Here is a 144,179-nt window from a genome sequence, read left to right on the forward strand (position 1 = left end):
TTCTACTCATCTACTGTACCATAAAAGGGGTGGTTATATACTTATATGAACAATGTTCTCTTTTACAAAATTTCTGTGTAATATTCTTGTCAGAGTGAATATATATCAAGGTCATGTATGCAGACCTAATTTACAATGCTAATTTACATTTTGGTTATACAACAAATGTACACTTAATATACAACAGATGACTTTCTAGCAAAGTTATGTTTACATGTACACAATTACATGAGATTTTTTTTTATTTGGTATGGTTACATAATCAAAAAACAAAATTATGTATTTTAATAGCATATCTTAGCATGTATGCCCATTTTTGTAATTATACCCAGCCAAAGCACTTTTGCCTTGCAACTTACCAAACACCTAGAAATTGCTTTTCGTTCTCACAGCACTTTTAAAAACAGTTTACCAAACACCTCAGCTGCTTCTTCTCACAGCAAGTTCGGAAGTGCTTCCTCTCACAGCAAGTTCGGAAGTGCTTCCTCTCACAGCACAGCAATCCCAAACTAAGCCTATGTTAGCATGTTGTAGCTGGTAGTTCGGCACTGTAGTAGTAGTGGTGGTGGTGTTTAGATTCATCTGTTGTTTGGGCAGAGATTTTGTAAAGAAGTCTCGTTTCCACACTACTGGTGTAATACTCGGGTGCTTGATGCCCCTTGCCATCTCGCCAACAGCATTGAGAAACTGTGCAGATCCTAAGCCGTCGCAGATGCTGTGGCTGAATTTGATGCCAACCACGAATCCACCACATTCAAATTCAGTCACCTGTTCGTAATGATCATCTTATGTGAGAATGAACATATAATTATCTAAAACATGAAAGAATATTTACTCTAAATCGGGCTATGTCCTTGAGATTGCTTGGAGTTGTTAATAATATAGAGGATTTTATACACATGCATACGATTTAGCTTGGGAAGAATGACATAAAGTCTTTTAGGATTAAAAACACTATAGACTTTAGGATCGAGGGCATGACTTCTTTCCTTGCAATATGAGAAATTCTTTTTGTATATAAGAATGGGTGAGTAATTAACCTCTTGAAGCTACGAGGAACTAATTATTGTATAAGGCAGAGTAGTATCAATTGCTTTAACAGTCACAAACTCGCAAGAGTCGCAACAATTCATCAAACATTATGGGTACCAATGCATCATTCCTAGGAAAATATATAGTTTGCTTTTGAGTCCGGGGCAGAATTTTCAAGTTCTAAAGGACTATTAACGTAATCAACATCGCGTACCTGCATTTGTAGAAGTAGGTCAAGTCCTTCAGCTCCTCGAGGAAGAAGATCATCATATTTGTTCGAGTGGGAGGCAACAGTATCATCAAAGTAATTGACAGCATCAAGTGAACAATTAGCATATGCCTCGACCAACCACACACCTTGTCCACTACATTCAACTTGAAGCTGACCTCCACCATTAACATTAGACACTTTCAGTCGTCCTGCAAGAGGGTAATATGGAACCAATGCTTTCGACAAACCTTCTTTTATGAGTTTGGCTACTTGGTGATATTCCCCATGTCTATACACATGCAGTGTTCGAGCATTGCTTCTTAGGACGGGCAAGCTGTCGATTTCCGATAAATCAAGGGTGGCGATCGGTGTCTGCTCGCATGGTCTAACTAGGCTTTGGCTTGATCGGATCACAGAGAAAGCCATGCGGTGCATGTAGTGAAAGATTAAAAGCTAAGAATTAATCAGAGAGGTGATCGACCATGTACATTTAATTACAAGGTCATATATATATATGATGGATGGAGTCTATGAGATCGAATACCTATACTTCAAACATAAAACTTGTTCGATCGCTTTGAAGTCTAAACTTATGTCTGTCAGGTACTTTTGTTTATTACTACGTGCAGTGGAAGACACTATAGCACATTTTTTTAAAGAGTATTTCAACTCGTATTGGTCTGCAGTGATATTATCTTAAAATGAAAATTTGAACAATATATTACGGAGTCATTATCGGCTACTCGTAACACAAGTTAGATTGTTGGTCTGAACACATCTTCAAAAGGGAGCTACATAATGAGGCTAAAAAGATGGTCATGTGATCAAAGATTGAAATATCTGTGATATTTTTGATATATCCTCTGATATCTCCCTTTTTGGAGGGACCGATATATTATAGGGGAAAATATCTTATCTTCTATCGTTTTTTGTGAAATTTCTCCTATATCATCAAATATCCTTAATATATAAGATATTTAGGATATATCTCAATAAAATGAAAAAATATCTATAAAATCTGATGAAAAAATAAAAAATAGAAAAAAAAAACCTAGTTATATATTCACATATAAACATTCATTATGAAATATGGAGGTTATGTGGGGGTATAAAAATTTAACAACGGTTTCTAGTCAGGATATGACCCAATAAAGAGGCAAATTAAACTGTTCGTTAAAAATGTCTTGAAGTGAAACCTCTTAAGGCAAATTTGGGTGTAGAGAAATCTCCTCAAGGCGAATCTGGGTGAGGAGAAATCCTCTCAAGGCGAATCTAGGTGAGAAGTAATTCCCTAAATGCAAATCTATGTGAGGAGAGATCTCCTCAAGACAAATATGGGTGAGAAGTATTCACTTGGAGGGAAATCCGAGTGAGGAATGGAATCCAGATAAAGAGAAATTCCCTTAAAACAAATCTGGATGAGGAGAATTCATGATGGAGCAATTTCAATAAAAGAAACAAACTTAATGGAGCCATGTTTCAAAAAGTAACTCATTGTGGTTCAAAAACTTGGTGGAACCACCTAGAGTCTCTTTTTGAATGTAGATGAAGTTGACATTCATTTCTATTAATATGTAAATCCAATAAATTGATTATTTCAAAAAAGATATATTTTTCAAAATATTCCCAATATATCTCAATATTTCCGATATCTCATTTTTTTTTCAAAGTTACCAATAATTTAATAACAAATTACATATTGTTCAAGTAAATCCAGAATATGTGTCTGGCCCAAATTCTAGGTTACTTGACCTAGTTGTAATAGGGTTTTGAATTAGAGATATTCTCGGAGATATTCATAGATATCCGATTAATTGTACGATTATCTTTCCTTGTACAACTCTGATTCTATATTTTATAATTCTCTATATAAAGAGGCCCCTATTATCAATGAAAGTACGACTCAATTATCTCCTAATTCAGTTTTCTTTAAACACGTTATCAGGACCAAGCCCTAACCCTGAAATCCCAAAAATCAAAAATCCTAAAACCCTAGAACACCTTGCCACAACGCTGCCACACCTTGCTATAGCGTGCCACACCTTGCCACATCCCGCCGCACCTTGCCAAAGCGAGCCACGGCGTTGCCACAGCCCGCCACAGCGAGCCATAGCCCTGCCACACCTTGCCACAGCACGCCACACCGTGCCACACCTCTAGCCACAGAACTGCCACACCTTGCCAAAGCGAGCCACGGCGCTGCCACACCTTGCCACAACGAGCCACAGCCCTGCCACACCTTGCCACAGCACGCCACACCGCTGCCACACCAGAAACCCTAATTAGAGGTATGTTTTAAAGTTCCCGTTTTTAGAGTTTTTGTTCTTTTTCTCTTCTTTTTCCTCGGCGACTTGCAAACTCCCTTCTTCTACCCTCCTTTCTTTATCATAGGGGAGACCTAATTAAGCCGAACTGTGGGGGTTCGTGCTCACTCCAAGCTTGGAGCTTGTAGAGTCCTCCAAACTTAGAGTTTGTTGAGAAGTTATGATCGACCACAAACACATCATTGTTTATATCTAATCCAATTCCTCTAGGAATCGGATTTCTTGGAAGTGACTACGCTCAGAAATTCTATTATTTTTGTGGTAGCCTTTTTTTCGCTCCGAAACTAACCCTAATTTCTTGTTCTCTTTCAGGATGAGTAACCTGAACAAACTAGACTTCGTTCCATTGGGAACAACTGGCTATGGATATCACAAGTGGTTTTGTGATGTCCGCCAGCATCTCAAGGCCGATGGAATCCTGGATATGATTCTCGAGCCCAGCCGGGATGTGCTAACTGTTCAGCAAACTCAAGCTTTAGAAGCAAATAGAGCAGTCTTAGAGGCAAATAAGGTGAAAGCCATCATCCTAATGACTTGTCATATGAATGATTGGCTCCAGTATGAGTATATGAATGAAGAAGACCCCAGAAGACTGTAGGTCTCACTCGAAGAAAGATTTGGCAACGTCCGTGATTCCTTGCTTCCTGACCTAGAAGTGAGATGGCATAACCTCCGCTTCTGTAATTTCAAGTCAATTCTTGACTACAACTTAGAAGCACTTCTCATTAAGTCCTTAATCGAATTCTGTGGTAAAGAGATCACAGATCCGATGTTGATTGAGAAGACTCTCTCTACCTTCCCTGTCTCTGCATTGATGGTTGCTAAGAACTATCGAATCGATGTTACTGCAGGACGGATCACAAGGTTTCATGAGCTCATTGGAGCTATGAATGTCGCTGAAAAGCATGACAACATCCTTGTGAAGAACTATAATTTGAGATCCGTGGAAACAGAGCATATTCCGGAGTCCAATTATAGTCACGCCCCTAAGAGAGAGAGCCAAGAGCGAAACCCTAATCTTAGAGATACTTCTGGATAGGCCTGGGCTCGGGTCGGGCCGGGCTCGAAATTTAGTGAGACCGAGACCGAGCCCGAAACTGTCGGTTCGGGCTGGTTCGGGCTTTTTCGAAAATGAAAACCGACAGAAACCGAACACAATCAGGCCGGTTCGGGCTTTCGGGCTTTTCGGGCCCAAAATCCAGTTCAGCTGAGCTTTGCCAGTTTTCCTGTTTTCTCGGTTTTTCAAGGACAGTTTTGGACTTCTGGCAATTTTGCCACTCATTTTCATACCTGGAAGGCTGGAGTCCATATCAAATTATCAATGCTATGAAATAAAGTAATAAACTCATTAGCATAATAGTGATCAACTGATCATGGCATCATGCATTATTACAAGTTTACACTTTACAACACAGTTACAAATTCACATTTTTCACAACTACAACTCTACAAGTCACAAATAGTCAAACAGACAAATTCATTGTCCAACATAAAACAATCCACATTATTCAATCAATTCATTCAAACCAAGAGTTCAATCAACTGAAATTTTGAATGGTACAACTACAACAGAAAAGAAAAGTGAGAGAACAATGAAACATGAACACAATTTGCAGAAACTGGGCACAAATAGTCAAACTGTGAATTGTGAAATAAGTGAAATAACTGAAGCTTCAGGCCTCTAGGCTCTAGCTGCTCGGCCAGCTGCCTTGCTCCACAAGTCCAGAACTCCATGACAAATTGACAACTCGACAAGTGCACAAGTCTGCAACTCTGCATTCACATTTCAAAACTTCAAATTACAATTTTACAAATACAAAGTTAAAAACAATAACCTGTAGGACACTGTAATGAAACACAGCTAGAATACAAGATATGAAGATAATATAAATTTCCAAATCAAAAATGCGGATTCCCATACAAAGTTACAGAGTACAAATTAGGAGTCCATTCCAAATAAAAAAATGCAGGTTTCCCTACTTCTCATACAAGGAGTCCATACTTGATACTCCATAGTCCATACCAGATCAAAAATGCAGGTTCCCAAATCCAAAAAACACCACTGATCCATACCAGATTGGCAGATTTCCTAAACTAGGACTCCATACTCCATACTCCATCCAGATCAAAAATGCAGTTCCTAAATCCAAAAGCACCACTAATCCATACCACATTACCACCAACCTAAACTAGGATTCCAGTTCATAATTTCACATTTTTCACACACAAACATGAACACAATACCAGATCAGCATATAGATTATGCACATTATGCAGATAGATACCAGTATTCCAATATCATTAAAAGCATTAACCAATATCATTAAACTATTAAAGCATAACATCAACCAAATGATTGAAGACAAGAACATTATGCAGTATGCACATTTCCAAAAGCATTAAGGTAGAACACTAACCAATAAAAGTTGTACATTAACCAAATGCAGAAATGCACAATTTTAAAGAAAAACTGGGGCAGTAAGTTATAGTACCTTATTTTGCTGTTTTTCCTGCATCAACTACCTTTGAAGTCTTTGATGCTTTGGATGATTTAGAAGTAGATGGCTTTTCAGGCTGATCCACTATACTACCTTCTTCTCTTGCATGTTCTGCAAAGCAGCAAAAGTGCAATGTTCAAACACAAAAATGCAGATTTTCAAACATTGTATCATAAAGTATAAACTTGAAATAAATTAACAAGGCAACCATTCCAAAAATAAAAATCATACCATCCTCCACACTTTCATAAAATTCCATGTCCTCAATAGTAGGAACATATTGAATGTTGTTGATGCTCTCAGATCTGATCCAGTTTTGGTAGCAAATCAATGCTTCCACTGTTTTGGGAGTTAAAGAACTCCGAAAGGGATCGATCACTCTTCTGCCAGTGCTAAAGCAAGACTCACTTGCCACTGTACTCACTTGTATTGCCAAAACATCCTTGGCAAGTGCAGCAAGATTAGGATACTTGGCACCATTCATCTTCCACCACTCCAATATATCCCACTTTTGAGGATTTGGAGGCTTCTCAATCGGGTCCAATAGGTATCTATCCACTTCATGTCCAATAACAGCTTCGTCGGAGTCTTCCAATTCTCTCTCCCAATCTTGTTCCATGTCGGCTATTTTTCCAGTAGCCTCAACACACTTTTTGGAGCTGGATTTGTAGCCTTGGCTAACTGTGCTCTCTCCACTTTTAGATTTTCCATTTCCAGTCCTTGAAGCCATCATGGATGAGCTGTACAGATCATAAAGAGACACTAGAAGCTCTTTAACCTCAGCAGACTTCTTCTTAATGTCATCGGACTCCATCTTCAGCCAATTATTGCATATACTTTCAAAGTTTCTGATCTTGAACCTTGGGTTTAACACCAAGGCAATGAATAAAAGCTGATTGCAGTCTTCCAAGCTCCCAAAATACTTATTAAACTTCCCTCTCATCTTCACGGCCATATCAAACAAGATCATTTCAGTCTCTGAACCAGTGCACGGTTTAGTGAACAATTCATCGATCTCCGATTTGATGGCCACTATATCATGAAAAGCTTTCCATGATGTTGGGTGATTTGAGGCACTAATCCTCATAGTGACATCATAGAAGACTTTCAAAAACCTAACAAAAACTGCAGCCTTTTCCCAATCCTTTTTAACCGATGGGCCTACTCTTTTTCTCTTCGGTTTCTTCCTTGAATCAAACACTTCAAGTTGCAGCTCATCATCTACATAATCGATGTCTTCATCCTCATCAAAGTACCGCTCATACTTGCTGTCTTCATCCTCAGCAGAAGTTCTGGATGCTCTGGTCCATATAATCGCTCTACTAAGGAAGGTAACAGCCAAAATAGGCGAATACGGAACCAAAGAGGTCAACGTGGAAAGAGAGAGGTAGGCAACGCCTCTGGCCATGTTGGTGGCGCCACCAACACTAAGAGTCATCCTTATGACGCTTTCAAAGCGCCTCAATCAATGGAGTCTGAGCAAAGAGATGTATGTTCTCGATGTGGAGTATCCGATCATTAGGCAAGCATTTGTAGAGCTCGTAAAGAAATTGTCACCGCCTACAAAGCATATTGTGAAGCAAGAGAAGCTCATTATATGAAACAAGAAGATTAAGAAGATGATCTAGAGTGAAGGGTTGAAGACTTCAAATCTGGCTGGGATCAATAGATCGCCAATTCTGTTATTAAGTCTTTATTTTTCCAAGAGATGTAATAGGCAATTACCATATATTGTACTAAATGCCATTGGTTTAGCTTCTCTTCAAAGTAGCTAGGCTCATCCAAAGTAAGTATGATGTTTAGGAAGGTTTTGAGATAAGTGGTACTTAAGCGAGCTTTGCTCCACCGACATCTCTCTACTCACCTGGTCATATTTATTTTGGAGTTACCGAAAGAAATCAAACGATTACCTTTGTTTTGCATTAGCTAGCATTTGGATTAGATTCTCTTAATGGTTAAGAGACAATGATGTACTCCGTTGGCTTATGAATAAAATTTTGAGTTATTTTCATGACTCCATTTTGATTTTGAGCATATGACTTTGTGACTACGATGGCTGGGCCATCAGTATTAATTCAAGGACATGGAATAGCCCAAATTCCCCTTGCCAAATGACACCTTGATTACTGTCACAGAAACTCTTTACGCTCCTAGGGCAAATCGCACCTATGAATAGCCAAAGGATTCCATGCAAAAACACATGTAGAGAACGGAAATGAGTTCCTTTGCAATATCTCTAATGATTGCGAACAAAGGCGCATCTTAGAGAATTTTATGTGTCTCTCTAGTGGATTTTATGTCACCACTATTCGAGCTACTAAATCCAATAAAGTTATGAGAGAAGATCTCTTGGATTTAGATACATATTGGTTTTGTCAAGACATGATAGGTCATCCTAGTCATGATATGATGATCCGTCTACTAAATACTTCACATGGACATCCATTCTTCCGAGCGAAACGAAGCACGAATCAAAGATTGATTCTTGGACTAAGTATGACCACCGCCGCTACCCAGGGCACCGCCGCCGTCCACCACCAGCCTAGGGCTGGCACAGTCCCTATCCATAACGCCATGGATGACGTCCTTCATAGTGATGGCGCCCTAGGTGATACTGCAATCACCAACTTTGCTTCAAATAGCGTCTCAGACGCTTAGGCCCAACCAAAATCCTCATTGGTTGCTTCTAAGGCCTCTCGCTCATTTTATAACCCCGTTCCTTAGGGAAATTAGGACTGAGACCGTCTTATGCAAAAGATATGAAAATACTCATTCTATTCTACATAGAGTCCGTGGGGATTCTGTGGACTAGTTCAACCAACTTGCGGACTTTTAAATATCTCATGATGTTGGCTGACATGCAAACACGCTGGTCACGTGTTGTGCCATTGTCCACCTGTAAATGCCGCTTATACTACACTCCTAGCAAATATCATATGACAACGGGCTCACTCCCCGGATCATCCTATTCAGTCAATTGGATTTGACATTGCTAGAGAGTTTACATCGAAGACTTTCGATGGTTATTGCATATCACTGGGACTGATGTTGGACATCATATTCTCATGTACACACCCAAATGGTCTCGCGAAAACTACTATAATGGTACCCTCGATATTGGTAATGCACACCAATCTCCTTATATCCGCTTGAGGTTATGCAATATCGCATGCAGCTATGCTAATTCGTCTATGACCTATCGCCACTCAATCTATCTTTGCGTTATAGCTAGTGACTAGGTACAAGTATTTTGTACTTACACACATTTGAGTGAGCTATTTATGTGCCAATTGTGCTGCCACAACGCACTATGATGGGTCATTACAGACAAATGGGCAACTCAGTTGGATTTGATACTCCAACAATCGTCCGCCACTTAATGCCCTTGCTAGGCGATCTCTTTACCGCATGTTTTGCAGATTGTCACTTTGATGAGACAGTCTTCCAGTCATTAGGGGGAGATAAGAACACGAATGTTCAGCAGAAACGACAGGAGTTGTCGTGGTCTGTCCTCACTATGTCTCATATCGATCCCCACTAAAGTGACGAGATCACACATATCTGCTGCAAACATGCCTGCAAGGAAGGACGTCCCTACAAGATGATGTAGTGCCACCCTACACGGAAGTAGGCATGGTGCCAACGCCAAAGAGAGTGACACTCTAGCGATGTAGGCCACGGCCCCAGCTAGGATGTGTGGGATCGAGGCCCGTGGGTTCGAATGATACTTTGGCACAACCCAATCCTTGGATCATCGATGCTCAAAATCCGTCTCATGAAAATCTTCCGGATTATGGTTATCGTTGGGGGATGCCTCAACGTCAGAACCTATTCCTGAGAATATAGAGCTCTTTGAAAATTACACTAGTGTACATGAGACGTGGGATAGAAACTCCATCATAATTGATGATGTAGTCGCGCATTTCATTGTGCATGAGTTTGTTGAGTTCGATGATATCGAACCATGCTCCGTTGATGAATGAATGCCAATGTAGAGAGAGATTTGGCCTAAATGGAAAGATACGATCCAGGTTAAGTTGGATTCTTTAACGAAGACGAAGGTTTTGAGCCAATGATGCCAACACCTCCTAACATAAAACCTGTTGACTAATGGGTCTTCGTTAGAAAGCGTTATGAGAAAAAGAGATAGTAATCTCGCCTTATGGCGCAAGACTTCTCACAAAACGCCCTGGAATCGACTACGATAAGACATATTCTCTCGTAATGGATGTCATTGCACTCCACTACCTTGTTAGTTTGGTAGTTTCTGAATAACTGAACATGCAGCTTACAAATATGGTCATTACGTATCTCTATGGGGATCTAGATACGAAATATACATGAAGCTTCATGGTGAACTTCATTTACCCAAGTCAAGTGTCTCTAGACCACGGAGCGCGTTTTACAAAGAGGTTGAAACGCTCACTAAAGTGACTACTTGATTGGGAAGGGATATGCCCACCCGTTTCCATAACAAGTTTTGGATTCTATCGCGGTTCATGTTGGACATGATCTTCATTGGAAGCCCTTAAAGAGTTAAGGGAAACCGCTGAACACTTGAAATCCGAGTTTGAGATGAAGGATTTTGGGATAACACAATTATGTCTCGGTTTGGAACTTGAGCATTGTGTTGATAGATGCTTAAGCATTTTGACAAAGTCAAGCCTTCAAGCACCCCCATGATCGTCCGTAGTCTTCATCCTGAAAAGGATCCTCTTCGTCCAAAAGATGATGACGAAGACGTGCTAAAGGTAAAAGTGTCATGCTTAAGTACAGTAGGCGCATTATTGTACTTAGCTCGATGCGCAAGACTGGACATCTCATTTGTAGTGAACTTGTTAGCTAGATATAGCTTTGCGCCAACGCGACACCATTAGATTGGTGATATCTTTCGGTACTTGAGATGTACGATTGATATGGGTTTGTTCTATCCCTACAAAGAGACAATGGATTAGAACCTATCACATACGAAGAACGCCGCCAACACTGGCCTGCATCCTCTATCCCCATCCCAAAATAACATTAGTGTTTTGGAAGGTTTTGCTGATGTTGGGTATCTCTTTGACCCACACAAAGGTCATTCCCAAACTGGTTAAGTATTCACCATCGGTAAGGCTGCGATATCTTGGAGGTCTACTAAACAGACCCTATAGTCGCTATATCTTTGGACAATGCAGAGATTATTGCTCTTCACGAAGTGGTTCGTGAATGTATATGGATTGGATCCATAATTACACATGTTCAAACAATTGTGGTTTGAAGTCTATCACAGATGAGCCTACGAGCATTTAGGATAATGTTGCTTGTTTTGAACGAATGAAACAAGGCTATATCAAAAGCGGCAACACCAAGCATAATCAGCAACAACAGACTCTCCTCAAGATCAAAGTGAACTAGGTTCGATCTGAGGACATTGTGGCAGACTTACTCACTAAGTCATTGCCTAAATTCCACTTTTGAGAAACATGTTGGTAACATCGTTTGTGGAAGTTATCCGAACACCCATGACCATAGTCATCAGGGGGAGATGTCTACATGTATGTTTTCGAAACGTGAATGGTGTGTTGTGCTCTTTTTCCCCTTCGACTGAGGTTATTTTTGTCCCACAGGGTTTTTGATACTCAGCAAGGTTTTTAATGAGGCAACGAGAGGAGCACCATGTTTGGGCGACACAAGAGTGAGTGTTCAAGTAAATCCAGAATATGTGTCTGGCCCAAACTCTAGGTTACTTGACCTAGTTGTAATAGGGTTTTGAATTAGAGATATTCTCGGAGATATTCATAGATATCCGATTAATTGTACGATTATCTTTCCTTGTACAACTCTGATTCTATATCTTGTAATCCTCTATATAAAGAGGCCTTGATGTGCTCATATTATCCTATATTTCTATGCCTCTTAATCTTGATTTTTATGTTTAGGTCTCTTTATTTATGATTCATTTACGTCTTTTAGTGTTTTTGTAGGTTTGTTCCGTAGAAAGAAGAAAAGAAAAGCCAAAATGAGCTAAGTAGGATTGAAAGGCGATTGCAATACCACGTCCCAGAATCTGCCTGTGCAGAACATCCAACTTCGCCGAATTACTTGGAGTTATTCAGATCGAATCAGACAATGAGCCTTATATCATTGGAAAGCTACGGATGTCTACTTTCTGTAGAATTTTACAGATCTCGATTTCGATACTTCTGGAGAAAGTTATGATTATTTGAGTGAAGATAGGTCGGACAGGAAATCTGCTCGGGAATTTACAACCATTCGTGGAGAACTCAAGTTCCGTGGCACAAGATTGTCAATCCTAATGTTTCAAGGAAGTTAATTCAGTTGAGGATTCAATGAGGAACTTATTCCTACTTCTACAAGAGATATTTCAAGGTTTTCCCATTCCAAATGAAGAAAGGAATCTAAATCCAAGTTTTACAAGGAAACATGAAGCCAAAGATGAGCAGAAATCTTCCCTATATAAGGGAGCACGAATTTACATGAAGAAGAGTCTCGGGAGCACAATGTAGATGCCTAAGGAGCAGAGACGACTCATCCATCTTCCCTTTCTTTTCCCCTTCCATTCTTTTTATGTCTTTCCTATGTTTTATTTAGTTATATTTTGCTAAACCTTTTTCTAGGGTTAAGATGATGTCCTATCATGATTGTTTATGTACTTTGATGTTATATTGATGGATTTATAGTTTCTTTATGATGAATTCTTAGTCACTATTTGAATCGATGCTTTATGTTTAAGTTCTTTGATTGATCACCTTAGGGCTTTGCATCTAGTAATTAGAAGATGAATTTGAGGCGTACCTGCAATATAATTCAAATTAGCTTCTTGTGATTAAGAGTTGTGAATTACATTATTGTCGTACCTGAAGTAATGGTTTGCATGATTCTCTTGTTTTCTAGAACGTAATGAGTCCTAAGTGTTAAATTTATGCCGTACCTGGATAAACTGCATGTTAGGATATACGACCTCTGCCGTACCTGGAGAGAATCATACACTTAAGGAAAGCTATGGTCTAAGTGCCGTACCTGGACTTAGATACGGGAATTGTCATCAAAAGGAACAAAAGAATCTGTTAATTACATCGAAACATAAATAGGATTGTTAGTGGTTGATTTAGAAACCCTAGGTTTTATCATTATTTGTTTATTTGTTTGTTTCTTTAATTCTCAAATTATTTGTTTATTAAAAAAACCCAAAAATCAATATCTTCTTTTGCTTAATTGTTTATGTGATTTTGTGTTTGGATTAATTGAGTTAGGGTTTAAATTGATTATCAATCCTCAGTTGGAACGACCTCGTACTTGCACACTATACTAACGACGATTCGTGCGCTTGCGAGTTTTAATTAAAATTTCACAACAGGCCCCTATTATCAATGAAAGTACTACTCAATTCTCTCCTAATTAAGTTTTCCTTAAACACATATAAGTTAAAAATTATTGACAACATATGACTTAACAAATACATCCTTTAAAGATTGAATTAAACATATAAGGACTAAATCTTACAAATAAGGACAATCTGCTCTCCACTTGCCACATGTCATGAGTTAATGTACTTTTTTACCCTTAACTACTTCTTTTGACTTCTTATATCTTTATAAGGACTAAATCTTATAAATAAGGACAATCTGTTCTCTACTTGCCACATGTCATGAGTTAATTTACATTTTTATCCTTAACTACTTTTTTTTATGTTACTTTTTTTTTTTTTGAGAATAATCCCTTTATGTTATTTTTTCTTTTCCTGAGAATAATCCCTTTATGTTACTTCTCAAAGGGTAGTTCTAGTTAGACCTCCAAATTTGCTATTTGGACCTCCCATACTTAGTACACCTCTAATTTGCTTTTTAGAATACTTGAAAGGCTAAATGGACCTCCTTATTTTTACCAAAACACCATTGAACATGAGAAACAACAATCTGTTATCTAAATCTTCAACCACGAGAAGAAAAATAAATCAAAATCACATGATATTGCTCTCTTATGAGTAGTCTCTCCTCCACCAAAATTAATCAGAGCGTTGGTTATCAATCTTGATTATGCTGGAATCCATTTGAATTTGCTAGAAGAAGGATTTCAAGGGTTTTGGGTTGGATGGTTGAGTAATAATTATATCATAATATTCAATAAATTTAGTTTAAGAAAATTCCAAATAAGAATGTTTTGAATTTAATTTTGTATTAAATGAAAATTATTATTTTTACTTAATTGTTTTAGGTAAATTATAAAACTATATAGGCAATATAAGGAAATTCCGGAAAAAAATTTAATTGAATGTTATATTTGAGAAGGTATGAAGAGTATTTATTTACTTTTTTCTCTCATTTTTATCTCTTTGCCCTTATTTGTTTTTTCATATAACTTGACAAAATCTATTAATAATTGAAAAAAGTTGGAGGTCCAAATATCAAATTTGGAGGTCCAACTAGAACCACCCCTTCTAAAAAAATAAAAATAAATAAATAAATAAAAAATCTCTTCCTTTTACACTTTGCTAAGAGAGAGAATCTCATAGCTCTTCGTCAAACTTCTTTTTCAACTTTATAGCTAAACGTGTCCTTGGTTCAGTAGCAGCTTCATTTGCATTAGCAGGAGTAGTAACAGTAGCAGTAGCAGGAGTAGTAGCAGGAGAAATAGCAGTATCAGGAGCAATTAGATATGTCAATCCATGAATGACAAATCAATTCAATTTGAACAGTAGCAGATCATATCACTGAACAGTAGCAGAGCATATCATTGAAATCATATTTTGAAATCGTTGCATGATAGTCTCATCATCTATACTAGTAAAAATGTATTTCTCAATATATGAAATCAAGCTATCATTCATAAACTCGTCTACCATTCGATTTCGGAAATGAGTCTTCACAATGTTCATAACAAAAAATATGCTCTCTACACTAGCAATCGCAATTGGTGAAATCAATATCAATGTCACAAAAGAATTAGCTGAGAATCATTACTTGACAAAATACACACACACACACACACACACACACACACACATAGACGCATATGTTATTGATATTGATGTAATAAAATATTTTTTTAATCGTTTCTGTATTGGACTTGAAAATATGTAAATAAGAAAGAAATAGAAATCATTACTATAGAATGGGTTATATATTGGATGTCAAAAAGATTTGGAAAAGGAAAATATTATATGATATTAATTATCAAGGTTTTTTTTGTTTTTTTTTTTCATATTTTAATAAGAGGATCAAAGGATTTCACTCCTACCCCCATGGTGACTCAAACCCATGACCTCGATCTTAGGTAGTGGGTGCATCATTTAAAATCAAAGTCCATTCACAGTATGATTTAGGCGACCATGCATACGGTTTTCTTTGTCGAGTAGTAACTCGGTACGTCGCCCTGTACACAATTATAAGTCGTAAATGATGATTTGGAAAATAAATACGATCCAACAACACAACCTGAAACCCCTCGTAAACCAACATCTCCATTCCTTCCCGGATTCATCCCAAACTTCATCACTAAGATCGATTCGTTGATTTAAGTATTCTATAATAGAAACGAGGGATATCAAACTATCGGATTCCCGTAAATCGACAAACCGAAACTCCGCACTCCGGAAAAACCAAACTTCCTCTAGTTTCACCAAAGTCGTCTCTACAAGTTCCACACACTACAACAACCCCAACAAGCCAACAAAGAAGGCCAGAATCGGCCCCATGCGCTACCGGCAACCCCAAACTGGGTCACCAAACCTATGCCAAACTCTTCCTTTCCTCATCTCCAACAACATTCACAACTGGCCACAAAGTCAAAATCCAAACACAAAAGCTGGAATTTACCTCGGAAGCAAATCAACCGATTTTTCCCCAAAATCTTCAACTCTTCGATTCTCTCATCCCCAGCCGAATTGGAGCAAGATAGATGGTGGGTTAGGACCATGGAGAAGGCCTTGAAAGCCCAGTCAGTGGTGTGGTCGGAAACGGCCGGAAAATCGATAATTTGCTGGAATTCCAAAAATGGGCCGATTGGAGTTCTTGGCTTGGTGTGCCTTCTATTGCCACAATCGCCATACGTAGCCGCCACAGGAGGAAGAGAAAATCAAAGCGGTCCAGATGGACCGGTTTCACTGCTAGAAGTGGCCGAAATCACCGCCGATGAGGCTGGGAAGTTTCGCCGCTCTCTCTCTCTCTCTCTCTCCGATTTCCTGAAATGGAAATCACTAAAAATAGTAGTTTCCCTTTCGGGAAGCTTTCAATTATACTTAAAGAAAACTCCCAAAAATTACAAGATTGCCACTGACTTAAAACCTTTATAACATCTTCTTTACAACTTTGATTTTAACATACCGCATGTCCACGAACTCAGTTTAACATGCTCTACAACTTTCTAGAAAGATGTTTTCTCGAAAAGTGTATGAGGCAAAAAGTCAACTCTTAAAACTCCTCAAAAGTTCGAAACGAAGGTAACAAGTAAAAATAATTATCATTTACCGTCTAAATGACCAATAAATGCGTAAATTTAGATATGGGGCATAGAAAAAAAAAACTATAGCCCTCTTCTCTTAGGTTTGGTTAGGTTAGGCTTGCTTCATCCGTCGCCTTAGCTAACTAGCACCACGTGGTTGATCTCCACTCCCCTCAACGCAGGTTTTCCGATAGTCCCACTCTTTCTGAGCGGCTAAGCTGCTCAAGGCTATAGAGTACAACAAATGAAAGTTTATGGTGTTATACAATCAAGCTTGGCAGCTGAATGATACTCACCATGTGGAACAATATGAAGCGGGCCATTCTCTGATTACATTCACAGATCCATTAGATCAAAATCATATTCTTAGGTGTTTATAATTGGTGTGGCCCTGATAGTTTAGGCGTTTATAAATGGTTAAGAATATCACCTTTGTCCCTCTCCAAACCTCAGGCCTCGGTGGAGACCGCAACGTCAAAATGATCCACCCTAGAGGAGCTAAGATTAAGGTTCCAGCGATTAAGAAAATTGTTGCTACATTTGAGCCTTAGAGCCCTACTAAGAAGAACCCGAAGCTGAGAAAGAATGCTGGATTTTATATATCCTGAGGAGTCTCTTAATTCCATTCCTACTTGGAAGGAGTTAGTTCCTTTATAATTTTCTATTGATTTGTCTTGTGAATTTTGATTTATTAGAATTATTTTTTGTGTTTCTCAAAAAGTATATGTTTTTCTCGCACGAGCTACAATTGCATTTAACAGATTAATAAGTAAAATATAAATTTGTGTTTGATAGCAAGGTTCTTCTCGTGATAGGTCATAGGTTAAAGCGAAGCTAGCTTCAATATGATGTTAATGGATAGTAATTGTCAAAAGATATAGTGTGCATGAGCTACCAAATCACAATCAAATTTTTCAATGGATGTACTATTTCGGCCATTATCCGTTCAAAAATGGTGAGATACCGTGATCGGTGATGGCGCAGATGAAAACCGAAAACGTTTTCCTCTTTGCAAAGGGTGGTGGGTCCCGTGACCAATCACCAATGAGAGACTTGGTCACCAATGAGAGACTGCTCTCAAACTCAAAGCTGAAAAGCCCACCACACCCAGCATCACCTACTAATACCATTCTCTATCTGGAGCAGAGAGTCCGTCCAAACAAAAAAAACTAAACTATTTCCTCCCTTGCTTTCTCCGATGGAGAATGAACCTTTTCTCTCCTCCCCACCCCCACTTCCACTTGAACCCATCATTGAGGACCCTCATGATTTCTCTTTCAATCTCCCTCCTCCCCTCACCGACCCAATTGCGCTTCTCTTACAAGAACCCCCACACCAACATGATGAAATACACCAAGACCCACATCCCTCTTCATCGTCTTCCTCATCTTCCGGACCCCGGCATGCCCCGACCCGCAAACCCACCATTCTCCAGCGATGCAAGACCGCCCCGGCCATGGCTGTCATGCGAGACCTGAAGCCAAAGACGGCCCAGGTCCCCAAGCCACAGTCCGAGACCAGCTCCATCATCATCAGACAAGCTGTGTTGTTACTTGTCATGTATCTCTCTCTCGGTGTTGTAATATACTCTTTCAACAGGGACAAGTTCTCCGGTACGGAAACCCACCCGGTGGTTGACGCCCTCTACTTTTGTATAGTCACTATGTGCACGATTGGGTACGGCGACATTGCTCCGGAAACGCCGCTGGCTAAGGTGTTTTCGTGTGTGTTTGTGTTGGTGGGGTTTGGGTTTATTGACATCTTGCTTAGTGGGGTGGTCAATTATGTGCTGGACTTGCAAGAGAACATAATCTTGACCGGAATCCAAATGAGTCATCACCACCACCACCACCACCACCACCATGGATTTTCGGACTACATCGTTGATGTGGCCAAGGGGAGGATGAGGATCAGACTCAAGGTGGGTCTGGCGCTTGGTGTGGTGGTGATGTGCATTGGCATGGGGGCTCTGGTTTTGTGTTTCTTGGAGGATTTGGAATGGGTTGATTCCATTTATTTGTCTGTTATGTCGGTTACAACTGTTGGGTATGGGGACAAGGCCTTCAAGTCGCTGCCGGGGCGGCTTTTCGCGGCGGTTTGGCTTCTGTTTTCGACACTGGCGGTGGCGAGAGCCTTTTTGTATTTGGCAGAGGCGAGGGTGGATAAGAGACACAGGAAAATTGTCAACTGGGTATTGCATAGGGAGATCACTGTCCAGGATTTGCTTGCTGCTGACATCAATAACCATGGCTTCATCAGGTGATTTCCCAATTCATTCTTCTTTGTCATTTTCTAATTGTTATGTAAGGGAAGTAATTAATGAGTTAGCATAGTAGTTTAAGCATCTGATGCCAAATATAAGCTTGTAAACACAACCATCTAATAGGCTGCAAAATCAGTATGTTTGGACTATGAGAGTAAAATGAGTGGCAATTGAAGACTCAATCTGATAATCTTGGTAGCCCTGGCAGTTTTGTTACGGAGATATGAATCCTAGGTTATAATGAAGCCGTATGGTTCTAATGAGTATGCATGCTATCTAATTTCTAATGGACACAAAAATAGTACATGAACATTAAGACAACTCTAATAAATGCTTCTTTCTTTTTTCCCTTTTAATCCATGTATTGATCAGGTAAAGGGAAAATTCCCAAGGTCATTCTTCATTCTTGATGTACTTCAAACATGAAATCAAATTAGGTATCTAGCTACGGTTTCTCAATTAAGATGCTAGAACATTTCAATATTTGTATTGTAAATGCACTTAACTAAAGTTAACCTGTAGGAATCAGGAAAATTGCATAAGTATGCAAGTTTCAGTTAGTGATCTTGGGATCAGAAACGTTAATTTTCACATGTTAGATTTTCAGCAAATCTTAGCTTAATTGTTCAATTCGAAATGCAAATATTTTGGAATGCCAACCTTCTTTTGCTCAAATGCTTATTTCAGCAAATCAGAGTATATTGTTTACAAGCTCAAAGAGATGGGAAAGATAGATGAGAAAGATATAATGCAAATCTGCGATCAGTTCAGTAAGCTTGATTCAAACCACTCTGGGAAGATAACACTGCCCGATTTGTTGGAGAATCGCTTCTAACTGCAAATAGTCAGACCAGGTTTATGCGAAGGCCAGGAGTACAGATGCATTATGGGGAAAGTATGAAAATGTTGATGAGGAAAGCCTCGATATTTGGATATTCCTGACAAATCTTTGGATGATTAATGAATAACGTGTCGCCATGCCTTGCAAGAGATGAAGTGGATGCTGTATATAGACATTATATTTAATTCCGAAGGAGGAACCATAGATCTGGCTACCAAAGTCAAAATGTCTTGATCCTATTTCCTTTTTGATACTGTGACATATGAAATGAAAAGGGAACAAAGAAATGTGCATTCTTTAATTTGAGAGACATTATTCTCCTGAAGGCTTTGAATTGCCTGATTTACTATTCAGTTTATGTCACTCTGATTATTTCAATACTAATTTTGTTAAACAGACTCTTTATCAAGTTGGAGCAAGTGTGGGGTTACTTCCTAATCTCGGGTGCAGAGCACCCTTTAAAATCCTTATTGGATTAATGGTCTATTTGTCTCTTGAGTTGAGTTTTATCTTACTGCTAATTTACTATCTTATATTTGTTTCAATCAATTTGTTACCTTATATTTTCAAAATAGCCAATTATTGAATTAACTTGTTTTCGTCCATTTTCCATCCAAACATGTGCAACTTGTGAGGGCATTTTGGTATTGTTTTCTTTTCAAAAATAGTTATGGTTGTGTGTAAGAGCAAATTCACCCGTTGGGTCACCAGGTCACCTATTATTTACTACTTTTTAGTGTTAATTTCCACTCTCTAGGTCACGGGCATAGTTTCCAATAAGACCTAGATCACCAGGTCAGCTTGCAGGTCACCAGGGTGACCCATAAAGTGACCCATGGTGACCCAGGTCACGAAATACACTGTGTCCATGACCCAGAGAGTAAAAATACACATAAAAAGCAGTGAATAGTAGGTGACCTGATGACCCACAGATGGACTTGCTCTAAGGCACACCGGAAAAATTAGGTAATTTGACAAAAGAATACCAAATTAACTAATTTTTGAAACCTAGGATAGCAATTAACACTAAAAGAGTATAGTAGCAAATTGTCCTACATTAGCATAATGGCAAATATGTGGTTGCCCTTCTCAGATCTCTCTTTCTTTTTGAGTTTTTCTATTAGAACATTCAAATTTACTTATTTGACCTCCTATGTTTTTTACATCTCCTATCAAATTTTTATACTAAATTTACTCATTAAACATCACTAAAGTTTCTTAAATAACCTCACTCATATAATTTGCAAACAAACTATTATCGTTAAAATAAAAAACGTAGTCTTTTCAATGATTTAATTACTCTAAAAATCTTTATTACATGTCTATTCCTTAATTAGACAACATAAATATTGAGTTTTAAAAATTAATTTCTAATCAACAAAAAAATAACATGAACTATTTTGCGATTTTTTTTTCTTTCTCTTTTAGCTGTGTAAAAGAAATGAAGATTATTAATTTTTTCTTAATGTTTACTTTTTCTCTATTTTCTGTACCTCATGATTAATTATTTAAAAAAATTTTAGGTTTTTTTTTTTTTGCAAATATAATGGATAGACTTAGATTTAGGTCATAATATGATTTATTTTGTTCTCCCTCACTAATATGTGTTCAACATGTATATCATAAACTTTTATGTCACATGATCTTCATCATAGTTTTAATTCTTATTAAATATATATATATATATGAATTCTTTAATGAGTATGTAGTGAAATTGGAAAATGAAAATAGATAAGGAAAATAATAAATAATACAATCTAATATTATTGAATTGGAAAGTCTAGAGAAAATAAATTTTTTTTTTTTATAATTTTTTTTTATAATTTTTTTTTTTTTATGGAGTGGTCGCCCTCGCGGTCTTCTTCTTAAACTTCCTCCATGAATATGGAGGATTTGGGCGACACCGGTGGCGCGGTGGGGATCTGGCGTAGCAGCGAAGGTTGCTTGCCCCGTTTCTCTTCCTTGCGGCGGAGTTACTACTGTGATTCTCGATGCTATTGGAGGATCGGATGGTGAAGTAGCTTTCTGATTTTGGTGGTGGATAGGGGTTGCACGGTGGACGCGGTGGTGAGTAGGTCAAGCGGTTGTCAGCCAACAATCTTAAGGGTTCAGTTGGAAGAGGTATCATGCTAAAAAACAATGGTAATACAAACATCGTGGGATATGTTGATGCTGACTGGGCAGGAAATGCACGATCGAAAAAGCACAACTGGTTTTTTTACTTTTGTTGGTGGCAACCTTGTAACATGGAGAAGTAAGAAACAAAGTGTAATTGCTAGATCAAGCGCTGAGGCTGAATATCGTGTCATGGCCTCTTCTGCTTGTGAATTGATTTGGCTTAATGTTCTCCTTTCCGACTTAGGATTCTCCAGTAATCAACCTATGTCGCTTTTCTATGATAACCAAGCTGCAATGCACATTGCCTCAAATCTTGTGTTACATGAGTGTACTAAACACATTGAGGTTGATTGCCACTTCATCCGAGCTCAAATTCAATCTAAAGTGATTGAAACTCATTACACCAGAAGCGAGGATCAGTTGGTTGACATTTTTACTAAATCTCTTCCTACTGCTCATTTTCAGAAGATTCTTAGCAAGCTTGGTTCAATCAACCCTCTTGACCCAGCTTGAGGGGGAGTATTGAAGATTTGGTGATATGGTCAAGATATGGTTAACTTGCAATTTACGTTTGTGCATGTGGTGAATCCTCTATTATTGCAAAGCAAGCATGGTAATGCTGCTACCGCATGGCACAAATAGTCCCTTCTCATTCAATGGAGTTTAAAGCATGGTGAAGCAAGTCTAAGCATGATGTCCTTTCTTACTGACTTTCTTATATTGTAATCAGTTTAGGTAGGATTCAAGTAGTGTGAATCCTCATAGTTTTCTTTCTTTTTACTTTGTAGTGTTAATCCTGTTAGAGCAAGTTCACCCGTTGGGTCACCGGGTCACCTACTATTCACTACTTTTTAGTGTATATTTTCATTCTTTGGGTCACGAAATACACTGTGCCCGTGACCCAGGGCACGAAATACACTGTGCAGGTCACCATGGTGACCCAGAACACTGTACAGGGTGACCCAGGGCACGAAATACACTGTGCTCGTGACCCAGAGGGTGAAATTAACACTAAAAATCAGTGAATAGTGGGTGACCTGGTGACCCAACGGGTGAACTTGCTCTTAGTCTTCTTTCTCGTCTTTGTCTATGTATTTACTCATTTATGTAAAGGTTCCAATACAATTCAGTACTAAGAAAAATTGCACCATCAATTTGTGTTTTTCTACAAGAGGCATGTAGAGCTCAACAAATAGACCAACTTTTATACCTGATTCAAAATCAAAGGTCGCCGGAAAACATGGAAACTCGCCGGAAAAGTCAAAACCTTCTTTCATTCAGTTCTCTCTCTTGGCTCATCATCTGTATGAACAAATACCATGAATAGGTCGGCCACATCGAGAGGAAGCTTCTAATATAGGTCCAACACCGCGACGTGGCCGGAATCGGAAAATCCGTCGGCGAACTCGAGAATCTTTTGGGTTTCCTCCTGCCGCTGTCGCCTGTCCTTTGGAGAAGGGACAACCGGGTTCCGCTTTCTTCTTCCGAGATGAGTTGAACGGCACCGGTCCGACGTCCAGGCGAGGCTAGAAAACGGAATAGAAATCGGGTCGAGTGGCCGGGAGGAAACGGGTCGAGACTGAGTCGGTCTGGGCTGTGATCTGATGCAGCTCGACCTGATTCCACACACACAAAGCGGTCTTTGAAATGGACGCTCCAGATTGCTCCACTGGAATTTTCTATTTTTAATTAAATTTTTGGATAATAACAACTTCCAAAAATCATTAAAAATAGCTCAGATATCTGAAAAATTCTCCAAAAATTCCTACAAACTTGTAACGACGTCTAGTTAAATTCTAGGGGCTCGGAAGATAAATTTTGACAAACCAAAAATTTAAATAATTTTGCAAAGCTATAAATAGTTTAAAAATAGAGAAAATTTTGCAAACAGTGCACCAACTAAAAGCCACTAATAAGTTTTATACATAAAGTTTCAAACCGAGCACTTTGGTACACGAAATCTGAAGCCCGGCCCACTATATAGACACGACGTCAATGACGCCGTTTACTCTTATGTCATTACTCATTTACAAGAGGGTAATTTAGTACTTTTCCTCCCTCTTAAAGTGAGCCGCGACGGGAGCACTTGCTTACATTTCTTATTTTATTCTTTCTGACTCTCTCCGATTTGCAGACTAACATTTGTAATTCAAGAGGAAGATTAGGCGACCTCATTGGGAATAAGGGCAACAGTCGGGGCTCCGATTCCCTCGGCGTCGTACTTGGCGACAAACCCTTTTTCTTTGATCGCTATCTCTTCGGTCAAACGGGTCGGGTATGAGCGGCCTGACGGGGCTGTGCACCAGCGCCGGAAAATCGAGAACGCTCGGCGACAAAATCTTCGGGTTTCGCGGCGAGAATCCGAAGTTGTTGTTGTTGTTGGAATTTAACACCAGGATTGGGATTAGAGGGTTCAACCGGAGATTCTTCATGGCGTTGTTGCGGCGCTCGTAGAGATTGAAGCCGGACGAAGGTGGTCGGGTATGTTAGCGGAGTCGGATCTGGTCATGGGTTTCGGGGGTTGGGCGATTGGGGATGCTTGGAGTCCATTGTTGTTGTTGTTGGAGGTGTGGCTGTTTGGGGATGGGAGAGCGTTTGGGTTGGTGTTGGTCGCTCTTCTGGGAGAGGTTTCCATTGATGAGCGTCTGATTACAGAGAGAAATGAGTGAGGAGAAAAAAAGAGGAAGAAGAAGAAGGAGAAGAGAGAGAGATTGATGAGATGAGAGACCCCTGTTGTTATCTTGTGCTGCTTTGGTTTGGTAAGAAATTATCGGGATTGCGATTAGATGGTTTCGGCGGAGAAGCTTGAGCATCGAAGGGTGTGGATTGATGGTAATGGTTGGAATCGCAGAGGTGATCGGGATTTTTTTTTTTTTTTTTTTGGTGTTGGGTGGAGGGGGGTGGTTGTGTGTGTGTGGAGGATAGGTGCCCAGCGAGAGAGAGAGGGTGAGCTCTGGGTGCCCAGAGTAAGAGAGAGAGAGAGAGGGTGCTCAGAGTAAAAACTTGAAGAGACCAAATTACCCTTCAAATTAGGCCAGGTAGCACTGAAACTAACGGCGTCATTGACGTCGTGTCTAGATAGTGGGTCGATCTTCAGATTTCATGTACTAAAATGCTCGGTTTGGAACTTTATGTATAGAAATTATTAGTGGTCTTTAGTTGGTGTACTGTTTGCAAAATTTTCCCTTAAAAATAATCTAAATTCAACTAAAATAGCTGGAAATTATTTTTCCTTTCAAAAATAGAAAACCAAAATTCTGAGATCTCACAGTGGGAGTAGTAAGAGATGGATCCAGAGTTGAAGGAGGGAGGTTGAGCGATGGTTCTAGGATTGGAGATAAATCATAAAGATGATAGCTCTTTGATCTGGGTGAATGAAGAAAGGTGTGGAAAATTTGATGGGCCTGCATTATCCCTAGAAGAAGATCCAACAAATATATTTTGGAGATGGGTCCAAAACATAGGATGATTGAAAGTTTAGAAGGGCATCACGCATAGTTGGAGGTAAGGTGGGCCTGAGAAAAGGGTTGGCCTGCTTATCAAACATCTCAGCCTTACCTTTGTCATGTAGGGCTGCTTGTTGTCCTTCATGAGAGGTCGGGTGGGCCAACTGATAGTCAACCATGTGAGTATCCCTATCAGAGTTGAGGTTTTTAGCAGGTTCATTAATGGTGAGAGCTCTATTTCTCCACACCATGTTTTGTAAGGAAGACAGGAGGTCATGTTGCGGCGAAGACAAAGCATCCTATATGGGATAAAAATGAAGAGCCTATTAAGGGATCAAGAACAGACCTTCCAGAGGACGGAATAAAAAACGAGGAGCGGCTCAACACCCACCTGAACATTGAAGTTGGCATTGTCGTGAGCCTGTGATGGGCCTTTGAGAGGGGGGAAGGAGACACCTCGCAGCCCAAAAGATTACATCCATTTTCCAAATTTTAGAAAAGAGGAACCATCTTTTTGAAGGCATAAGTTAGCTGCATGAGGTTATGGTCAGGTTACATGGACAACCTACAGTTTGTCACAGAATTTAGATAAAAGTTTATATCGAATCTGGGCATGCTTCAAAGTCTAGTTGAGTGATGAAAACCAAATCTGGAGATAAAAGGTAAATGAGAATCGATTCTCACACTGATTCTCAAAAATCTTTGCCAACCATCTGGCCTATGAGGATCTTCTATAGCTTTAATTGTGCCTATGGCAGCTCTAATGAGATTGACATTGTAAAGAGCCATGTAACACAAAAGGAGAAAATGAACTTGTATCCATACTGATAGAAGGTGTACAGGCAGATTACTGAGACGACTTTCCAAAGCCAGTTACTGACACTAAAGCTACATCCCATAACAGATCATGGACCATGATCCATAAGGCGCTGACCAGCAGCTATATCTTTTACTGTGATCGAGTAGATACTATAGTCTTAGATTGGTTTGAGATGAAACCATCCAAAGCCTTGCCAAGCTTGTGTGAGGATTCGGATAACAACAACAACAACAACAATGAGATACTAATTAGAGATGAAATAGCCTATTAGTTGACAAGGAAACTCTTCTAACTCAACAAAGTCCAGCAGGTCAACCTAGGTTGATCTCATGCTGAAGGTCAAGAGGAATTACATCTTGTGGGTTAGCCATGAGAAAACAATTGATCTTTGGTGGGGGTGTGAGGATTCAAAGACCAGATAACTTGTTGGGGACCAATGAAAATATTGTAGTAACAAAAAGAGATGATAGGGATGTGACTGAAACGGTGTGAAGCTTGATTCCTATAAATAAGGGAAAAGCCATGGAGGTAAAGAGAAGTATTAACCCAGGTTGAAGGGGCGGTGGAAGAGGTGTTCAATTTCAATGGATTCTTCCAACGCTGGACTATAGACTTTTGATAGATGACGGAGTAGGCGAGTCGTAAAGAAATATCTGCAAAGTTTGTAGGAGTTGCAGATGATCCTAATGAAATTGAATGCATCTGCATGGCAGAAAGGTTGGGGTAAGAGCTCTCTGTCAAAGAAGAAAACAAAACCTAAGGAGATGTTAGGTTGAAAAGTGCAGTGGAAGGGGTTGATTAGATGTGAGTTACAAGCTGAGTAATGATGTTTGAGAAGGGTTTCTGGATAATTGATGTGAAATTGTAACGCCCCAAGCTGCACCTCACCAGCTTAAGCATGTCACAGTGCCACACTGCCACGAGTCTCTAAAATATAAACCGAACGCTCGATTTATACCCTAAAGAACCGCTAGACATATTGTTTAATAAACTTTTCGTAAACGCACGGCGAAGCTTAAAAAAATGTTTTTGAGGTGTAAATCTTTGAAATACAAAAGTCAATTCATTAGTCTAGAACTTGATATGATGTTCACTAAAAGATAACGAACTTCACGGAATAAGAATTCAACAAGGTTCAGCACAAGAGTAGCTTCCAACAAGTTCCGGAATACGATGTTCAAGAAATAGAAATCAGAATAAAGTCGGTAGACGATTACCAATCTTATTCTGCACACCCAGCTCCATCCTCTATTGTCCCGTCACCAGTGCACAGTACTTGCATCCACACTGTTGTAGGAGTGAGCTTTCGTCCTCACTGCTCAACAGGAACTCTACCCCCACTAGATTTGAAACCAATAAGTAAATTTTTGGGCTACCCAATATGAAAACATGCTTAAACCAAATATTTCAAGTAACGACAAACTTTTCTTAAAAATGCTTTCTGACTCGAAAATCGATGCAAGTTACTCACATAAACACGCACGCTGAATCTTACCCGATGGCCGGTCCCGTGGACCCACTACACGACCTTACCTCAGGTAATTTGTAAACCAGGTAAGCGTAGCAAGAGCGTCCATTACCTAGCTACACACACGGAATCGGGTCGTCATTGTGATCGCTCACCGTCCGACCGATGTAGCTAACCCTCCGGAGGTTAAGGGGATCGAACCCAAGAAAGTCAGTGCCATCCTTCGCTCTCAAGCCATCAACATTTCTCATACAGTTTGGTTAGTATATGCTTCGCATTTTAACTTAACCAAGCCACGCAACTTAACATGCATAATTTCAAAACAACTTAACATAGTAAAAGCACATATGGAGGAGAGTCCCGAATCCCCTACCTGGATTCCGATGCTTTTTCTCACGTACTTCAAGAGTCGCAAACCTTCTGTTTTTCAGGTAACTGGAGTCCTAAGTTCCGACATTTTGATTATTAATAATCTATGGAATAAATATTTGAATTCTCGACGATTAATAAATCGACCAACCAACTTTTCCTAGTTTGACCATTTGACTGTTTTGACCAAGTTTGACCAATCACGACAAGTTCAATAACTGAATTCCCATTATCGAACATTTACTTGAAATTAAGATATCGACCAACCATATTAGGTGCACCCGAGTTTACTAAGATCACCCAATATATACTTTCCTTTCTTTACTTATTATCACTTCACATAATGTTCAAGCAAACCATAGTTATAACAAATTCCCAATTTCGTCAACAAATAAGTTCAAGTATACTTAGCAATTTCGTCACATAGTAATTCGACGGAATTACTATGGACACCCAACCTTACTCCATTCTCGATTAAGGTGTGCCCAAAACTACTAAGGACACCCAAAATTATGACTCTGACCCTTTTCACTCTTCACAACCATTATCATGACAAAACATCTAGTTTTCCGAACCCGATTAAATAGCAACAACTTCATACAAGCCGGCAGGACACCAGGCCAATCTGAACCCATTCCAATCCGATTCACCATTATAAGTGACATAACTCACAGTAGGCATCAACTCAAATAATCGAAATTCAAGACACTAACATTTTCCCAATTGACCTTCGAATCAAAGAAAGCTAGACAAGATGTCTAAGCCGGCAGGACACCAGGCCCGGCCTTGCCCATGGGCAACATTGGCGACAGCCCTGGGCCCAACAAAGAAGGGGGCACCAGATTTTTAAATAAGATTTAATATATATAGTATATATTTAATTATATAAAAATAAATAAGTAGTGGAACGTAAAAAAAATAAAAAATAAAAAAATTTGCAGATTTCTAGACGCAGTCTGCATCTTTACTTCTTCTTCCAACGGCATGCAAAAAGTCAGATGCTAGTATTGATTATTTCAGCGCCTCTTACTCTCTCCTAAACCTTGAAACCCAACAAATTTTCTCTTTAAATTGGTCTCAATGGTTATTCAATTCTTCAATTCATTCTCATCCATCACCTAATCTTTCTCCTATCTATGTTTATGTTATTCTATGGTGATCATACGAATTTTTTGACTTTCCATCGATGTAGGTTGAGGTACAAATAAAATAGGTATTGGGTGTTCTTCAATTTTGATATCGGATGAAAATTTTGGATATCAAAAGTCTTGTTACTTCTTTTTTGAGTTATGTTGATTTCTAACAACCTACTGATTCATCAGTTTTCAATTTTCAATATTAGGTCCAATTGGAAGTTAGAGTTGCAAGTCAATCTTGATTAGAAAAGAAAAAACAAGAAGAAGAAAAGCTTATTCCATATTTTCAGGTTTTATTGTATTTGTTCTATGCTCAAGTGTTTATCATTCAAAGTGATTTCTAACAACATGCTAATTCATCGGTTTTCTATTTTCATTATTGGGTGCAATTGGAAGTTGGAGTTGCAAGTCAATCTCGATTAGAAAAGAAAAAACAAGAAGGAAAAAAGCTGATTCCAGATTTCCAAATTTTATTGTTCTATGCTCAAGTGTTTATCATTCTAGTGTTTTGTTTGCTTGTTTGAGTTTTTTCCAGTTAGTTCAGTAATGTTTCCTCCGAAACAACTCTCAGGTTCACAGAAAAGAAAAAGAAATAAAAGAGAAAAAGAAATTATTCATAGAGGCCAACCATGAGTACTGGGCGAATATATCTATTGGCTTTCTTTTTGAAGCATATACCTCATAGAGGTTGACCATGAGTAAGTGCATATTCAATAATTTCTATTTTTTTCCAAGTCATTTTCTATTTGTTTGTTCAACTTTTGATTATGGCTTTTTTTTTTTTTTTTATTCAGAATTCTTCATAAGTTTTACCAAACACAGGTTATCTTGTCTCTTTTTGTGTGAATGTGTCGAGTGCTACATTATATGTGTGATCTTTTGGATTAGCTACGAGTTTTCTGTGGCAAGAAAAAATATGTAATGTTTGTTATACGGGGTTTTGGGTTTATATCCTCCCCTTGTATAATGTTTCTTCATCTAATAAAATCTACGTGGGGATGAACCACCCAGTTTGACTGGGTTCTAAATCCATAAAAAAAAAAAAGAATTTGGAGTATGACATTTGTAAGAATTATTACATGTCTATTTAAGGTAGTTGGACACAAAAAAAAAATTTCGCCCTGGGTATAAAAAAACTCAGGACCGGCCCTACAGGACACTTTTCCAACGAAGATCACAGCAAACAAGAGTTTCCCACTTTTTCAACTATTTGGAAACTTCGCCAATTCTGCGTTTACGAATTTAGCCAAACATCAATAGACACTCAAAGCACAATCCAAACCGAGAAATTACTAGGAACGATCGATATTGCCACCACAAACCGCGGCAACGTGACTGTAAGCTTACCCAGTATCACCAACTCGACCCAGCTAGCGAATTAGGATCGAACAATCACTCCTTTGAGTTCCAGAACCAGAATCGCTGTCGAAAACGGATCAAGAACGGTGGAATAGCTGCTGGAGTCGGTGCCACGACGGAACCAAAACCAACCAGAAACCAAATCATTAAAACCCCATCAAATTCAAAATCTAATTACAGAGACTTGTAGAGCATCACGAGAGGATGAGTTTTCATACCACATGCAGCCCAAACGGTGGCCACAGTCACCGGAAATCCTTGAAATTTGCCGGAAAAATTTCAAGCTTTCGATCGTCGATTCTCCTTCCCTGTTCGATGCATGAATGATCCAAGACCACAGGGTTGTCGGCGACAGCGAGACGAAGCTAACGATGTCCGTGCACCGGCCAGAGGCGGCCTAACGGTGGAGCGCCGATCGGGTCGATGGCTTCCGGTTTCGAGTCGAAAGATTTCGAAGCTTCCGGAAGTAATCTTGATCCCTGATCTGATGACTGGTATTTATACCCCGAGTTTAATTGATTTCAAGGGCTGGGATGAAGAGTTGGCTGGATGGATGGCCACGATTGCACAGAAGGAGTTTCCTTTTTCTCTAAATAATTTTCATAATCCCAGAGCTTCATAAAATCACGATATAAAACTCGGGTATCCGAAAAGTCCCCCGAAAATTTCCACGAACTCATTGTGTTGTGTATTTTGTTTTCAAACTCTTAAATCGTGGATTTCTCTTTGTGAAAATTTTTGAAGATATTCTCGAGCACTTTTTATAATTACCGAGATAGATAAGTAATTTATCGAACGATCTCAATTAAGCTTGATAAATTTTTTCCGGGGCTCACAGAAATTAATCGGTTGAAGTGACTAACGGACGGTGGGATGACAGTGAGAGGTAGCTAAGTGAAGTCTAAGATAGAAGGTAATTGAAAATAAACTCAAGTGGCCACTATTTAGTGAGGGTGCACTCATTCTAGAGTAAGAGGCTCTCAACTAAAGATATTTGATGGAAGTTTGCTTCAATGTATATAATGTTTTTCTCAAATAATATTTTATTATTTTATTAAAAAGGCTGGATTGATAAAGTTGATTAAAAGTTAAAGATTTTCATAAAAGCTAATAAATTTTTTTAACACAGTTGGCCATATTATTAATTTAATCAAATTAAAAACAACATATTTGGCTTATCTATGATTTAGGCACCATGTCCCCCCCTTGTATTCTATGATTTCATCAATGGTTATGGCTTAAGGGCAGCCGATTTGGCCCTACCTCAAAAAAAAAAAAAAAAAAAAAAAAAACAACATATTTGGCTTATCTGTCAAATTTGACAGGAGATTTGCATATGTCAGCTTTGCATATTGGATTGAAGCAAAATTTTCTGCCAAATTTTCTTTCTGACCCCTCCTCTTGTCATTTGGTAAATGGATTGGAGTTGCTCTTAGTTGTATGATTAATTATCGAATTGAGAAAATTCACAACACTTGGTAATGTAAAAGCATTGTATGACGACGCCTTTCTCAAAAGGGGTAGGTGAAATTATATTGTGGATTCTTAGTAGGTACCCTGGATATTTTTTAATGCATTACTAACGGCGGAATTGGGTGTTATCACATTAATAAAACTCTCTCGAAATGGATTTATCTTTTAGTAGTCCCACCAAACTAAGTTTTTCTCTCTAAAATCCTCTCATTCTGGATTTTTTCTCCTTTAGAATTGAGAGTCGGTGGTGATTATATCCTCCCTTTATGGGCACTTTTGCATGGATTCCAACATAGATAAAAAGTTTCTTGCTTTCTTTTCCCTTTTCAGTTGTTTTTTTTTTGGTTATTATCACAAATGGTACCTGCACTATACCTCAATCTTATCGATGGTACCTGAACTTCAATTTTGATCACAACCAGTACCCGAACTTTTCGATTTCATTTTAAATGGTACCTAGAGCCACCTCCGGTCACTATTCCGACTAAAAACGGCATGGGAGGCAATCATAGTGATGATTTTTGATGATTTCAAGGGTTGCAATCATATATAGTGATATTTTTTGGTAATAGACTTGCCTTGAACTTGTTTTTTTTTTTTTTTTTAGATTTGGCTTTTTTTTGCCGGAATAGTGACCGAAGGTGGCCTTAGGTACTATTTAAAATGAAATCGAAAAGTTCGGGTACTGGTTGTGATCAAAATTGAAGTTCAGGTACCATCGATAAAATAGAAGATAAGTTCGGGTACTGGTTGTGATCAAAATTGAAGTTCAGGTACCATTTGTGATAATAACCTTCTTTTTTTTTCTTTCATTTTTTATGTATCTCTTTACGATCCCCTTAATTTCTAGATTTCCTTTCTTTCTTAGATTTATTTCTATTATTAGGTACCGTTGTTTCAAGTGATTTTTTACTCTATGCCTTCTTCAACGTTTGTAAATATGCTAATCTTAATTAAACCCTAGGAGAGTTTTCCTCTCACCCTAGTTTTTTCTCTACGGCGCCCCAACCTCCTTCCATAGCCTCGCTATCTCTTCCTTGCCTCTCCATCCCTCCATGGCCTCCATAGATGCTGTCACAGCAAGTTTTGCTGCTTCTCTTGCTCTTGCTTCGGGTGGTAGCGCCCCGGATCTGGGTAAGATTGGTGGTGGTCCGGTGTGCAAGTCATCTCAGTCTTTTCTACTTGGCAAGCCTCTAACCCGCAAGGCGGTGGATCCAAAGCTTTCAAGGCTCACTTCCACCATACTTGGATTGTGGATAAGGATTTTAGGGTCCAAGAAAAGGCGGGCAATGTGTTCTTGTTCTCCTTTGAATCGCTTCGTGATCGGAACAAGATACTACGCGGAGGAGTTTGGTCTTTTGATCGAGCTCCTATGTGCTTTGAAGAATATGATGGGGTAAAGCCCCTGCATGAAGCCCAATTCAAGCATCTACGTGTGTGGGTTAGGGTTTCGGGGATTCCTCCTTTGTATGAAGAACCTGAGAATTTTACTCTTATCGGTAATCTCTTGGGTGGTTTCTTAGACTATGATAAGAAGGAATTCAAGAAGGGTGGGATTCGGATCTTCTTCACCCATGATATCTCCAAACCATTCTTGCTTGAGCGGAAAATTTTCTTGGATGTCGGCGTCTTTCCGGTGCTTCAGTTTCAGTTTGAACATCTGAAAGGGAGATGTTCACAGTGTGGACTGGTCACGCATGCTGGGATTGCATGTGAGGAGCCGCATACTCCACTACCGTCATCTAGGGTTTTGAACTTTCCGGGGCCGTCAACCTCAGGAGCAGGTTCGTTTTCCTTTTCGGCTCAGAATAAGCGTGAGTTCTTCACTGCTTCCTCATCTATTCCCAAGAAGAAGAAACCAACTATTCGTCTAGTTGAACGCCCTAATCCTCCATCTACTTCTCATTTCGGGTCGTCTCCTGTTTCGGATCAGGCTGATGGTAATGGTGAGAACGTAGCTTCGGGGACGGATCATGCTTTGGAGCAGACCTTGAGTTCGTTTTTGGCCCATAATGGTGCGACTGGATCTGGTACAACTGAAGCTGCAGCCATAGTGCAGGATATACAACAAGATGTCGTGGCTTCAAAGAGAAGGGATAGGAATGGGGGTTGTGATCCCTCTCCGAAGAAGTTCAAGACCATTTTGGGTGGTAAAATTCCAACTTTGCAGGCTGATGCTTTGGGTTTGGTCGGAGACGACAATGATACTCCTCTTGTCACTCTCAAGAAGAAGATGGGTAGGCCGCTTGGCAGCAGGAATAAGAGCCAACGATCTGGGAAGAAGGCGGGAGCGGCCCCTCTGAGACTCACCTACCCTGCAGCCGGTGCTTCAGGTTCTAGCCCTAGAGATAAGGGCAAAGGAAAGCTTTAGACTTTCCTGGTTCCTTTGCCTACTACTGGAAATTGAGTTCCTTATTACTTTCTCCTCAGTCCACTTAGTTGTACACTAATTGAGGTCTCTAGGCGACTAGGTTTTCTTTTCAAAGGGGGTTAGTAGTGAGCATTTGATTTCTTGTATTTTAGGCTCAATAAGTGAGTATATGTGTTAACAGTGAAGGTACTTGTCTTTTGCTTGGCGGCTTGTGCCATCTAGATTTTAGGTATGAGACAGCATCTGATGTATGTGCCTTCTGGCCTTTAGTAATGAAGCTATCCTTTTCTCACAAAAAAAAAAAAAAACGTTTGTAAATATGCTCCTTGGAGCTTCGTGTTAAGCTGGCCTTGCCAGTTCCAGCACAAGCCTAATCACCTGATCGTGCAACAAGCTAGGGATCGCTTACCCTTTGGGTGACTGTCCCTTCAATCCATTTGTTGATTTTGTTCCTTTTTGTTGTCTTCCATTTTTACAGGTTTCTTTGGCAATGGAGGAAATTCTTCAATTCGGAGGTGATCTGCGATTTGATGTTCCTTGTTGTATATTTGGATTATAGAAGTTTAGGTGTTCGTTGATCAAAATCATTGCCGGCACCTCCCAAGATTTCTCAATCTTGTTAAATCTTGTACCTTGGTATAATTTTTTGAACATTGATGCCAACATTGTAGCGACGTCGTTTTCCTAGAGGAATTGCAGCTTGGGTAGCTTTAAATTGCGCAGGCCTGAGCTCAAGTCTGGTGTTGGGTTGTTTAGATTTGAGTTTTGCTTATTTTTTTGTAGTTTGTTTTATTTGGCCCTTGAGTTGGGTCTTTTTCTTTGTTGTACGTTTGTATTCTTTTTTTTTTTTTTCTTTTTTTTTTGAATATAAAAATTGTGGCCAAATGAGCTACCACTCCGGACCGAGAGTAACTTGCGTATGACCCCTCCTCAAGAGATGTATTTCACAAGTTGGGGTTCGAATCGGATACCTCCTATTACTAGCAAAAGTCCTGCAGCGTCCCACCCCACATGCAGCATAGCATGTTGTACGTTTGTATTCTACTTAATGAAGTTTTGCATGGTTGTTTGCCAAAAAAGAAAAGAAGAAGAAGAAAGAAATGGATTTATCTGCTATCTAGAGAAGGAAATGTAATGGAGTTGACAAGGAAGAAAGAATATTATAGCTCAACAAGAAGAACAGACAACTGCTATCCATTTCCACTAGCTACAAATAGTCTTATAGTACGTCTTGTTCAGTTGAAGTTTTGAAAGAAAAAACCAATCTTCCCAAATGTTTAATTATAGAGATGAATGGAAGCTAAAGGCGATGGACATGAACAAGACAACCATATAAAACCACATGATTTCCATTATTATAAAGTCAGAGGAAAACAGGAAAATGGCAACATTATTATGAAAAATTCTGCTCCAGTTGCTCCTAACTTTAGCTTGGAGGCTTCTTCTCCATCTCGGTCAGACTAGCATGCACCTTCATGAATAAGAGTGGGTCACAAAATATTATTAAGGAATGCCTCAGTGATGTGGTTGGATTGTTCCATTTTCTTCGATCAAGTAATCAAAGTCACGTGTACAACTATAACGAGGGTATTTTCGATGACAAACATGAGGTATTTTGGGCATAAGTTTTATGTTTGTTAATGTTAGCATTGGGCAGTGACTACTCCTCATGGTTGCAATCAAACTTGCAAGTTGCAAGACAGAAGGCTTTCCCCATTTATTGTATTGATCGAGAAGTCAGTACGCATGATTGCATGAATATATCATTAGCACCAGTTTGCATTCACCACCTAAACATTACCTGTTCCCTAATCTAATATTCAATATGAATCATTGGTCAAAATCCTCTATAAATATAGGATGTATATTAGTTTTGGCAAGGCTTTCTGGGGATGAGAACACCGGTGTTACATGTTCCTGTCTTAAATTGTCAACACTAAAGTTTGATTTGAGCCGATATTGCATTCATGTTTCTAAGGATCCATTACCACTCCAGATGTGATCTACAAATTTATAATAAAGATTTTTATTAAGTTTTTTTTTTTTTTCTCTCTCTCTCTCTCAGTAGTTTGATAAAGGGAAGTTTTATACAATCATTGGGAGTCTTGTGTATACACCAAGACTCAGATTGAGAGGAGCAGGCAACCAAACACATATGAGAGTCCACATACATGATTGAATATTCATATTTCAATGATTATTATTTGTTTATGACAACGAACATGATCGTCAGCACGTAAAAAAAAAGTTAAAAACTAGCTAAGAACTATGAACTGGTCTGTGTAAAAAGCTCCGCGATGCGCGGAAGAAAGCGAGCGAACCCTAGCGCTCGAGAAAGCGATGGCGGCAATCTCCCCTCGCCTCGGGTAGAGTAGGCTGATCTGGCCTTTGGTGAGTTCGTGGCCGATGGTTGCGAGAATCTTGGTTTGGATCCTGGGGTTGTTTTTCGGGGGATGTTGACGGCAGGGTCTGGAGGATCTTTGATCTCCTTGGTTCCGGTTGGTTGGGCAGAGTGCGGGCCTTTGCGGCGTTCGGTGGCATGGTGAGTTGGAGTTCGGAGGCTGAACTGATTTTTACGTCGGTGGGCTTCGTTAGTGCTTCGGCGAGGCGTGGTCGAGGATTGCTGCAGCAGACTAGGCTGCTGCTCGACCGGATGATGTGGAAAGGTCTGCCGCCAGAGGACATGGCGGCAGAGGCAAAGGTGCAGCAGAGCAAGGCATCTCCTACTTTGTTGGCTGGGGTTTGGGCCTAGGTCTTTGGGTCTGGGCTCACTCGTGGGCTGATGAGGCAGGGGCAAGATCTGATTTGGGCTTGGGCTTAAGTCAAGGCAGTCTGGGCCCTAATATATTAGGGTACTGAGCCTGTGTGAGGTTGAATAAACTTTTATGAGTCTTCTATGACGTTTCTAGTTTTTGCTTGTACCACAATTGCGTGATTGGCAAGTGAGGGCTAGTTGAATGATTTCTTCCGTAGGGCTGTATGAGGCGAGGTTTTTTTTTCATTTTTATATAGGCTCACTTAAATGTGAGCGTCCCAGCGATTCTTAATAGTTTGTTTTAGCTTAGATAGGTTATTCCGGATTTTCTTGCCGGATTTCTTATGTAAGTGTTGGTAGACTACAACATTTTTGCTGTTGATCTAATGAATTCAACTTCTATTTAAAAAAAAATTGATCGTCAGTACGTAGATTACTAATACTTCTAAGGTTAATGCACGGCTAGTGTGTGTATGTATATGATTTGTTCTAGGACAATCTCTTTAAGAATTTTTATTATTTTGTACTATTATATTACTTAATTCAATGATTTCAATCGTTTTGATTCTTTATATTTTTATGCAATAATTATGTCTATAAAAATTAACTAAATCCATAATTATTTGGTCATTGAAAATGCATAAACAAATATAGTCCGTTTAGAACGAAAATTGTGTTAATCAAATGGTTAAACGTTTTTTTTATTTGGCTAATTTTTTGGCTGAAAATTTGTATAAATTATGTACTCATGGAGACCTAAAAACTGAACAGTCAAGATAATGATATGTGATCGAAAAATTAGTCCCATAAGGGATCCTTTAAAATGGCCTAAAAAAAAGGATCATCCACTAGAAGAATCCTGATATATAGAGTATATATATAGACGTTCGTTCTAGAGATGACATCCTTATCATTTTTCAATATTATACGACCTTATTCAACGATTTCAACTGTTGATCATTTTACATTTTTATGCAAGAATTGCATCTACAAAAAATCAACTAGAATCATTTAATCATTGAAATGTGCCAACAAATGTAACACGTTAGATAAAATTATAACGAACACGGTGCTAATTAAATGATTAAACGTTTTTCGATTTAACTAATTTTTTGTAGGATTTATATGTGTAATAATCTAAACCACTCATTCTGTAGTTACATATAATATTGAATTTACCGAAATGTGATTGAAAATTTTCAATTAGATTAAAATTTGTTATTTATAATCTACTTATGAATATTTTAACATCTAATAGTTGATTTACCGAAATGTGATAGAAAAGTAAGGTTCACAATCATTAATTAAAAAGTCCTCATCTTAATAGTGATCATTACAGTCCCTACTGCGGTTGATATGGACATATGATTTTCAAAATTGCACATGCTGACCACTCTATGATATGCTGACCACTAGTCTATAATTTCGCTTTTTCACCTGTGTATCTATCACAACTAATATATGATGAATGAATGAACAGATTCACATGCAACTATTAATGATGCTGATCATGATCATTTACTAGTGAGTAGTGGTAGAGAACCAAGGAGTTTTAGATATCTTGTCTTTTGACCCGATGAAACTACTGAAAGTTTGTTTTAAAGAAAGTTAACAAGTAGAACATGAATATTCTACTATAAAAATGGTGCTATATGTGCTTGATATTGAATGTAAACTGTTGAAAAGGAATGAAGGATTAGTATAGCACCAGTTTCTTTACAATAGAGAATTTATGTCCTTAGGCAAGGGTTTGTGTTGTGCTAGAATATATATATATATATATATATATATATATATATATATATATATATATATATTTATGTCCTTAGGCAAGGGTTTGTGTTGTGCTAGAATATATATATATATATATATATATATATATATTTATGTCCTTAGGCAAGGGTTTGTGTTGTGCTAGAATATATATATATATATATATATATATATATATATATATATATATATATATATATAGGGGAAATGATCATTTACCCAATTTTAGCTTAAAAATTGCCCACTTACCCAAACACTCTAAGAGATTATTTCCCTAATATCCAATTAAGTATTTTTTAATTCATTTTTATTTATTTTTGGGACAATTTTGCCCTCTCCTTTTTTGTCAATTAGAGAAATAAGTCATTGGAGACCTTGCTTGACTGCGGTGGCGGACTCCGGCAACTGGTGACCCGACTCCGGCGACCGGTGACCGGAATCCGGAATCCGGCTACCGGACTGGTGACCGGATTCCGGCGTCTGAATTTATTGCCCCCTAATAATACCCAGTAACCATATTATTGCCCCCCAGTAATCATATTATTGCCCCCCAATACGCATATTATTGCCTCCCAATAATCATATTATTGCCTCCAATAATCATATTATTGCCCTCCAGTGAATTGCATAAACTCCCAAAACCAAAATGAATACACTACAGGCACAATTGATCAATTTATATGCATATTATTGCCCCCAATACTCATATTATTGCCTCTCAATAATCATATTATTGCCCCGCAATAGACATGTATAACTACTCAATAAAACTTTTTTTTTTCATTCTTCTTTCTTCTTTCCTTATAAGCCTTCTGCCAAATTTACCAAAAAAAAACAGAACGACGTCGTCCGAGCCCTGCCAGCGAAGCCCAGACCCGATTCCAGCGTGGAGCTTCAGAGCTTCCCTGACATCTGACGAACAAAACCGGCGAAGCGCAGAGGGGTTGGGATCGTGGAGTTGGATGGCGTCATCCTCTGGTGGTCCGACGGTGGGGACAGAGCGGCGGCGGTGGAGTGATACGCTCAAAGCAAGCGCATAATTTAACCCTGAAAACATCGTTAGTAGTATAAGCAAATAGGGATCGTTCTATTCCGGGGATTGAGGGTACACCTGTCATTGTCAAAAAAAACAAATAAAGAATTAAAATAATAAAGTAAAAAGTATTATGTACAAAAATAAAATAAAGAATAAAAATATATACAAGTTAATATAAAAAGGGGGGTTTTGAGATTATAGAATTGGAATTAAAATTAAATGAAATAAAGAAAGTGTAAAAACACATATACAAGGGTGGAACACAAGAAACAAAGATCAAAACTACAATCATATGTATGAAATCCAATTACAATTCCTATAGTTGATTATCTATGTCATGAGAAATAAGTTGACCATGTGAAACATTCGAAGCAAATGATTTCCCATATTTTACTTTCCTTGAATATTTAATCTAAGTGAAAGCACCTAAATTAAACCTATTGAACATGCAATCATAGTCTAGAAAACTAGCTAATCAAGAACACATTCAATGCATGAAGAACAAAGAAAGGATGTCAACCAAAGTGCACAACCTAGTATGAAAAAGTCCATCTATTTGCAATCCTCCTTAATTGATTTCGACTTTTGTCCAAAGCCTTTACTACTTAAATCTAGCACCAATTACATGCATATATCCTAAGTTGGCCATCAAAGAACACATACATATAAAAGTTTTCCATAATCCAAAATCAATTAAGCAATCTCACATAAGCAACATAAAAATCAACATAAAGAAATCACAATTTTTATTCAAACATAGAAATTGGGCTTAAACTTTGCCCTTAATGTTATTGTTAACTAGAAACAAATTCCTACGAAATTAAATAAGGAAAAAGAATGAATTACACCGTGAGTTGGAGATGGAGATGGAGTGCTTGAAACGTTGAAATCTTGAATCTTGGAAGCAAGCCTTCAAGGTGGACGATGGAGGATATGATATTCCCGGCTCCTTCTTCTTCTTCTTCTTCTTACTTGAAAACGCAGAATTTTGCAACTAGAGAATGGAGAGAAAAATGGAATGGAAATGGAGAGACAAAGAAGATGAAATGGATGAAGGAATGTTTTTAGAGTGAGAGGAGAAGGTGTTTATATAGGGAAGAAAAAGAAGAGTGAAATGATAAATGGAAGAAAAATAATGAAAGTGGTTTGTAAAATATGGAAAAGATGGAGTAATGATGAAATGAAAGCAAGGCATGAATGTGCAGAAGTATGGAAGTGATGATGATCTATTGGAGCAGAAAAATATATCCAAGGAAAAAGAGAAAAGCATCTAGCTTTCTTCATGTGGGTAGGAAACATGAACATGTGATGTTGAGCTGTTTTTTAGATCAGTTTCTGCCCCTTTATTCCTTCAATTATTTCTCCAACAAGCATTCCCAATTTCACTATGACCTCTTCATAAAAAATGTTCCATTATGAGTGTAGATCACCCTGGTAAAATTTCAGATTTTTATTCCATGTGGTTGGGCCGAAAATGCTGCTGGACCTCTTACAGGTCCAGTTTTCCAGTTTTGCTTCTGTAGAAAATTGGGCTGATTGTTTGAAGGCCTTCCACTCAACAAAAGTTCTTGCACTCTTCATAAGAAATGATCCTTGGGCTGTCTAGAATGGATCTGGAAAGTTTCAGCTCATTTGAAGTTCATTTGGTCCGGCGGCCGCTCCTTCTTCCTTGCTTGGCTTGGTTTCTCCTAGCCGGAGTAGGAAAATGTGTAAAATTGACATTTTAGTACATTTCCATTTTTCTCCACCATTTATAGGTAAGTGTGGACCTAATGCTCATTTCACCATCATTTACTCCAATGTACCTAAGAAAATAGAAATTGAGTTAAAAATCGATTCGTTAAGGAATTAACTAAGCAAAATGTGAGGAATTAACTATTAAAATACCACATTAAAATGCTCCTATCATGGAGGCCCGACATCAACGGTGGAGTGGTGGGCGCGGTGGCTTGATGGTGGAGGCCCGACAAACCGAACCCAAATTCAAACCTGAACCGGAAATTTTTGATCTGCAGACATGGAGAGAGAGAGAGAGAGAGAGAGAAATCGGTGAGGGGGAGGAGAGAGAAAATAGATCGAAGAGAGAGTCTGAGAGTTGAGATGTAATTTATTAATTAAAATAGGGGCAAAACTGTCAATAGATGTTAGATTGGGTAAATGGGGTTAAAAAACTCTTAGTGGAGTAAGTGGACAATTTTTAAACTGAAAATGGGTAAGTGGTCACGACCCCTATATATATATATATATTTTTTTTTTTTATTAAGATCACATGGTATCCTCAAAAAATTTCTAGATCCAGAGACTAATCTGTGTCTGGGGAGAACGCTTCATTCTTCCGACCACCAAGAATAGATTGAGATTTAACTCCAATCAACATCAATAATATTTGAACCTAGGTGTGAGGCGTACCACATCTGGAGGCTAGGCTTTTACGAACTTGACCACCTGTGGTGGTTGTGTTGTGTTAGAATTTGATTGTCATATTACTTGTGTTAGACCATATAAAAGTGTTACTTTTTTAAAATTCGGTCGTGACATTAATTCTTGAGTTATTAAACTAAACTATATGTCATCTTTACTCTAAAGTGAATGAAATTTGTAATGGCAGCCGAAAGAGAAGTAACCAAAGTACCAAAACAACCACAAGCCATGGAACCTAGCTATCTCATTGATCAATCTGTACCAATCTTTCATCATCCATAAAGAACCATTTATTCTCATGAAAACAAAGTCCCGCGGGCATTTACTTTCTCTTCAGCGGAAGTTGCAACCATAGTCTCAGGAATCGTGATCGAGATAAAGCTCATTAATGGAAAAATGTCGCCCTCTGTACCAGAAAACTGGAAAAGGCAAATGAAAATAAATATCGAACAAGTTCCAAGTCCCTCTCTTTAGTTTTCACTTTCATATTTGTTTTGTTTATAATGACGGGATCACATATTCCAAGTTAAACGCTCTTTTCTCTTTAATGAGAGAAAGCACTAATCCAGTTTGGCTCTTGCGCCCTTTTGACTAAAAACCAACAGACAGACCCCCACTTGTGACCAACAACTACAGTTAGTGAGAGCTAAAGGTGAATCCAGCTAAATCCCCAGTTGCCTTCGGTTGGAGGACTCACACGTAAGGGTAAAGAAAAAGCAAGAGTCTTTTGGAGTTTTGAGATGATGAGAGTAGAAGAATTTTAAACGACCAGGAATTTGTTTTGTTTAGAATAATAATCTATTACAGAAAAACACGCTTCCCCATTTGAGATAAAACACAATGAGTTGAAAAGATTTGATCTTTTTCGGTTACTGTTGAAAAGATGTGGTCTTTAGTTTCTTTGTCTCACCGAGTAAATATCTCTGAGGATAGAAACAAAGATTTGAGTAAGAAAACGAGAAGAACGCGGTTCCTGTTATAGAGGGAAAGAGATTGAGTTAAAAATAGTTGAACGGTTATGGAGTTTTAGCTTGGCCTTGACAGACCCAACACAGATTAAATTTCCTGAGAAACCGAATTGAGTAAATCTAGAGAGGACTCAAGATTTACACAGAGCGAGTAAAAGCTGGGGCCCACTATCCAGGGTTTATTGGTGTATATATAGAGCCTCCCCTCATGCTCTGTCTCACAGAAGAAGCAGAGAAGAAGAGCCATGAATAAGAAGCAGGGTGTGTCATTGTTATTGTTGCTTCTGCTCAGTGCAGTTCATGGAGCTAAGTCAAGCAATGGCTACATCTCTGCAGTGGGAGACCCAGGAATGAAGAGAGATGGGCTGAGAGTGGCCTTGGAAGCTTGGAACTTCTGCAATGAAGTTGGCGAAGAAGCACCTGGAATGGGTAGCCCAAGAGCAGCAGATTGCTTCGATATCATAGGTAGGCCTCAAAACCAAAATGGGTTTCGTTTTTTATGTTCTGTTATTGCTTTACACCACTTCAATTAGTAGCCATTGTTGATAGTCTACGATTTGTTTGATGAATGTTTGCTGGCCTTTTTTGCACTATTATTACATTCTGTGATGATGATTCTTGGTTTTGTTGTAATGGAGCAGATGGTACTCTCCAGCATAAGGTGAATGCTAGTGATAACAAACTCGGAGTGGGTATGCATTTCCCCGGGTTGAGCATCCATGATGAGAACAGTGTAGACATCTATGCAGCGAGGAAGGAGGAGCGTCTGGGGTGTTTGTGCCAAGTTTCGGATACTCCGAGACCGTGGCAATTTTGGATGATTATGTTAAAGAATGGAAACTTTGACACAGAGTCTGGTTTGTGTCCTTCGGATGGGAAAAGGGTTGGTCCTTTTTCGCAACCGGGAAGGTTTCCTTGCTTTGGAACTGGGTGTATGAACCAGCCCACTGTGAATCACCAAGAGACTCAGCTTTTGGGTGATGGCACAATGATTGGAGGCTTCAAGGGGACCTATGATTTGGGGTCTGATATTGGGGCTGGACTTGATGGAGTTTCTTTCTATGAGGTGGTTTGGCAGAAGAAACAGGGGGAAGGGAGTTGGATGTTCCATCACAAGCTCAAGACCTCGAAGAAGTACCCATGGCTGATGCTCTACCTCAGAGCTGATGCAACAAAAGGATTTTCTGGGGGCTATCACTATGATACAAGGGGAATGCTCAAAACTGTAAGTAGAAGTTTTGTGCTATATTTTAATTTCGAGTTGATTTCTGATTTGCTTTCTAATTAGCCAAAAACTGCAAGATTGTTTTGTTAGAAGTTGGTCTTATTGAAATATGCTTTCCTTGTTTTGAGCATGAACATCTGTTGTTTGACAAGTAATATAGGAACAAAGGTAAGGCCATAATTGGACGGCTAATTGCTTATAGTGTTGCGTTTTCATAATGTTAAAACGGACTTTGTCTTACAGGTGTAACCTTGTATAGTTACGGCCTTGAATAAGAACCCTTGAATAATTAATTTGGTAATCTGTCATGGTCCCTTTTGCATGAGTAGATTACTTATTCACTTTTTTAATAACGTTTCATACCAAACCCTTTTCAGAGTTGTTATTAACTTCCAATTCTGTACCGTCAGATCAGTGATATTACTTCTAATTCTGGACTGTTAGGCCAGTGACATGAGATGCTCTGATCTAGTGAAGGTCACACCTCTTAAGGCAATTGAATCAGATTTGGGTCAAGCCACGTTTTAGTAGTTTAATATCTTCATTTTGACATCAATTATACACCAAGAGGTCTTAAAGGCCTTAATCTTTGATCAGGCTCTGCATCTGTTTTCTCATACGTAGTCCATATTTCCTAGATTGCGTGAGTCATCTAATAGATGGTAACTCTTTAACCCTCGGTTTAATTAAAAATCAGGAAACAAGAGTTGGTATTGGCTGTGTTCAAGTCCTGCTATGTGTTTAAGATACTGACTTCTAATTGGAGGATCAACAAGTCACAATTTTAAGTTTTGTTTCAGCTTCCAGAGGGTCCAAATTTTAAGGTGAGGCTGACTTTGGATATCAAACAAGGAGGAGGACCCAAGAGCCAGTTTTACCTAATTGACATTGGTAGCTGTTGGAAGAACAATGGCCAGCCTTGCACTGGAGATGTCACCACCGATGTAACCAGATACACCGAGATGATCATAAACCCTGATACCCCTGCTTGGTGCAGCCCTAAAGCTCAGGGAAATTGCCCGCCATACCACATTACTCCAGATGACAGAAAAATCTACAAAAATGACACAGCTAATTTCCCATACGGTGCATATCACTACTACTGTGCTCCAGGGAATGCGAAATTTGTAGATAAAGATGTGGGGCCGTGCGATCGCTACAGTAACCCTCAGGCGCAAGAGATACTCCAGTTGCTTCCTCACCCCATATGGGGCGAGTATGGCTATCCAACTAAAAAAGGACAAGGTTGGATTGGTGACGCTAGAACTTGGGAGCTTGATGTTGGTGGACTATCAAGTAGACTCTACTACTATCAGGTAAGTTACATACCGTTAACTATCTAATCTTAGCAATGCAATCAATTAATAGTTTAATAGTTTTGTCAATGTGGTTGATCTTCCTTTCTGTTTTTGGTTTATATAGGATCCAGGCACGACTCCTGCTAGAAGGATATGGACATCACTCGATGTCGGTACCGAAATTTTTGTTAGTGACAAAGATGAAGTGGCCGAGTGGACTCTAAGCGACTTCGACGTCATTTTTACACCACCTCAAAAGTAGATCAAAACTCAAGATCTTTTACAGCAAAGCTTTTCCATCTTTTTAGTTGTTTTCCCATTTTTGTAGACTAGTCTTAGTGTAGAAGAAAACGGAGAGAACTGATCATTTAACTAATTGTGAAAATCCAGTTCTCAATCTCATAAAGAGATAATAAACAAAGGGTTAGATTTTTTCCGTCTCCAAATCGAGCTTTGATTTTCTCCGATGGCGATAGATGTTTGAAAAGAGAATGTGAACCGAACCGTACTGATGTGTTTGGTTAAGCTAGCATAGAAAAAGGGTGCCAGCAATGTGCATTGTGGGTTAAGTTTTGCATAATCTAAAGGAAGGTTGGTCGTATAAATCTGTGAGGAATTGGGTCGACCTCAAAAGCTGCCTTCTCCATTTGAAGGAAGAATCACCCACTACACTGCTTTACAACACATGAAGAGCTGGGGCATGTTGACAGAAGTGATGTATCTTATTCTCGGATGACAAACTGGGCGTGTTGACAAAATTGATCGATCTTATTCTCGGATGACAGAACTGGGTGGTGGGCAGCGAGTAGTTGCCTACAGCCTACTAGGTACTTGTAAAACGACATCATCTCTATTCTGAAAAAGGAGGAAAAGGACATACCATGTGGGGTGGTGGTGTGGAGGGTGGGCATCTAACCTAACTCTAAGCCTAAACAAGACTTGAGAGTCACGGGATCTGACAATCCTGTTTGGTTACTTATTTGGGATTCAGTTTTTATATTCTTGAGTTGGAACTTACGTCTGGCTCGTCAACTTTGACCCCAAGTTGAGATCGCAGTTTTGGTTGTGATGGAAATTTCAGTAATTTGGATTTGAGAAATTTTGATGAAGATTTCAGGTAGCAATTGAGGTGTCGAGAACTATTGGTACGCAAAAACTAATTTTAAATTTTTATAAATATCCCTTATAAGTTATAAGTCAAACTATTAATCCCACAAGTTTTAAATCACATGATGTGCTACTCTATAAAAACTAATTTTAAATTTTTATTAAATATCCCTTATAAGTCAAACTATTAATACCACAAGTTTTAAATCACATGATGTGGTACTCTATGTCAGTGTTCTAAAAATCTTTATGGGTGGCCGCACAAGCCTCTGCCTAGGCGTTAAGCAGCAATCAGCCACCAGTCTAGGCAACGCTTAGTCGGCCGGGTTTTAAAAAAAATTCAAATACTTCAAAATGACTTTTTATTTGTAAGCACTCATTATATGCTCAACTTTTTCTTTTTTCCTTTGTTGTCAATCAATTATACTATTAAGTATAATTTTTCAAATTTAATTTTCACTTTTTTTTTTTTGAAAGAAGGCAAAGCCAAATATATTGATCAAAAGCCAGAATGACCTTTACATACCCTTCCGCTGCCATCTATAGACAGACAAGAAGATGTGTTAGTACCCACAGTGGTACATAGAACTAGGTCACTCATTTGACAGTAAGTACATCGAGATAGAGTGAATCCTCCATCGGTACTACTCCGGAAGATTCGCTAAAGGCACAAAAAAGTGCGTAGGTCCCTAAGAAAATTAGGGAATTATTGAAGTAATAAAATTACTATCCTAGAGTTCCTTAAAAAAGGAAAATAAACTAGCTAATAAATAGCCCAAAGGAAAAAACAGAAACCCTAGGCCCAAAACGCTGATCCAGCCCTGTTCCACCTCCACCTCCCTATGCTGAGGAGGACGCACGCCGCAACCAGAGACTTGCCTCGACCGCACCGTATCGTCTCCGCCTACTTCAAGGACCGCCGCATACCACACCGCGCCACCACCGCAAAGTCAACAAAACGAATCGAGAAAGCACCAGACCCGATCCAAAAGAAAAGGATCCCTTGTGCCCCTAGAACGCCGACTGCACCCCGACGGTGAAACTGCATGGCCGCCGATGCCTGGAGCCAAACACCAGCCCGCACCGCCCCTTGACCCGGACGCCATGGCTCCCCACCACGGAGAAGCTTCGAAAACAAACAAAGCAAGATCTTGCTATCAGACTTCGAGCCACTGCAGATCCTAGAAGCCAGAGGACCCTAGACCATCAATACCCGTCCGGCATCCTCACAGCGACGCCGAGGCAAGCCCCACCGACGTGGAGTGCCACCGGACGAGAGAAACCTTGGCTAAATCTCGATCAAATTCCGAGAGCGTGCGGTGCGTTCCTGTCTGCGAGTCGTACGAGGTTGAACGATGACCCGATGCTTTAATTTTCACTTATTTATATGTGGTGTAGTAAAACTAAAATGAAATAAACATCCGCCTTGTGACTGCTTAATCCCGCCTAAGCGTGTAGGCACCTCAAGGTGGCAATTAAACATTGGTCTACTTTATTTGGAAGGTGTTTAAATGCCACAACATATGGTTTAAATTTGGTGCGGGTCAACTTGTGAATTTTGAGTGCCAACTGACCGAATGCTTTGCGTGATTCCCTATTACTTTCCCTTCCAATTGTGCGGTTTGGAAAATATCAAAGGAGATTTTCCAAACCTACACCAAAATATAATACACTCAGACTTTGAGTGATTATCTCTCATATATATATATATATATATATATATATATATATATATTTCAAGAACATTGTTTGGAGGAGGTCTTAAATAATTCTTAAAATCTCGAGTTTACATAATGATATAACATGATATATAGTGGTGGAACCACATTGGGGCCTAGTGTAGTTAGCTTATATCTATTTTGGTTTGATAATTTTACATGTGGCTGATCTATTAATGTAGTGGGTGCTGGTTTATTCCACAACATTGCAGTCTTGGGATTTATTTGTTGCATTTTTGTGGGTTTTCTTTTTTTTCTTTTAGTTTGAATATTTGTGTTCATATAAATATATAAATTATTTTTTTGGATATTGACACTATTTTAACTTTTGAATTATTTTTCAAAAACTATAATATAGTTATTGTTTTAGAAAATTTACAAGAAATCACTTTTTTTTTTCTAATTTTTTTTATTAAATATTGATATTTTATAAGTGCCCCACCTAAACGTAAATCCTAACTCCGCCACTAATAATACATATTGGTATTGCTTAAATTCTTTGTGCTAGCGATTGTCTTGCATGTTGTGAGAGACTTATTTGGAAGGAGGTCTTTGGTTCGAATAGTCAAAATCATTTGTGCTACTCTAGAACATGTTGATAAAGGCTATCACATACATATTTTTATAATAGAATTTGAATTATTCATTTCGATGACTTTAATGATGATTTTTTTTTGTTTACTCATATTTATTTAGGCTTGAAGCGGGCTACTCTTGGGTTACGCGGAAGGAAGTCAATGTAATTCTATCAATTCATATGTTACTTTGTACTTATTTTATTTTTAAAGATTTTCACCGCTATTACATTTGACTACTTGGAATATAGAAAATTCTTCTATGCACCGCGGTGTAAGTGAACCAATAGATCTCAGTCGTTGATACTTATAAGAATTTTTTTTTTGTTATTAAAATATACTTGATGTTATCTGACCGTCCAATCCTGTTAGTGTAAGTGCACGTCACTGCACTGAATACTCTCTCTTAGAATATGTATGACTGAACATTTGTGTCATGAGATAATCATTAGGGAAAATGATCATTTACTCAATTTTAGCTTAAAAATTGCCCACTTGCTCCACTAACAGTTTTTTAACCCCGTTTACCCAAAACATTCTAAGAGATTATTTCCCTAATACCCAATTAATTCTTTTTTATTTATTTTTGAGTCTTTTTTTGCCCTCTCCTTCTTTCTCACTTAGAGGGACAAGTCATCCTCCACCTTGCCGGACTCCGGTGATCAGTGGCCGGGCGCCAACTCCGGTGACCGGAATCCGGCTACTGGACTGGTGTCAGGATTCCGGTGACTGAATTTATTGCCCCCCTACTAATACCCAGTAACCATATTATTGCCCCCCAGTAATCATATTATTGCCCCCCAATACTCATATTATTGCCTCTCAATAATCATATTATTGCCTCCCAAAATCATATTATTGCCGTCCAGTGAATTGTATAAACTCCCAAAACCAAAATGAATACACTACAGGCACAATTGATCAATTTATATGCATATTATTGCCCCGCAATAGACATGTATAACTACTCAATAAAACTTTTTTTTGCATTCTTCTTTCTTCTTTCCTTATAAGCCTTCTGTCAAATTTACTATAAAAAAAAAAAAATCAAACCACGCCGTCCAACAGAGTGACATCGTCTGAGCCCTGCCAGCGAAGCCCATACCCAATTCCGACGTGGAGCTTTGACCTTCCCGGAGTTGAAGCGCGACTGGGCGAGGTCGAGCTCGCGGACCTTGGCGCTGACGTGGTCGGCGAGGTCGCAGGTGGAGGAGACGTTGGAGAGGACGTGGTCGGCGTCGGACTTGACGATGTCGAGGACTTGGGAGGATTTCTGGAGATTGGAGATGTGCTTGTCGAGGTCGGAGCGCTGGGAGAGGAGGTGGTCGAGGTTGAGATCTAGGGCGCATTGGTAGGCTATGCACTCGTGGAGGAGGCGCGTCATGGATAAATGGCCGCCGGAGCTGCCATGGCTGAGAGAGAGAAAGAGAGGAGGGAGAAAACGCAGATCGGAGGGATAAGAGAGAGATAGATATGAGTGTAATTTATAAATTAAAATAAGGGCAATACTGTCAAACATTGTTGGATTGGGTAAATGGGGTTAAAAAACTCTTAGTGGAGTAAGTGGACAATTTTTAGTCTAAAATTGAGTAAGTGGTCACGGCCCCTAATCATTATTGATAATCATTATTTTGGTGTTAATAATAATTCAATTGCCTGAATAAGTTTGATCTTATTCACTACAAAATCAACTAAAATTTAGATAGACATATTAGATAACTAGCAATAAGAGAAGCTCAATTTAGGTCGAGTATCACTTGTGCTCTCGTTCCTCTTCTGCGAAGCCGCCACCAAGGCTAGGCCTTGGCTGATGCATTATACATCTCTGATCCTGCTTGGATTGCGTCAAGGGTGTCAGTCTTGGTTGATTATGGCACTGGCACCCACCATCTCCATCCTCAAGTACGAGTTGGTTCCTATGTAGTCAGGGTCAACAACATCATCGTCAGATCTGTCTCTTAAGACGGTAGCGGTGGTAGTTTTAGTTAGTTCCCATGATGATGTAAGAGCTGGAGCTCGGTTTCCTACGACTCTTAGATGTGGTGACTCCATAATTGGCACTATGGAGAATGGTGGTCTTAATCTTGGTGATGTTGGCACTAAGGTCTTCCTTGATGGATGGTTATGGCTTTCCTAGTAGGGGACGTGTGTTGTTGGTATGGATGGCACGGCGAGATGCGAGTGGCAGCGATGGACTGTGAGAGTTTTCTGATGAATGGGAGTTGATTGCTGGTGTTGGCCACCGCTTGGAGCCAAATTTTTTCCTCAGCGATGCGGTGACAACGACATTGAAAAACATCAAGGTGGCTGGTGTCAACTGTGGCCCCAGAATGGCTGATATGAGTGTAGCCAACGACTGCAGCGAGGCTATTGTAGGAGCAGTAAGCACTCGTTTAGGGTTTTTGCTATCAAGCTTGGTGATTTTGGGCCTCATTTCTTAAGGTGGTTTTTTGGGCTTACAAATGTGGTTGTACTACTGGGCCAACTTTTTTTATGTTTTACTTCAGGCTTCTAGGTAGGGCTGGGCACGGGTCAGGACGGGCCGGTTATAGGCTGATACCGAGCCCGGTACCGGAAATATTTTTCGGGACGGGACGGGACGGGACGGGCCTTGGTTTTTTTGAATATGGTACCGACGGTACCGAAACCGAACGGGATCGGATCGGGCCCGGGCCCATTTCGGGATCCCAGACTCCCTTGTTTTTTCCTATCACTTGATTCACTTAAGGATATCTGGTTTTCCAGATTTCACTCATCCCAGAATGCAAATACATATTTCTAGCAGTCCTAGCACTACAGCCTACAAATCTACAATGTTGACACATTCAATTGTCTTAAAACAAATCAAAATGAAGCACATTTGGCCATTTGCCATGAAAAGAAGAAAAGAAGAATGACAAGTTGACAACAATCACAACATGTCAATATCTGCACATGACAAAATATCAAGTCAAAAAACTGCAACTGATTTAATTGTAGATCCCATTCATTTCATTGATCTCAGTATGCAGCCCTGCAAGTGCAAGAACCTAACAAACTAGCTCCACTAGTACCCAAATTTGATAACAAATCAAACTGTACTAAGGCTATTGTCTTGGTGCTGCACAGGAGGAGAATGATTGCTACAAAAAATGCAGTTATGCACTAAAACAGTAAAACAATAGAACCTGCAAATTTGACACACTTGCACAGTTGCACTATTTCACAATCTAATATGAGTAATATCAAATTATCAACTAATCAACACTTCAACACAATGAAAGACCAAGCAAATCAGAAACGAATCAACTCAAAGTTTTGCAGAAGTGCAGATAACAATGCAGAACTGCAGAACTCAAAGTCTAAAACACAACAACACAAGTACACAACAGTGACAACACAACCATTATCAAACTCACAAGGTGCAAACTGAACTAGTCAATAGAAATAGGGGCTGCAGCCTTTCCCTTCGATTTTGCCCTTGGGATTGTTGGACCACTTGGACGTGTGTTCCTGCTTGATGCACTGCTCTCATAATCTAACCAAATACCAGAAAAATAAAAGTAAGCACTCGAAGTTGTTCAGCACTTGCAAGAACACAGAAAAAAAAAATTAAAATGCAAACTGATCAAGTACCTAATTCAGCTTGTTCATAGAACTCGGTGTTTTCAATGGAAGGCTCCTCATCTACCACTTGAGCAATATCATCTCCCAACAACCAATTCTGCATGCATATTAAACCCTCCACTGATTTAGGAGTCAATGAACTCCTAAATGTATCAATCACTCTGCCTCCGGTGCTAAAAGAAGACTCTGATGCTACTGTGGATGTTTGAATGGCAAGTACATCTCTTGCTATTGCTGCCATAACAGGGAACTTAGGACCATTTATCTTCCACCAACACAATATGTCGAAATCCTCTTCCTCATCATCAACAAATTCAAGGGGAGCATTCAAATACTGATCCACTTCATGTACCATGACAGCCTCATCACTCTCTTGGACCACCTTTTTCCAATTGTTTAGCATCTGACCCCTCACACCTTTCCTAGGATTACTTCGGCTACTAGTGATTGTGCTGCTTGAACTTGTAGGGCTTGGATGCCTGCGCATATGTCTGCCACCATCTACTGTTGGTGCATACTAAGAAGCAATAAGACAAAAAATTATGCATTAATACTTAGAACAAACTAAGACACAAAAAGATGAAAAGTAAAAACATAAACAACCTCGAAACAAAGTGTAAAATCATCAAAGTTCGAGTTGTACCTCATCGTATAGTGCCATCAATAGAGATTTAATCTCATCAGTTCTATGTTGCACATCAAAGTCATCCAAACCCTCTTCCTTCAAGGAATGTGTGTAATTCCTAAGCTTGAACATTGCATCGAGTACAAGTCCGATAATAACCAAGTGGTTGAGGTCTTGAAAGCTGCCATAGTATTTCAAAAACCTAGATTTCATATTTGCAGCCATATCGGTTAAAACCTTTTCTGTATCGGAACCAGTTGCTATCTCAGGTTCAAGGAATAGGCTGTTGATGTTTTTCTCCATTGTTACGACATCATGAAATGTCGTATGCACAGTTGGATGCAAGCTTGCACTAACTCGCAGCGTCACGTCGTAAAAAACTCTAAGTAGATCAACAAAAATCTCAGCCTTTTCCCAATCTGATTTTGCAGGTGGTCCAACTCTGTTTCTCTTGTTAGTACTAGGAATCAGATTGCCCTCCTCATCATACTCCTCTTCTGGTTCCTTAAAATAATCTAGATACAGCTGATCCTCATCTTCCTCCATCCTAACAAAAGTTTTCTTGAATTTTAAGGCTGCCTCCAACATTAGATAAGTTGAATTCCATCTTGTTGGGACATCAAGACAAACCAGCCCTTTAAGAGGAAGCTTTACCCTTTCCACAGCTTTTCGAAAACTATCTAGTCGATTAGGTGAAGACCTAACATACTTGACAACATTCCTAATGGCTAAAACACTCTTTTGCAGCCTCTTCAAGCCATGTCCCACAATCAGATTGGTTATGTGGGCTGTGCATCTCACATGCATGTATTTACCACCTAAAACTGGTTTGTAACCTTCAGATTTGTTCATCTTTGATATAAGCCACTGTAAAGCTGACTTATTGGCAGATGCATTATCGACAGTGATGGTTAAAACTCTCTCAATCTCCCACTGCAGTAAACATGACTCTATAAGCCTGCCTATGGTTGCCCCTTGATGATTTTGGATAACACAAAAGTTTATAACCCTCTTGTGCATTTTCCAATCAACATCAACGAAATGGGCAGTAAGCACCATATAGTTAATGTTTTGCACACTAGTCCAAGTGTCCGTTGTAAGACACACCCTGTAAGCCTTCAAAATCTTGATTAATTCTTTTTTCTGTGCATCATACATTCTTAGAAAGTTTGTAACTAGTTTCCTACGAGAGGGTACTTTAAACAGAGGGCACACTCTAGTACAAAACCGATTAAAACCTTTCTTCTCAACAAAGGTAAAGGGCAACTCATCTATGACAATCATTTCTACACAAGCTTCTAGATAGTCATCTTGATCATAAGCTACTGCAGTTAGCTTGTTTCCCTGAGACTTATCACCTACAAGAACCCTCTGAGTCTTGCTAATATTAGGTGGATAGTACCTACAAAATTGATTAATATGCCTAATCATCCCCGAAGTCCCATTCTTAGAACTATCCACTGCAAAGTCTCCAATTTTCCCTCTAGGACAGTAAATACAGTGAGCTCTTTTTTTAACAATGTCTATCTCATTCCCTTCAGCATCTTTACCCTTCTCAATCTTGTCATACTCCTTAAAATGTTCCCAAACAAAACTACGTTTAGCAGAACTAACCGGATTAGCAGAATCACTTGGAGTTGCAGAACCTGCTTGAGTTGCAGGAGCTTCATCATTTACAGGAGCTTGCTGGCTTGAAGTGGCTGGAGCTTCAATTTGAAGAGGAGCAGAAGGTGAGGTTGCAGTTGAAGAATCTTCAAGCCCTGAAGCAGTTGGATGAGGCCGAGCAACTGGTTTCTTCCCCCTAGCCATGGAAATTGGAATCGAAGAATTGGTTGAAATTGGTCAGTTTAGGAGAAAGTGTAAGAATGGGGTAAGAGATGAGATTGGGGATTTCGGAGAAGAGAAGAAGTGAAGAATGAAAAAAGAGAAAATGGATGAATTGGGGATGGATTCGGAGAAGAGAAGAAGTGAAGAATGGAAGAAGAGAAAATGGATGAATTGGGGAATTAGGGATTGGGTCGAATGGATTCGGAGAAGAGAATAGGGAATTAGGGATTGGGTCGAATGGATTCGGAGAAGAGAATAGGGAATTAGGGATTAGGTCGAATGGATGAATGGTCGATATGATCGATAGTTCATACTTCATAGTTAATATCGAGATCGTGTGCATTCAGTCCTACATGAAACCATTCGTAGGACTAATCAGATACAGCCACATCATCAAACGGGACGGGACGGGATTAAACGGGACCGTTATGGTTAGAACCGGTACCGGGCCCGATTTCTCATAACGGGACGGGTTCGGGTCGGGACCTACATTTTTCAAAATTCATCCCGTACCGTCCCGCCAATTTTCGGGCCGGGATCGGGACGGGATCGGGATATCGATTTCAGGTGCCCAGCCCTACTTCTAGGCTTGTAGGCATCCCCAGGGAAGCCCCCCTCTGCATAAGGTGTCTTGTGAGTCAAGAATAACTCGGGGTTTGAATTTAAGCTAGTCGGTTTAAACTTTGGTAGTGTCAGGTTATATAGCTAATTGAAGAACACTATTATCCAAGGCATCTTTACTTAGGAGTTCTAGGTTTTTAGGGTCTCTCGGCAGTAACTTAATTCTGACGTACCCACTATTGGTTATTAGGTATTATTTGACCTATTTAATGGATTAACACCCAAAAAAAAAAACCAAACAAACTAGCAATGTTAACAACAGGCTTATCTCTGTAAAAATAACAGCATTTGTTACGACATACCATTTGACGTGAAAGGTGTTACAAATGATATTACCTATTAATATGCTATGAATAGTTGGGTAATGTCAAATTTATCAATTTTCTCAATTATTTGGATCACACAAAATCCTTAGATGTCTACTACTGTAGTCTAACTTGTTTATTAGTTGTATCAAAAAGTATACCTTCCATGAGCAACAATGTGGAGGAAATAGATTTTATCAAAATCGACCATTGGATGTTATCATAATAAGAAGAAATGATCATGGTCAAAATTTCAGCAATTTTCGTCATTATTTGGGTCTCGATTTACTAGGTCAATCCTAAGCCCTAAGGGCATCTCCAACAGACTACTTATTTCAAAATAAATGTAATATTTAGCTAATTTTAGGCTAAAATTCTACTCCAGCAGCATACCTAAGAGCATTTTTAGCAGACTCTCCATTGTGGCTCCTTAACTATTTTGGAGAGTATGTTTAGTTTTTTATCTATTTTAGCAGCTGCACCAGACTCCTAAGTGGCTCTCTATTATAACTTTTAGCTATCTCACTTCTAAATATAGAGAGTGGGATGAGGCTCTCTATAATTTAAAACATTCCTTTTAAGTTATTTTATGTAATTTATAAATACATTTAAACTATTTAATATTCATTTAAAAATAATATAAATTTAAAACTAGCTAAAATAGAGAGCATTGATGCATACATAATTTTAAAGTGGCTAGCTAAAATGATTTTTTAGCTACTTTAGCTAAAATTTGACTAAAAAATAATAGCATTGCTAAAGATGCTCTAAACAAAAGTTAAATATAACTTTTGCTAAATTCTCTAGCTATATTTAGCTAGAGGTGAGAGATAATTTAACTAAAACCTAAATTTAACTTGGGCTTTAGGTATTCTGCTGGAGCATAACTTAATAGCTAACAAGTTATATTTCACTTTTAGCTATTTTTAGTATGAATATAAGTATCCCTGTTGGAGATGCTCTAAGTACCACATAAAACTAAAATGCTCATAACCTCTCATTCGCAACTTATTTTTTCGATCTGTCAGTTCTCACACTCTCATGGATATGAGCTATATAGTCTAATATAAAAATTTTGGGAAGTTTATCTCTTCGTGATTCAGCTCCCCTTAGGGAAGTAGAAGCGTATAAATCCTTATATGTCTACTACTGTAGTCTAGCTTATTTATTAGTTGTATCAAAAAGTATACATTCCATGAGCCACAATGTGGAGGAAATAGACTTTATCAAAATCGACTGTTAGATGTTATCAAATGATCATGGTCAAAATTTTAGCTATTTTTGTCGTTATTTGGGTCTCGGTCTACTAAGTCAACTATAAACCCTAAATACCACATAATACTAAAATGCACATAACCGCTCATTCGCAACTTATTTTTTCAATCTGTCAGCTCTCACACTCTCGTGGGTATGAGCTACATAACTTAATGTAAAAGTTTCGGGAAGTTTATCTCTTCGTGATTCAGCCTCCCTTAGGTAAGTAGAAGCGTATGAAGGGTTGACCACTTTATTTGATGTCAAAACAATGGCGGATCAGAATAATTTTTTTACACGGTACCTACTAATACACTATAAATAGATGAGTAATGTCAAATATATCGATTTCCAATTTCGATTATTTAGATTGCAAAAAATGCTTACATGCCTACTAAAGTAATCCAACTTATTTATATGTAAAAGTATACATTCCATGACAAACAAGGTGGAGGAAATAGAATACATTCAGATATTATCATGGCATAAAGAAATGGTTATGGTCAAAATTTCAAATTTTTTCCTCGTCATTTGGTTCTCGATCTACGTGGTCAACTGCAACCCTAAATACACATAAAACTAATATGCACATAACCACTTACACAAAATTCTTATATGCCTACTAATGTTGTCTACCATGTGTTATTTGTTGTAAGAAAAAGTATAACTTCCAAAATGAACAATGTGAATGAAATGGAGTTTGGAAAATTCGACCGTTAGATGTTATAAGGAGGGGAAATATGACTATGGTAAAAAATTTACATGTTTCCGTTATCATTTCGGCGGCCTCAATTTACATGATCACCCTAAATTCTAAAACTCTTATTGTTTTTTCTCTTATTATAAAAATGACACTCTTTTAATATAATGTAATATATCTGTATATTAAATTTTTTTTACACGGTTATAACAAACTAAATTAAAATTTTTTAAAAAGTCCAACAACTTAATAAATTTTGTACCAAAAGAACAGTAACTCCAAATTAATTGCATCCCATGTGGCTCGAACCTGTGTAGCCAACAAAGTGCTAGTTGGCTTCACCACCATGCTAACCAAACTCTCCTCATCCAATTGACCATCTCCTGCCGCCTCAAACATTGACAAGTTTATGGCCCTTGTCTTTGTACTTGGAAGAAGCGAGGAAAGAGCGAAACCTAAGTCACCCATGGAAGCAACATCGCCGAATTGAAGCAAGGTTGAATCGGGTGTTAACTACGACAGCCAAGGAAGTTAGCCAGCAGTAGAAAACAATAATTTAGATATTTTGGAGGAGACACACGAAAGCGGCCAAAGATTCAGACTATGGTCGAAGCCAATTACAAAGGTTCGGAGGAAGATGAGTCATGAGACCCTTTAATTCAAGGAGGTGATTGGAGCTACTTATCCAAGAATCAGACGGTTCTTCCACATAGCTTCTGGGTTTGTCATTCTCCGAGTTCTCATTCAACGTCAACCGATGTGTGGGTGTCAGTCTGCACTTTGCGAGTTTCAGATATGTATCTCACTATCTCAGTGCCTTCCTCTTCGAGACCACGACTAAAATGCTGATTGGCACGTGCGAGGGATGGCGCCGTTGTATATGGTTTTTTACCCAGTGTTAAATGACCACTTCACCCCTCCGTTGAGAGGGATATGGGCGGATGGCGCCATAGTAAAGAGTTTTTTACCCACTGTAACTACCTTGTCTTTTGTGGAATATTTAATGACCATTTTGCTCCTTCGTTAACGTTGGTTTGGGGCGCGCGCATTCCAGAAATTGCCCTAAAAGAAATACAAAGCAAATTATTTAAGAAAAGTAAAGTCAACTGAAATTTCCTTAACAATGTTCTAGTTTAAGAACAAATTTCTGGTCTTATTTTAATGATGATACTGTGAGTAATTATTTGATGTTGCATCCTAAAAGGTATCCATACGAGAAAACAAATATTGTTTTAATCAGGCATGGAACTGATTGAGATGGGTAATTACTGATTTTTAGGTTTTTTACTAATAAGAGAATTAGACAAAATTAACAACATGGATGAGAAAGTTCAGAAACCTTCTTATGATAATGTTTTAATGTGATATGCGAGAAATTGATCACAAACAGAGTCACTAGATTACATTTTAAGACGCGAAAATGTCCAAATGAGCTTTATTTTACTGTTAATAAGATGTTTGAGTACAACATCAGTCACAACTTAAACTCACATTTGTGCTGGAGATCATCTTTCTCCTTCTTATATATGGCTGGCTTACAAATTCATATTGCAGCAATTTTACATGCCAGTCGTACAATAAGAGAACTGAACTGACATATCATCGAAAGCAGGATGTTGAAATCAATTTGCCTTGCGTTTAAGCACAATAAGGATGTCCACTACCTTCCCTGACTCAAATGCGGAGTGCTGCTCTTCAACTTTCTTGTGAAACAAGTCGAAGAGCTCATCTAAGATTTCTTCTCCGAAATGCTGCTTGAAGAGTCCCTCCATGACAGCTCTCGTATGAGATGCAATGAGTTTGCTATTTTTTGAAATAGTATCTTGTTCCATCACAGTAGGTAAGTGTTCCATTATGTCTATGCTAAAACATCCATTTCGTTCTACAGCAGCTTCCAGTTCTTGGGGACACACATAGTATATAGGCACATTAAATGAATCTATTTTCTCCTCGCTGACTACTCCCTGCATAATTAAAGTAAGAAAACACATGTATAGCTACGATGAAAAATGTCTACTCAATTCTGCAAGTACTTGATCAGTTCTGAATGCTTACCTTCCTAGTCATGTCAATGAGGCAAGATCCTAAAATTTGATAAATGATATTTGCCCGAGAATGAGCAGGTGGTGTATCAGCTGGGTAGCCATGAGTAGTAATTACCATCAGTCCTCCATGTACTGTCTCTTGTGCCCTGGCATGCAGAAAGCACTCCATGTCCTCAGCATATTGCGCTTCGTAAGCCCTCACTACTTCATCTGTGGAGTCTAAGTAATGTATTCGCCCTTTATTCCAAGCAAGGGAGTTGCTGTCTGTTACATCTTTTGGTACTCTAGAAAGCCAATGAAGGGAAATAGAAGAGTGAAAAAAGTGGATAGAAGCATCGGGGAGTATTCGACCATAGAAAGAACCAGGCAAACCCGCAGCATAGTATTGCCTATTCTGAGGGAGGGAATTGAAGAGCATGTTGAAGTCATTTGAGGTATGATCATTAAAGAAGACTTGAAATTCAGGGATTTGACAATTCAGTCCTCGGCTTTGATACTTGAATAGAACAGCTTCAAGTATATTTTCAACCGCCAAAAATGTATTGGGCCCAACTGAGCAACCCAAATCTGCAATGTGAAAGGAGTTGGCAGATGAAAATGTTTCAATGTCAAGCTTTTCTGCAATTGCCTTATTTAGAAGTTCTTTGGCAGCATCAATTACTCCTTTCTGAAAACGCAGGTATGATATTGAATGATTATATTGATTAAAGCAGTCACCAAATTCAAATTGAAATGAAAGCCTTGTTCAGGTTTTAAGGTTTGAATACATCAAATGTCAGTCTTAGTTGACTATGAGAATTAAAAGTCAGTGGAAACTTGATTGCTAGCTAGGGAAAAATGGTGGAGAAGAGTTTAAACTATGATTTTCTTCCATGCTATCTGTAGAAATTGGAATAGATTTATAAAAAAGACCAATTTTTTGTTTTACATCTACAAATCCAACTGAAAACTACGATTGTTTGCTACGCATAGTGAAGGGTACTATAGGAGGCGAGTAATTCTTATAGTAAACTATGAACTGCATGCACCCATTAAAGGTTACTGTTACTAGAGTTCAAAGAAAAACCTGGTAGATGGAGTTCTTGGCATAGTTGCTGGGGCCATCTCCACCTTTCATTGGATAGGCTTCAGAGCATTTACCAGTTTCCTCTGCTGCCATCTTTGTTCCTCTGTTCCGCTACGTCTCTGTCTCTCTTTGTATACTAGTTAGAGATCCCACGCTTTGCTGCGGGTAGTATAAATGCATTCAAGTTGTATAACAATTGTAAATTGTTTTTTTTTCCTATCTGAACTAACAACTAACAAAAATTAAACGAAAAGAAAAGGATTCAAATAAGCAAACCAATTCAAAACAAAATAGAAAAGAAACCAAACCAAAATCATTCGCATATGGTAAATATTCTCCTTCACTTCTAGATTACTCTTTGATATAAAAAAAACTTCTAGATTACTCTGTCTCACATCTCACTTCACATTCAGTGAAGATATCAGTTCTCTTTAACCGATCCAATCGTTCATAGGTGAAAATTTTCAAGTTAGGCACCTTCCCTTCCAAGCTCTTTAAAACCTCTGATAGTGTTTTGCAATCTAATGACTCTTGTTGATTGTGTGTAGTCCATGATGGGTAAGCACACGGTTTCTTTGAAACTGGTTCATCACACTGAATGTCCAATCCAACAACAAGGCGAGGACAAAATATTCATCATGGCACTGCGTTTGAGGTCATTATAGATGAAATTTATTTTCTTGATCTTCTCTGTTATCAGTATCAGTAGTACAATTAAGAGTGGTACCTCAACTGTGTGTGGTTGTTGGGTCTTCAATCATGCTGCAAGTAGTTGAGAAGCTACAAATACATTGTTTAGCTGCCTACACACTTGAGTTATTTCCTCTTGGACTATTGGAATCTGTTCGAGTGGGATTTCAACTCCAAGATTGAATACCCAATCAAGGCAACAAATATTAGCAAATCAATCACACAATCTTGTAACGAAAAGGAAAAAAACAAAGGAGAAACTATGAATGCGAAGGTCAGTAACATATAGAACCTATTTTTGCATAGACAAATCCTACAGTGCTCAATGCTCTACAACTCAAAGTAGGGCATACAAAATTTTCATAGTAACATCTGATGATATAAGAAGTGAAATTATTAATGACAGAGGCCAAGCCAAGTAGGGCATTATCAAACCACACTTATCAGAGCCACCTATTGTGAGCTGGAAGCCTTCCAAGGTAAAATGAACCAAACCTATGACTGCCTATGAGCTATAAGTCTATAACCCCCTTGATAATGAGACTCTGTACATTGGACCAGTAGTCAAGTAGTCAGGTTTCAAAAGTGAACACTTAATACCGTCTAGTAATTTCTTAACCCAAAATCAATCTCCACAAATCTAACTCACATAGAAATCATAGCATATAAGAATTTAAAGTTCACTAATCATTTAGCAAAAGCTAGAGCTCTGGCATATTGTTGAAATCAAATCAATTCAAGTTAGTCGTGTATTTCAATCTGCAGGTTTATTTTAAAGCAAACATAAATAGAGTGTCAAGGTCTCAAGTATTTTCCCAAAATCACAACATTAGTAAATGAAAGCAATGAGAAAACCTAGAAATAATGAATGGTTCATTGAAACAGACAAAAAGATTATACAAGTTATTGAAATTGATTAGCAGCTAATCAAATTCAAAATTGCAAAGCATCATCCAGAAAAATCACCAAGCAGGAAATGCTTTCAGTCTTTATAAAAGCCAATGTTTACTAAAGCATACAAATAGCATTCCTCATGGTTGTTCACTGCTTGACCATGTAAGGAATATAAATAGTAATTGATCACAGAACTCTGCACAAACGCATTCTAAACTTGCATTAAATATATTCATGTATTTTCATTCTGAGTCTTGGCATATGCTTACAGTAACTTAAACTTGGCCTACAGCAACAATTAGAATAGAATCATTACTCAACTTCTTAGTGGTTGATCCTATATTCCTGTTAGTTCCGTTTGTTTTTTTTTTTTTTTAATTATATTGTATAGTCTAAATTCAAATATATTGTAATGCAAGTTGTTATGTTTGTTTAGATAATGAAGAAGGGGCAATCCTAAAAGTACCAGTTCCGAATGTCAAAGATGTATTTGGTTTGAACAAATGACATAATTGCAGAGCTAACGGTAAATTGAACATGGTAACAGATGTGAACTATTAGGATCGCCACAGACATTAAACATTTTCAAAGCAATAAACTTTCACATTCGCAGCCAAAGTAACCAAAATCACCTGCTTGTGAAGATTCGGGGGATCAGAATTTACAGATGGTTCAAATAGCAGAGAAAGAATCTTCCAATCAAACTCAAAATGAACCAAAATCATTAGACCAAACACCAGAAAGAACACTGATTTCCCAGCCCAGAAAAACCTTCACATCAATATCAATGAAAGAGTAGGAACCGCAAAAAAACCAACTTGAGATGAATCAATTATTAGAAACATAAACAACAAATCAGATTCTCACAAATACCTTCCCCTTGTTTTCTTTTAAGCAAGAGCTTCCCGTCTCTCTCTTCCCCCGTTGTTGAGCGAACAACAAAATCCCAAAAGAAAAAAGGTTTTATCAGGTATAATGTCATCGGTGGCTGAGCATCATCTGGAACTGTACAAGTGTAGACTTATCGGTGTAGATAGAGGCCTTCCGATAGAAGATTACATAGTACTTTCTTGTAGGCCTGAGATCGGGTCGGTTCCTGTTTAAAATGTGCGGAACCGAAAAAAAAAATTAAACCCTTTAGAATAAGTGCACCCGTAGTCAAGAAAATGCAAAGTCGAGAAGTCAAGAATTCGATCAATCAAGTTACTATTCACTGCCACTGGACATAGGTCTGCACCCGTTTTTTTCTTGCCCGGTCAATACTGTTCACTTTTCACTGTTCATATCGACTGTTCACCAGCGGATTTCACTGTTCACTTTACTGCTTTAAATGTACTGTTCATCAGAATTTTAAACATTTTTTTAAAAATAAAATATATTTAATGATAATAATGGATAATTGTGTGCTTTGAATTTATCTTGTATTATGTTTATTATGTGCTATGATTTTGAATGTAAGGTGTGTGTTTTAATACGTGGAATTTCCAAATACAACTTTTATTTCATTAAATTGTCACTTACATAAATGAAAAATTAGGAAAAAGTACAATACAATTAAAAACATGCATAATAACCTAATTATTCAAATCATAATCCTCATCCTCTCTAGAAATCCAATTTGTGTTTGAAAGCTCATCATTAGGGTTAGGGTTGGTGGACTCACCCGTAGAGAAATGTGAAAATTGTGGTTGTGTAGGATATCCCCCGGGGTAAGGTGGTTGCGGATAGTATCCACCTGAGTAAGGGGGTTGTGGGAATCCACCGGTGAAGGGAGGTGGTGGGAATCCACCGGTTAAGGGAGGTTGTGGGAATGTATCGGGGTAAGGTGGTTGTGGGTATGCACCGGGGTAAGGAGGTTGTGGGTATGCACCACCAACATTTGGTTGTGGGAATGCACCACCAAAATTGGGTTGCGGATAGTATCCACCAATAGAAGGTGGCGGCTGCTCGTCAAGATCTTCTTTCTCCGCTATCTTCTTTTGTTTTCTTGACCAATAACGCTTTTTATTTGGGGTCATTTTACTTGTATCAATCTCCATAATACGCTCTTCCCTCTCTTTAATACGCTCTTCCCTCTCTTTAATTCGATCTTGCCTTTCTTGAAATAGGAGTTGCTCTTTTCGCATTTCGATTTGCAAGAGGATACATGCTCTTTTCTCTTCCTCTTGGAGACTTCGAGCGAATTCGTCATCGAGTTTTTTCTTGCCCTTCGTTGCCTCTATTTGGTTGTTCGCTATACTCTCGAGACTGCTTGAGTAAGGACTTCCTTCTTTCGCTGCCTTCTTGGCTTTCCGGATTGCTTCTTTCGCAGTATTCCTTCCTTGAGGCCTCACATTAGGATTTGCAGTTTCACCTGCAATTACCTCATCTACATCCATGTCCAAGTTGATGGGGGAATTTTCAGCAATTGGTTGTGTGTGCGTATATTGACTTCCTACATTTGATGTTCCTCCGGATGTATGGCTAAGGATGTCTTTAAATTGTGCAAAGCCCTCCACAACAGCGTAACTATCAAAACTCTGAAACATGTGTCTTTTGGTCTTCCCTTTTTTCTTCATCCCGTTATGCCACAATTTCTGTGCTTCATCTTGCTACGTAATTTAAAAAAAAAAACAATAACAAATGCAATTAGTACAAATATAAATATCGTTGTAATTACATCATTATTTATCAACTAATTATTTTAATTATAACGAAAAAAAATTATTACAATTAAAACGAGTTTATAATTACTACATTATTTATCATGTAATATTTTACTATAATGTATCAACAAATTAAATGATTTATCAAAAAATATAAAGGTCATAATTTTAATAAGAAAGTATCTCGCCGTTTTACAATAAAAATCAATAAGTACAAATATAAATATCGTTGTAATTACATCATTATTTACCAACTAATTATTTTAATTATAACGAAAAATAATTTTTACAATTAAAACGATATTATAATTACTACATTATTTATCATGTAATATTTTACTATAATGTATCAACAAATTAAATGATTTATCAACAAATACATACCTTATCAACCGCATTCGAACCGCTAGCTCTTGTACCAATTTTTCGCTTGCCTTAATGCACAATGCCACTCAAAGAGTTCAACCTTCAAAATTTTCCACCTTCCCTGCAAAGATTGGGTTGATCGGCTCTGCGGCCAATTTGCGTCAAAATGTCGCTTCACGCGCATCCATAAGTCGTTTTTTTTTCTGATTTGTGCCCACAGCCGGACATTGGCTTACAACTTTCCAAGACTTGCACAATTGAACATCTTCCTCATCCGTCCATCTCCTTTTATCTTGAGTATCTTCACTTTGATCTCCCTCTTGTCCAGCCACTGGATGTGTGTTTCCCCTTTGTTTGGCCATATTGGATAATGAAAATTTTGGATGATGAGAGCTATATGAAGAGGAGGAAGGTGTAACTATGAAATCAGATTTTTTGGGTGTGAGATGTTAGAAAAAATTGTAGGTATTTATAGAAAAATTTTTACAATTTTTTAATTTTTTTTTGTTACCGTTTCTAACCGTTAAAACCCAATATATGCATATTAATTCCATGACCGTCAGATCTCAACATTAATTGAAACCAACGGCCCAGATTAAAGGACCGTTGGTTTCAAATTTTCCTCTCCTACAACGGCTGCATGCCACGTGTCCCACTCTGCACCGCTAGGCGTCAAAAAATTTGGCAGACACGGTTTGCCAGCTGCCTCTCCCTCATTCGTCCGTGTGCTCCACAAACCCTCCCAACCGCGTCTGTCGCTATTCCTTTTTTCTTGACGTCAGCCACGTTCTTCTCAATTCTGATGTGGCAGCTGCCAGCTGGGCAAGCCGGGTCATAGTTTTAGTCACAGGCTTGACTAATTCTTTGCCCTTGGTCATGCAAAGCCAACTCTTGGCTGGGGAAGTTTGGGTCGGTGGAAGCTGAAAATAGCTTTAGCTGGGCAACACATCATCATTTCTAAGTCCATGCCCGGTCAAGTGCAAAACGCTGCACTTGCTCTTATAATCAGTTCGGTTATGAAGTCAAATATGTTGGAACCGTTTTGAGACCGAACCGACTCTAAACGGTTCGGTTCCTTAAGAACTTGTTCTAACTGCCTGGAACCGTTTCATTTATCATTGAAAATTACTGATTCACTGGCATAAAAAGTTTCAAAGTTCAAGTCATATCAGAAATACAAATTTGTTCACATTGAAGTTAAGTTACAGCCATTTCAAACATCAAAGTTCAAACTCAAGTACTTAACAAATTGAAAACTTAACAAATAGCACAGAAAAGACATTAAGTTCAATTCATGATTTGAATCTTGAAGTAGCAATGCAGCTGGAGATCTCCAAGGCAACAAGCATATGTCCAACTTCAATATTTCCTGGCCTGAAATCAAGACGACAAGCAATATTGTTATGAACAACTCACTACGCCAATAATATGATCAGACGACAGTTTTTCACTGTCGTCTGATACCCCTCTTTGCTGTTGACTGAGTGAGAGCCGTCTGATGGAGGTATCAGACAATAGCGAGATTCTGTCGTCTGAAGAAAATTTGGACAAGAGCAAGAACTAACAAGGCTGTTGTCTGAACACCAGAAAAGACAACAGACCTCCTAAATAGTTGTTGTCCAAAGTGAATAAAGTCATCAGAATGTAAACAAAATGATCTTCTGAGGTCATTTAGGACAACATTTTTCTCATAGTAAAATGTTGTTTGTAGTCAACTCAAACAACATCTTTCTAGATTTTGCAGTTATTGAAGTTTATTTTCAACCATGGTTTTGCTACTATGATGTACTGCTTGTTGAAGTGAGACAATGTTTAATTTGTATACTATGTTGTTTTGCTTTTGGTCAAACAATAGCATATTTGTAGTTTGGGCACTATGATGTAGTGGTTAATGAAGTGAGACAACAGAATATGTACCTTTAACATTGTGTTTTACAATGTTGGGCAATAGAACCAGTGTAAAAGATGTTGTTTGTTATGTTGTATAGACAACAGTTTTTTCACTTGAATTTTTTGTGCTCAATTGTCAGACAATGGTTTTCTGGTGAAATTGCATTGTCTGAGATTGGATAAGAAGACATACATTATGGATATTGCATCTAACAAAAACCTATCAATCAACGCATTTACGAACACATCCAATATTGATACCAAAAACTTTCCATTGATTCCAACAAGATCTACAATATTCCATTAGTTCGATTCATTCCAACATCGATCAACATAGTAATCAACACCTTGATGCCTACACATATACATTAAAACCAAAAACATGTGCTTGTATAACTCTGTCCAATGCACATTCACCATAATATGCCTATACATAAAGGCCAAAAATGGCAACTAGCTAGGGTGATCAAAATACCAAAAACATTATCCCATGCATTTACCAGCTATGTGTGATACTTCATGACAAACTTAGCCCACTCTGTCCTCACAGCATCAAGATCCTTTTAGGTGTAAACCAGTTCCTTGGATGATCGCCGCTGCCACTGAAACAAATATAATACTATCTCAACATCACAAATCACATGCAACAAGAAAATGAAGTTACAAAGCAGTTTAGGCCTAAATTTCAGGCTTTACCTTTGATGCAAATTCCAGATTCCTATCCTCAACTTTTTTATTCATGAACCGCATGATGAATATGCCACAATCCTTGTCAGTTTGCTGCACCGGAATACCCTAAAAACAATACATTACAAGAGCTCAGCAGTGCACTAACCATCATATGTACCAACCAAAGTAGAAAGTGTAAACCTATAAATGAATACTAGCGCTAGACATACCGCCATGTTTAAATATGCAGAATGAGGATGATATATATGAAACATATATAGATTTATAGCAACCCTTTTCTGTTTTATTTAGAGAGATATGTTAATTTCATTAATTTACTGTCAACGAAAATAGTTTCTAACAAGGTGCTGTATTTTGAGCTTGCAACGATATATTGTTGCATAAGCTTCTCTGTGACTCAACATTCCAAAGGTGAACTTCACCTAGTCCTCTCCTTGCTTTCGTGTACTGAACATCACTTATGTATACTGTCATTTGATCCATGAACAATGACCGGTGTTCTTGGAGGAAACCAGCTATTTAGGTGTGCGCTCACTGTGTTTGACTATGGCTGATGGAGGAAGAGTGCCAATGCAGATCTCATGAACTGTTGCAAAAAGCGGAAAGAACTATAACCACCCACGGTGTCTTAAAACTTCATAAACCTCTTTTGCTGTTGACACACCCTTCATAAAAGAGAAAGGAACATCCATAAAACACATAGTTTCATGTCAGAGAAAGAGGCTTCGTAAATCCCCCATATATTTATTATTCTTAGTTCTTCTAAACTCTAGAACTGACGAGGTGTGAGTATTCACTCATGAGAGATTGTGTTTATTAATTGTATTATATCTGTACAAATTATTATTCATTTTAAGTTATTCAAGCTGCAGCTTTGCTTATGCACTCACAATACAAATCCTCCCAATTAGCCACCACATACTATTAACAAGGTGAAAAGAGCTAATATATGTTTCATATATATCATCCTCATTCTGCATAATTAATTCAAACATAGATTTATAGCAACCCTTTTCTGTTTTATTTACTTTCACATTCAAATTAGCAGAAAGAGAAGCACTGAAGCAGAAACACTAACAAAAAAATGGTAGGGACTAAGTACTAGGAAGGTCCTACTGACCCTTCAACAAAGCACCCAATGTAATTAGCAAAAAGACAAGCTTTACCTCATCCCCTAGTTCAATTAAACATAACGAACACCCAAAGAACAACCCCCAAAAAGTTACAAGGTTCTGCATCCGGATAGTTCGGACTTTACTACTACCCGAAGCTGACTCAGTAACTCTTCCTTGTGTCTCCCACACTTAGCATTCTGATTCTGATTTTGATTCAACAACAACATACCAAAACCAAGTCAAAAATCACAAAACCAATCTAAGAATCCTTGCTAACAAAACAATCTCACTGGAATCAAAATCTGATTTCAAAGCAAGGTTTAAATTTCATACATGAGGCAGGAGAGGAACCCCATAGCCTGAAACTTATGCGGATTCGAAACAATTAAATCATCAAGACTAACAACAGAGCGAGTTTCCCAATCCAGAAAATCCGAAAACCCATCAAACAAACCCAATGATGGTTACCTGAGTGTTTTCTGAACTTTTTGCAAGTCTGTTATCCGACAACGACGACACTCGGGTTTCCTCCGGCGAAGAACAACCACGCGCTGCACTGAGGAGGAACTTAAGCCGGCCAACTCCTTAATTGAACCCAAACCCGAATCAAATCTGTATATTCCAAAAGGCCAAAACATATGTTGATGCGTGTTCATCCCATATCTGAAAGATCAATTGGGGGTTTCAAAACGATTCCCCCAAATCTAATCCAATCTTCAAAATCCTAACCCTAGACAATCAAAAAAAGGCTCCAGAGATTGAGAAATACCTGCATCGAAGAAGGCAGAGGGGCGTAGACTAGAGCGGAGTGGAACCTGAGCTCCTCCTTCATGAAATCGAAGAAGAGCAGAGCGAGAGTGAGCGGAGGAGAGAGAGGCAGTAGTGGCTTTGGTGTTCGTGGAAAGAGAGAGGTCCTTGGGGACTGAGAGAGAGGTCAGAGGACTGGGTTTGAGTCGAGTTCACAGTTTTAGAACTTTTTTTTGATGACAAATGTTTTAGAACATTGGTAAGAGAGTGTGAAAAGGTTTTCTATGAAAAGGGGGAAATTTAATTTTTGGTCAAAAAATGGGCGGGCAAAATGAAAGTTTTGTTAGTCATGGAGGGATTGAGTGAAAAATTTGAGTTTTGGTTAAGTATGAAAACTCACACAACATAAATTCATATCCATTGTCTGAAAAAGAGTTGCACAACAGACTATAGAAACAACAAATAATTGTTGTCTGAATCCATTTGTTTAAAGGTATTTTGCACAACAGAATAAAGCAGCAATAAACGACTGTTGTCTAAACCGAATGAGTCAGACAACATCAAAATATAGTGATTGTTTGATAATACATTGCACAATAGAAATGTAAAAAGAGTTGTCTGAATAGATTTATTCAGACGACATCAAATTTCAACCATTGTCTGAATAATAATGAAACAACATCAACAATTATTATGTTGTCTGAAACTAGCTATTTGGACAACAGCAATCTGAAAATCTGTTGTCCGTTTAAAAAATGCGAACAACATCACACCTATTTTACAATAACTGTTGTATGATTGAATCATACACGATAGAATAATTCTTGCTGTCGTCTGAATTTTTCAGACGACAGATAAAATGTGCGCAGTTGTCTGATGCATGTTGTCTGATTCAAATATTGGCGTAGTGACTTGTTGAGTTTGAACAGAAACTAACAATAGACAGAAACTATAGCCTAAACCCTAACTCGTTCAGCAAGCTTAGCTTCTTTAACATATTAAGAACAACCTGGACCATATTGAGATTAACAGAAAAATCTTCAAATTTATATTTTATATGCCTCCAAAACAACAAAAATCATACATTTATACTTGAGGTTTAGCTTAATATTATACAACTGACGAGCTTGGCTAGGATAGTATCTATGCAAAACCTCACTCACAAAAACCATCTTGACAGAAACCTGCTTTCATTATTCATCTCACAAAATTCAATCTTGCAACTGCATGGGTAGAAATTACTTATATGATGCAAAACTGGCAGTGCATGGAATCTATGAGCTGAAAGGCAACTATACGACAATGAGAAAAGTGGAGCAGCAAGCCTATATGAAATGTCACAGATAGGATATCACCACAGAATGGACTGCAAATAGAATATACATATAAGTGTTTATATAAACTGTTAACAGTCAAAATCGGTCATCTAATTACTCTATGAGCATGCAGCCTAATAAAAATTGTAACTAGTGGTGATCAATTATCATATACAAAATGCGGCATTCATATTTCATACACACGTACATTTCATTGCATTCATAATTTCACACACACAAGCTTGCTGCATTCATAGTTATTAATTAATTACATTAACAACATGAATATACACTTTATACTTACAGTCCATATCTCATTTTTTGGTTGCTTTTCCTGCATCAGACTTCTTGTGCATTTTTGGGGCCTTTGGGGCCTTTGCTGCCTTTTCTGCATCACGCTTTTCTCTTTTTTCTCTTTCTTCTTTCTCTTGTTCTGCATTTACAAAAATGAAATGCTTGTAAATGCATGAAAGGCAGTAGCAACTTAAACATAACAATTTAACATGTATAGTTTAACATGAAAGGCAGTAAGCACAATGATTTAACATTTACACATATTTTACCTTTCTCAACAGCTTCAAGCCACACCATTTCCTCAGGTGTAGGAGTGTATTCTAGACCTTGAATGCTATTAGACTTTAGCCAATTTTGGAGGCAAATTAAGGCCTCCACAGATCTAGGAGTTAATGAACTCCGATGTGGATCAATCACTCTCTTGCCAGTGCTGAAGCATGATTCGGAGGCCACTGTGGAGACTTGAATTGCTAAAACATCCTTAGCAACTAATTGCAGATTGGGATACTTGCTTCCATTAAGCTTCCACCAAGTTAATATCTCGAATTCAGTCCCTTTAGGAGGCTTTTCAATGGGGTCAAGTAGATATCTATCTACTTCATGACTTACAACAATTGTATCACCCTCTTCTAACTCCCTATCCCAATCCTCAAGAAGTTCAGTCATCTTCCCACTCACACCAGTCGAACGATAGATGTTGCTGCTGCTGCTACTGGCAGCAACTTGTTCTTGTGCATATTTGCTGCCTTTTGGCCCACTTTGAGTACCAAATGCAGAAGCATACATATCTGTTAGACCGATTATCAAGTCCTTCACTTCTCCAACTTGTTTCTTCACAATTTCATGATCGAAATTAAGCATTTTTTGGCATATTCTTTGGAAGTTTAACAGCTTATACCTTGGATCCAAGACTAGAGCAACCAGCAGCAGCTGGTTGCAGTCATCCATAGATCCAAAGTACTTCTTGTACTTGCTCCTCATGTTTACAGCCATGTGAAACAATAATTTTTCAGCATCACTTCCATCTGATGAATAAGGCTGCATGAACAAGTCCTCAATTTCTGATTCTATCGTGACCATGTGATGGAAGGCTTTGGGTGCAGTAGGGTGGTTTATTGCACTCACCCTCACTGTTACATCGAAGAAAATCTTCAAAAACTTCACAAAAACACCAGCCTTGTCCTAATCTGCTTCATTAGGTGGTCCTACCCTTCTCGTTGAGTTTCGTTGCCTTGCTTCAACAAAATTCTCTTCCTCTGCCTCATATTCTTCCTCATTCTCATCGAAGTAACTCCTCCACTTCAAATCCTCCTCCTCAGCCATCCTATCAAAACCCCGTTTAAGCTGCAATGCAGTATCCAACATGATGTAGGTGGAATTCCACCTTGTTGGAACATCTAAAACACAAACTTTATTGCTGTCCAAATTTTCATTCTCGACACAAATCTTAAAAGCATCAAGCCTAGATGGTGAGCTCCTAACATACCTAACTGCATTTCTAATGCTAGCAATAGACTTGTCCAAAATATGCAAACCAGACTTAACGATCAGGTTTACAATGTGAGCCAAGCACCTCACATGTAGAAACTTTCCTCCAAATACTTGTTGCTGATCAAGATTAGACAATTTTTTCCTAATGTAATCAATCGCCACCTTGTTGGCTGAAGCATTATCTACACTAATGGTTAAAACCCTCTTGATTCCCCACTGCAGCAAACAACACTCAAGAATCTTACCTATGGTGTTTCCCTGATGGTTTGGAATTAGACAAAAGTTAAGCACCCTCTCGTGCATTCTCCATCCATTATCTATGAAATGAGCTGTAATAACCATGTAGTTTATGTTTTGAACCGATGTCCAAGTATCGGTTGTCAAACACACACAATGGTTGTTTAGCTCCCTCTTCAGCTCTGCCTTCTTTGCATCATACATCCCCAAGAAGGTTTTCACTATGGTTTTCCTACAGGGAATGGAGAAGTTAGGGTCTGCTACCTTACAAAACCTTTTAAATCCCGGTCTTTCAATGGCACTAAATGGGAGTTCATCAATTACAATCATTTCAGTCGCAGCTATGACACAATTATCTTGACTCCATTTTAAAACAACTTCATCAGACCCATCGAAGTTCAGATGAGTCTGACCGTTGCTTAAATCTGTTCTACCAGGGTATCCACTGCAAACTTACTCGATGTGTTTTCTAAGACTACTAGTGCCATTGTCAGTAGAATGACAAGCAAGATGAGTAAGGCAATACTTACACTGTGCCCTCTTGGTGTGCCCGACAATAGTTTCCTGTCCATCAACGGTCTCGATGATGGGATGATCTTCCTTGGTGAAATGCTGCCAGACCTCGGACCTCTCTCTTATCATGACACCTCTACTTTTCCTCTTCCTCTTCATTGCACCAGACTTTGTCTTCTTTGATTTCGGAATAGGCACTTCCTTTGCATTCTTCGGAGACTTGCCTGAATGGCCTGATTGTTCACTTCCACTTCCACTTCCATTTACAGGGACAATAGCAACAACCTTTGTTGAATCCATGTTAGCCTGCATACAAATGAATGATTTTAATCATATGAATCAAGCCAATACAATTCGACAGCCCGATCAATTTAATCATACAATACAAGAGAAACTCACCAAGAGTTTCAGAAAGGGGCTTTAAGCTTGAAGAGTCAAAAATCGAACCCAGAAAGTAGACAAGAATTTCTGCTTTGCTGCTCGAGGAAGAGTTCGCGGCTATCCGACTGAAAACCCAAAAAATCAAGGAGATATTCATAAGAGACAAATCAATTGAAAACCCAGAAAGTAAAATCCCAGACAAATCGATTGCAAACCCAGAAAGTAAAATCTCAGACAGATCGATGAGAGTAGAGCGAGAAAAATGAAAGCTTACATTGAGAGTAGACTCAATAGAGCGGTGGCCAACGCAGATCGAAGATGGATCATCAACCAAATCGCAGATGGGGCTGTATCAACCAAATCGCAGATGGCCAACACAAATCGAAAACGTGGGGTTTCTGGGATCCAGACTTTTAGATAGGCCGTTTCGCTCGTCTGGGTTTTGATCATAAGAATTGCTAAATTGGAGTTTCTGTTTGCTCGTCTGGGACTCTGGGTTGGAGACTGAGAGAGTGAGAGTTTGAGAGAAGATAGGGTTTTGATCGAATGGGCAGGAGATAAGATGAGAAATTTTGATCGCATTTGGAAGACTAATCACATGAGAAGGGGTTTATTTTACAGAAATTCGGCCCTATATCCAATTATACACTGACATCTGTATTCCGATTCCAAGGGGGTTTTAAAAACAAGCACCGGAACCGAACCATGAAGAGATCGACAGGATCCGAACCAGAAAAAATGCACGTACATATGTTGTAGAACAGAACCGAACCGGGTTTTTCGGTGCGGTTCCTCCGGTTTTACGGTTCCAAATCCCAGGCCTATTACATACTAGGGGAGAATGGCAACTATGCAAATTTTTACAAAATAAAGACAAAACCGTCATTTTAATAATTGGCTCCGCTAGGCTCGAGTTGCTACTATTACTGGCTTAGTAATTGTACCAGGCATGCAATCAACTTTAGTATATGTACAAGTGTAGATAGAGGCTTCCAAATCCAAAATCGATAGAAGCTTACATACCCAGCAGGGAGAATGGCAACCATGCAAATTTTTACAAAATAAGGACAAAACTGTCATTTCAATAATCGAATCGGCTCTAATGGCTACTGTTACCGGCTTAGTAACAGTACCAGGCAAGCGATCAACTTTAGTATATGTACTAGCAAATTGACCCGCAACATGTTTTTTTTTTCAAGTTTCATATATAATAAATGAATACTCGCAATCTAAAAAACATAGGCGTTTCTTAGAATATAATTTGTTTTATTGTTGATAATAGATTAGCAACAAATGGGATACGAAATACAAAACAGAATTTTTCTACCTTACCAAAAAAAACAAAAAAAAAAAAACACTGAAAGGCTATGGCAGGATTGTAATTTCAGTCAAAACATGGGGGCAAAATTGTCTTTTTGAATGAATACTGATGGAACTGACAATGGCAAATTGTAAATCAAGAAAAACAAAGGGCAAAACCGTCTTTTCACCCCCTTATAAACAGTGGTACGGGCTTTTGTATATTTAGAATTATATAATGTCTTTTGCGTGGAGGATAAGGCACATGTTATGCTTCTGTTTGACTCTTTAACATAAACAAAGCAACCTACTACTTTTTGACTCTTAACATAAACAAAGCAACCTAATTGAGAACTTAAGGTAGGTTCTGGATGACAATAAACAAGAACACATCTTATTATATTCATGTTAGTTATGAGTTGTTTTTCATTAATTTGTTGTACAACATGATACATCATACATGTCATTTCACACTGGATGAATATGAAAACGCTATGTTCAAATCAATTTGCCTTGTGTTTTTAGACTTTAAGCACAATAAGGATGTCAATTTGCTTCATTGACTCAAAGATGGAGAATTACTCTTCAACTTTCTAAGCGAACAAGTCGACGATCTCATCTAATGTCTTCCCCAAATTATTGCTCCTTGATGAGTCCCTCCATGGCAGCTCTAATGTGAGCTGCAATCAGTTGGCTAGTCTTAACCTTAGAGATGGCAAGTTTTCCATCATCTCCTCTAAGCTAACACATCCATTCTGTCTACTGCAGCTTCCAATTCTTGAGAAGATGCAGAGTGATGAAGAAGAAGGTAATTAAATGAATCTATCTTCTTTTCTCAAATTATTCCCTGGATAGCCAAAAAACACCTCTTTTTTTTTTTTTTTTTAACAAAATTGTGTTTCAACTCTCGTTTCAAATTTAACATATGAGTTTTTGGAAATATTTTACTTTCTTAATTCAATAAATTTTTTCATCCGTGGGTACTTATAGTGACCCTATAACATCATAAGAATCAAAATTTTGAAAGAACATTCTCTTTAGTGCTGTTGGAGACATCATTGAGTATAAAATAAGTGCAAATTTGGTGTATGATGTCTCCTACTCCCAAGATTAGGAGCTCAAGTTTTAGTAAAGGGAAAAAAAGTAAGAGTATCGTACCCAAGGGATTGAGTAACTCTACCCTAACTAGATCACCATGAAAATAAACCTAGAAAACACATATAAGTCTACCTTTTTACAAGTTCACAACCTTAGCCCTTTGGAAGTTAAAGAGCATGAGGATGGTATTAACAATTGTGGTAATGAGCGGCTTGGTTGATTTTAATTTGGATAAAGAAAATTAAATGCATAAAATAAAATAAACAAATAAAAATGTAAAGACTAAATTAATGAGAAGAACAGAGACTTAGGAATCACACCTAACCTTACTCATGCACAAAATGTAACCCATATTTGATGTAATAACATGCTTTGATAAATTTCCCCTTAGTGGTTTGATGAAGCTACCAAGAAAGCAACTAGTCATGCAATTTAACAATCTCTTCCGAAGTAAAGCTAAATTACACAACCTTTATACCATTCAAATCTTCCGAATCCTAAATGGCCTATGGTGCCGTGAGCCTAAATTCTTCCGGAACCTAAACTCACAACATCATGCTTTAATTTCAAGGTAAGAAATTGAAGCAACTTAGTTCTTCCCGTAGGAATAAGCTAAGCCACCACCTATTTAGCTACACATGCTCACGGAATCAAGAGTTTATCAAGTTCATGTTTCCGATTCATTAATTTCCTAAAGCATGCTTCTAGGTGATAAATCTATAAACACACTTAGGATACATGAAAATATAGTAGCCAAAATATTCAAAACATGCATAAACATCAAACCACATGAAAATTTACATTATTTGCACATAAGCCACTCACAACACATGTTATTACAAATACAAGCCATGAACATCATATTAAAGAGAGAAGGAAGACAAAAGAGAAGAACTACCCAACCTCCCACCTAGCTCTCAAAGATGTCAAATGATGAGAGAATTGCTTCAAGGTATGAGATTTTTGGTTTTACAACCCAAAACACCATACACATCCACAAAACTCAAGGACAAAGAAGAGCAACGGCTTGGATGTGTGAAAGTAAGTGTTGTGATTGATTTAGAGTTGTAGTAACTTCGGTTTTGGTGAAACCCAAGTGCCTACACACCTATTTCTCACACAAACTCAAAGAACTATGTACAAGGTATGAAAAACTAACCTAAAACTAGAGAAAATAGAGATTTTGATGCTCCAAAATGGGGGAGCCAAGGGGATGCACGGTTTTGGGGAGAGAGAATGGGCTATTTAAAGGTCAAGGCAATTCAAATCAAGGGTGGAGATCAAAAGAAATGAAGGGCTAGATGTGATTGACAAATGTATAAGCACAAAATGTGGATGTAGTTTTTGACTCTACATAGAAATGACCTAGAAAGCCCATAGATATTTTGGTGGAGGAGAAAAACTAAGGGTAGAATGGCCATTGTGTAAAGGAACAAGGTAATAAATGAGAGATAAAAGTGTAAGGTGTAAGAATTGGACCACTTGTCCTCTTTCAAATTTTGAAATTCAAAATAACCTAGACCTAAAGTCTGTAACCCTAGTCAGGTCTTCCTTGTCCTCCACACATGTTCTCGGCCCGACCAACTCGGCCGGAAATGTCCGGAATCCGGCGTTGACCACCGTTGACCCATTTTTTGTCCGTTTGCGCACTTTCTTCTCCTTTTTTCCTTCAATTGAATCTCCACCAAATGGCCTTTGACTTCTTCATACCAAATATTCCTCCATGAGTGTAGATCATCCTGGTAAAATTTGAGAGCTTAATTCACCGTGGTTTTCCCGAAAATGCTGCCGGAATCAGTACATGTCCGGTTTTTTTGCAGTTTTTGTCTTCTAGTGCAAAAACTTGCACCGATCTTTTGAAGTCCTTCCACTCCGAACTAGCTCTTTATCTCTTCATAAGAAATAATACTTAGGATGTCTATAATGGATCTGGAAATTTTTTTCATCTGATTTGGAGTTCATTTGGTTAGGCTTCCGCCCCTCCTTCCTTGCCTAGGTTGGTTTCTCCTAACCGGAGTAGGAAAATGTGCTAAAGTTGAGTTTTTAGGGCATTTCCAAACTTTTCCATTATTTCCTAGCATGATGAGGAAAACATAATAAATATATAAAAATAAACACAAAGTTAAGCAAAAGTGCAAGATTAGAGGAATAATTACTAGGTAATTATGTACCTAACAAGTGCCGCTGCGCTAGGATTCTTGAAAAAGGTGCTTGCCTCTGTCCAACGGCCCATCCATAGACGGTATCGTCAGACAGGCCTGCTTTGTTGATGGGTGAACATGGTGCACTAGGTCGGGGTGGTGTCACGACAGCAAGTCGAGGCTTTTTCAATCTCTGTTGGTCGAGTTGGAGGATCCAAATGGTGGCGTTGGATCTGACTGACGCTAGGTTGGGATCAGATTAGTTCGATAGGTTGGCTAGGTCATTTTTCTGAGCTGTCCTGTGGATCGATTTGGGATCTCAGGCATGGTATCCGGATCTCAACCTGTGCTTCCTCCGTTAGTTTGGTGGCAGTAGACTAACAGTGGCGATGTTGGGGTCAAGTGATCTCAGGATTGGTGGCTCGTGCTGGCGAGCGCCGATGGGGTTGCATGGATGGAGGCGGTTAGACAACGGTGGAGGGGCAGCAAAGACGGAGTTACGAAGATGGTTGACTGGCAGGGACGAGATTGGGCATAGCTGGTTGGCTGGTGTGCTCTCCCTACTACGTTGGATTGGGCTTGGGCTGGTGGTTGGCCTGGTTCAGGCTCAATTTTTGGGCCCTGCCCTGTTTGTTCTTTTCTTTAATATTGTTATTTATTTATGTTGTTTTTTTATGTTGTTTTTTGCGAGCAATAAGTCTCTACATGTGTTGTATATGGCTAGTTAGGCTATATGCCTGTGTGTGCACTTTAAGTGCCTTGTCTACTCTAGGTAGCCGGCAAGTTCTTTGTGTTAACGTTAACCGAAGGCTCTAGTTAGCTTTAGAGAGAGAGAGAGAGAGAGAGAGTAAGTGTGAGACACAAGAAGTATAGTGGTTCGTCTCCAGCCTTAGCTGGAAACTACGTCCACTTGAAGTGTTGCATATATGAGTTTGGGCCTTGCAGCCCAAATGGATTACAAAGTATATAATGGGATGTTGAGTAAGTGGGAATGAGTCTCCTTTTATAGGGAAGGGAGGCTCCTTCCTTTACATGTTTTCCAATGTGGGACAAGAAGTCTTTATTCTAGTGTAGAAAGTTTATCATGGAGGCATCTTGGCAAGGTCAGACAGGTGGCTTCCCGACAAGCTCTTGGTGACTTCCGACTACCACAGGGAAGCTTGAGTGTCGAGGTACGAGATGTGTGTTGTGGTCGGGTCCCACCATGGCTTGTGCGCCCACTAAGAGGATGTTACTTATGCTTGGTGATGTAGCAAATCCTCCATATTATTGGAGGTATGTACAAGGCTCCGAAGTCCCCAAGTAAGAGGAGCTTCTTGGTTGGGGAGTTATAAACATGATGTCATCAAGCATAAGTGACGTCTGAGAGGCGCCTAGCCCATACAAGTCCCCGAACTTGTTAAGCAAGAAGGGACTCGTTAACCTGCACAACAAAGACAAAAGCGCGTAGATGTAGAATGCTTGTTGTATTGGGCAACATATGTGAGTTGCATTGATATGCATTAGCATATACGAATGTACGAGGTGCATGTTACATGTTGATGTATACATGTGAATGGTGCCGAGTAGGATCGATTATGACTTATAGACTCAAGAGCGCATATGGTTGTGTGAGCATACTAAGAATGAGCATACGGATTGCATATGATAAATGCGTAATGCGTGCAAGAAAACGAACAAGGTCGAGTTTGACGAGGTTACGCTCGTGAGGTGTAAGTTGCATGAGTGCCGTGAATGCAAGAGTTTGTGACTCATGAACAATGAATACGCGAACGCTTGCATTTGTTTGGTTTTCGATCGTATTAATGGAATGTGAAAAGAATTCAATTTGTGGCAATCGAAAAATGGTAGAAGAATTCAATGTTCCATTATGTGGAGGAGATGTGAGTGTAAAGCTCGGGGGTACCGGGAAGGCATGAGTAGGAAAGCTCAAGGGTGCCGGGAAGGCCAAAGCTTGAAGCTCGGGGGTGCCGGGAAGGAGTGAGCGGGAAGCTCAAGGGTGCCGGGAAGGCATGAGTAGGAAAGCTCAAGGGTGCCGGGAAGGCCAAAGCTTGAAGCTCGGGGGTGCCGGGAAGGAGTGAGCGGGAAGCTCAAGGGTGCCGGGAAGGCGTAAGCGGGAAGCTCGGAGGTGCCATGAAGGCGTAAGCGGGAAAGCTCAGGGGTGCCATGAAGGCGTGAGCGTTAGAGCTAGTGAACGGGAAGCTCGGGGGTCCCATGAAGGCGTGAACGTTAGAGCTCGTGAACGGGAAGTTTGGGGGTGCCGTGAAGGCAAGAGTGTGAAGCTCGAGGGTGCCGGGAAGGCATGAGCGTTAGAGCTCGTGAACGGGAAGCTCGGGGGTACCGTGAAGGCAAGAGCGCGAAGTTCGAGGGTGCCGGGAAGGCATGAGTATTAGAGCTCTTGAGCGGGGAGCTCGGGGGTGCTATGAAGGCGTGAGCGTTAGAATTTGTGAGCGGGAAGCTCAGAAGTGCCGTGAAGGCAAGAACGCGGAGCTCGAAGGTGATGCCTTGAGGCATGAGCGTGACCGTTGCTAATTATGCTGGACTGTATGTACAAGTCCCCGAAGTCCCTAGTCAAGAAGGGTTTTCTTGCGGTGTTGATAACAAAGAGTGGCTTTGTGCTTTATTGTGAGCATAATTAGTGCAAGTGCGTCTTCCATCTAGAATTGGTCGGAGCAAACGCTTATACCCTTTCGGGTGGGCCCCCTGCTAGGCCCTCCAAGGAGTCCCCCACTCCTGGCTATAGACCTTCGTATGGTCTGAAAATTGTTTGATGAGGGGAGCTGCGTATAAGCAGTGGGCGTTAGGTGGCGAACCTAATCTTTGATACCCAAGCATCGAGGGTTAACTGCCGGATCAATGGCTGCAGTGGGGTGAGTTAACCGGTCTCTTTACTCTTTCCCAGAAGAGAAAATTTTGACTGCAATGCCGCGTAGCGGTCATCGTCATTATAAGGCGTTGTCTTACCGCTTGGCGGTTGGTCATGGACCATAGACTCTTGGAGTCTAGACCCGTTTAGGTCTCTTTCCCATGGGGAGAGTTTTACAAAGTATGGTGCCCAGAGGCTAGACCATATGTTTACATATAGAGTATATGTAAAGTTTGTAATTGTACGAACAATGACAAATAAGTATAGCAAGTAATAATATATGGATCTTATGGCCATGTGACATGCATATTAGATAGTTGCAATTGTGATGGGTGTCCATATAAAATTTTGGGAGTAGCTCCCGATGAAAGCTATGAAGCATGGTGAACCTAGAGCTTAACTAAAGTATGTTGGATATATTTGAGCAAGTTAGGTTGTGTTTGAGCAAGTTGGGTGTAGTTGAGCGGGTAGGCGCTATGCGATCATGTGGGGCGTGGCCCAAGCAAGTCGTGGTCATGCTCGATACCCAATCGAGTCGTTATCCAAGCATGTTTAATTAAGTCATAAGTGTCACAAGCTTCTAGATATGGCATAGTTTGTTTAAGTGATCGAGTGTCACATTAAATTGATTTAAGCATGGCATGTGTATAGCAAGTACTTGTAATAAAGTTGCTAATAACATTTTTGAATTGTTGTAAATGTTTAGAGATCATGGAGACATGTTAAGGCATGACAATACAAGCCTAGTAGGTGTGCTACTACAATTGATACATATTGTAAGCATGCATTCCTAAAGTCATGGAAGCATGTAAAGACATATCAAGTGTGATATATTGTGGGCATGCTTAAAAGTAGTAAAAACATGTAAAGGCATGGCAATGGTTCTAATTGCAAGTGCGTAAAACATAAAATATAGTTACTTATCTTATGCCGATTTGAAGTGAGCTGGAGTTAGAATTGATATAAGTACTCAAATCATGTTGGAGTTGCCCAAGTATGACGCTTCATGTGATCGACGAGTGAGGTGTTCCGATAAAGTGCACTAATGGTCATCGAGATTTTCTTTGCAAGTAAATGCTCGATAGGAATAGTTAGATCTCCTTGAAACAAAATGAATGATTAATATAAGATTTGTGAAATCAAATACTATAGCTTGCATATGTATTTTTGATAAAATATTAAGCAAAGCATATAAGCAAGTTGTAGTTGATGGCAATGTGATTTTCAAATTGGCAATGAAAATAAGTCATTATGTGGGCACTAGGCGCTGAAGCCTATACAAACATTGAACTATAATGACTGGATTGGGTTTGGATAAAAAATCGTTGCTATTTTGAATACAGCATGCGCAATTATAATGCCGAGAAACATATACGACACGTGATACTAAGCATAGCAATTGTCCATGCGGTCTTTTGATCAAGAATGATCATGTTATATATGTATGGCATAGCAACATGGTTACATGCAATTAGTGTGCATCCCATTTGGGATGTAGCAGCTCAAATAAAGTCTTGTGCATTAATAACTTAATATGCTTAGTTTGCATAGCTAGTTTCAATGACATAAGGCATATGTGTTAAAAGGCCAGTAGAGATGGCGCATGCGACCAATGAACAAGTACCAAAATAAGTAAGATATGATCATGTATAAGAGAGCTAGCATGTTCTTAATCTTTACCTTGAATTTCGATTTAACAACGAAACTTAGTGGGGCAAGCACATGAGTTTTGAATGAAAATATCAAGTAATCATGCTCCATAAGACGTACATAGATGATTCCATATCTACATATCCAGTACTGTGGGCAACATGCAATTATAGGAAGCCTATGTGTTGACAGAAGAATAGAACAAGCTAGGTGTCCTTGCATGTGCCATTGAATAAATGTGTTGGGCATGTGTAACTATATCATGGATGAAGAAGATGTAGGTTTTTTTTTGAAAGAAACTGCAAGGTACTTTATTAATGATTTAAAAGGTTACAATCATCACTACTAGAATTTTGTTCATAGACATCGGTTCTGGACCGATGTTAAACTAATTTTCGACCGATGTCTTAGTGGGTGTAGAGAAAAGTATAGACATCAGTATAAGCGTGTTTTCAACCGATGTCCCAGACAACAACCAACATCGATTCTAAAAAACAAATCGATGTATAATCGTTATAATCATCATATTTTTGTATGTTAGGTATGTCTAATTCTTCATATTTTCACATTTAATGCTTTAAAAAGTATATGTCGAACAATACCTACTTGAACATTTGCATCGATTTCTATTCCAGAAATCGATGTGCAGTAGTTTTGATTACATCGGTTTTGAGTTACAATTCGATATATTGATAATCATAGGACATCGATTTCATTTTTGATACTGATTTCTAATCTCTAAACTGACTTCGTTTTCCTTGGCATTACTGTTTTATTATGCTTTAATATACTTCACTTCATTTTGACAAGCATGATGTAAAAAGTTTGTATTTAGCTATTGCTGGGAAAAAAATTGCATTTCTCATCATCCAAAATTAGGGGCTTTCCATTAATTTTCTTTCCAAATTCATGATTCAACATAATTCAGAAAATAAACCCCTAAACTTAGAAAAGCTAGCTTGGAAACATATGAGCAACAATGTACAAAAGTTCCACACCAAGATTTGCTTCAAAGCCAAAACTAGCTAGCCTTACTCAAAAAACATCTTGGCAGTCACAGTCCTACATCAAACTCTGTATATAATCAGCCACTTCAATGCGCACCTCGTCAATTTGATTTTGGCTATATGATTTCCGCATCTTTACCGCCCACTAGAAATATATAAACATGCAACACACAAGGCACAGTGATTGGGTAAACAAGCTAATGAAGATAATTAGTGTAAAATTCAAAGTAATGAACTGAGCTTTCCAGAACCAAACCAAAGCTTTAGCAAATTTTAAAGTTCTCAGCTCATAACGAACTGAGCTTTCAAAGTAATAGCCCTTCCCAAAACTAGTCAGTTCTATCTTCGGATTTTCTAAGCAAGCCAAACAAAGTAAAATTCATTTTCAATTCTACTTAAGAAATTTACAAGTAAACAACCAAAATAGCAACATACATGAAAATATTAATTGGAGCACTTATTCTGTTGTAGATCTTATCTGTCTTATTCTGTTTCGCTTCTTCACCTTTGATGTTTTCGTCCAAAGTTGTGATGATGTTTTAACCATCTCTGCACAACACAATAATTTACAATGAGTTTTGACATAATTAAAATAGATCATGTGATTTATTGTTTGCAATGCACCACATGTCGATAGAATGCATTATTGTAATTCCTTAACTCTATTTGTACCTGACTCATTAAACCACCAAATTTATATTTCAAAGACATAATCCCAAATGGTTGATTCTGTAAACGTTAGACTGAGAGAATTCTCAATAGGTATATTCAGTAAAAGTTCACTGAAATATATTGACATCTACTTAATGTTATGATCTTTTTGGGTAGAATAATCCCATCTTAATGAGGGGATTACCACTTAATTCCATTACAGTATCTACTACTTTGCCAGAAACTTCAATTGCGGACAATTACTTTTTATGTTTATAAAATACTGACTCAATGCTTGATAGTTGATAGAGTTATTATCTTTAGTATCATGGTACCTTCAATGATGCAGCCAGGAAGGCATGGTGCACCAAGTAAAAGTCTGAGCTACCAATAGCTCCAGCTAGATACAACTTCAGCAAAAACTCAGGCCCAAAAGTGAAATCCAATCTGGTCAATACACCAAAGGCAGTAAGCAAGATTGAAACTGATTGAACTCGCCATTTCATAAAGATTATATTAACAAAATAAGTTGAGCAAACTTAGCTTTATGATACATGCTTCAACTAAACAGATTCCATAACAAATATAGTAGCATACAGGAATCCTTTAGGATATGTGTGTTTAAGAAAAATTGGAACCAGTAGCACGCAAGAGAAATAGCTTATGAGGAAGCTGAGCTTACATTGATCCCAAAAAAATATAGTCCAATCATGTTAGAAATGATATGCCCAATATCAACGTGACTAAATGCAGAAGTTATCAATGTGTGAAGACGTCCACTTGTAAAATTGTTTAATGAGATCTGCTTAGAGACAATCAAGAAGTTAGGAAAATGAAGTAAGAAATGGAATATTATGAGACAAGAATACTAAGCAGCTATAAAGAGTTCTGTCTGTCAACATATTGTTTCCTTGAGTTGTGCACTTGTTACTTAAGTCACTTATGAAAAGCCAATGGGTACACATAATCAAGCAGCTGCTCCAGAAGACAGAGCCCATAAATGGTCAGGAATTAAAGATTAAATACAAAAAAGTTGACAGCATTTAGTAGCACACAAGTTCAAATTAAGAACTCACAGTAAAATTCTTGTACATGAATATAGGGTCTGCTATCCTCCATAAAAGAAAAACAGCAACATTAGCTGTAACCAATCCCAAAACCATGTCACCGCTTAATAACCTTCGCAACCATGTTCTCCTGCAAACAGAACATATAAATTATTCACAAAAAGGATCTTGCATGTAGTGCGTTAAACGACAAATATGGAGTGACGAGAAACTCAAAAATCTGCTGTTGTGTTTGATAGTATTCTCTTTTCAATATGTGTTTCTTCAATAAGTGAAATCCGAGATCTTGTAAGTGTACTTATTTTGTAGCAGTATCGAAGAAACAAGCTGAACCAGAAACTGCATATCAGATCTATACTTGATTCGTAATTCACAACATGACCACAGGTCCACAAGTAAAGTAATACCTACAGTCATATGCAGTAAGTCTTGCAACTGATTAACTCATCGCTACCAGAACTCGTTTTTTATTTTAACTCAAAAACACAGTAATTTCACATTTCCAACTTGAAGATGATATCTCATTAAAAAAAAAAAAGGAAAAAAACTTGAAGACGGTATGAAGGCATATCGAATCCCAGACTATTCTGCCCACTCATGTTTAATACATAATAATGTAAAACCCAAAACCTATAACTCAACAAAAGTGCAAAAATTTCCCAAAATCAATCACAAACAATGAGAAGAATCGAGAGAGAGCAAACCAGATATGGAGAATGCCCAGAAAGCTCAGAACATGAATGCCCAGAAAGCTCGAATGCAGCCCACAAAGCTTCGGTAGATGAAACACAAATCCTTGGAAGCAAAATAATAAACAAAATCAGATCAGTGAATTAAGGACTCACAAATCCTTCGAAGACATGCATTGAACTAATTCGTCAATTACCTAAGACAAAAAGCTCAAATTTTCTCCAAAAGCCCGGCCTCCATCTCTGATTCTCTTCACCGTCTTCGAGCAGAGGAGCTGGTCCGAGGCGGAAAAGGAGGAGGACGTGGCGGGTCGGGTTGTGATTGTAGCTGGAGAACGAAGACGAGGCGGAGGGTTGTGGTCGGAAGCGGAGAACGAAGAGGAGGATAGTTTTTATCGGATGGGGAGAACAGAGAGGCTGATTCTCTTCACCGTCTTCGAGCAGAGGAGCTGGTCCGAGGCGGAAAAGGAGGAGGACGAGGAGGGTAGGGTTGTGATTGTAGCCGAAGAACGGAGACGAGGAGGAGGGTTGTGGTCGGAGGCGGAGAACGAAGAGGAGGATGGTTTTTGTCGGAGGCAGAGAACGAAGGAGACAAGGGAGGTTTGGTCGAATAGTGTTAGGGCAAGCTGAAGTCAATGATACTTCAAATATGTCTAAGTGTGGGAATGAATTTTTCCTCCCCCGCGCTTCTTTTACAAATTTTAACTTAGCCGCTCAGCGGTTTTCTGAAAATTCAAACAAAAGTTTTGTCATCAGTCAACAGTAAAAAGCGATGTTAATTATATACATACAAATCGGTTTTTGAGGAATCAATGTTAATGACATTGTTTTACATCGCGTGTATTTCTCACCGACTTAAATGGCATGATGTCTATGAGCATAATTCTAGTAGTGCATAGAGTAGTACATCAGCAATGTAACTAGGAGAATGAGTGAGCCAAGTCTCATTCTGATGTGATTCAAAACCAATACTAGCAAGACGATGAGCCACTTTGTTACAACTTCGAGGAGCATACTTGATTTGCACCTCCGGCATGCTATGTAATAGCATTAGAATATCATCTATAATGCTACCAAACTCGGTGAGTGCAGCATCCTTGTATGCAATATCTTGGACTGCAGCAAGACAATCCGTCTCAACTATAGCCCTATCCAGATGCAATTGTTTAAGAAGATCCAGGCCTACTCTTATAGCTAGCAATTCTGCTTGCTTGGCTGAAGAAATATGTGGCACAGAGTGAGCTAAAGCCGCCATAAACTGACCATTAGAGTCCCGAACTATGCCCCCAAGGCCTCTTTGATTAAGTGATGGCAGAAAAGCACCATCCACATTTATTTTAACTAAAGAACCCTGTGCAGGTTGCCATCGTTCTATCCCCTGTGACCGGTTAATCTTGGAAGATGCTTGAGCTTTTTTAAACTCATCTAGCCAAGTCATGGCACTTAGGAAAAGATCAGCAGCTGGTCTTGAGGTATTGTCCCATAACATACTATTTCTGTTCTTCTAGATCGACCAAATACCTATCAGAAGCCTCTCAAACACCTCAGCTTGCAAGTGTAAAGCTCTTTCTAACATCCATTCCTTAAAAACTACATTAGGTAGAAAGGAATTCTGAAGATGAAAAGGAGGAGTAGAGAAGAATTCAACAGCAACCAGACACTGACAAAAGAGATGCGCAGTGTCTTCTAATGGATGCCTACACAACAAGCATCTTGAGTCTCCCTCATAGCCCTTTGTAAGAAGCCGGTCTCTTGTAGGTAACAAGTTGTTACATGCCCTCAAAACACATATTTGGACTTTCCCAGGCACCTTAGCTTTCCAAAGTCTTCTCCAAAGTTCATTAAACGAATCCCCATTTGATGTAGTAGCCAGCACATCACCTAGTACATGCTCCCTGGCCACCTAGTAGGCTGTCTTAACAGTAAAAAGACCCCTACATTCTGGTCTCCAATACAATCTGTCCCTAACAGGGCGTCGAGCTAGAGGAATAGATAAAATGTGTTCAACCAACTCAGGGGGAAAAAGAGTACTCACCGAGGCAATGATCCAAGAACGCTCATTGGAGTCAATTAAATCAGCAACTTTTCCAACCTGGCAATTTGTAGGTCTTTGAATTTGGTACTGTGGATAGTTAGGGATCCAATCATCATGCCACACATTTATGCTCATGCCATCCCCCACTCTCCATTTAACCCCTGCTTTGAGCACTGGTCTCCCTGCAAGAATACTCCTCCAAGAGTAAGAAGGGGCATCTCCTAATTCTGCATTCCAGAAGGAACAATTTGGAAAATATTTTGCCTTATACAATCTCGCAATGAGAGATTGAGGATTTGAAATAATCCTCTAGCCTTGTTTTGCTAGCATGGCAAGATTGTAAGCACATAAACTTTTGAAGCCCATTCCTCCCTCTTTTTTTGTTAGGCATAATCTGTCCCAACTCCTCCAATGAATCTTTTTCTTGTCATCAGTATCACCCCAGAAGAAAGAGGCACAAAGTTGGTGAATGTCATCACATAGACCTTTAGGTAACAAGTAACAATTCATGGCATATTGTGGCATAGTTTGAGCCACAGCTTTATTAAGTATTTCCTTACCTGCACTGCTTAGGATCTTTGACTTCCAATTAACCAGCTTCTTCGTCAACTTCTCTTTGATGTACTGAAACTTTTCGGTCTTGGATTTGCCTACACGCAGCGGTAAACCCAGGTATCTATCATGCTCTTCTACTCTCTGTACTGCAAGAATAGTTGCCATGCTAATTTGCATAGCAATAGGCACATTTCTGCTAAAAACCACACTACTTTTCTGAAAATTAATCTTCTGTCCCGAAGCTTTTTCATAGATATTGAGAATTTCAGGAATAGTCTGACATTCGTGACATCCGCAAAGAACAAATGATGTAGTGTAGGGGCTTCAGGACACATCTTCAAACCGTGAATAGCACCTGCATCAACTGCTTGAGAAAGAAGAGCTGAAAGCCCTTCAGCACATAAGATGAATAGGTATGGAGAGAGTGGATCACCCTGCCTTATTCCCCGAGTCGGAGTAATTATCTCAGTTTGTTCACCATTAACCAGGATGGCATAGGTAACAGACTCCACACATTGCATAATTATATTGATCCACCTCACATCAAAACCCAACTTGGTTAACATAGTTCGCAAGAAGGTCCACTCTAGCCGGTCATATGCTTTTGAGATGTCTAACTTGAGAGAGAAGAAGCCTTCATTTTGACTCCGTAGTTTATACATAAAGTGTGCAGCCTCAGTTGCAACCAAAGTGTTGTCTGATATCAATCTTCCTGGGACATACGCACTTTGTAGGGGAGAAATAATCTCAGGTAACCACTTCTTTAACCTGTTGGCAATGACCTTGGAACTTATTCTGTACAGAACATTACAGAGTGCGATAGGTCTAAAATGAGAGGCAACAGTGGGATTCTTGACTTTCGGAATAAGGCAAAGATGAGTGAAGTTGGAAGCTGCCCAAATATCTCCTTTTTCCAAAAAATTTCGAATTGCAACACAAACATCAAAACCAACAATATGCCAATATTTTTGATAGAAGAAAGGAGACATACCATCAGGCCCCGGGCTTTTAGAAGGATGCATTTGAAATAATGCACGCTTAATTTCATCATCTGTATAGGGCTGTAGTAAATCATCATTCATATGAGGTAACACTTTCATTGGGGTGGCGCGAAAAATAGTGGAGAGTGTACTATCATCCGTTCCCTCAGTTGAAAAAATAGTTTTATAATAATCAACCAACATGCCTTGAACAACAGTAGGATCACTATTGCCAAATACCCACATCATTCACAAGCCCTCTGATGCAATTTTTACACCTCCTGTTAGTGGCCTTTCGATGAAAGAAAGCCGAGTTTCTGTCACCCTCCTTTAGCCAGACCGCCCTAGATCGTTGTTTCCAATATTTTTCTTGCTGTAAAAGCAATTGACTGTGTCTTACATGAAGTAGACATTGCTCCTCATACTGTTTTGGAGCAAAAGGTTGCCTCATTATATCCGCCAATTTCTCCCGAATCTCCCTCAATTCCACTTTCTGCCTCGCAAACTCAGTGGTGTGCCACTGCATAAGTTGTTTTCCAGTGGCCAAAATCTTTCGACCAACCTGCTGTAGCATGTTGCCTACCGTAGGGATTGCCCAATTCTTTCGAATAATGTCAGAACATTGTTCATGTCCGTGCCATATCTCTTCAAATCTGAATCTGCGCCAAGGTGTTCTAAACCTATTTCTGTCAGTTCTCAGTTCCACTACAATGGGACAATGGTCTGATTCATTGGGTGGCAACACCACCGTTTTTCTATTAGGAAACATGGTTCGAAAGGAAACTGACTGAAAGCTTCTATCCAGCCTTTCCTTGGTAAACTTGTTGGACCAAGTATACCTACTACCCAAGAAACCCATGTCGATGAAGCCGCAGTCAATCATCATTTGCCGAAATGCTGCCATAGGAGCAGCAACACGAGGGGGACCTCCGGATTTGTCTGCTAGACACATAACCTCGTTGAAGTCACCTGCCATGAGCCAAGGCAGCTGACAAACTTCTGCAGCTAGGGCTCGAATTAAGTCCCAAGTTCTGCTACGTTCACCTCTGGCTGCAAAGCCATACAATCCTGTGAAGCGATACTTCTCCTGTTTACCCGGATCACTAATCTCAACATCAATATGATGAGGATGTTTCGTTCTGAGATCAACATGAATTTCACTACTCCAAAGCAGCGCCAATCCCTGGGATCCATCCTCATGAGGGTAGCATATATGTCCTGCAAAACCCAGCCTGTTCACAAGAGAGGCAATATGAGATGGCTGAGCAAGGGTCTCCGCCAAAAAGATCAGGTTTGGCTTCTTTAATTGAACCAGATCAATAAGGGCTCGTTGGGTCTCGTTGCACACAACACCCCTGCAATTCCATACTAAAACATTGCCTTGCAACATAGTACAAGGTTGGATGCGAAGCAGATTCGCTGTAGATGCGAAACACCAGGAACCCTAGCGCTGCCTTGAACAAAGGACAGATTTATGGAGTGTTGCTAACAACTACAACTGACTTGTGAGAGTTCTCAATTTACAACATACAGCCTTGCTTGATTGCTTAGTTACATGATAACTTTGGGTAAGTTCTAGACTACTCAGGGTAAATGTAGTTCTAGACAAACTTTCATCATTGTTTCAGGATGATGCGGAGACTTTCCGATACTAGGACATCGACTTGGACAATCCTTATGCGAAGAAGATGTAGTTGTGCATGGACATATATTATATATGTGCTTATACGTGGTATTTAAACTAGCTGTACAGATAATGCATAGAGTGGAGCACGAGTACAAGCATGCTTGGAACTTCAATTGAATTGTTGTGTATGTATAACGACTTATCTTTGCAGGGAGGCTGTAATTTGAAGATCGAAAGCATGCTGGGTGTTTATAATAGGCTAATTGCAGGTGCCCAGTGAGGTAAAGTTAGATTGCAATCAAGAAGATGGCTGCGTTTGGTGGTTTGGTTGTGTGCATCCGGCAAGTCAGCACAAGTGAGCAAACAAAGAGGACACAGCTTTGGTGCTGACGCTGATCAGGGGATGAAGCTTGGCAATTGAATGCACCGAAGAAGAAAGCATGGTGCAAAGGAATGAGGAAGCCTGGGTGTCCGGAGTAAATGGGAACCAAATTCCTGTGTGCACAAGTGATGTTGGAGGAGTGAGTTAGCTGTGTTGTGCTTGCATCTGCTGTTGAAGCTAAACTAGCTGTGGGTGTTTATAGCAATAATGGAATGACTGAGGTTTCTGGTTCTGCAGATTTCTTGCTCTAATCCATCCCAAAATACGACCCAACAATCATTGGTGGCTATCTGTTGGTGAATTTGGAAACTTTGGCCGCCGCCGGAGCTCGAAACAGTAGTTGAAGGCTGGTGCCTTGGCGGGTTAGCGGGGCACTAGCCTTGTTGGATGTTGAGCGCTAACCTCGCTAGGTGGAAGCCGCATGGCTCTGGTACTGATGGTTGGTGCTAGCGGAGCGTTGGCTTTGCTAAGCGGGAGATGGCCGCTGGGGACTTGGGCTTGCTAGCCTCGCTAGCGAGAGGTGGTTGCTAGCCTCGCTAGAGGGAGATGGTCGCTGGCTCTTGCTGGTCGGCGCTAGGCCGGAGCTGGCGGGAGATGGCTGCTGGAGTGCTAGGGCTTGGGCCTGCTAGCCCCGCTAGTGGGAAATGTTGCTGGCGGATAGCTTTGCTAGTGGAAGATGTCGCTGGTGGATATCCTCGCTAGCGCGAGATGTTTTGCTGTCGGCACTGGGCTATAGGTGTTGGTACCGCTAGCTTTGATGGCTGTCTGGGGTTACCGTTAGTCTCACTTAGCGAGGGCGCTGACTGGAGGCCGCTGGCCTAAACTGCTAGACGAGGGCTCTGTCTTGGTCTAAATCGCTAGCTTTGCTAAGCGGGGGCGCTGACTGGAGGCCGCTGGCCTAAACCGCTAGGCAAGGGCGTTATCTTGAACTAAACCGCTAGCCTTGCTAAGCGGGGGCGCTGACTGGAGGCCGCTGGCCTAAACTACTAGGCAAGGGCGTTGTCTTGGCCTAAACCGCTAGCCTTGCTAAGCGGGGGCGCTGACTGGAGGCCGCTGGCCTCGCTGGCCTACTGATGCCACTGTCGCGCTGGCCTTGGCGGAGGCTTTGCAAGGAGTTAGCCTCGCTAGCCTTAAAGAGACTTTTTTTTTTCTTGATTGCTGCTACCGCTTGGCATTGATGGAGTCAGCTTCTCATGAAAACATTTGAATTTTGAGCTGGCGGAGCAAGGTTCTCGTGTACAAGCTATATTTATTATTATTATTATTATTATTTTGCATTAGGCAAGATGCACTGGGCACTAATGATGATCCAACAGATTGATGATCAAAGAACTTAATTTATGATCAAGGAAGATTGAATAACTCAAAGAAGACATAGAAGAAATTTCTTTGAGATTCGCTAAGCTGACTTATAAGGCATGGTAAGTGACGAAGCCTTTTGTATCTGCTTCCCACAGACTGCGCCAATGTTAACGTTAGAACCGAAGGCTCTAGTTAGCTTTAGATAGAGAGAGAGAGAGAGAGTAAGTGTGAGACACAAGAAGTATAGTGGTTCGTCTCCCGCCTTAGCGGGAAACTACGTCCACTTGAAGTGTTGCACTATATGAGTTTGGGCTTTGTGGCCCAAAGGGATTACAAAGTATATAATGTAGGGCTGGGCACGGGTCGGGTTCAATTAAAATTTCACTGGGCCCGTTTTGATACAAACAAGGACCGGCCCGTTTCATTTAAGGCCGGGCTTTTGGGCTTTGGGGCTCAAAAACCTGTATTCTACCTTTGATATATGGATATATCTACTTGGCTATATACCCATATTTCATTCATTTCAACCCGTTGACATCTGAATCAAAACACAATAGCAAGATCCAAAGTTCAAGTTAAAAATTCAAATATCCAAAATGCATAAAATCCAAATTCAAATACAAGTCCAGAACAATTGAAGCTACAATTGAAATGCAAAGTGTCCCAATTTAAATACAAAGTCCAAATTGTAATACAAATATGCAATTGAAATAGAAAGTCCTAATTCAAATACAGCAATCGTAGCTGTAGGCCGAACATCAGGCGTTCTCAGGTTTGGTTCCACTGGAGTTGTCGCCGATGGTACAATAGCATTCCTATAAGTAGCCATGCTACAACCAAAACATGGAGAAAAATTAGATCAATCTGCACCATTACACATAAATAAGAAAGAGACTTAAGCATTGCAAAGTAATCAAACCTCTTTGACAGCAACCACTTCACCTCCTCTCGGCTTTGTCTGGGCTGTGGTTGATCTTCACAAGCACTCTGTGCTTAATCGAAGTGTACTGCAGTTTTGGAAATTCAAAAAGTCGCATTTAGTAATCAGTATCAAAGAGTATGAAATCTATGAATCAAAAAGTCGTATTCAGTAATCAGTAATTAGACTTTCAGAAGACTACACAGAGGAAATCAATTCACAGATGGTAGGGGAGAGAGAGAGAGAGAGAGAGAGAGAGAGAGAAACCTTGATAACTTGATTGAGAAACCTTGATAACCAGAACAATCGCAGCTGGTAACAAGGCTGCAAGAACAGAACAATGGCAGATGTCACCTGTCGGCATCTCGGCGATTTGCTGAGAAAGGAGGAGAATCAAAGCGGGAGAAACTGAGAAAGAATGAGAGGAAGGCAGCCGGCACCGTTAGGCTAGGCGTTTCAGGTCGTCTACACGTCTCAGATCAGTTTGTTTGGCTGATCGTGATGACTGGTGTGTGAACTCAGTGAGGAGTGAGGACTGAAAGACAGGGAGGCGGCCCCTTTGGTAGTATGAAGTGAGTGAAGACTAAATAGGTCAATTAGGGTTGCCCCTTTGGAGGCTGGATACTCTAATCATGTGAGTTCGTTTGTACAATAAGGAATTTGAGCCTTGTCTTATATCCAATAATATAGGGACACTTGTCTCTTTTTTTAATCTTAAACAGACCTGACGGGTTTTTCCTTATCTAAAAATCAAGGCCTGGCCAGAACCGTTTTGTTGAAAAAAATAGGGCCCTAACCGTACGGGTCGGGCTTTGACAGACCGGTCCGGGTTTGCAGGTTTTTGGGATTAAATGCCCAGCCCTAATATAATGGGATGTTGAGTAAGTGGGAAGGAGTCTCCTTTTATAGGGAATGGAGGCTCCTTCCTTTACATGTTTTCCAATGTGGGACAAGAAGTCTCTATTCTAGTGTAGAAAACTTATCATGGAGGCATCTTGGCAAGGCCGGGAAGGTGGCTTCCTGACAAGCTCTTGGCAACTTCCGACTACCACGAGGAAGCTTGAGTGTCGAGGTACAAGATGTGTGTTGTGGTCGGGTCCCACTATGGCTTGTGGGCCTACTAAGAGGATGTTACTTATGCTTAGTGATGTAGCAAATCCTCCATATTATTGGAGGTATGTACACCTTGCTTCGTGAAATGATCGCTACCACCTAGTGGCAAGGTGAAGCTAAGTATTATCAGATTTATTCTTCAGCGACAACGTAGTAGGAAAGTTGTGCTTTTGGTAATTATACTACATTTTAATCGAGTTATATATCGAGTTACCTTTCCGTTATGTCAAAGAAAATAGAGGAGCCAGCAGAGCACTCTTTGCTAGGTGGTGCCTGGTTGAATACATTTTTTCAGTAGAGACTCTTGATATCATGTCAGGACGTTCTCGAGATACTTTTTGTAATCCGGGGTTTAGGCTCAATGTTCAATCCTTGTATTCGACAGTTTTGTTAATCAAGACTTGAGAGCAGTTGCACCAATCTTTCATTCACAACAAAAATAAATAAATAAATAAAATAAAATAAAAATTAACATCATAAGAGCCTTTGAAATGTCAAAAGTTTGGATACTTTATGCTCTCTCTGTGAGATCTGACTCAAAATCTCCAACCTCTAGTACGTGTCTTTAGCTCGTTAGATTGTTAGCTTTCGAGGTACTCGGTGATTTCCGTACTCAGTGATTTCCGATGGCTGAGGCATGTCTCAAATGTCTTATATTTTGCTTCATTCAAATATCTTATTTCCAAAATTCCTTGCTATAGTACACGAGTTTTTGGGTAAATTTTACTTTTTTAAATCTATTAATTTTCTCATTCATGGATGCTTATAATGACTCTATCACAACATAAAAACCTTTAAAATGTGTCATAAATTTAGATACTTTATGCTCTTTCCAGGATCCTATTCAAAATCACCAACATCCAGTGTGTATTATTTGACTCTTCATCCTGTTACTTTTTGGGGTATTTCGTGGATTCTGATGGCTGAGACATGTTTCATTTGTCTTATGGAAACTTTAGAATCCTCATTTTTGAACAAAATTGTGCTTTGACTCCCACTTCAAATTTGACCCAATTTGAGTCAAAATCTCTTGCTGAATACTCTTAGATCCACCCATGGCTGGAAAGGTCGGTAACACGTCAATAAAAGCTGCAAACTTTGCTCTGTGGTTAATGACTCCCTAAAATGAAGGTGGTTAGGGAAGTACTAGGAGAATCTATCTTGGTCATGAGTCATGACATTGTTCTTGACCTAGGCTCGCCGCAGGGTCCAGACATCTAGGAATTGGTTGTGGAAAGAGAAATGGAGGCTAGATGGCGAGGTGGCATAACGCAAAACGAAGGAGAACTAGTGCAGTGGCTTCAGAGAGAACGAATAGGAGTCATATAGGCATTTTTTTCCCTTATTTTCTTGTTACAAGAAGTCATATAGGTAATAGGGTAGTCATAAAATAGAAAGTGTTCAAGTAAATCTCTATTTTGTGTTTGGCCCAAACTATAGGTTACTTGACCTAGTGGTAATAGGGTTTAATTAGATAATCTCGGAGAATCTTAGAGATTCCTATTCAATGTATGATTATCTTTCCTTGTATCATTCAGACTCTATGCATTGTATTCCTCTATATAAAGAGGCCTCTATTATCAATGAGAATACACAGCAATTTTCTCTCAATTCCCGTTTCTCTAAAACACGTTATTAGCACGAAGCACTAACTCTGAAACCCTAATTTCGTAGCCTTCAAACCCTAGCCACCACCGCCGCATATATTGAAGCCCTCAATCCCAGGATTCCAAAACCGACGGCGGAACCACCAAAACGTCCCTGAAAACCACCGAACCGGCCACCGGAAGTATCGAACCAGCCCTCAAAGAAGAAAAAAGTTGATCCCTGGACCGGTTCACCACCTTCCAGACCTCTGATTGCTACCAAACTTTTACACCTGCAGCGTCTCGATCCTAGGATCCAGGAACCGAAAATAGAACTCTATAAACCGGTCTAAAAGTTGCTGAACTGACCTGCAGAAAAACCGGTAGAAGAAAGAAAAAAAAAAGGAAAAGAAGGCAGCCCAGAAGCCTAAGCCTAGAGGCCCATAGACGCAGGCCCAAAGACATGGCCCACTGCCACGTCAGCACAGGGACCCAATGCCACGTCAGCAACTGGGACTCACTGCCACGTCAGCAGCCGGGACCCACTGGCACATCAAAATCCAGGGACCCACTGCCACGTCATCACCCGTCCCCACTGCTATGTCAGCAGCGGACCCCTCACTGCCACGTCAGCTCTGGACCCTACCACGTCAGCACCGGTCAACGCTGGTCAACTTTCTGGCGACTTTTCCGACCATTTTCCGGAGACTTTTTCTAGTCAAATTTTCCGGCGACCTATTTCGAGGTATTTTTTACTAAAAGTTCCCGTTTTTGAATTTTTTATTTCTTTTCTCTTCTTTTTCTCGGGGACTTGCGAACTCCCTTCTTCTACCCCCCCTTTCTTCATCATAGGGGAGACCTAATTAAGCCGAACTGTGGGGGTTCGTGCTAACTCCAAGCTGATTAGAGCATATTTATGCAATGTTAATAGCGTTAATCTCCATACTTTTTTTGTTATTTTAGTGTATTTTCTTGTTATTTACTTTGTTTATTTGTTTTATAGTATCTTGGAGTAAAGAAGAAGAAAAGAAGTAAAAGAGGGATTAAATGGTAAATTTGTCAAATCTGCCTATGCAAATCAGTCAAATTCGACAGATCACTGAGAACATTTTCGGATGAACCAGATGTTGACCTTTATATTGTTGGAAAGCCTCGGATGTCTAGTTTCCAAATATATTTACGGCTCATCAATATCATTTTTTTAAATAAAGTTATGACCGATTTAGTACAAGAAGGTCAGGCTGTGCGTGAATATGAGGTTGGACAGGAATCTATGTTTCGTGGCCCAAATCACACCAAGAAGCCCGAGGACGAGTTTGTGCTTCATATTCCGACTTATGATGGACAAATGGCACGATGTGAATGGTTAGAATAAGTCATCAAGTTCAAACGCCAATAGGAAAACTCCACTTAAGCTCGTGAACCCTAATTCTTTTAGGTTTTGGATTTCCTACACAACAAAAAAGATGAAGGCAACCTCTAAGCATATAAAGGGAGATCAATCTGCAGCAGCTCTCTCTCTCTCTTCCTCTCTTTTTCATTATTTTGTGTTTTTGATTCCAATTATGTGTAACTAAATTTCCAGTAGTTAGGGGGGCAGTTGAAGTCCTTAGACATGATCCATAACATACTTTGACATTCAATTTGTTTTCTAATTAATAAAGTTGAGGTTTTGTTTACCATGTTTCTCATTGATGAATTCTATGTTTGTGTGCTTTGGAGGCCTACTTAGTATGCATGCTAGGGTTCTAATACTTTGATTGTTTGATGCCTGGATCAATAGTTGGATTCCTCAAATTATCTAGAGAAGTAATTGGTAGTTTTCACTAGCAAGTAAACAAAACCCTAGGTTTAGCAAGGCTCTAAGTTATTTGCGATGCCTAGTGATTGCTCAAACTCTTTTCAAACTTAATGATCTCTGCATGTTTAATCTAATAAATGTACCTTTAGGTTGCATTGCTTGGGAATAGTCTAGGTGTAGAGCACTTCCTGCCTAGCGTACAAAGTAAAAAAGAGTAATAGGTTGTGTTCAAGCGTACCGAGCCAATCTTAGCATTTTCAACTAAGTTAATTGGTAGTAAATTGGACAAAGTGTGTTATGTGTGATTGTTGGGGGTGGATACTTCCTTCCTAGCTAGTTTCATCATATTGATATCAACCATTCTCAAATCAGCTTTTCTTTATTTTACGTTCTGTTCTCTGTTTTCCCATATTTATTTAATATAGTAAACGAACTCCAAAAATTTCCAAATTTTATATGCTAGACGATTTTCGTGTCTAGTACGTCTCTGTAAATTTTCGTATTTTTCTGGGTTGTTTTGGTTAGGTTTTTAGTTTGTTTTTCGACTGCTGTTCAGTAGGAGCTGCAGTCACGTTTTTGTGACTTTTGTTGAAGCAGTTAGTTTAACTTAATCCTCTGTGGGAGACTCTTATTTCTCTGTACTACAATTGACATATTTGCAGGAGAATAAGGAAAATGAATAGCTTTAAATTTAGGTATCACAAGCTTGGAGCTTGTTGAGATCTCCAAACTTAGAGTTTGTAGAGAATTTATGATCGACCACTTACGTCATTGTTTCGATCTAATACCTCTTGGAATTGAATTTCTTGGAAGCGATTACGCTCAGAAATTCCTAATTTCTTGGAAGCGATTATGCTCAGAAATTCCTAATTTCTTAGGAGCAACTACGCTCATAAATTTTATATGTTTTCGTGGTAGTCTTTTTACGCTCCGAAACTAACCCTAATTTCTTGTTCTCTTTCAGGATGAGTAACCTAAACAAACTGGACTTTGCTCCATTGGGAACAACTGGCTCTGGATATCACAGGTGAGTTCGTGATGTCCGCCAGCATTTCAAGGCCGATGGAATCCTGGATACGATTCTCGTGCCTAGCCAGAACGTGCTAACTATTGAGCAAGCTCAAGCTTTGGAAGCAAATAGAGCAGCCTTAGAGGTAAATAAGGCAAAAGTCATCATCCTAATGACTCGTCATATGGATGATTCACTCCAGTACGAGTGTATGAATGAAGAAGACCCATGAAGGTTGTGGGTCTCACTCGAAGAGAGATTTGGTAACGTCCGTGACTCCCTGCTTCCTGACCTAGAAGTGAGATGGCATAGCCTCAGCTTCTATGATTTCAAGTCAGTTCTTGACTACAACTCGGAAGCACTTCGCATTAAATTCTTAATGGAATTCTGTGGTAAAGAGATAACAAATGCGATGTTGATTGAGAAGACTCTCTCTACATTCCCCGTCTCTGCATTGATGGTTGCTAAGAACTATCGAATCGATGTTAATGCAAGACGAATCACAAGGTTTCAAGAGCTCATTGGAGCTATGAATGTCGCTGAAAAACATGACAACATCCTTGTGAAGAACTATAATTCGAGATCCGTGGAAACAAAGCAGATTCCAGACTTCAATTATAGTCGCGCCCTGAAAAGAGGGAGCCAAGAGCGAAACCCTAATCTTAGGGATACGTCTGGACGTTCTGGTCCATATAATCGGTCTACTTTGGAAGGTAATCGCCAAAATAGGCGAACACGGAACCGAAGAGGTCAACGTGGAAAGAGAGAGGGAGGCAACGCCTCTGGCCATGTTGGTGGCGCCACCAACACTAAGAGCCATCTAAATGACGCTTTCAAAGCGCCTCAATCAATGCAGTCTGAGCAAAGAGATGTATGTTCTCGATGTGGAGTATCCGGTCATTGGGCACACATTTGAAGAGCTCGTTAAGAAATCGTCACCGCCTACAAAGCATATTGTAAAGCAAGAGAAGCTCACTATGTGGAACAAGAAGATCAAGAAGATGATCTAGAGTGAAGGGTTAAAGACTAAAAATCTGGCTAGGATTAATAGATCACCAATTCTGTTTAAGTCTTTATTTTCCAAGAGATGTAATAGGAAATTGCCATATACTTTGTAGTAAATGCCATTGGTTTTGTTTTTCTTCACATAGGCATATCCAAAATGAGTATGATGTCTAGAAAGGTTTTGAGATAAGTGGTACTTAAGCGAGCCTGGTCATATTTATTTTGGAGTTACCGAAAGAAGTCAAACGACTACCTTTGTTTTCCATTAGCTAGCATTTGGATTAGATTCTCCTAATGGTTAAGAGACAATGATGTATTCCATTGGCTTATGAATACAATTTCTAGTTCTTTTCATTATGACTCAATTTTGATTCTGAGTATATTACTTTGTGACTACGATAGCTAGGTCATCAGTACTAATTCAAGGACATGAAATAGCCCAAGTTCCCCTTGCCAAAAGGCACCTTGATTATTGTCGCAAAAACCCTCTACGCTCCTAGGTCAAATCGCACCTATGAATAGCCAATGGATTCCATGCGAAAACGCATGTAGATAACTTAAATGAGTTCCTTTGCAATACCTCTAATGATTGCGAACAAAGGCACATCTTAGAGAAGTTTATGTGTCTCTGTGGGGGTTCTTTTGAATTAAGCAAGACTAGGCCAAAATTAACTCAATACCTTGATGTTAAAGAGAGAACCTTGTGCGTGATTCAGATATCAAGTGAGGCTTGATAGCGTGAAGATGGTGTGGGAGCTAGAAACATACTGCGGTGAAAGAATTTGGGGATTTTTGAATTCGGGTTTTCTGGAAGACGAGGTTGAAGGGGGATTTTGGGAGAAAAGGGACTAAGAGCTAGGTTTTGTGCTTAGAGGCTTGGAGGCTTGAAAAGTTGAGGCTTTTTAATGTTTCTCAGCTTTCTGGGTTGTTGCTTGATGATAATTTCAGTTCCTGATCTCTCGTTTTATAGGCTCAATTGGAGGGGTATTGTGGTGGCTCAAGCCCTTTGGTTTTCTGGGTAAGATGCTTCTCCTTTAGCTCATGCAGGATTTCTGCCTTAAAATCTGGGAGATCAGAGCTTTCTTGAGGGATGGAGTCTTGGAAAGAGGAGAAGATCGTTGCAACAGTGAGCAAAGGTCGCAGCAGAGACAGCTGTGGTGGCACAAAACCTGGAACGAGGCAGAAGGGGAAGCTAGGGGGTTGTGAGCTCATCGTTCAAGGGGGGAGAGGACATCCGCCTATCGGTCGGAAGGTAATCCTTGCTAACTGACAGGAGGGATCAATATTCCTCTTGGATATTTGGGTCGAGTAGCGTGTTTGGCAGCTGCGGGGAAAGGAAAGGAAGCTAGAAGAAAGACCGGGAAGGCTTGACTATCTTATTTCTTTTGGGTTTGGGCTTTTCTTTGGGCTTTGAGTTTTTAGGGAAAAAGGTTGATCCAAACCTCATTTTCACCAATTCGCTATTGATTTAAATTACCGGGCTTGGATCTCGAGCCCAAGATTGAGACCACCGATGACGTTAAACCAATAGACGAGCATTATATGTTTCCGTAACCTTCCACACCATACCCACTTCTGCAAGCCCCAGAAATGCGTGGATGTGGCTTGGGTCCACATCTAGGGTGTGTTTGCTTGGCGGGTTAAAGTCGAGAGATGGGTATAAAATTCTATAGTTTTACAGAATTTTATACAAATTGCGTGTTTATGCTAAAATATGTCGCGACGACATATTTATTTGTTGTGTGATTTTTCGGGTACCAACAGTCTCTCTAGTAGACTCTATGTCACTATTCGAGCTATTAAATCCAATAAAAGTTATGAGAGAAGATCTCTTGGATTTAGACGCATAATAGCTTTGTCACGACAGGATAGGTCATCCTAGTCATGATGATCCGTCTACTAAAGACTTCACACGGACATCTATTTTCTCGAGCCAAACGAAGCATGAATCAAAAGTTGATTCTTGGAAGAAGTGTGACCGCCGCTGCCATCCACCACCAGACTAGGGCTGGCATAGTCCTTATCCATGACGCCATGGATAGCATACATCATGGTGATGACGCCCCAGGTGATGTTGCAATCACCAACTTTGCTTCAAATAGTGTTTCAGACGCTCAGGCCCAAGCAAAATCCTCATTGGTTGCTTCTAAAGCCTCTCGCTCGTTTTACAAAGCCCATTCCTTAGGGAAATTAGGACTGAGACCGTCCTATGCAAAGGATATGAAAATACTCATTTTGTTCTTACATAGAACCCATGGGGATTCTATGGACTAATTCAACCAACTTGCGGACGTATAAATATCTCATGATGTTGGTTGACACGCAAACAAGCTGGTCACGTGTTGTGCCATTGTCCACTTGTAATGCTGCTTATGCTACACTCCTAGCACATATCATATGAAAACGGGCTCACTCCCCGAATCATCCTATTCAGTCAATTGGATTTGACTATGCTAGAGAGTTTACATCGAAGACTTTCGATGGTTATTGCAATGGGACTGATGTTGGACATCATATTCCCATGTACACACCCAAATAGTCTCGCAGAAACGACTATGATGGTCGTCAGGATTTGGTAATGCGCACCAACCTCCTTATATCCGCTTTGGGTGATGCAATATCGCATGGAGCTATGCTAATTCGTCTATGACCCACTGCCGCTCAATCTACCTCTGCGTTACAGCTAGTGACTAGGTACAAGTATCGTACTTACGCATATTTGAGTGTGCCATTTATGTGCCAATTGCGCCGCCACAACGCACTATGACAAGTCCTTACAGATGAATGGGCAACTACGTTGGATTTGAGACTCCGACAATCGTCTGCCACTTAATGCCCTTGCAAAGCGATCTCATTACCGCTAGATTTGCGGGGTGTCACTTTGATGAGACATTCTTCCCGTCGTTATGGGGAGATAAGAACACGGATGTTCAGCAGGAACGACATGAATTGTCATGGCCTGTCCCTACTATGTCTCATCTCGATCCCTGTTAAAGTGACGAGATCACACATCTGCTGCAAATATGCCTGCAAGGATGGACGTCCCTATGAGAAGGACGTAGCACCACCCTACACGGAGGTAGGCATGGCACCAACGCCAAAGAGAGTGGCACTCTGGCATTATAGGCCATGGCCCTAGCTAGGATGCGTGGGAGGCCTGTGGGTTTGAAAGATACTTTGGCACAACCCAATCCTTTGATCATCAAGACTCAAAATGTGTCTCATGAGTATCTTCCAGATTATGGTTATCGTTGGGGGACGCCTCAACGTCAGAACATATTTCTTAGAATATAGAGCTCTATGAAAATTACATGAGTGTACATGAGACGTGAGATAGAAACTCCATCATAACTGATGATGTAGTTGCGCATTTCGTTGCACATGAGTTTGTTGAGTCAGATGATATCGTATCACGCTCCGTTGATGAATGAATGCCAATGTAGAGAAATTTGACCTAAATGGAAAGATGCGATCCAAATTAAGTTGGATTCTCTAATGAAGAGGAAGGTTTTCAAGTCAGTGATGCCAACACCTCCTAACATAAAACCTATTGACTGATGGGTCTTCGTTAAAAAGCGTGATGAGGAAAAGAGATGGCAATCTCGCCTTATGGCGCAAGGCTTCTCACAAAACGCCCTGGAATCGACTACGATGAGACATATTCTCTCATAATGAATGTCTTTGTACTCCACTACCTTGTCAGTTTGGTAGTTTCCGAATAACTGAACATGCAGCTTACAAATGTGGTCACTACGCATCTCTATAGGGATTTAGATATGGAATATACATGAAGGTTCATGGTGAACTTCATTTACCCAAGTCAAGTGGCTCTAGATCACGGAGCGCGTTTTACAAAGAGGTTGAATCGCTCACTAAAGTGACTACTTGATTAGGAAGTGATATGCCCGCCCGTTTTCATAACAAGTTCCAGATTCTATTGCGGTTCATGTTGGACATGATCTTCATTGGAAGCCCTTAAAGAGTTAAGGGAAACCGCTGAACACTTGAAATCCGATTTTGAGATGAACGATTTTGGGTGAACACGATTATATCTCAGTTTGGAACTTGAGCATTGTGTTGATAGATGCTTAGGCATTTTGACAAGTTCAAGCCTTCAAGCACCCCCATGATCGTTCGTAGTCTTGATCCTGAAAAATGATGACGAAGATGTGCTAGAGGCAGAAGTGTCTTACATGAGTACAATAGGCGCATTATTGTACTTACCCCAATGCACAAGACCAGACATCTCATATGTTGTGAACTTGTTAGCTAAGGTATAGCTTTGCGCCAACGCGACTCTATTGGATTGGTGGAAAAAGATATTTTTCGATACTAGAGATGTACGACTGATAGGGGCATGCTTTATCCCTACAGAGAAATGATGGATTCGGACCCATCACATACCAGGAACGCCGCCAACACTGGCCTGCGTCCTCTATCCCCATCCCAGAACGACATATATTTTGGAAGGTTTTGCTGATATTGGGTATCTTTCTGACCTACACAAAGGTCATTCCAAAACTGGTTAAGTGTTCACCATGGGTAAAGACTGTGATATCTTGGAGGTCTACAGAACAGACCCTAGTCGCTATATCTTCGAACAATGCAGAGATCATTGCTCTTCAAGAAGTGGTTCGTGAATGTATATGGATTGGATTCATAATTACGCATGTTCGAAAAATTGTGGTTTGAAGTCTACCACAGATGAGCCTACGAGCATTTAGGATAATACTGCTTGTTTTGAACAAATGAAGCAAGGCTACATCAAAAGCGACAACACCAAGGATAATCAGTAACAACAAACTCTCCTCAAGATCAAAGTGAACTAGGTTCAATCTGAGGACAGTGTGGCAGGCTTGCTCACTAAGTCATTGCCTAAATCCCACTTTCGAGGAACATGTTGGTAGCACCATTTGCGGAAGGTATCCGAACTCCTATGACCGTAGTCATCAGGGGGAGATGCAGACATTAGGGGGAGATGTCTACATGTATGGTCTCGAAATGTGAAGGGTGTGTTGTGCTCTTTTTCCCCTTCGACCGTGGTTATTTTTGTCCCACAGGATTTTTGTTACTCGGCAAAGTTTTTAGCAAGGCAACGAGAGAAGCACCGCGTTTGGGCGACACAAGAGGGAGTGTTCAAGTAAATCTCTATTTTGTGTCTGGCCCAAACTCTAGGTTACTTGACCTAGTGGTAATAGGATTTAATTAGATAATCTCGGAGAATCTTAGAGATTCCTATTCAATGTATGATTACCTTTCCTTGTATCATTCAGACTCTATGCATTGTAATCCTCTATATAAAGAGGCCCCTATTATCAATGAGAATACACAACAATTTTCTCTCAATTCCCATTTTTTTGTTTTTTCAATTATAGTTTGAATTTGAGGTGGATTAGAATTAAAAAAAGTAATAACAGGCCTGGCCATGCTGCTGGGCAATCTTGGCGACAGCCCAGGGCCTCAGGGCATAAGGGGCACCAAATGTAAAAGCTCATTATATATTACTAATATATATATATATTTGCCATGAGTCCATTTTTATAATGATAAAGACAAAAAATGCTAATCAAGAGAAACCGGAAAAGTCAATGTAGTTGTATTTAATTAGAATTAATGTTAGGATCTCTCTCTTCCAACCATATTTATCTTTCTTTGCAACGTCTCTCTCTCATCTTCTTCCATAAATCAAGAAGAAACTTTCTCTTTTCTCAGCTTTTCCCTCCATATTGTCATCAAATTTTTTTTTTCCCCTCCATATCTCTCTCAATCCCTCTTCCCTCACAAGCTCATTGAGTCATTGCCTCAACTGATAATTTCTTCCTATTGTTTTCTCTTCTGACTTGTTTTTTCTTTTTTTTGCTGCAATCTCCAAAAATTGGGGTTTTTGAAATAATAATAAGAGGTATGTTTTCTACTTTTCTAGATTCCAATCGAGAATGAGAAAAAGATTATGCTGTTTCTTTTAATGAGTTTGGTTAACCTCAATATTGATGCAAGTTTTGTTTATAATTTTGCTAGTGCAGTAGAGGTTTTTCATTGGTACGTTGCATGAATTTTGCAGTATAGTTTGACAGTTCCATAATATATATATATATATATATATATATATATATATATATATATATTTTCAATTATTGAGAAATTTCATTTTGCTTATGTGTAGATGTGTTAATCCTCAATAAATTTTGAAACATGGATTTGTATAGGCTTTTTAACAATTTAGAGATTTTTTTTAAGAATACTATTTAAAAATTTAGAGATAAGGGGCCTAACAATAATTCTCTCCCGGGGCCTCGAAAGACTTAGGACCGGCCCTGAGTAATAACTATATGTTTGGTAATGACGGTAGTTTGAAAAGAAAACTATTGTCACATACTAGCTGCACATGGTAATGTAATTGTCATGGTCCGCTTGGTCCTATTACGTGCCTCTTTTGAACGAGGACCACCATAATTTCATTTTGCCAGGACATTTTGTATGTTGCATGACATAATTTCAGTTACATTTTGTATGTTTTTTTTTTTGAAAGGAACATTTTGTACGTTTCTACTGGACTTGTTATTGGAAAATAAACGTTGTTTTGTCCTCTTCATGTGCACTTTTCACATAATTCAACATATATACTTTGTTACAATCAAATATGGACTTGTCACATATTAACAAAAAATAAATTGATAATTAGCTTAATGTCAAATCCAGTTTAACATGAACACAAACTCCAAATCAATACTAGCAACTTAATGAAATAGTGTATCAATTCATTAAGGTTTGTAGTCCAATTCTTAGTCTGCAAGAAAGACCACAATGCAGTGATACATTAAGAGTCTAACTAGGAGACCTAATTCCTTATGAATTGCTTTGATGGAAGGCTTCTGAGGTTTTAATCTTCCTATCTAAATAGATGAATTTGGTCCCTATTACTACCACGTCAATTTGCATTAGTTTTGTCCATTGAGAAGCAAGGTTGGTAAGTAATAGAAGGCCATATTTAGTTGATCATGTTTGTAGTACTGCAGAGATGGAGTCCATGCCAGTCATAGTTGAAGGTAAGCTTTGATCCTTGTTTGATAAATGTCGAGCTTGTATGCATATGTTGTGAGCATGAATTTGGTTTTTACAATTGGTATCAGAGCATAGGCTCACAAATATGATCTTAGTGTTTGTTTGATATGAAAATCGATTCAAGGTTTTACCAAACAAAAACAATTTTTTTTTTTTTTGCTTTGCGGTTTAACAAGCCACTCAGCCTGTTCAAAGCTCTTGGCCCAAGTCACAGTTCTTCTTTATTATTATTAGACCCGCACTACAGTCCCTTAGTTTGAACACATTGGAACCGGAATCTTAATTTTCAATGATTTGGGTTTGCTCCATATATGATTTACAGAGGCGAGAAAGAGAGGGGCAAGAAGAAGAAGCAGTAGCTAGAAAAAGTGTACGTAATGAACTAGAATCAAATTCAAAGAAGATAGAGAGAGGATTCGAAGTCTGAAAATCTGTTAGAGAAAGCAAAGAGGAAGAACTGTTCTTGCAGTTGGCTACACATTCTCTTTCTTGCTGGACTAGAATCGATTTCAAAGAAGAGAGAGAGAGAGAGAGAGAGAGAGAGAGAGAGAGAGAGAGAGAGAGAGAGAGAGAGAGAGAGAGAGAGATTCTTAAATAAATAAAGGAATGAAATGATGAAAAAATCTTTCAAAAATTGCCAGCTGGCAGACGCCGTAACGGATCTTCAGTCGAGTTGAGAACATCAAGTATCGTATTGATATTTTTTAAAACGTGAGATATTGAAATCTATCAGGAGCAAAATGTCAGGTACCGTACAAACCATTTTCCCTCAAAGGAAAGCCTCCATAGAATTATTGAATGGTCTAACACAAGATGACATGTCCCAACCAATTAGAGTCCACCAAATCATTAAAAGTATCTGAATTGCATCCATTTGGGGCGCTGTAACAGTTTTGGACTCTCCTCTATCTATGAGGATTTCCTTCTTTACTCAGGACTTCAAGACTTCAATTACATAACTATGATCCTTTGTAAGGCAATAACTCTTCTCTTAGCAACTTAAGGAATCCTCTAAGTTGCGTAATCACGTAGTTCACCTAGGATTCCTGGTTGCCTTATGTTTCATAGTCACATTAGGAAAACTCAATAGTTGTGCATTTTCTTTGATCTTGTATCATTTTCTCTTTTTTTAGACATAAAAATAAACCAAAGTAGCTTCAACACACAATGAACTAGCTAGGAAATGAAAAAAATTTAACTGGCTTTAATTACTTTGATGCAAACCAAAGCCGAGCATACTAAGGCTTGGTGCCATAGATTAGTATTTATTTACTTTATTTATTTTTTGTTTGCTTAGTGACTTTAGTTCAATTCCTACTTTTGAAGGATTGTTGTAGCCATTAATCCTTGAGGTACGATAAATTCTGAGCTTAATATTTCCCTTGGTTTCGACACACGCACTTGCGTTTATCAAAAATTACGTTCAAGTAAGTAGTTAGTGGATTTCCAATAGCTTAGGCATTGTTTCAAATGTCTTATATTACCCTCAAAAACTGTTGGGTGTGTGGATCCGATTCCACATAGGATAAGGATTTGTTAATCCTTGATCAAAGAGGAGTTTTGATTGTTTCCTACCTGCTTACATAATCCTACTTGGTAATGGTTTCTATGTCTATTGGGAATAGGTTTCCAATGTCTTATAGGGTCTAGTTAGATATCTATAAATAGGGGCATAGGTTGTAGTAGTAGATCAAGTCTTTGAAGCATTAAACAAAGAGAGCAAGTGAGGTCTTGAGAGTTGGTGAGAACTTCTTGTGAGAGATCCTTGTATTCTTGTTCGTGTATTCTTCTTCTTCTATAGTGAAACCCAAGCAGCCCGGGGACGTAGGCAAAGTTCTTTGCTGAACCTCGTTAACAAGTTCGTGTTTGTTTTCTCAATCGTTTATCTATATTGTTTTGCACTTGTCTGCTTTCGCAAGAGGAATTTTAGGTCAAATTCCTAACAAAAACTTCATTTTTCAACATAATTGTTTTTTTAACTCCCCTTCAAATTTGGCTCTATTTGAGCCAAAATCCCGTACTATACATGAGTTTTTGGATAAATTTTACTTTTTTAATAAATTAATTTTTTATTCCCGAGTACTTGTAATGACCCTATAACTTTAGATAATACTAGCAATTGTACCCGCGCTTTGCCGCGGGATTTATTGTTACTAACAATTTGCAATAATGAAAGATATAACTGAAGTGACTTGATTGTTGATCAAAATGATAGAACATCATATATCACACATTAATCAGTATAGTGCATCAAAACAGTAATGCAAAATATCAGAGACAAAGTTTCCTGGCTCCAAAATTGTTTACAGTCTCTAGCTCTCTATATTGTTTTTCTTGCAATTTTAAGGCACTACACTACTACCTGATTCTTCTTTAAAGAGTTGTCCATGCGCTGCAAGTTGCTTGGTGATCTAAAATCTCATCTCCCTATAATGTTCGGTCATTAGCACAATGGTTTCAGCTGATCAGCAGCTATACACAGACATTGAAGTATTTACAAAATGCATAAATTAGTCTTCCATTTCAAATGCTTAGATCAGTTGTTATATATAGTTATATATTGTTCAAATGACAGATTGTAAAACTTAAACTCCATAAATATAATTTGAATGAGCATCTCCAAACTTGGAAAGCAGATTACTTTTTCATTCATCTTGGTTGGAGCTTTCATGGAGTGCAACACTCTTGTATGCATTTTCCAGCTTTCTACTAATCTCTGCAACGCAATGATTAAACAATTTCAATAAGTTCGTCACTGTCAAGTATGGATACTTTTGAATTGAGATGCAACATTGAATTGCCATAAATAGAGATTAGAAATTGAGAATCAGACCCTTTACAGAGGAAAAGCTCATTCTTTGAGGGAAAGTTCAATGCTAGCAAATAGTAATCACTCTCCAATCCATGGCTTCCTCGTTCACTCTTCAATTGCTTATGTGATATATATGAGTTGAACTATGTGATATAATTGTACACCAAATACATTGAAAAGTATTTATTCAGGTAAATCAAAAATGATATAGAGAAAGTGTTAATATTTATCAAGAAATCTGATGAGAAAGGTAATGTAGCAACATACCTTGTCTGACATGTCATGAATGATATCATTCAGTTGAACTCAGTCTGCAAAAAAAATTGCATTGAGGTGAAGCAATCGATATGATAATTTGGGGTCAACAGACTTTGCTGAATTATCACCCTCTGACATAGGTTGTTTTCAGATCTCACCAAATTTCTGAACCTTTGCATGAGTACACGAAATTCAATTAACAAAAGGCATAGCAGAAACTTCTTCAAAAATTGAAGCAAACCAATTTTATATAGAGTTTTCAAATTCAAGACTCTAGTAAAGCATAAGCCACCAATTAGGTTATCTCAACACTACCATCAACATCTTCTCAACTAAACTTTCAGTCCTCAAGTTACAAATATCGAAACTTCGACCCAGACATTTACTTTTATGGCTCTATATCGAAATCAAACACCTAAAAAACTAATCCTTGAGCAAATCATAGACCTATCCGCCATTCAAAAACAAACCTTACACTTATACCAGAAGCCAAATAAGCTGATTCTTACACTTATACCAGAAGCCAAATAAGCTGATTCAACACAAAACAGTAGATAATCCCAGTAAAGGACTCAAAATCAACATAAATCAATCAAAGAATCAAACCCACACCCATAACAAAACTCCAAAGAAAACAAAAAATCAAAGAACGTCCAGAAAATAAAAGCTTCAAAAATGGTGATTGTGAACCAATTGGGTACCCGAAATCTCTCTATATCACGCTGTGCAAATCACGAAACCAAGCTGTACGAACTCAGGAGCAGATGAAGATCAAACAGAAAGTCTCATTTAAGATAGTTCATAAATCAAAAGCATAATTATTCAGAAAAAAGGAGAGAGTCCGTGTAGATAGACGCTTCTAGAAAAAAGGAGAGAATGGCAGCACGTAATTATGGGAAACAGAAAGGGCAAAAGAAACAATCCCGGATGAACAGTATAACAGTGGATCCGTCTTTAGATGTATGTATAATATGCTCTTTTTCAGATCAAGCTCAAAAGGCCAAACGTTTAGTGCGTGTTATTTGACTATTTAAATTGTTCCTTTTCAAGGTCTTTAATGAATTTTCGATGGCTAAGTCATGTTTCAAATGTCTTTTATAAACTTTAGAAACCTCATTGTTTCAACAAAATTATGTTTTGTCTTCCACTTCAAATTTAACTCTAAATGAGTTATCATTTATCATCTTTTTGTAACTCAACATAGTACAACGCACATGTTCATATATTTATTGCTTCTTGCTTATTTTAGCGGCAAAAATATATAAGGATTAAATACTTGTTACTCCCTGTACTTTACTCCAGAAAACAGTTAAGTCACTCACATTTAAAATTAAATAATTTAGTCCTTATTCTCTCAAATTTGACACAACATGTCTAAAATGACTATTATACCCCTCACTTCTTTTTTTCTCTCTTTTATTTATTTATTTATTTATTTTTCTGCCTCTCTCTCTCCTCCCCTGCACGCAACGCAAGGCAAGAGCAAAATGGAGCAAGACCCTTTTTTTTTTTTTTAGATCTTCAATCTAGGGTTGCGGGTCGAGCTGTGAGCTCTTACAACACACCGTCACAGCCACCTCCGTCATCATATATTTGTTGGTGAAAAATTAGCTCAGAGCAAAGTGAAATCGAAGCAACCCAGAATTAGGTTATGGGCATCATTGAGTTCGAGCTCCAGGTTGTACTCCGAGTTCTCTGGGTCGAGGTCGTTACAGCCAGCATCATCGATCATTTAGGTCTAGAAGGAAACTGACAGCATCCATTTTGCAGGTCAAGTAGATGTGGATCCGGTTTGGGGGTTGGGGTTTCTACTTGGGATTCGGTGGAGCAGAAGAGGTAGAGCATGGTGAGAGATTGGGGGTTTGAGTGGCGGGCTGAGAGTGGAGCTCGGTGGAGGCGGGCTATTTGGAAATGGGATCAGAGTTGGGCTGGTCAAAGCTGGAATTAGGGTTGGGGAACTAGAGCGGGGAGAGAGAGAGTAGAGAAAGAAGCATAAAAATTAATAGAAAAGGATTAAAAAAAAGATAAAAAAGAGAAAAGAAAAAAAAGGAGAAAAATTAAAAAAAAATAGAAAAATAATAAAAAAGAGCAAGTGAGGGGTATAATAGTCATTTTAAACCTGGTGTGGACCTGTACGTTGTGTAAGAATTAGAGAGAATAAGGACTATCCAGTTTAATTTAAAAGACGGAGGACTAAACTGTTTTTCAGAGAAAAGTTTGAGGAGTAACAAATATTTAATCCAATATATAATATTGCAGAAGTTCTACATCTGAAAATAACATAATTAAACACATACAACATGTTCAAATCAGTTTGTAGGTCTAATTTCGTTTCAGCACAACAAGAAAGTTGATCCTTGCCTGCTTCAATGGTGGAGGAAGGTTGCTCTTCAAATTTCTTGTGATAGAAGTCGTAGAGCTCATCTGAGACTTCTTCTCCGACTTATTGCTTGATCATTCCCTCCATGGCAGCTCTAACATGAGATGCAAATACTAGGGCATTATAAATAGTTCCATGCCATTTGGCAAGGCTAAGATTGCCAATTCCATCATGTTTACGCTAAGGCTATGTTTGGTTGACTGGAAAGGAAAGGAATCACTTTCCTTTCCTTTGGGAAAGTGTTTCCGGAGGGGGGGAGGGAAACAAATTCCTCCACTTTTTCCTTTGCTTTGGGAAAGTGTTTCCCTTCCTTGGCTGTCCCCAAACGCAGGAAAAGAAAGTATTTCCTTTCCCAACACCCACTTTCCGGGAAACAAACATGGCCTAAAACCACTACACCAATTTTTCAATCAGACGACAGTGAAAAACTGTCGTCTGAGTATAGAGTTTGCTGTTGTCTATCTCAATGCCGTCTGATACATGAATCAGACAATACCAGAAAACTGTCGTCTGATAAAGTTTACTACAACAGCGACTACTATACTGTCTGTTGTCTGAATACCACGAAGAACAACAGCAATTGGTACCTTAACTCTTGTGCAAAGTAATTTCAGTTGACAAACCCTGGAAGAATGTTGACGTGTAACGAACATTTAGAGAACATTGATTTGTAAAAAAACTGTTGTCTAAAGGAAGCTTGTAGATCAGCAAAATAATTGAATACTATTGACTAACTTTGAACAAGACAACAACAAAACTATTAAAGCCATTGTGTGTCATTGCTTCAGACAACAATTTTTTCTTTCTTTTTTCTTTATGTCCATTTGTTAGACAATAGTTTTTGATTGGTATTGAATTGTCTGAGATAGGAGTGAAGACATACATTCTGTACAATTAAACAACACATCCTTGATTCCAAAAACCATTTCATTCCATCAGCAGTATTCATCCCAACATTTACACAAGAATTAACCTTGCCCAAGTGCCTATATCTATTTCATTAGCTTAACAGGCTTTCAAGTTTCATGAGCTTTACATGATAATAAAAAAGAATACAATTTGCTCCATCTCCCAAGATAGTTGTAAGCAAAATCACTGCAAGCTTGAAGCCCATTCCTTTGGTACTGTACCACTAAGATAGTTGTAAGCAAAATCACTGCAAGGAAAGAAAACTGGATGCAATTAATAAACTGTCAGGGTATTGAGAGCATCATGATCAAATACGTACTAAAGGTCAAAGTCCTTGTACAAAATTTCATTGAAGCTTGAGCATTTCTGATCTTCCCGAGTTTTTGGGTAGCTTGCATCATACACTCTAATGGAGTTAAGGACTTAAACGAAGTCTTCCTAGCATCTTTGTATCTGCAGTAAGATGGGAAAAACTAGATCAAGTGATGTATACTGAAAAGCGAAGAAAAACCCAAGCTCGTTATCTCATCTATCACCAGCCAGTCTAGCATGCACTTAAAGAATAAGAGAATGAAGACTAGATAGTACAAGTACTCTGAGTCAACATTTTAGACTAGAATGGTTAAATGATTTGGAGAAGAAAATGAAAGCAAACTGAATTAAACTATTTGGCTGTCTCGAATTCAATATATGCAAAACACAGTCCTAATGATCTTCCCAAACAAAAAGAATCTATAACAGATGGCACTATGCCATTTTTGTTCGTTCAGACGACAGAACAGTTCTGTCGTCTGAATGAACAAAAATGTGTCGTCTAGTACGGTGTCGTCTCTTGGGGGCAGAAGACGACAGAAGTGTTCTGTCGTCTGATGAGTTTTGCATTTTGGGAACTCTCTCATACAACAACAATTAAAAGTTGTGCTAATTTACTTTAAACGATAATTATATGTGGTCGTAAAGAGCATCACAGGACAATTAAGTGTCGTTCTAGGATAGGTTTGTATGACATTTAAGTGTTGTGTGAAAGATTTTGAAATTATACATATGTGATGTTGGGAAATGGTTTAGACAATAGATATCATATTCTTTCTGTTATGTCAGTCTCATTACGACGACAATTTACTGTCGTTTGAGATTATTTAGACGACAAATATTTGTGGTCTGAATATAAAAAGGACTACTAATAGTACATGTTTTATATTGTCTGTAATCACGTCCAATCACACTTATTTGTTGTTGTTATACACTTTAGCCAATACTTTCAACTAACTTATGTTGTTGTTTTGCCTTTCAGACTACAATTTTCTATTGTCCCATTGTCAAAAAGACAATAGACTTCTTATTGGTTTTTGTGTTGTTTTTGTGCAGCTGCAACCACACGTTTTGGTGTGCCTTTGTTGTAACTTGCAATTTGAAATAACACATATTACTAGTCTCCTGTTACAATTGGTATGCATGCATCTGGAAATTAAAATTACCCGTTCATGAAACCATAAAATCCACATCCAAAAGCATTCATTGCAATTTCCACTAATCCATCATTGTCTCATGTACACAAACCTAATCATGAGCATCAGTTCAAAATGACCCATATCTACTAATTTGAATCTGCAAACAAGTCCACATTCTTAATGAAAGAAGAATTTCTACTAGACACAAGTTAAATATAGGAACTAGTTCCATAAGTGATGATTTCTCAGATTTGGCTCTCTTTAATCGTTCCGACTTATGACTATTGCACAGAGTACCTGGGATGATCAGTTTACTCAATTTTTGTTCAAATCGAGCATCAACTTATTCCCGTCTCCATCCTCTTCTTCTTTTCCTTTCTTCTGTTTCAACAAAATCCCAAAAGGAAAAACAGGTTTTATTAGGTGTAATGAAACAGAAACCCAGAAGACTAGTTTCATGAACTCAGAAATTATGGAAGGCACCCCTTCAAATCTATTGCTTTTGACTATTAACTATTGAAATATTTATGCATCGTGGCTGTCTTTGTTCAGTTCAGCTATCTATTATGTAACTTATCACAGCTCATTGAACTGTCTATTTCCTAGCACTTAATCAGATCAAATTCATTTTGTTCTCCGGTTGCACTTAATGAATTCTTCGAAGCATTTGATTTTTCTCATCAAACAATCTCAAACTAAATCCATCAAATCAATTACTGGTTATTGGGTTGCAGCATGTTGGTGATCAAAGAAAAGTTATAGGAGGAAAAAAAAAAACAAAGACAACAGCTAATCCAAGTTTTACCAATTTGTTTGTTGATATTCGTCTCTATCTTTCTGTACATCAGCTGAAAGAAGAACTTTGAGGATTGATGAGCCGCCATACCTCCTTTTCATACAAAATACTATGCTTCACAAAAGCAATTTGCCACTACCTTCTTTGGATTACAGTTATAACTTCACAAAAGCAATAAAATCTCGCTAATACTGTAATGCAAAGAACATAGCAATAAAAGTACACAAATCAAAAGAAGATATCAAAGCTATAACCATAATCTAAATTTGGGAAAAAAATTCAGCAATAAAATTTGGCTACAATCTTCATAACTATATCCCCTCTTTTTAAAATCAAATCTATAAAACCTGAGTGGTATATATAATCCAATTAGAGAAAAGTCATAAGAAGAAGAAGAAGCACTACCTTCACTACCCTGCCTTACGAAAAGCAAGCAATCCAACAATAACCCAACCCTAAAAACTTCAACCAACACAACCTGCACATAAGCAATCAGAAAATAACATATTAAAAAATACCATCAATCCTCTGCGAGAAACTAAAGAACATGATACAAAAAACTGGAAGACCTGATTAAGACATGCAAGGAAGAAAAAAAAGTAATCCAACAATCGAATAAATGAGGATTAAGACATGCAAGTTTTTTCCTTGTTTCGATGGATTAGAGCACTACAATGATATGTGAACCAATGCAAATGGTATCAAATACTATAGGTGATTTGTAACAAATCACGCTTAATTTTTTTTTTTCATGAGTAGGAATTGAGTCATACAAAGATGAAATCTCACCTATTTCTTTTGGGTAAAGCTATGGTATGTTAACATTTCTCATACATCAACTATTTTTACCACTTTAAGGACTCATGTTACCACTTTGAGGACTAATATTACTATTTTGAGGACTCATATGGTAAACTAAGAAAATTTACCACTTTAATGACTTATGTTACCACTTTGAGGACTAATATTACTATTTTGAGGACTCATGTGGTAACTGAGAAAATTTACCACTTTAAGGACTCATGTTACCACTTTGAGGACTAATATTACTATTTTGAGGACTCAAATTACCACTTTTAAGGCAATTGTATGCATGTCATACATTAACATTTTGTAGAATTTTCCATTTCTTTTTGCTAACAGACCTTCAGAAATCTCACCTATTTCTTTTTGCTAACAGACCTGCAATGCAATAAAAAGTACAAATAAGGATTTCATACAAAGAAGAATGAATGATGCAATTGACAAAAGAAAAATTAGGCATACAGCTTTTAAGAATAGAAATGCATCATATAATTCGTATCAAACACAAACTATAGCTATGAAGATCATGAATATGAGAGAAAGGGTCTATGAATTCAGTTGAAAGAATGAGGAAAACCAGACTGAAGCAGAAACCACAGCTAAGAAGGCAATCATATCAATGAAGCATAACAGTAATCAATATCTTCTCTTAGAATTCCCCCTTTCTTAATGTGCACATAATCTTAAAATAGAAATGAAATTTTAAAATAAAGGTTACTTAGGATTGGTAAACGCTATAGCCTGCATAGGCTAGGCTTAAATTATATCAAAGTTACACCAACTAAAGCTTTTCTGATATCAAGAAAAGATCAAAATGTTAACATCCCATCTCATAGCTGAAAGACCACATCAAATCAATTATCAGCATTCTCACAAAATAAAAAAAAATAAAAAAATAATTATTGGCATAAGCTCAAGAACACTATTGTCTAGCACTCAACTGAATAACCCAACAAATAAACCTTAGAATGCAAAGTTTCTTGCCGAGCATAGAACTTATAACAGAAACAATTTCAATCACAAAGATGAACAGGAATCCGGGCAACTGAGCTTTAGTATATAGAGAATTGCTAATTTGTTGTTTATGAACAGGGCCATTATGAATAGCTATTATCATAAAACAAATAACTAATATCTAATTGAGAAAAAAAGAAACGACTACTTCTACAAAGATGAACTCAAATCAGATTCAGGTCAGAATCTGATGTATCGTACATATGAAAAAATAAAAAATAAAAAATCTATCAATGAGCACTCGGACTATATTCAAACCTTGAACATAAATTATCAAATTGACTCAGCCGTCAAGCCAACTTCTCAACAAACCAAGTTTGTATTTCATGCTCAAACTTATTTTGCAATTGTCCATTTGGCCAATCCTAAATAGAAGCCACAGTGGCTCTGATATTAACCAATTAAACTAAGTGCTAATATAATTAACAACATAATCAAGGGGTCACGGAGACAATGAATCCATGGACTTTGCTTTACTTTGGTAAACTTTAATTTGATCAATAAATCTTTTTCCGGTATGTATGTGCAATTTTCTAGTTTCCATTAGTTCTACCTTAGCATTTTAAACTCAATAATGAGATAGAAGACAACATTCATACACAGAAAACAAAGACTCATATATCTGCTATTGAATTACATAATCAAACTCCTTTCAGGCTTTCTTCTCCTTTGAAATGAACACTTTATGATCCCAATACTTCAATGTCAGAAGCAGGGACTGAAACCAAAAACCCAATAGCAAATGAAGTTTCTAATGCTAATCTCAAATCCAAGCTAACCAGTTTTCATTAGCATAGCAATACCATCCCAATACAGACTCTAGTGCATGTCTCATTAATTGAAAGCACCTAATGCAGCTATATGCAGTCTACGCACCTGTACCATTAAGAAGAATCAAAATCTAAAGAACTAAAAGGAAGGACTATATACGTGAAGATTAAGTGATTGATATAAAACTGCAGGTTCTTTGAAGATTAAGATTACTGAAACAACCTCGTGCAAATATAGAGCAAATCAATCAAATTGCAAGGGATAGAAAATAAGCAAAAGGCTAAAAATGTTAATCACCAAATGATAAAACTGAAATTTCTTATAAGAAATAGTCTATACAGAAGCAAATTTCATGTATCATTCAAATAAGGCATTATAGTGAATTGAAACAATTGAAGTATGCTCATTGACACGTCTACAATACCGATTTCTAATTTCCAACTCCCTCATGTTCACTGAGTCATATTTCAAACAGTCAATCTATAAACAAAGATAGCACTTGTTCGATTTATCCCCTAGCCATAAGCACAGAAAACATAAATACAAATACATATGGATACAAAAGAGATGTAACATAACAGGGACTCGCCTGAAAGATACAACCTTCTGGTGCCTAATGAGATTATCCAGCTGAGATTCACCTCCTTAAAAGTTACTAAACACAATAAAAGAAACAAATGAAAATGGAAATCCAAAGCAAAGTTAAGAAGCTAGGCACAGGAATAAGGCAACTAAACCCAAAAACGAAAATGAAGAAACAAAGCCTACACAATACTTCTGCTGATATGGAGCCAGCAGACCTCATATTCCTTTTTTACTACGGTTCCTTATAGGTCAGGACCTATGCAAAAGAATAGCTAGCCAGCCAAGGCTTATTCTAGAATCATACGCATATTCTTTTCTAAGTCTCTGTATTAATTAGCTAGGCTTAGGCTATATGCATGTAGTCCTAAGTGAAGCATATTAGATCAACAATCCTATTCTGAAAAGACAACAATGGTAAACGTTCAAAAGAATACTTGGGAAAAAAATAATAACTTTAGAAGATACTGACCTCAACCCCAAGTAAACCAGGTGATCAGATACATGTTTAAAACTCTTAAGTAGAAAATCTACTATAGCTTGAAAGAACAAATATTACTTGGGTTAAGAAGAAAGTGCATCTGGTGATTGTTTGGAGTCTGTGTTTGCAGCTGCAAGGTGAACACAGCAAATAATAAGTAAATAGACAACTACTGAAAAATTCTCACATTCTCATACTTTAAACCAAAAAAATCTTCCTTCTCATACTGTAAAACATTGAACTTGCATATGAAGACAGTAATCAAAAGCATGTTTAATTATATATGTACATTAATTCAAACTTAAAATATTTTTAAGAAACTAATACAGTCCCAAGACATTTCAGTTTGTTCATGACTGACTCAAAGAATGAGATCCACTTTGGAGTACATATTCTACAGCAGCATGAGAAAACAAACCAAATCTGTCCACATCATTCTTAGAACCATATATACAACCCAAGGAAATAAAAATCTCAGTCAAATTCTACCCATCAACAACTCATTGGAATAAGATTAATTCCCCTACAATGACCCCTGCCACCATGTCCTTGGCTCTGGGATGAGGAAAATCACATCACCTGTTACGAAAGTGTAGGAAGCTCTCCAGAAATTCACGCAAGGAAGTATCACTAGCCACTGACAGTAATGTGAACCCAGAACAACAGCGGTCAGAGATCAATAAACAAAAATCAAAACTTAGAAAACAGAAATGCTAACAGTTCTTTCATCAAATTATGATAAGACAAATCCACCATTACCTTGTTTCCAAAATTCCTTAGGGGTTAGCTTGAGCAATCAAGAAAGCTCTCTATTGAGAAGATCGACGACTCTCTGAGACTCCACGGCGTCCAATCCACCTTCGTCGGCGCCGAGGCTAGCGGCAATCACCTCATCTTGGGGCAAGTAATTCACCAAATTTCCCTTGGTCGACACCCACTCACCTCTCTCTCCCATCCGAACCCTACTACTACTCTCCGGCGGCGCAGAAGCAGCAGCACTTGAAACTTCGGCATTGGACGGCTGGGACAGCGATTGCCGAAGAGAGGCAGACAGAGTGGGATTTGGGGATTTAGGGCTTCTGGGACGATTCTGGCCTTGATTTTTGGGGACGAAGACCTTTTGGGTTTTGGCGAAACCCTTGCTTCTTCCGGCTTGCCTATTGGTGTTGCCTTGAGGGTTTCGGTGACTCGACATGGCCTAGAAGATCCCAACCGAATTTCTAGAGAGCTCTACTGGTTGCTGGAGAGCTCCATAATAGATGAAATAGAGACCAAGAAGAAGAAAGAAAGGCTAAGAAGAATAATCGAGAGAGTGAGAATCGAGATCTTAGAGAGCTGATGAGTCCGAGGGATAGAGGTCAAAAAGCACAAGTTGCGGGTTCTAGGTCGGGTTGAGAGAGTGAGAAGGAGAGAAAATCACTTAATTTGCGAGGGATAGAGGTCAAAAAGCACAAGTCAAAATAACTCAAAATTTTTTAAAACAACCTCCACATTTAGACAACATTTAAATGTTGTCTGAATGTCACAACATTTTCTAATAATCAACTAGGGCGTGGCTATTTGAGAGGGAAAAGATTCAATCAACTTTTGGATATCCCTCCAAATTTGGGATAGGAAATCACCACCTTCTACAACTACACAAATGTGTTGTCTGAATGCTCACCATTTTTCCAAATTAAACCAGTATGGTTTTAGTGTATATTCAGACAACAGAAACAAAACTTATGTCGTCTAAAAAACTCAGACGACATAAAACAAAACTTATGTCTTCTGAAGTGTGTCGTCTGAAGGCCTTTTTGGCATAGTGTGGTACTGGATCGAGCATGATTCTTTTCATTCTGCTACCAAAGAAAATTGCAGTAACTTGTAACCAAAACGACAAAGTGCAATATATTCAACACAGTTGTACTGACATTTTAGGAATGAAAGAACTTACTGAATTTTGAAGTAGTTGACATATAGATCAAATCCGACCACTACAGCTCCAACTTATAAGAAAATGAATAGACAAAGTCATCAATATTAGAAGTTGAGACCAAGAGACCAAGAAAAAAATATATATATTTTTACGTCCATGGCTCTAAAGGAAGGCCAATTCTTAGGTGCGGGTAGCCGCACCACGTGTACGGTGCGGCTGCCCAATCAAATCTCAGAAATTTTTATCTTTTTTCCGAAATTGTCCCTGGTTTTTAAATGTGAAATATCCAAAATACCCCCCTGCTAGGGGAATGATTGGCCTGCCGCACCACGTGGCGGTGTGGCTGCCCCACGCAAGAATCAATCCTAAAGGAATGCAAAAGAGAAATTTCTACTCATATTTTATCAGTAATTCAGTATCAACAATATAATAGAAAACAACCATTAAAAGCAGTTGGAAGAAATAAAAAAGGACATAGGTATACGCTCTCATCATACTCCATTAGAAAACCAGGCTTCAGCTCTATCTTCTTCCCTCCATCTTCCTGTGAAATGCTCTTGTTAGCCATATTGATTACCCAACTTTTGATTTATAGACTATGTAAGAAAATATAAAGATATAAAAGAGTACACGAATGGAACTTTAGGAAAATACAAATGGAACTTTAGGAACTTTTGATTATCTACTTTCAAAAATTTAAGTACATATACACATTTCATTACATTATACTAAACATAATATTCAGAGATGAGTTTATTCCACCACAGAATGAGAAGAAGAATAACTGCAAAAGAAAACTGAAGTGCATAAACATCATATTGGCCGGTCATACCTTCTAACATTAGTATTTGCAAGACATCCATCAAAATCAAAAGCAGCAATTTTACTTAAATCATGCAGACCATCATCCTGTAGGCAGAATGAACATGTGAATAACATTAAACTGTTGATGCTCAGTGATATGATGTTATGACAAGCCACCAGGTGGGAGTATGTCTCATAGAATATCAACTAAATTTGATCATACAAAAACTGTATTATTGACCAACACAAGTTCTCTAATTCCACTAACAAAAACATATTATGCCCAGGCAAGCCACCGAAACATTCTAGGACTTACATATGTGGACATGACATCGAGATATTATTTACCCATTCCAATGAATGTGCTGCATTCTAGGTGTTTGGACCCAAAATGAACATTTTGGCCTGACAAGGCGTGTCTTGGAGAAATTGAGCCAATGTCAGTGGCTCAAGCTATATATTGTCGACAAGCTCGAAATATATATTTAGAGGCTAAATAAAGCCTACTATGGAAGTATGACAAGTCAACTTTAGCATATTTTCCTACTTCGGCTAGGAAAAACCGAGCTAGAAAAGGAAGGAGGGGTGGCAGACTAACCAAATGAAATCGAAATGTGCTGAAACTTTCCAGATCCATTCTAGACAGCCCAAGGATCATTTCTTATGAAGAGTGCAAGAGCTTTTTTTGAGTGGAAGGCCTTCAAACAATCAGCCCAATTTTCTACAGAAGCAAAACTGGAAAACTGGACCTGTAAGAGGTCCAGCAGCGTTTTCGGCCCAACCACTATACCAAAAATTCTGAAATTTTTCCAGGGTGATCTACACTCATAATGGAACATTTTTTATGAAGAGGTCATAGTGAAATTCGGAATGCTTGTTGGAGAAATAATTGAAGGAATAAAGGGGCAGAAACTGACCTAAAACCAGCTCAATATTCACATGTTCATGTTTCCTACCCACATGAAGAAAGCTAGATGCTTTTCTTCTTTTCCTTGGATATATTTTTCAAGACAATCTCTTTAATAGATCATCATCACTTCCATGTTGTTGCACCTTCATGCCTTGCTTTAATTTCATCATTTCTCTATCTTTTCCATATTTTACAAATCACTTTCATATTCCACTTTCATTATTTTTCTTCCACTCATCATTTCACTCTTCTTTTTCTTCCCTATATAAACACCTTCTCTTCTCATTCTAAAACACACATTCACATTCAACAACAACATCTCTAAGATGATCTAAGTTCTCTCTAGAGCAAACCTCTCTAAGAGCAACTCCTCTCCCTCTCTTTCTCTTTCTCTTAGCGGTGATCACACTCCTAGTCCTAGTCTTCTCAGAAGCCGACTTTCAGTGCCACCAAACCCTCTGTCAACGTGCTTCGGTCCTAGTCTCCTCGGGAGCCGACGGTAGTGCCGCGACCACAACGGTTACGGAACCAGCCAAGCAAGGGTAACGCCCTAGCAACCCAGTCAAGCAAGGGTAACGCCCTAGCAACCCAGCCAAGCTAAAGTCACGCTTTAGCAAGATCTCAAAACTTCCCGGTGATTTCGCTCTGCTCAATCTGCAATATTGAGTATCGACTTGTGAACAAGAAGAAACTTCAGCAAAGTCCTCGCCACGAGGCACAAAGAATCCCGCGACGAGGTTGGTGCTCTCCTCGTCTACAATCGCTCGACAGAAGTCAGGTCAAGGGACACCCCCGACGACCGCACCCGACGGTGCTGGCACGCCCGCGCAAGAAAAGAGACTGTTGACCAGCTGCAACAAAATTGGAGCCAAACATTTTGGCACACCCGGTGGGACAAGGTTAGAATTTCTTTTCTCTTGAAGACATTCAACCACCGGGCTTCAAAACAAACATTTTGGCACGCCCAGTGGGACCATATCAGAGTCTTTTTGTGTTCACCATCATTGGGATGCCAGAGGAAAATCTTTACCAAAAGAAATTCCTGAAGTCATGGCGACGATAGAAGGCTATGTGCCCATTCCCATTCCGGAGAATGCGAGCATAGAGGAGCGACTTGCTATCTTTCAACAGAACACTGCTTCGTATTATGCGAATTTGAAAAATGTCCTGGCGGCGCAGCAGAAGAGGATGGATGAACTTTTCCAATCAGCCCAACAAGATTCGTGGCAGACTTGGGAGCAGCTGGCCGACGTGACCCAACCAGCCCAAGAAAACCACCAGTAGTCGATGAATGTCGTTGCGACCCAGCACAAACAGACCTCATCGGAGTTCGCGACCTTGTGCAAAGAAGGTTCCAGCTTGGCTACTCAAGTCAGTTCGCATCAAGACGAATTGGGACGTCAAAAACCTGCTCGCGAAGAGGTCATTTCTGAGACTAACTTGCCTATAGGTGGCAATCAACCTAAGGGTCTCACTGGTGAGTCACAGCCTTACACAGAGGCTGTGCATGGAGAAGGTCATCTTAATTATCAATTAAGTTGTGGTCTACAGAAGCCAATTTGTGGCTTTATTAATCAATTCAACTTGAAGTTCTTCATATATTCTTCAAGGCCAAGCGGTGGCTTTGATATATGTGGAGGGCACATCTACAACCCACGTTGCATGAATGGCCAGAACAATTATTCTAGTGGCCAAGTTGTCCTTCGCAACTGTAAATTTGAGTATCATCAATACAAGTTAACTCTTGTTTACAATTATCCAGCAAGTGAAGCTCTTGATATGGAGAATTCAGACCAGCAAGTGGTCGTCTATAATGGCCAATCTGTGGCTAATCCTGAAGACACCATGTTCTATGACATGGTAGTTGGCGACAAAGCCGATCTTGAAACATCTTCATCTCCAAAAGTGCAATTGAAGATCATGCTTCGTCAACCAACAAAGATACTTGGGGGGCAAGATTACCCCTCTCACGAGCCAAATTCCTCCAAATTCTTCAACGAGAAGTGTCTTTGTTCTTTTCCTATGAGCTCTCACAGGAGGGATTTTTACCCTACAAATTTTGATACATCGGAGCTTGGAATGAAGCATAGATGGCCTCCCCCGTGGTCTTCTAGAGGTTAGCCAAACATAGTGTTGCTAGCTTCTTTCTTTCTTTGCTTTTAATTTTTTGTTAATTTTTCGTTTCTATTTTTCTTTTCATTTAAAAAAAAAAAAAAAAAAAAAAAAGTTGAATTTGGTAAAGGGGTTGTGAATCATAACGGAATAGGTGAAGTCTCTTTTGTTAATATTGGCCTAAACTCCTTATTGGTGCCTAGTTCAGGTCCCTTAAGGTTAAGGGCGGCTTTTATTAACACTTGTTGAACTGTCTTCACACTTATGACCTTTCTCATCTTAGTAAGTATAGCCTATGTGAAATGGTGTCTAGAAAGGGGACAACGTTCATGACAGGTTCTTGAATCCAGAAGTGCGTGCAAATGGGCCTAAACCACTATGTGGGAGTAGCTCATGCCAAAATGGATCCTGCCTCTCTTGTTCGCCCTCCCCCACCTGGCCATTTCAGTAAGGTTGCCCAAAGGATTTGACAGAAAATTTGTGTCTAGGCGACTATACTTGGGCCGCATGTCTAAACCTTGATTCACATTGTCTTATTGAATTCAACTACTTATAAAAAAATAAAAATAAAAAAAAATAAAAAAATTAAAAAAAAATTAAAAAAAAAAAAAAATTTAGTGCAATCCATAATTACTGAGGAGTCAAAACACTGAGGGATTAATTTATTAGCCAGTCTCTTCGCATAAGCCTTCGTGGGAAATTCTAGTGTTCCTACACTCACGAAGCCCATTCATGAAGGCCTGTTTTTGAGGCCCATAATCATTTCTTCGCTATGCCTAGCAACACTAGGGGGCAACACTATACAATACTAAGCCCATTTAGCCTAAAAAAAAAAAACATTAATACAACTCTTAAGGGGCAATTCTAAGTGTTCCTACACTCGCAAAGCTATTAAGCCGAGTCAGCGGCTCCAGAAACTTTTTCCAGCTTTGCCCTCGCAGGAAAGGCTGAGCTCAAGGGAAATGTGAGAGCCACCACCGTGACCGCCACCTCCATCGGAAGTAGTCTTCATGTTACCAAAGATGTCCTCACCATGCATGGGGAACAGAGGAAGGGTTTCAATCTCCATGTTCATAGATCCATAATCGCCATAGTTCCCCATCTGCCCGTTAAAAGCAATCATCACACCAGCGGAAGAAGAAGCAGGTGCAGAAGATCCAAAGTTAATATACTGATCCTCATGTTTCCAATTGGTAACTTTGTCATCACCAACAAGCCCTGATCTTTGCATGGGCACATGAACATCCGAAGTGGACCTTTTCTTCTGCTTCTCTCGAGACCTTTGGTTCACGAACCAATAATAGACGTTCTTGAACTCGATCTTGCCGTACCATTTCAGCTGGAGACAGATCCTCTGAACCTGCTCTATAGTTGGGGACCTAACTCCCTTGTTGTAGAAAAGCTCATTGAGGATTCTTATATGATCTGTAGTGGGAGTCCACCTGCTCCGCCTACAAAGCATGTTAGCACTACTCCCGGCTGCTTTGTTGCTTCCTCCATCCTCGGTTGGTTGCTGGGTTTGTGGTTCCATTGGTGATGGATTGAGAGAATGCGAGAATTGAAGAGTGATGATGATGAGTAATTGCTGTTAGAAATATTCGAGTTGATGATATGATTTTGGGATTGGAAATTTGGGTTTATAATGTGGAGGAAGATATAGGCATGCAAATATCCACCCTTGGATGGACGGTCAAAGAGAAGAGTCAAACTAAGTGTCAGTAAAGCGTGATTAAAGTTGCCTTAAATCTCGGAAAAGAATGGATTATTGGCGCGTGGGGAAACCGAACGGTTTCCGAGGAGGTAACTGTTCTTTTCACGAGATTATTTTTCATGACTGTTGTTTTTCAACGAGTGATTAGTGCCCTAAATCTCGGAAAAGAAGGAGTTATTGTCGCTAAGAGTTTTGATTTGGGAGCCAGCAAGTGGATCCAAAAGATACATATGTCCTCAAAAACCTCGCCACGAGGCTCTTTTTGACGCGGAGCATATTTTAAAAGTTCATATTATTTTCAATATACAACTATGGGGGCCTATATTTGGGGCCTTGCGAGACACAATTATTGGCTTCTCACGGATATTTGGATATCAGGATAAGAAAATATTATTGTATTCATAAAGTGGCTTTGCGGCCAAAAGCAATACATTCATTACAAAGCCAAAAGTGGCTAGAATACAAAACAAGAATCTTCGGATTATCTTCTAAATCTTTTCTCAAGTGGAAGCAGCTATGGAATTCAACGGCAGACTTCAGGGAAGGAAAAAGAGGAGTAACGGAGCCCCCGCGCCCCTTTACATGGAAGCGGTAGAGGAATACAACATAGGCTTGGCCAACACCATTATTCGTGAGAAGGGGAGACTCCAGTAAAAGAAAATGGAGCCTCCAAGCCCCCTCAATTGGAAGCAGCTATAGAATCCAACGTCGGGTTGAGCCGCGCCATTATCTCCTGGAGGGGCAGAGAGTGAAGGAACCAAATATCAGCTTGAGTCTCTGCACCCCCTCTAGCCTTGGTAACCACCATTAGCTGGACGTGAAGTACAGGAACAACCATTCTGTAGCTTGAACCCATTCCTTCAAAGAGTCCATCCCTTCTCATCCCTCCAAGATTCTATCAAGAAGAGAAAGGGGGAAAAGGAGGTGAGAACCAAAGCCCCTTCCATCTGGAGGGCACAACACGGGCCAGGTCCAGAAGAAAGGAAACAGAGGAGGAAAGATGAACCTCAGAGTGGCCGTCCTCCCTCTCCCCGTTTCGCTCCGCGTATGGGATTTTCTCAAAAAATGATCTTACATGACCGGAGATCCCACACTTGGAGCCCCCTCGTGTTTCTAAACCAATCTGAAGCCTGGCATTTTTGTTGCAGAACTCCAGAAGGACGAAACAAGGGGTTGCCTAAGATTACGCCATGAGGCCTAATCCAGGCTTAAGATTACGCCATAAAGCCTAAAATTTAGAGGCTAAAGGTCATTTCATGAGGGGAAGATTTGTGAAGAAGGAGAAAAAGAAGCAAGGACTGAAAGGCCATTTCTTGAATATTTCAGAAAAATTGTTGTGAGTATTCCCTTCCCGAAATACAACTATTTATAGGGAATTCAGGCAAATCCCCACCCTTGAATGAAGCTCTATTTTAAAACCGATGTCAATAAATCGAGATTAGTGATTCCAAATCTCGAGAAAAAAGGGATTAGCAGCATGTGAGGAACGGTTTTTGAGGAGTTAGCTATTATTAGAGGATTAATAGCATGTGGGGAAACCGAACGGTTTTCGAGGGGGCCTACAGAGATTGGCCCGCAAAGCTCAATTTCAAGCAAAGTTCCTCCACGCGGAGATTCGCCGCAATAGCACTAGCTTCGGCCTGAGTGGCCCGTTCTCTGAGAAACACCAGGTTGCGGCCCATTTCTTCAGAAGCAGCCAGAGGTTCATCGAGTTGGGCTTCTTCTGTAGCAATTGCGTTTTCAACAAAGCCTAAACCTGTATGGAGGTCCTCGATCCGAAGTTTGAAGTCGGACCTTTGGATTTGTAGTTCCCGCAGGCGGTTGGTTCGCTCATTTAAAATACCGCGAGAGATGTCCATTTCTCGAGAGAGGCTATTCAAAGCCTCTCGAGTGTCGTGAGCCTGGGCGTTCGCGGCCGGTTGACGTTGGCGGGCCTCACCAAGTTCATTCAGCAGATCGTCAATGGCACTAAATTGCTGCAGGGTCAATGCCTTCTCCTGGCAAAGATACCTTAGGGCTTCCAAGACTCGCGAAGGATTAAATGAAAGCAAACAGTTTGCTATTTTGCATCTTATTTCGCCAAGTACTATAGGCCTTGATCTAGCTAGGAAAGCGGCTCCAACACCTACATTTGAAAAAATGAACAGAGAGCCAGCAAACAAGGCAGATACTTGTTGCTATACACATGGCGAAGCTACCACCAAGGAAGAGAAGGATCCTCATTCGCGATCAAAAGCAGTCTCCTTCGCATGGGGGGCACGCTAAAGTTTTGATTGCCTACAACCTGCCCAAGTTTTGCCAGATCCATGGGGGGCAATAAAGTTGGCAAAGGAAGCGTCAGTTCATGACAAAGGCAATTCAATAGTGGCATTCAAGCTTTATGGCCTATTTAGAGGCCTATATGGAAACAGTCAAGCCGATACAAGTGGCTTTGGAGCAACAACATTATAAGAGGAGTGCTGATTCAAGACCTCTTTAGTCAAGACGAGGACCTTTGACTTCGAGGTCTGGGGGGCAATGTTTGGACCCAAAATGAACATTTTGGCCTGACAAGGCGTGTCTTGGAGAAATTGAGCCAATGTCAGTGGCTCAAGCTATATATTGTCGACAGCCAATGTCAGTGGCTCAAGCTATATATTGTCGACAAGCTCGAAATATATATTTAGAGGCTAAATAAAGCCTACTATGGAAGTATGACAAGTCAACTTTAGCATATTTTCCTACTTCGGCTAGGAAAAACCGAGCTAGACAAGGAAGGAGGGGTGGCAGACTAACCAAATGAAATCGAAATGTGCTGAAACTTTCCAGATCCATTCTAGACAGCCCAAGGATCATTTCTTATGAAGAGTGCAAGAGCTTTTTTTGAGTGGAAGGCCTTCAAACAATCAGCCCAATTGTCTACAGAAGCAAAACTGGAAAACTGGACCTGTAAGAGGTCCAGCAGGGTTTTCGGCCCAACCACTATACCCAAAATTCTGAAATTTTTCCAGGGTGATCTACACTCATAATGGAACATTTTTTATGAAGAGGTCATAGTGAAATTCGGAATGCTTGTTGGAGAAATAATTGAAGGAATAAAGAGGCAGAAACTGACCTAATTCATGCCTTGCTTTAATTTCATCATTTCTCTATCTTTTCCATATTTTACAAATCACTTTCATATTCCACTTTCATTATTTTTCTTCCACTCATCATTTCACTCTTCTTTTTCTTCCCTATATAAACACCTTCTCTTCTCATTCTAAAACACACATTCACATTCAACAACAACATCTCTAAGATGATCTAAGTTCTCTCTAGAGCAAACCTCTCTAAGAGCAACTCCTCTCCCTCTCTTTCTCTTTCTCTTAGCGGTGATCACACTCCTAGTCCTAGTCTTCTCAGAAGCCGACTTTCAGTGCCACCAAACCCTCTGTCAACGTGCTTCGGTCCTAGTCTCCTCGGGAGCCGACGGTAGTGCCGCGACCACAACGGTTACGGAACCAGCCAAGCAAGGGTAACGCCCTAGCAACCCAGTCAAGCAAGGGTAACGCCCTAGCAACCCAGCCAAGCTAAAGTCACGCTTTAGCAAGATCTCAAAACTTCCCGGTGATTTCGCTCTGCTCAATCTGCAATATTGAGTATCGACTTGTGAACAAGAAGAAACTTCAGCAAAGTCCTCGCCACGAGGCACAAAGAATCCCGCGACGAGGTTGGTGCTCTCCTCGTCTACAATCGCTCGACAGAAGTCAGGTCAAGGGACACCCCCGACGACCGCACCCGACGGTGCTGGCACGCCCGCGCAAGAAAAGAGACTGTTGACCAGCTGCAACAAAATTGGAGCCAAACACTAGGAATCCAATTAATGTCCTTTTCAAATTGTTGTTGATGCTCACGTAACATGTAGATCCAAAAACTATTTCCCACAAAAGATTACCACATCCATTTTCTTGGATAATCCAAAACAAAACCTTTATCTTTCCAATTACCGAAAATAAAAAACCCAAGTTGCAATACCTTTAGACTGAAACCCTTTAATCTTGTCAAACAAAGCAACCGATTTGGACCCAAAAGTGAAGCAACCCAAGTGGTGCCACTTGGTCGAGTCAAAACCACACGGGTCTCTGGTGACCGAGCACAGCCTGAGAGCTATCTTTTAAATCAGTTCGGAGCATTTCTTGCATGAGGACTTGGCGTACTCGACTTCGACATGAGTGTAAATTTGAAAGTTGAAAGTCTACATACAGAAGCAGAGACATTGTTCTAGCCATAATACTACTCACTACAGCTAGGAATTTGGGTTCACCTATACAGTTGACTGAGGCATTATCCACCTAATAGACAAGTATTAACTAGTTTGAATTTAAGCTGAATGCACCAAACACAAGGAATTTTCCGGTCCTTAGCAGTTAAAGAGAAACATATTTACCTGCACGCCTCCTTGTCCATAATCTGGATAGTTGGCCTCCCTCGGTGCCATACCAGGCCTATAACTAAGGTTATTACTAAAATCAGTTCCAGTGGATGTCAAAGCTGTTGCCAGGGATGCCATTTGCTTCAATCTCACTGCAGCATCTTCACTGGGACTAAAAGGCAACACTCTCCTTCTCTTCTTGGACATTACCAAACCACTCGCTCTCCTTCGCTCTTTCAATTATCTACAAACAAAAACAGAACCAACACTATCCCATTAGTATATACTTCCACCAAACATACGTAAAAAAAATATTAAAAAAAATATTTTCACATACACCAAAAATTGAACGGGAATTTAAACCTTATAACTCAATTTCTTATCGGATTTTACCTTGGTTTATCTTCTCCGGAGCTTCTGCATTTCTCTGAATTCGAAAGAAGTCAACTATTTTGGTCTGAATGAGAAGGAAAGCTGTAATACCACCAAAGCAGAGTTTCAATCAAAATTGGGTTTTGAACAAGATCCATATACCCAAATCCAAACTAACCAAACACCCAAAAAGCACGAATCATAAACCCCTCAAATCCTGTTTTTGATTATCATGAAGTGGTCTGGATTTGCAACAATACCAAAATTAGGGGAAATAGAACAAGAATAAGAAGCATACATGTAGGTATTAGAGCTTGATTCGATTTGGAGAAGGAAGACCAGAGAAACCCAGAGTCTCGGGTTCCGGCGATGGCACATGCGTGGTCCTCCGAGAGTGAGTCACCGGCGAGGCTTCTGGATTTTGATGTCCGACTTCCTCTGAGCACAATAATGGTGGAGGTGTGTTGAGGAAACAACTGGATCTCGATGAGAGCTGGGGACCAGCGCCGTCGCGACTTTCATGGTCGCGTGAGGAGGCTGGCGGCGGTGGATGACAGTGATCTCGTTGGAAGACATCTTTTTTCAACTATTGTACGTGCTAATCAATCTTAAACAACATCAATGTAAAAACTGTTGTCTGAATTGATTGATTCAGACAACATCAGAAAAACAACCATTGTCTGATTTACAATTGCACAACAGCAATATAACAACTGTCGTCTGATTCGAGAATTAAGACGACAGAAAAATTCTTGCTGTCGTCTGATTATTTCAGACGACAGTTAAAATGTTTGCTGTCGTCTGATATGTGTTGTCTGATTCCGAAATTGGTGTAGTGAACATCCATTTTGTTCTACAAACTCTTCCTAGGTATGCTAAATGAATCCATTTTCTCTTCACTAACTTTCCCCTGCATTAACAAATGAAAAAAAACACATAGCATCTAATTAAGGACGCTACATTAATTAGCACATAATTTTTTCTCTTCACTTTCTCTTCAACAGAAGTATCTCATTGGCACATAATTTTTTGAGAAATTTTTTTCACACATTGCAAAATACTAGATACACATTCATTTTTTCATACATACATCCATTATCAAATTTTATGGGTACGTTAAACTACCAAAAGAGACATTTATATCAAAAATAAAGAAACATATATAGTTGGAATATACTATCCCGCTTTAGAGTTTTCTTCTCCTCTACGTGAATGAAGATGCAAACTTAGAACCCTAATTAGAAACAGTTAACGACACTGATCGATAAACATCCATAATTTCAAAGAAAATTATCAATAGCGTAATGGATTCTGATATTGTTGTTTCTCGACCCTCAACTAAGGTATGACTTTTCCATCTTTGACTGAATTTTATCTACTACAAAATTTAGGGTTTCAATTTCAATTGTTGTTTGGGCTAATTCGTTTAATGGCTGGGTTTGTTATCGTAATTGGAACTAAAGAGTTGTGATAATTTCTTAAGACATGGAGGAAGTACTGTCACGCCCCGAATTTTGAATAATAAATTCAAATCCGAAACATGAATTAAACCACTTAATCAAATAAACGTTCTGAATTTTTTTCTCAATATAACCTCACCACACGGTACACAAACTCCAAATCTCGAAACCTTGAGTTCATTATTACAATTCACTCTCACAAGCAATATTGTAAAGCTCTAAATGAGCATAATACACCTCACAAAGTAATTTAGATCGACACAATTGCAGCTACTCTACGCAGCTCGATCTCTATCCTGATTCTCTTGACCTGTAGTAGTACCCGCTACACAATTTGAATAGTGTACCGGGATTGCAACAATACCAAACCCGGTAAGCTTTTGACAGCTAGTATGAGTAAACAAGAAAGAACTGTGATTTATTAAATTACAAGACCACCCCAAACCCACGTTACTTTCTCACTCTCATATATATATATATAGACACTTATGAGTTACTCTCAATTTTGCTCATAAAATTTCCCAACATTTGGCAGACAGACTCATATATATATATAGACACTTATGAGTTACTCTCAATTTTGCTCATAAGATTTCCCAACATTTGGCAGACAGACTCATATATATATATAGACCCTTATGAGTTACTCTCAATTTCCCTCGTAAGGTTACCACATATATATAGACACTTATGAGTTACTCTCAATTTCACTCATAAGGTCACTCCACATTTGGCAGACAGACTAGAGCTCTAACTGAACGTAACCACTCGTCCGGCCACAGACGTGATTACGATTTAATACTATTAATAACCACCATTTCCCTCAGACGTTAAGATTTCCCAACATTTGGCAGACAGACTCATATATATATATAGACCCTTATGAGTTACTCTCAATTTCCCTCGTAAGGTTACCACATATATATAGACACTTATGAGTTACTCTCAATTTCACTCATAAGGTCACTCCACATTTGGCAGACAGACTAGAGCTCTAACTGAACGTAACCACTCGTCCGGCCACAGACGTGATTACGATTTAATACTATTAATAACCACCAGCCCGGTACGAGAGCGTGATTCACTAATAGATGCCATGGTCACCTCGTGACCTAGTGATCTCCACAGATCACAACAATTTATTGTTCCTCAACAATAAAACTCAACACCTCTCACAATATATTGTTTCTCAACAATAAACTCAATACCTCTCACAATATATTGTTTCTCAACAATAAACTCAATACAACTCCAACAATACATATTATTTCACGTAAATAATATATATATAGACATTCACACAGGAATGCCTATTAATACCAACTATAGTTCATATGATTGCAATAAAATAACGTAATTAAATGTATTGGGTTCGTAATATGAACCACGTGAGGTTTACTCACCTCGATAATCCCGCTGCGTCTTCAATCCAGCTCAAAATACGATCCACAATCGTCCACCAACTCAAACCGTCAATCACCTAGTCAGATACGATCTTAACTTAGCAATCATTCATAAACCACACATATACGGAAATCCAACGGTCGGATTCTAATTTAATGATGATCCAACGGTCAGATCGAATTTATATGATGATCCAACGGTCGGATCCTCACGGATCGCCCTTAGGATCATCCTCCAAAATTATCACGAAGATCCAACTGTCGGATTCTAATTTAATGATGATCCAACGGTCAGATCGAATTTATATGATGATCCAACGGTCGGATTCTAATTTAATGATGATCCAACGGTCAGATCGAATTTATATGATGATCCAACGGTCGGATCCTCTCGGATCGCCCTTAGGATCATCCTCCAAAATTATCACGAAGATCCAACGGTCAGATCTTCTTGAATCACTCTAACAAACATCTCCTCAAAATTATACGAAAATCCGACGGACGGATTCTCACGAATCGCCTCCCTAATCACTGTTTTGCATTTATACGAAGATCCAACGGTCGGATCTTCGCCCATGACCACACAAAGCCACTGGAACAGTCATAAGATCATCATATCAAAACTACAAGTCCATCTGACGGTCCTAACTTCACAGATCACAAATCTAACGATCGAAATCGATCGAAACTTAAAAAATCATAACTAAATCATACGATATCTGAAAATTGCGTATAATATATCGAAATGATCGTATTGAAATATAGAATCTAAAAATGCACAGAAACTATATTTTTGACCCCCGGAGGTGGCCGGAAAGGGCCGCCGGAGTTAGTGGCAGAGCCGCCGCCGACCACCGCCAATGGTGTCGGGGCCGGGCTGCTCCTCTTCCCCTCATCATGCTTAACAACTTTCATAACTACCATGTAAGCTGAAAATGACCGGAAGTGGTCGAAAATTACCTAGAACAGTTGAAGGTGACCGGAATTTTTCCAGAAACCGGCGAAGAAATGCAGAAACCGGCGAGCTATGATTTCGACGTAAAAACTTCAATTTTAGGCCTCGATTCCTTCTGGAGAGTTGTTAATAACATCAAGCCGAACTCACTGGTTCAAGAATCAATCAAAACGATGCACTACAGCTCGAGATATCACGATCGAAAGGTTTTGGTTTTTCGATCGAAAACCGGTCGAGCTCCGACGAACGTGAAACCGGTCACTCCCGGTGCGATCCTTCTGGTATGATGATCAGCAGGTTGAGGCGAGTTCATAGAGCTAAGGATCGGAAGTTTTGGTGGCCGGAGCTAGGAGAAAACCGGCGTTGACCACAATCGAACTCAAATCGGTTCAAGCTCCCCGCCGCCGCTATAGACCGAGCCGCCGTGAAAGGCTGCCACAGACGGGTGCGCAAGGACCAGGCGAAGCCAAGGGAAGAAGTTTGGTGAAGATTGGTGGCCGGAGGAGGAAGATATGGCCGGTGGAAGTTTGGAGGCGATTTCCGGCTTCGGGAGGAAATCTGCAGCCGGTTTCCATTTTTGGAAATTTTGAAATTATTTTCGGAAATTTCCGAAAATGGAAGCTTTATACTAAATTGGAAACGTTTTCAAAAAATCATAACTAATTCATACGAACTCCGATTTTTGCGTTCCGCATATGCACGCGATCGTATCGACGAGCTCTACAACTTTCATGAAGGAAGTTTTCCCAAATTTTGAACGTATAAAAAGTCAACTTTCGCGAGCCCCTAAATAAGGTTCGTTTTCGAAAATTAATCGTTCGAACTAATTCCACAACTTCTCCAAGCCTCGTACTCGCTCCCACTATCGTGAAATCATTTCTAAAAATCCACGGAATTTAATTTGGATTTTTCGGGGTATTACAATCTACCCTCCTTAAAGAAATTTCGTCCCGAAATTTAAGCGCAAGTTAATTGCTCTCGATTACGGTTAACCTAACCATCGAATCTCCATCTTTCCCAAAACTGTAGTAATCTACAAAGCCACAGCCCTTTGTATAAAAATACATTCCTATGGCCACTAAATCCTTTCATCATGATGTAAATTCACAAAACAACTGCTCAACATCATTCCACATCAATTACACAAAATCATCACGTGGATCATCACATAGATCATCACCCTGTACTGGCATACAAGCACAGTAAAGACTCCCACAAAGCGTTTCGCTACTCCATTAGCATCACGGTAAATCTCTATAGTAAAACTTAAGCATGCACTATTCTACACAACAATAGAGATGCATCACTCAAAACAAATCATCCCCAAAAGCACGCCAATAAAATATGTCACCCAGTGATGATGACTTGGGCTTGCTCAATCCTTGGGCTAAGCATTAGGGCTGGTCAATTGGGCCGAAGAAACCGAACCATCCACATTTCGAACAAGCCCGAACCATTGGGCTTACTATTGGCGTGCCATTCGGGCCGAACCATTGGGCTTAACATTTGGGCCTACCATTCGGGCCGAACCATTGGGCTTACTATTTGGGCCTAACAATCGGCCGAACAATTGGGCTTACTATTTGGGCCTACCAATCGGGCCGAACAATTGGGCTTACTATTTGGGCCTACAAATCGGGCCGAACAATTGGGCTTACCATTTCCAGCTCGGCTACGGTATGAAATTGTACATACCGTAGGTATACCGTATATACGTATGCATACCGTGCAGACCGTATATACGTCCGTATATCAAGCATATACGAGATCCAAAAATATTTGTAAGAGGTAAGGTTCGAACTCCCGACCTCGAACACGAAGGTTTTGCTCCCAACCACTGAAGCAAGAGCTGCCTTCATTAATATATGCTCACGTGTTATATTTATTATGTCATAAGCGACATAAATAAAATAACGGGGGAGGCAAGGTTCGAAACCTTAACCTGCTGCACGAAACCTTTGTCCCCAACCACTGGAGCACAAGCTGTGCTTAATATAATGTGTACAATTGTTATACTTATTATGTCATAAGCGAACATAATAAAAATAAACGAGAGGCAAGGTTCGAACCTCTGACCTCTTGTACAAGAGCTTTGCTCTTCAACCACTAGAGCACCAGCTGCTCTCGTTACTATCCATGCAAGTCCTTTTATTTATTCTATAATAAGCGATAGAATAAAAACAAACTGTCGGTACACTCCACGTGCCACGACACGTCTCTTCCGTGATTTACGGAAAGCAGATCACTTTCGGCGAAAGCTGTCTGCCACAGCGTCTCGAGATTCGCTCGGTCCCCTTACACGCTCTCCACGCGCCAACAGCTTTTCCGTGTTTTCGGGTGACTTTAATCCAACGCGTAGATTGAATCTCAGAGATCGTCCATCCAACGGTGGAGATCTGTTCACCTTGTTCTATAAATAGGTGCATTCTGGAGAAAAACTGTTCACTCCAAAGGAAAAGAAATTTTCTTCCGAGCTCAAGCCTTTCTCTCTCAACTCTTCAGCCTTTCTCTTCTCAAATCCCCAGTTTTTCACTCTCAGATCTTCAATCTTTTCCTCCAAATCTTCAATCCTTCTTTCTCAGATCTTTTCTTCCATTTGAAGATTCGATCTCATCTTTCCTCTGAGAATCTCAGATCTCCAATCACCAGTTCAACAACTCCAATCCTTCTAACAAAATCTCCCTCAAACACTAAACCATGTATTCCTCGATTTTCACATCCTCTCACCCCATGACCCAAGAACCACGAACTCTGCAACTAATGGAGCTCCAAACCCAGCATCAAATCGAGGATGGAGGAAACAACCAAGCAGCCGGGAGTAGTGCCAACACGGATTTCTGGCGAAGCCGTACCAGGTGGATTCCTACTCCAGATCAAATAAGAATTCTCAAGGATCTTTACTACGACAAGGGAGTTAAGTGCCCAACTACAGAGCACATTCACGAGATCTGTCTCCAGCTGAACCAGTATGGACAGGTTGAGGGCAAGAACATTTACTTTTGGTTCCAGAACGTCAGGGCTCGAGAGAAGCAGATGAAGAGGTGCAATCAGGATGCTCAAGTGCCCATAGGAACTAGTTCTCCTGGTACTGGTGGATCCATTGATCTCAATTTTGGGTCCACTGGTTCTACTGGTGCTGGTGGATCCATCGACATCAATTTTGGGCCAGCTGGTGGATCCATTGACATAAATTTTGGGTCCACTAGTTCTACTGGTGCTGGTGGATCCATTGATCTCAATTTTGGGTCAGGCAGTGTTGACCCGTATTTCTCCTCACCCTTCACTATTAGTACTAGTACTACTTTCTTTGGCAGGAATGAAGAACAAACTTCCATGGAACAACGAGGAGAAGATCACCAGGAGATTGAAACTCTTCCTTTGTTCCCAGTGCACGGTGAGGACGTCCTTGGAGACCCGAAGACTACTTCCGAGGGAGGTAGCGCATATGGCTACTATTCCAGTGGCTCGAGCGGTTACAACGGTGGCTCTCACGTTTCTCTTGAGCTCAGCCTCAACCCATCCGGAGCTGGTGACTTGGCTTAGTATAGTGTAGTTCCCTTTTTTTTTTTTTTTTTTTTTTTGTAATGTAATTAAATGTCTAAATCAATAAGACTGAATGTATGTGGTAGTCTTTTCTTTTAAAAAAACAAACCAACAACGACACCAAGGATCGAACCTTGGTCACCCAATGCTCTTTCAAAACCTTAGCCAACTCTGTTGCACACATCTCTCATATGGATGTATCACAAACAATTATTCAAAACCTAACAATCAATTAAGTCACACAGAGGTCTAGTTAGTATCGTCTGAGTCAAACCAAACACAAACAATTTCGTCGCTAGAATTCAGGGATTAATAAAGCTAAACACTTCCCATTCAGAAACACCTATAGAGCACCAAACTTAACACCTCTTACGCTCGTGATCTTTAGAACTAGAACACTAACATATCCTTCACTGGGCAGGAAGGTACATGTCTCAAAAGAATACTACAAATTCGCTCCAAGTCATTATCGATAATTCATATCCTTAGTACCAAATCTAATCATGGTCATGCTTCACCTTAAAGAAGGAACATAGCCAAATTCTTCTTCTTTCTCAATACAGTACCATCATGGAAAAATACTAGCTCTAATGAATCTCTACTCAAGTAAACTCTCACCTTGAACCTTCAACTCCTTAAGTGCAGTTTCATCCAATAAAGCGACATTAATATAGGTATCTAACCTGGTATCTCCTCGATAACAAACTCCACCACCCTCCTTATAGGTAACCTAAGTATCTCCAAATTACCTCACTACACTCAAAAATTTATATCAATCTCTTCCCAAACCACAGAGTCAATAATCCTGTTCAATGGCTAACACCCTAACCAAGGTGAGTTCTATCAAATGGTTACATCATGCAAAAGCGAAACATTCAGCCTAGATAGTTAAGTAGTATCAACTGTTTCAACAATAATCCAAACAAGTTGTACTACCTCCTCCACAAAATTGAACTCCTCCTGAACGGAACCCATGCTTTTACTCATAATTCCTCCGTCTAAAAAAATCTATCGCCAACTGAACATAGAATCACCACACAACCTTCTCAATCCATACTGAGAATTCAATCTCACACAAGATCAGCATAGCTGCCTCAGAGTCACTTTAAACACCTATCTCATGCCAATTACCAAACACTTCAACATCCAAAAGAACTGCACTTCCATAAAACAATTCTCATTGACACAACAGAGTTAAATCCGGAGGTTCCTATTCCTCAAGGATTGTAACTCGCGGCAACTGAACTTATTCCAATACGAACCTACAAGACAACTTTAAGGTTCTAAGTACAACCCCTTTGAATATCCATCACCTAAGAAGTATAGTATGCTTGGCTAATACACATATAACACCTAACAGTATAAGTCAATCACAAGTCCATATTAACCAAGTCAATACTACAGGGAAGGTATTCACGTTCTTAAACGACCTAGCGGCCTAAACAACTCCCAACACTCACGCATACCCAATGACTTAGCCAATACCGAAGAGTACACGATGGGGATCCGCTGCAGACGGGCCATCACTCGGAAAGTATTGACACATCACCAAATATGCACCTTACGCTCTGATACCAAACTGTCACGCCCCGAATTTTGAATAATAAATTCAAATCCGAAACATGAATTAAACCACTTAATCAAATAAACGTTCTGAATTTTTTTCTCAATATAACCTCACCACACGGTACACAAACTCCAAATCTCGAAACCTCGAATTCATTATTACAATTCACTCTCACAAGCAATATTGTAAAGCTCTAAATGAGCATAATACACCTCACAAAGTAATTTAGATCGACACAATTGCAGCTACTCTACGCAGCTCGATCTCCATCCTGATTCTCTTGACCTGTAGTAGTACCCGCTACACAATTTGAATAGTGTACCGGGATTGCAACAACACCAAACCCGGTAAGCTTTTGACAGCTAGTATGAGTAAACAAGAAAGAACTGTGATTTATTAAATTACAAGACCACCCCAAACCCACGTTACTTTCTCACTCTCATATATATATATATAGACACTTATGAGTTACTCTCAATTTTGCTCATAAGATTTCCCAACATTTGGCAGACAGACTCATATATATATATAGACACTTATGAGTTACTCTCAATTTTGCTCATAAGATTTCCCAACATTTGGCAGACAGACTCATATATATATATAGACCCTTGTGAGTTACTCTCAATTTCCCTCGTAAGGTTACCACATATATATAGACACTTATGAGTTACTCTCAATTTCACTCATAAGGTCACTCCACATTTGGCAGACAGACTAGAGCTCTAACTGAACGTAACCACTCGTCCGGCCACAGACGTGATTACGATTTAATACTATTAATAACCACCAGCCCGGTACGAGAGCGTGATTCACTAATAGATGCCATGGTCACCTCGTGACCTAGTGATCTCCACAGATCACAACAATTTATTGTTCCTCAACAATAAAATTCAACACCTCTCACAATATATTGTTTCTCAACAATAAACTCAATACCTCTCACAATATATTGTTTCTCAACAATAAATTCAATACAACTCCAACAATACATATTATTTCACGTAAATAATATATATATAGACATTCACACAGGAATGCCTATTAATACCAACTATAGTTCATATGATTGCAATAAAATAACGTAATTAAATGTATTGGGTTCGTAATATGAACCACGTGAGGTTTACTCACCTCGATAATCCCGCTGCGTCTTCAATCCAGCTCAAAATACGATCCACAATCGTCCACCAACTCAAACCGTCAATCACCTAGTCAGATACGATCTTAACTTAGCAATCATTCATAAACCACACATATACGGAAATCCAACGGTCGGATTCTAATTTAATGATGATCCAACGGTCAGATCGAATTTATATGATGATCCAACGGTCGGATCCTCACGGATCGCCCTTAGGATCATCCTCCAAAATTATCACGAAGATCCAACTGTCAGATTCTAATTTAATGATGATCCAACGGTCAGATCAAATTTATATGATGATCCAACGGTCGGATTCTAATTTAATGATGATCCAACGGTCAGATCGAATTTATATGATGATCCAACGGTCGGATCCTCACGGATCGCCCTTAGGATCATCCTCCAAAATTATCACGAAGATCCAACGGTCAGATCTTCTTGAATCACTCTAACAAACATCTCCTCAAAATTATACGAAAATCCGACGGACGGATTCTCACGAATCGCCTCCCTAATCACTGTTTTGCATTTATACGAAGATCCAACGGTCGGATCTTCGCCCATGACCACACAAAGCCACTGGAACAGTCATAAGATCATCATATCAAAACTACAAGTCCATCTGACGGTCCTAACTTCACAGATCACAAATCTAACGATCGAAATCGATCGAAACTTAAAAAATCATAACTAAATCATACGATATCTGAAAATTGTGTATAATATATCGAAATGATCGTATTGAAATATAGAATCTAAAAATGCACAGAAACTATATTTTTGACCCCCGGAGGTGGCCGGAAAGGGCCGCCGGAGTTAGTGGCAGAGCCGCCGCCGACCACCGCCAATGGTGTCGGGGCCGGGCTGCTCCTCTTCCCCTCATCATGCTTAACAACTTTCATAACTACCATGTAAGCTGAAAATGACCGGAAGTGGTCGAAAATTACCTAGAACAGTTGAAGGTGATCGGAATTTTTCCAGAAACCGGCGAAGAAATGCAGAAACCGGCGAGCTATGATTTCGACGTAAAAACTTCAATTTTAGGCCTCGATTCCTTCTGGAGAGTTGTTAATAACATCAAGCCGAACTCACTGGTTCAAGAATCAATCAAAACGATGCACTACAGCTCGAGATATCACGATCGAAAGGTTTTGGTTTTTCGATCGAAAACCGGTCGAGCTCCGACGAACGTGAAACCGGTCACTCCAGGTGCGATCCTTCTGGTATGATGATCAGCAGGTTGAGGCGAGTTCATAGAGCTAAGGATCGGAAGTTTTGGTGGCCGGAGCTAGGAGAAAACCGGCGTTGACCACAATCGAACTCAAATCGGTTCAAGCTCCCCGCCGCCGCTATAGACCGAGCCGCCGTGAAAGGCTGCCACAGACGGGTGCGCAAGGACCAGGCGAAGCCAAGGGA

At 39.2% G+C, this 144,179-nt stretch overlaps 6 protein-coding genes and 5 long non-coding RNA genes across 21 annotated transcripts in view; 3 read left to right on the forward strand and 8 right to left on the reverse strand.

Annotated features, from left to right (window-relative positions):
• Positions 1 to 142, forward strand: part of LOC133723980 (uncharacterized) — a 1,865-nt gene extending 1,723 nt beyond the window's left edge. The window contains exon 2 of the long non-coding RNA XR_009853395.1: positions 1 to 142. This exon is cut by the window's left edge and continues 449 nt beyond it. This is a non-coding gene — a long non-coding RNA (uncharacterized LOC133723980).
• Positions 1 to 1,689, reverse strand: part of LOC133723979 (acyl transferase 4) — a 4,227-nt gene extending 2,538 nt beyond the window's left edge. Inside the window, exons 1-2 of the mRNA XM_062150840.1 lie at positions 1,247 to 1,689; positions 516 to 768 (exon numbers count right to left, since the gene is read on the reverse strand). Of these exons, the coding sequence (XP_062006824.1) occupies positions 516 to 768; positions 1,247 to 1,678 (685 nt within the window). The 5' untranslated portion in view covers positions 1,679 to 1,689. The remainder of the gene's footprint in view (positions 1 to 515; positions 769 to 1,246) is intronic.
• Positions 1,690 to 17,548: 15,859 nt separating this feature from the next.
• Positions 17,549 to 20,021, forward strand: LOC133722457 (two-pore potassium channel 5). The gene is made up of 2 exons (XM_062149346.1): positions 17,549 to 18,767; positions 19,459 to 20,021. Exons 1-2 carry the CDS (start codon positions 17,707 to 17,709, stop codon positions 19,604 to 19,606), a joined length of 1,209 nt encoding a protein of 402 aa, XP_062005330.1. The 5' UTR covers positions 17,549 to 17,706; the 3' UTR covers positions 19,607 to 20,021.
• A 19,248-nt stretch (positions 20,022 to 39,269) lies between these two features.
• Positions 39,270 to 41,649, reverse strand: LOC133722111 (uncharacterized). The gene is made up of 3 exons (XR_009852477.1): positions 41,624 to 41,649; positions 40,583 to 41,541; positions 39,270 to 39,811 (listed from the first exon to the last, which is right to left on the reverse strand). It is a non-coding gene; the product is annotated as an uncharacterized LOC133722111 (long non-coding RNA).
• Positions 41,650 to 43,163: 1,514 nt separating this feature from the next.
• LOC133721113 (uncharacterized) lies at positions 43,164 to 46,094 on the forward strand. The gene is made up of 4 exons (XM_062147642.1): positions 43,164 to 43,590; positions 43,767 to 44,350; positions 45,151 to 45,666; positions 45,773 to 46,094. Exons 1-4 carry the CDS (start codon positions 43,371 to 43,373, stop codon positions 45,908 to 45,910), a joined length of 1,458 nt encoding a protein of 485 aa, XP_062003626.1. The 5' UTR covers positions 43,164 to 43,370; the 3' UTR covers positions 45,911 to 46,094.
• Positions 46,095 to 52,461: 6,367 nt separating this feature from the next.
• LOC133723130 (zinc finger BED domain-containing protein RICESLEEPER 2-like) lies at positions 52,462 to 55,088 on the reverse strand. The gene is made up of 3 exons (XM_062149960.1): positions 53,298 to 55,088; positions 52,664 to 53,171; positions 52,462 to 52,565 (listed from the first exon to the last, which is right to left on the reverse strand). Exons 1-3 carry the CDS (start codon positions 55,086 to 55,088, stop codon positions 52,462 to 52,464), a joined length of 2,403 nt encoding a protein of 800 aa, XP_062005944.1.
• Positions 55,089 to 59,407: 4,319 nt separating this feature from the next.
• Positions 59,408 to 63,773, reverse strand: LOC133720472 (loganic acid O-methyltransferase-like). Of its 11 annotated transcripts, none has more exons than XM_062146808.1 (5): positions 63,555 to 63,773; positions 61,825 to 61,938; positions 61,098 to 61,256; positions 60,042 to 60,698; positions 59,408 to 59,950 (listed from the first exon to the last, which is right to left on the reverse strand). In XM_062146808.1, exons 3-5 carry the CDS (start codon positions 61,188 to 61,190, stop codon positions 59,609 to 59,611), a joined length of 1,092 nt encoding a protein of 363 aa, XP_062002792.1. In that variant the 5' UTR covers positions 61,191 to 61,256; positions 61,825 to 61,938; positions 63,555 to 63,773; the 3' UTR covers positions 59,408 to 59,608. The 11 variants fall into 11 exon arrangements, with proteins under 11 accessions (XP_062002792.1, XP_062002789.1, XP_062002782.1 ...); XM_062146805.1 differs by having other exon boundaries at positions 61,098 to 61,741; XM_062146798.1 differs by having other exon boundaries at positions 61,098 to 61,741; positions 61,825 to 61,958.
• A 4,063-nt stretch (positions 63,774 to 67,836) lies between these two features.
• On the reverse strand, positions 67,837 to 70,362 carry LOC133723676 (uncharacterized). The gene is made up of 4 exons (XR_009853192.1): positions 70,157 to 70,362; positions 69,856 to 69,999; positions 68,279 to 68,377; positions 67,837 to 68,184 (listed from the first exon to the last, which is right to left on the reverse strand). It is a non-coding gene; the product is annotated as an uncharacterized LOC133723676 (long non-coding RNA).
• A 17,343-nt stretch (positions 70,363 to 87,705) lies between these two features.
• On the reverse strand, positions 87,706 to 90,524 carry LOC133723131 (uncharacterized). Its single transcript, XM_062149961.1, has 5 exons — positions 89,768 to 90,524; positions 89,430 to 89,666; positions 88,870 to 89,096; positions 88,356 to 88,737; positions 87,706 to 88,259 (listed from the first exon to the last, which is right to left on the reverse strand). The coding sequence occupies exons 1-5, from the start codon at positions 90,522 to 90,524 to the stop codon at positions 87,706 to 87,708; spliced, it is 2,157 nt and encodes a 718-aa protein (XP_062005945.1).
• A 20,231-nt stretch (positions 90,525 to 110,755) lies between these two features.
• On the reverse strand, positions 110,756 to 112,122 carry LOC133720804 (uncharacterized). The gene is made up of 3 exons (XR_009851983.1): positions 111,982 to 112,122; positions 111,044 to 111,333; positions 110,756 to 110,926 (listed from the first exon to the last, which is right to left on the reverse strand). It is a non-coding gene; the product is annotated as an uncharacterized LOC133720804 (long non-coding RNA).
• Positions 112,123 to 114,569: 2,447 nt separating this feature from the next.
• Positions 114,570 to 122,474, reverse strand: LOC133720314 (uncharacterized). The gene is made up of 3 exons (XR_009851804.1): positions 122,405 to 122,474; positions 114,910 to 115,022; positions 114,570 to 114,816 (listed from the first exon to the last, which is right to left on the reverse strand). It is a non-coding gene; the product is annotated as an uncharacterized LOC133720314 (long non-coding RNA).
• Positions 122,475 to 144,179: the final 21,705 nt, after the last annotated feature.

This window comes from Rosa rugosa, chromosome 7 (genome assembly GCF_958449725.1).
Source record: "Rosa rugosa chromosome 7, drRosRugo1.1, whole genome shotgun sequence".
NCBI classification, from domain to species: Eukaryota; Viridiplantae; Streptophyta; class Magnoliopsida; order Rosales; family Rosaceae; genus Rosa; species Rosa rugosa.

What these genes read in the sequence shown, in the direction of transcription:
- LOC133722457 (XM_062149346.1), top strand. Translation starts at nt 17,707, where the DNA reads ATGGAGAATGAACCTTTTCTCTCCTCCCCACCCCCACTTCCACTTGAA. An exon ending in AATAACCATGGCTTCATCAG is followed by an intron (nt 18,768 to 19,458) that starts GTGATTTCCCAA and finishes TGCTTATTTCAG; the next exon opens with CAAATCAGAGTATATTGTTT.
- LOC133721113 (XM_062147642.1), top strand. Translation starts at nt 43,371, where the DNA reads ATGAATAAGAAGCAGGGTGTGTCATTGTTATTGTTGCTTCTGCTCAGT. An exon ending in AGATTGCTTCGATATCATAG is followed by an intron (nt 43,591 to 43,766) that starts GTAGGCCTCAAA and finishes GTAATGGAGCAG; the next exon opens with ATGGTACTCTCCAGCATAAG. An exon ending in CAAGGGGAATGCTCAAAACT is followed by an intron (nt 44,351 to 45,150) that starts GTAAGTAGAAGT and finishes GTTTTGTTTCAG; the next exon opens with CTTCCAGAGGGTCCAAATTT.
- LOC133723130 (XM_062149960.1), bottom strand. Translation starts at nt 55,088, where the DNA reads ATGGCTAGGGGGAAGAAACCAGTTGCTCGGCCTCATCCAACTGCTTCA. An exon ending in TGATGGCACTATACGATGAG is followed by an intron (nt 53,172 to 53,297) that starts GTACAACTCGAA and finishes ATTGCTTCTTAG; the next exon opens with TATGCACCAACAGTAGATGG. An exon ending in CTATGAACAAGCTGAATTAG is followed by an intron (nt 52,566 to 52,663) that starts GTACTTGATCAG and finishes GTATTTGGTTAG; the next exon opens with ATTATGAGAGCAGTGCATCA.
- LOC133720472 (XM_062146809.1), bottom strand. Translation starts at nt 61,190, where the DNA reads ATGGCAGCAGAGGAAACTGGTAAATGCTCTGAAGCCTATCCAATGAAA. An exon ending in CCAAGAACTCCATCTACCAG is followed by an intron (nt 60,699 to 61,097) that starts GTTTTTCTTTGA and finishes CTGCGTTTTCAG; the next exon opens with AAAGGAGTAATTGATGCTGC. An exon ending in TCATTGACATGACTAGGAAG is followed by an intron (nt 59,951 to 60,041) that starts GTAAGCATTCAG and finishes TTAATTATGCAG; the next exon opens with GGAGTAGTCAGCGAGGAGAA.
- LOC133723131 (XM_062149961.1), bottom strand. Translation starts at nt 90,524, where the DNA reads ATGAAAGTGTTACCTCATATGAATGATGATTTACTACAGCCCTATACA. An exon ending in AAAGATCCTAAGCAGTGCAG is followed by an intron (nt 89,097 to 89,429) that starts GTAAGGAAATAC and finishes TCTGGAATGCAG; the next exon opens with AATTAGGAGATGCCCCTTCT. An exon ending in GTTCTTGGATCATTGCCTCG is followed by an intron (nt 88,738 to 88,869) that starts GTGAGTACTCTT and finishes ACAGCCTACTAG; the next exon opens with GTGGCCAGGGAGCATGTACT.